The sequence below is a fragment of the Peromyscus maniculatus genome, chromosome 15 (genome assembly GCF_049852395.1).
Source record: "Peromyscus maniculatus bairdii isolate BWxNUB_F1_BW_parent chromosome 15, HU_Pman_BW_mat_3.1, whole genome shotgun sequence".
Classification (NCBI taxonomy): Eukaryota; Metazoa; Chordata; class Mammalia; order Rodentia; family Cricetidae; genus Peromyscus; species Peromyscus maniculatus.
The window spans coordinates 7,290,496-7,434,674 of record NC_134866.1 but is presented as its reverse complement, the minus strand read 5'-3'; the positions used below and the strand labels follow the sequence as shown (position 1 = coordinate 7,434,674).

Sequence of the window (144,179 nt, the reverse complement as noted above, 5' to 3'; positions counted from 1 at the left end):
ACACCCAATCACACACACATGCACAACTCATGTGTACACACATATGCACACACGTGCACTTGCATATGTGTACATGTATTCATGAAGGCACATGCATGCACACATATGCACATGCACACACTCATATACACAAGGACCCAAATGCATGCACACACACACTCATGCACACATACGCACAACTTATATGCACATGCATGCCCACACCCATGCACATATACACACATGCATACAAATGCATGTACACACACACACACACACACACACACACACACACGCCCATACACACACAAACCACAAAATTCTAGTAAATGAAGACATGAAAACATGAGAAAGCACAGCTAGAAAGAGAAGGGTAAAAAAGAAATTTAGGAAAAGAAAGAAAAATATTGTCCAAAAAAAAAAAAAAGAGCAAAAAGCAAACAAAATTGGATGGATATATGAAGGAGAATGACAAAACACAATTTTTAAAAACAGAACAAAGTAGAAGTCCTACTAAAAGTGTAGTTTAAAAAGAAGAGGGAGGTATAAAGCGAAAAGCATAAAAAAGACAAGGTGCTAGGAAAGCCCCCTCTAGGTCTTAGGAGATCAGAGCACACCCGTGCTGTGCAGGAAGGGAAGGGATGTATTCTCCATGCTGCTATTGAGTCTACATCGGGCACATATCGGATCTCAGCCAGACCCATCTCCACCATTGGAATTTTCCTCTCACCTTAGCCTCCTGAGGTTCTTCAGACTGTCCGTCCTCCAGGGGGCACTCATGCTTTAGCTGCCCGGTATCTTAGACATGCTAGGAGTGTGGGGAACAGCTCCTCTAAGCCCTATAGGTAGATCTGTCTCACACTTTCAAGACCCCCAGAGTTCAACAACCCTGCTGGAGAAACACAGCTGCGGTGTAATGTTCACTTCTGGAACCTGCAGTTCCTGGGCTCTACATCCATGAAGGAAAAATAGGTGAAGAACCAGAGGTGTCAACCTCAGTTTTCAGTTAATGTGATCTGTCTACCCACTGCAGGTGAGTTCTTTTTTCCAATATACTTCTGGAGTTCACTTTCCAACCTGAGCGGAGTCTACCTGCCACATGCACTTTGGATAGTAAGCCAGGAGTCCTCATGCTCTCCACAAGTTCATCCCTTTACTCACAGGCTGCAGAAGGTCAGCTGATTCCCTTCCCCTAACCCAGGAAACTTAAACTGTGTTAAGCTTTCTTCTCTGTTTTTCTTTTTTTCCTGTTCTTTCCTAGCATCTTTCACTTCCTCCTTGTCTCTTTAAGATATAATCTATACTCTCTTGTTCTGATTCTGTCCTTTACTGGTTCCCACAGAGATGGCCTCTAGCCTGCTGTCTTACTCAGCCACCTTCCTTTCCCATGATGGAAAGTTAGCTAGATTTAGAGTTCCAGATGTGAATTTCCCCTGGCAACTTACGACATTCATCATATTGTGCCCCCTGGCCTTCCTCCAACTACTGGGGATGGTTATTTGAGAAGGTCAAAGTGAGCTTCGTGTTAAGAAAAGAAAGCACTTGGAATGAGAGCAGAGGTATAAAAGTATGAACTCCACATTTAATTAAATGTGAAAATCTGCCCTTTTGCCAATTCATGCTTTATAGGCAGAAGCTATGATATTTCAAGCTGAATTGTGTTAAGTTTATAATCTTTACCTTTTTCTCACATCTTTAAAAACCTCATTCAACAGTTCCATGGGACTTTTAAACTCAAAATCTTAGCTTAGACTGATGGCGTTGTGTGTTTTTGAAAAAAAAAAAAAAGATTTGAAGAAGCAATTGAGAGACCTTTCTAGTTTCTTACTGGTGGTTATTTTCTAGATGGACATCAGAAAGCTCCCTAGCAAAATGACAAACCTCCATAGAATGTCATGTGATGCCATTATTATAAGGTTCACCTGGCATCTGAACTTGAGTGTTTTCTTAGAAATTTTATAAGACTGTAATTTTCCCTCCTTTGATGCTGATAACTTGTTTAATATAGTGTGTGCTATGTGCAGGAGCTTGGGCATGTCCTCTTAGGGGATTATGTATCTGAGGAGAAGATGGGAAAACTAGAAAGAAGAGAGAAGGTTCCAGAAGATCACCATGTTCCAGGATTTCCTATCTATTCCTGCCCCACTTGTGTGGGATTTTCAGGCAGTCTGGGGCATATACCAATCTATATTTTACTCCGTGTGCCTAGAGCAATCTTGACGGACAGGAAGAACACTGAAGTCCCAGTCTTTTGGAGCTTCTCCCCATCCAAGAACTGTGCAAACTTCTAACAACCATCCTGTCAGCCAGACGCCTTCTCTCCACCTCTGTCCATGTCCTCTTCAGCCTTCATGGTCCATGACAGTGATTAGAGTCTTTGCCAAACTGCCCCTCAGACTGCAAAGGCCACACTGCCTGTGTTCTGCAAATGTAGAAGCATGTTACCTTGGCTTCACTTCAACGCTCTCTGCATAGGCTGTTTGGTTCTTGGTAACCCTCCTGACTGACAACGGGCTTATTTTCAGGCATCACTAGCTTGTGATACGCTAACTGGCGCTGATCTCAAGAACAGAGATGCAGGAGAACACAAACACACATCCCTTTTCTCTCTCTGTCCTACACCTCAGCCTCCATATAGCCAGTCTACTAGGGCACAGCACCTCCATGCTTCATGTGATCCTCTTAGTTATGGAGTCATGAGGTAGGGAACACCCATGACTACCACCAAGGAGTGCTCCCTCAATAAAGAAGCTACCTTGTCAGGAAGTATGAGCTGGACTGGTATCAGTATGGTCTTCTACTGAGCTTACTCAGGCATGATGAGGAACCTCTCTGCTGAAGTCATCAAAGAAAAGAAAACCTGAATCTCTAGGAATAAACACATTTATCTCCTTTAATAATGGCTCTCACCCTTGTCTATCTTTTTTATTCTTCATCTTAGCTTACAGGCAAACAATGAATATTCTTACCAAACTTAAAGCATCACTGCTGTGAAGGAAGAACCCACATTCAAACAACACTGTGGATAATACTTGATGGCTGGAGGAAAATCTTGGATGTAAATTTTGTTTTTTGAGACTCTCTTTGGCATTCTCAAGACATTTTGTTTGAGCAACAAAGAGTGCATGATGTGAAATTACCACTAACTGAGCAAGCTTCTGAAGCAACCAGTTGTTGTGGAAATCCATTCATTGGACCAATGGCTTTGGGGTGCAAGCCCCAGGGCATGGTTTTGTCTGTGTATGTGACCCCTTAAGAGCTGCGAGAGGAGTTGAGCACTCTTGAGGACCAGGTCAGGCAGCATGGAGCAGCTTGCGGTTGGTCCCAAGCTCCCCTGGGCCGAACAGCAGGACTCGGCACCAGGATCAGCGGCTGTGTCTTCCTTACTCTGTACCAGTGAGTATATTATCCCCATTTTATACTTCAATAAATTCTTGAGATCCTTTAACAGACTCTCATAGATTCACATAACACCTTATCTTGGGGCTTGGTATCCTCCCTGGCATTTGGCTCTCCCTATTCATTGAGCTAATGTCCCCTCTTGGCCTCATTGTCTTGTACTCTGTGCTTCCAGCCTCAGAGCATCTGTGATGCTATTTCTCTGTTTTATGCTGTGCAGGATCCTCAGAAAAGCATTCCTGTGAATATCCATGAGATTCTCCTCCCTTCAGTTTCATCAATCACTTCTATGAGACAAATACACATAATGCGATGTGATACACAGAAAGGCAAGGCTTTGGCTGTCAGTGGGGTGACATGCTAGGCTTTGGTTCTGAGAAACGGCAATGGATGAGCTCCTTAGCAGAAGAAGACAAACAAATGCAGGAGTTGCATTTTGTTGTCACACTTGCTGTCACAGTGTTGCTGCTGACTTCCCTCTGTCCTCGCCTCTTTAATTCTGTCTGCTACTATACAGGGCCTGAGAATGTATAGGGGATAGAGAGTGGTTTCTTGTAGACAGTTCAAGATGAGGAGCCCATGTCTTTCAAAGGCCTTCTTGCTCTATCGCAGTGTGGTGGAAGGTTGTGGTGGTTTGAATGAGAATGGCCTCCATAGCCCCATATATTTGAATGCTTAGTCACCAGGGAGTGGCAGTATTTGAGAAGGATTAGAAGGATTAACAGGTGTCCTTGATGGAGTAGGTGTGGCCTTGTTAGAGGAAGTGTGACACTGGGAGTCAGCTTTGAGGTTCCAAAAGACCATGCCCTGCCTGAAAACCAAGATGTATAGCTGTGCCATATGATAATGGACTAAGCCTATGAAACTGTAAGGAAGTCCCTAGTTAAATGCTTTCATTTTTTTTTTCCAAGACAGGTTCTCCCTGTGAAGTCTTAGCTGTCCTAGAACTCATTATGTAGTCTAGGCTGACTCTAAAGGCATATGCCACCACTGTCCAGCCAGTGGCTGCTTTTTATAAAAATTGCTTTGATTGTGTTGTCTCTTCACAACACAAGAAGAGTGACTAAGACATAGGTGTTGAATGGTGAGAGCCAGGAGTGAGAGGGTAGGAATGGGTGTTCCTTTGCTAGGAAAGATCTCCTCAGAATATCTAATACACTCCTGCAAAACAGTAATCCACTTGTAAAGGAGGAGCCCTCCCATACCAATTGCCTCTTAAAGGCCCCACCTCTCAACAATGTTGCCTTCATTAAGGTTTTGGTCTAAGAATGCTCCAAATTAAAACAGCAATCACCCTATTTTGGAATACATGAAGCAAAAATACAAGAATTTCTTTTTCAGATGACTGGCATATTGGTCACGTTTCAGTGGCAATTTCCAATTCATATTAGTTCAGGATGACATTTTCCAGAAGCCAAACATGCATTCCCTCATTACACAATGAACAAAAATCCCAAGATAGTGTGCGAGGTTCAGAAAATACCCGATTGATATTAATTGACAATAATGCTTCCTTTCTATCTTATCTTACCTATCTCTTCTATATTTCTGCAGCCCCAAGTGTAAGTTCCTTCCACAGAATAAATGTCCTCATTAGTAATGCATTCAATAGCAAGCAGGTGTGGTAGATGAACCTCATAGTTTTATTTTCCATGTAATTTTTTTACCTAGAATTTCAGCTGAAAGTCATTTACCTAGTTAATTGTTGTAAGTGTAAACTAATAAGTTTCAAACATGAAGCAATAGACCTGACAAAATAAAATCACTAGGGTTATATTAAATCCTCATGAAGTTCCTCTTACAGACTATAACACCATCAATGTCCAAACCATTGACCACTACCAAACTGTATCAACAGCACCTCCTTCTGATTTTTTATTTTTAGTGTGTGCTGCTTAAAATCCACGTCCTGAAAATAATTCTAGAAATACAAGTGCTCACTCATGGCCTCAATTTCAGAAAATTTTGGAAAAGCTTGAGTGACATAAATCACATTTTCTAGACGTTGCCAAAAGAAGTCATTATTTTGTAGTTTTGTAGTGGTCACACATTAATAACAATTTCTTTTGTGTGCATCAAACTCTGTTAGCATCATCCTTTTCATGATTATCACTACACTTGACTGATATACTGAAGGTAGTGTGTAAGATACTTTCGAAGTCCCTAGGGGAGATGCTAATCCAGTACCACTTCTTCACATAATAAGTCAAAACCTACAAGTAGAGGATAGACCCACCCTTATGAGTCAGCCTTTGTATGGCCATAATACTCCTGATTTTAAAAAAAAAAAAAATGTGCCTTTTCACTTCCCCAGTAGTTTTCCTTCTTGATTAGGTAAAGTAACTCAACTCTGGGAGAAGGAAAAAGGCAAGGACATCTCATTAACCCAGAAAATGATTCATTTGAGGCTGAATGAAAATCAGAAAAATTTATATAAAAAAGAATTATCTTACTATTATGAAGACAGAATCTTGGAACAACTGCCCATTACTCAATATTCACTTTACCTGAAATCATGGATCCACAACCCTTGGTGTATTCCTAGCATTCCAACCTCCATGCCAGATCTCAAAATAAGTAAATGAAAACCATGAGATTGAACACAATCACTGGAGCTTCTGGAATACTCTATCACAGTATGAACTTTTGGTGCAAGTCCCTGGACCTATTGTTTCCGAGCTGTCTAGCCAATGACTGAAAGAGCAGCCTTCACAGTTGGTTGTCATAACTACATTCCAGACAAAAGGTGGTTGACCTTCATGGTAACTGAACCACGGCTCTGACTTCAAGAGCAGCCTCTTAGTATTTTTCCTAGCCCATATGCTTTCGTGCCACAACAAAATCCTCATTACCTTCCTCAGTTCACAAACGAACCACAAATCATCACTTCAAAGAAAGACACCTCTACAATATTATTTAGCTTTTTGCAAGCAAACATATTCAAGCCATTAGCCTGGTAACATTCCCCTCACAGGGGATCCCTGAGTATGACAGTGACGCCCAGGAACCATATTTTACAACCAAATAGGTCTTTGTCCAGCCTGATCAGTGACTGACAAAGCTCACATCAAAACTTTAAAAAGTACACCCCAGAGCCACTGTGAGTTTGTGACAAGGAGGTGAGACTTGCTGACCCCAGTCTCTAGCCATGTGATTATCACTGCATGAGGAGAGGTGCCAGATCCAAACTACTGCATGGTGATATTTGATTTTAACACTAAACCAGAGATAGCTTGGGCCATACAAATCAAGAACTATTAGCAATGCCAGGAGTGAACTCCCAGCTACCAAGTGTCACTGGGGTAAGGAACCTGTGACAGGAGCTACCAGTGGATGTGGGGTCCACGGTCTTTGTCTGGATGGGTAGCTGGAGCACTTGGCAGCAGGGTGGCTGTATATGCACTGGACCGAGCAGCCAACTTTTCTATATAGGATGATTTTTCTATGCTTAGATGGGTAGTTCCTCTGCCTCACAGTAATCTAGGCAATCTCCATAGCATGTCACCTCAATACCAACATCTGAAGCTGCCGTGAGCCTTCTAAGCCTCAGATGAGCCACCATTATGTTGTCCTAGCTCTGCTTCCTGGTTACAGAATCTTGCTACTCTGCCCTTTCCTGCGGTCTCTACTGCACACGGGAGCTGGGAAAACCCGATCTGGCCTTTGTTACCCTGATTAGCGACCTGCACTGACTTATTCTAACTGTGGAGACAAAAGAAAGTGGTGCTTTATTCTCCATGCAGAGGCTGAGAACCCCATGTGGGGCTTGTGAGAATGCCATCTGGCAGCCCTTGAACATGGCTCTCAATGTCTTAAGGCTGGAACTATTTCCTGATGTTGAAAAAGTAACCCACGGTGGTCAGCAGGCTTCCATGACCTTACTTCTATCCCTGACCAAATGAAAAGGCATAAACCGATAGCACAGGATAAAGAAAAATGGTGCCTCTAATTTAATCAACAATTTCAAAAGGAATCAATTGTAAGAGACATAGAACTACCTAGACGAGATGCCTCTGGGTATAGGTGTGAAGAAGTTTCTATATTGAATTAATTGAAACTGAAAGATCTAGCACCATTCTCTGGGCTGGATTCCCCATCTGAAGAAAAAGGGGAAAGTGAGCTGAGCACTAACATCCCCTGCTGTCTGCTTCTTTAGTGCAGATCCAATGTGAACAGCTCTCTCTGCTTTCCCACCAGGAGGGACTGTACTCTTAAAGTGCGACCCAATGAAACCCTCGCTTCCTTACGTGACTTTTCTCCAGTATTTTGTAATGATAACAAGGAAAACAACTAATACAGTAGCATTCATTTATAGCAACAGAAAATAACTAAGGCAGCATTAAAGGCATTCAAGCAAAGGCATATAATAAAATTTGGTAATTAAATACAAATTGAAAGTAGATGAAAAGAGATTTATATACTTAAGTCAATAAAATAAATCACTGGTTAGTTACAAGTATAAGAATGAAGATTTAAATAAAATGAGTCATGGAATGGGATAAAATAGAGAGCTGTGAGCTTCTCTATTCTGCTGATATTGAAAGTATCAATGAATTATGTAATTCAGACAATTATCATATTCACCTCAAAACACAGAAATCTTTAAAAGGCCAGCAATAATAACACAATTCTGGGAAACTGCCAAGTGCTTAATTCCAAATTGCTACACCGACTTCCTTTTTTTTTTTTTTTTTTTTTAGCACAATGTGGTAGTGACAAGCTGTTACTTCTACCACACAAATCAGATTACCAGGAGCTTATCAAATGAGGCCAGAGGTTAAAAACAATAATCCAGAGGTAAAAGAATAGTGAGAAATAAAATTCTGTGGACAAAGATCTCTTCATTCAATATGTGTGCCGAACATTATTTTTCTAAGTATCTGACAGTTCTAGAAAGGCGATGAACCTGAGTCTTGGTTCACATTATAGATAATTCTATAATTCTGCTTTGAAAATAAAAAGCCATAGGGTTTTGCATTTTTGTGAAGCTGCTCAGACATGCCCATCTATAGATAGGCAGCTTCTCTCTGTATTTGCCGAGCATTGGGCTGACAAAGTCTGGGTTGGGAGCAGAGATGCCTTCCCTTGATGTTTTGGAGACAATGTCCTTCTAGATGTGCTAGGACCCAGCTCTAACACTGCCCCCATCAGAGCTAAGCTACTAGACAGTCTTGATTGTCTGCTGATAGCATTCTGAGAGCTGAAAAGGTGATTGGATCATGACATCTCTTCATTAGTGGATTACTGATTTGACACATTCATAGACGAATGGGATATGGCCATAGCTTCCTTTCAAGTTGTACACCATGGGGAGAAGGGGAAGGGCATCGGGAAGTATTCTGTGTGCCTATGTCCCTAACCCCTTTCTGTTTTTCTGCTTCCCAGCTGCCATGAGACAACTGGATCTGCTCCACCAGATGATTCTGCCATGCCCCTTGCCATCCTCAAGACCATAGTAGAGGAGCAGCCAACCCTTGGCTGAAACCTAAGATCATGAGCAAAAAATGGCTTCCCTCCTCTTCCATAGTTGATCTCCGGCATTCTGTCACAGTGACATGAGCTTGACTACCACAAGCAGGCCCAGAACAGAAATGACCCCAGAGCTTACAGCTATGGCAGGCCAGAGGGCTGGTGTGCTGCCACCACCATCAGCTCCCGATTGCCTGGAGGTCAGCTGTTATCAAGTCATCCCAACAAGGGACGAGTCCTCATTGGGGTAAACTTTTCTACTGACTCCCTGCAAATAAATTTGGATTTGAAACCTCAGCAGGTTTCCTTCATCTCAGTTTTGCTGTAGAAACACTAAATAGTGTTTGGAAATGCAAAAGACTTATACATACAAAGAACCCCTGATGTTAAGAGACATATATAAGGCTATATTGAACACTTAATGGACTTTAACATCATTCATAAGAAATAAATCTTATTAAATAAAATGAAAATTCCACTACCTGGTAAAGGCTGGTTATCAGACACATGCTGAATGCCATACCTTTGGAAGATATAATTTGAAAGATAAGTACGGAGATTCTTCAAAAAAATTAAAAAGAAACTCTCATATTTCCACTAATATTGCCATATTACTATTGTAAGTCATTCAGTGAAGCAAAGGATAAATTCAAGAACAGCACTGCCCCTTAGCATCCTGATATTTGACAGATATGCTTATTTCACGAAATGTTCCTTCCAATGCACAGAAATGTCAGTATAAGTGGTATGGAAACTGCATAAGAAGAAATTGGAATTGTTTTTTTCCCATAGGTTTAATGTCTGCATAAAAAAGCCTATTAGGATCGGTAAGCAGATTATCGGTATTAAAAACTTTTACAGTATGCTTACAAAGGGGTCCACCCATGCAACCAGCCTATTGCTGTGAACTATGAGTAATTATTTTATTACATCACACAGTAATAGTGGTAATAACACTGGGGTCACATTCACAACAATGGAAAATACAGTATCAACGTGACCAAAATAAATCATGCTACACAAACACCCTCCTTCTTTCTAGCTGGCTCACTATCAGTTGTAAGTCTGATTGTGTCTTCAGATCAACTGTCCTTCACATCGGCCTTCAGAAGTGTGGGCTGGAAACCACAGTTTCCAGAAGCATCTACAACACCAAAGCCAGGGCTGCTATGAGAGATTTAGCATCATAGGAAAGGGGTGCTTTGTTTTAAACAGGCCCACACGAGGAGGAAAAACTCTCTTTTCAGGCCATCTGTGATAAAACAGAGTCTCACGCCTGCATCTAACTTTGATATGTCTCTGGGAGAAAGTAGGAGTTTGGGAAAGAAGCAGAAAATTTTGCTGTAAGCCTCCTAAAAAAATAATAGAAGGTGGAAGTCACATGGGAAAAAAAAACTATAACATGATAGTAAAAGTTAACAAAGATGAATATAATGGAGAGATTTGGGGACCACCAAAACAGAAATGTTAGTTTCACACCAGTTAGTTTGTATATTTAAAATATTTCTATCACATCTTGATGCTTTGAAATTAAACTTAATAAACTAATTGTGATTTTCATGTGGAAAAAATAGAATGCTAGGATGAACAGAGGAAAATATTGAAGAAAAGAAGGAATAGTTGCACTTGCCAATGAAAATTATGTAATCTATCATAAACACATGAGCTGAGACTAAGGTGATGGCCCGGTTGGTAAAGGGCATTAGGAAATTTCTACCCATTCATAAAACTGCTTTAATTATATCTCCCTTTACTGCTCTTTCTTATTCCCCCGTTTTCTCATCCCACACCCTTGTCTTAGGCTCTTCCTGTTGTCACCTCCAACTTGTTTGTGAGTCTGGTTTGTTCTACTTTACATGGCCATCTTGAGTTTCACCCACTTTATTGCAGATAACACAATTTCATTCTTCTTTATAGCTGAGGTTATTATAAAAGAAAAAAGAAATAGCTGGGCATAGTGGCACACACCTTTAATCCCAGCACTTGGGAGGCAGAGGCAGGAGGATCTCTATGAGTTAAATCCAGTCTGATCTGCATAGTGAGTTCTAGGACAGTCAGACCTACATAGTGAGACCCTGTCTGGGAAACAAAGGAAACTGTCACATTACTATATCTTGATATATACACAGTCTCTGTCACTGTCTATCCACTTGGACATCTTACTGAAGATAAATTTCGATAGAGTAAGATTGCATTAAAATTACAGCATACATAACACTGCCAGGGGTAGGGTAAGTCCACACAATCTTTCTAATATATTATTTGAAAATGATGGAGGTTCAAGATCATCATTAACTTTAATTTAGTATTCCTCCTCCATACAATTATAATGAGGGATAATTAGAAGTCATGGCAAATATTTGTGTAAAATATTTTCATTACTCTGCTATTAATAGATTAAAGATAGAAATAATTACATACTGTTCATTAGGAAAAGGTTGCGGTAAATTATGCTGTAACAGAAATGAAAATGCCCCTGGATGGCCCGATGAAAGATTTGCATAAATGGAAAGACATACTGGTGAGCCTGAAGAAGTTTCATTAACATAGATTTGTCTATTATTTTGAATTATTCTGTGAGCTAATAAACTCCCCCTTGACATCTTGTAAAATATCTTGAAATTTGATGAAGTTTTCTAAAACTGGTGATATATCTGTATGTGAATGAAGGTATCCATTAGGATGAGCTAGCTCTAACTCTAATACAAGTGACAGCCACACCCTATCCCAGAGCTCACTCACACTCCTCAATGGGGTTACTGTCTATCTTTGGATACTTATAATTTTCATGCCACAGCCAGCCAGACGGCAAGTCTTTCTTGGGAATGCTGGAGGACAGAGGAAACACAGAACACAGAGAAGGGTCCATCAGCTCAGGCAGCAAAGCTTAGAAGTACAAAGTGCCGCTTTTCTTCCATGTTATTGATCAAAAGAGGTTGTGATGCATAAGGCAGGAGGCTGGGCAAGGGCACATCTACAGAAGGACCCTGCTACCCCCTCCAAAAATTCATCTGTAAAAGGAGAGATGGAGGCACTGAGCCTCCTAGACATGAAAACACTTAAGAGTTTGTGCTGTTTAATGAAAAAAAAAAACAGTATTCCCTCAATTTATGCATGAATATTGTCCCATAACCACATATATACTTAAATAGGAAGTTTATAATCATCTGTCAGGGCCAGGCTAAACCATAGCTACAAAGGCAGAGTGCTTCAGTGAGAAATGAGAGCCAGAATCCTCTTAGTATATACAGTGGGTTACAGAGAATGCTCAGTGGTCTCCAGCAGCCACCTTGCCCTGCTAAGCCCCTGAGCCTGGAATGAGAGACAGTTTTGTGTTTCTGAGATGTTCTTTGGGCCTCATTGTTCTGAGACAAACAGATGGTCCTGGTTTTAATTCTCCTGTGTAAGTGGCTTCTAGGCTACACACTTCTGTGCTTTATTTATTTATTTATTTATTTATTTATTTATTTATTTATTTATTTATTTATTTTTACTTTTTCCCTGGTCAGGCTGTAAAATGTACCTGGGGATGCTCATGAAGATAAGATCTCTGTTTGGCTGACAGTGTTAAAGGTAGAAAGCAGTGTGCTGATCTGCCATTCCTGGGAGCCCCTGTGTTCCTCCCATCATGGCAGACAGTATCACTCCAGCAGTGCAGGTGAGAGAGTCCAATCACATTCCAAGTCAAGGAACCTGGAGGGTGCCATCTTGGTCTCTTAGAACAATCTTTCCTTGAGAACTAACAAGAATCTGCAAGAAACATTCTATTATTTCAAAGCACAGTACCAATGACCTCACCTCCAGTTACATTTCCCCTTCACTTCTTGACATACTGTTGAGTGACAGTATTCTTGGAGAGACATGAAAAAATGTCTCCTCACCCTCATAGGGAACCAACCACAGACCAAAAAGAAGGATACTCCCAAAGTCCAGCTTGGAGAACCAATGAGTTTTATAGAGTTAATGAATAGGATGGAAAAGGGGTCACTTACAGGAACAGAAATGACTCAGATAATTGTATTACCAAAAGCCCACCCCAGCATGGGCAATGGCTCACAAACTTGGAAACCTGGAGCATACTGCACAGCCTGAAGGCAGCTTGACAGATTGGAGAATGTCTTTCAGGCAGGTCAGGTATCTGAACCTCTTCTGGGTAACTTGGCTGCCCCTGGCCGCTTTCAAGCGTCTCAGCATGTCTGAGTGTGTCTCTCAGGAGTCTTACAATTTATATATACTTGGGGAAGGGGGGGCCTGGTGAATCTGGTCAGCTTGGGGGAGTTTTGAGAAGCTATTGAATCGCTTACTTTCTATGCTTAACAACTTTCCCGAAGGATTCAATGCTCCACCCCACCCCCTTAGAATATCCCTGTCTTACGGAGCTTTTTTCCAAGATTGCCAGTTTTATCAACAAGAAAATTGCTACACAACATTGTTACATGGAGGACCAAGCTGTTGTCCTAGGAATCTTTGAAGAACAAGTAAGATTGAAACCACAAACCACAGCAAATAGTCATTGTATAATATAACAAAACAGCGCATCTTCATTCTAACAAGTGCTGAGACCATTTGTTAGCAGCAGGTGAGCATTGTGGATGTTAATGGCTGTTTTCCAGACTGAAGGGAAAAGAAGCCAGTCATAAGCCTAAGAATTCAGAAGGAGACAGTGAGTGGCGTACATGCCAAATGAATGATTAACTCGTTCTCCTTGCAGTTCCTTTAAAGGGAAACTAACTCAAAATAATAAGTAGTGATGTCATTCGGTGAGATTCTAGATGTGTTTAGAATTTAAATAATGATAAAGGCAAAAATAACAACCCTGTAAGGCAGCTACTTTTTACATTTCAGTTGTACAGAAAAACAAAAACAAAAACCAAACCAGAACTGCTTGGTAAAATACTTTAGCTCTAACTACATCCCCAGTAAGTAGGGTGGGGGCCTAGATCTGACGCATCTCACGAATTCTTTCTTGCTATTATTGCTGTGCTCCATTAACAATATTCTAGAACACGCGAGTGGTAAGATCCCTACATCATTTTCAAACAGTGAAGGCAGAGTCAGAAGCAGTGTCGGAGTATTAACCATGGCTAAAGGCATTTAGACACCTAGTTCAGCTGCATCTCATTCCTCATTGTCTATGGAGAGGAATGATTTATCTCCTGGGTTTCATCAAATGCTTTCTCTTCTTTAGCACTCTGCAGTTTCACAGCATTGTCTGTTTCAGGATGGGCTTTATTCTCAGGCCATCCCTAAGCAGAGAAGGTTCACAAACCATGGAAGCTCTAGGCATGAAATTGCTGATGCTTTGTTAGGCGAGAGCTGTGACGTCACACTGGAGCAGTGTGCTTGGGGCCGAGACCATCTGCACAGTGAGCAGCTGCTCTGCGGATGAGGAGTCAGCATCTTTGTGGTGATTGGTAAGCGAACTGTACTACAACAGACCTGGAGAGGGATCTTTCCCTTTGCAGTATCTGTACCTGAGGCTCCTAATGACAAATGAATTCAAACCTACAAGGAAACCTTTTCTGTATTTTTACATTCTTTGCAAGAAATATTCTTAGACTTAAAGACTGACTGAGAATATAGCATGCTGTTTCTCCATGATTTCCTTTGACATTAGCATGGTGTGCATGTTATAATTAATCAAAACTGGCACATTATTGCAGCTCCAAACTTTATTCCAATCTCTCTAATTTTTTTAAATTTAATTTTGTTTTATTTTACAATACAATTCAGTTCTACATATCAGCCACGGATTCCCTTGTTCTCCCCTCTAACACCTCCCTCCTCTTCCCCCCACCCCAGTCTACCCTCCATTCCCACCTCCTCCAGGGCAAAGCCTCCCCCAAGGACTGAGATCAACCTGGTAGCTCAGTCCAGGCAGGTCCAGTCCCCTCCTCCCAGGCCGAGCCAAGCGACCCTGCATAAGCCCCAGGTTTCAAACCGCCAACTCATGCAATGAGCACAGGACCTGGTCCCACTGCCTAGATGCCTCCCAAACAGATCAAGCCAATCAACTATCTCACCTATTCAGATGGCCTGATCCAGTTGGGGACCCCTCAGCCATTGGTTCATAGTTAATGTGTTTCTATTCGTTTGGCTATTTGTCCCTGTGCTTTATTCAACCTTGGTCTCAACAATTCTTGCTCATATAAACCCTCTTCTTTCTCGCTAACTGGACTCCCGGAGCTCCACCTGGGGCCTAGCCATGGAGCTCTGAGACCATGGTAAATGAAGACCACATGAGAATAGGAAGAAGCAAAGTGCTAGAGAGGCCCACAGAAATCCACAAAGGTACCCCCACAATAGACTGCTGGCAGTGGTCGAGAGACAGCCCGAACTGACCTACTCTGGTGATGGGATGGCCAAACACCCTAATTGTTGTGCTAGAAACCCCATCCAATGACTGATCTCTCTAATTTTTTAACCCAATGTTCTAGTTTCTTTTCTGTTGCTATGGTAAAACACACTGACCAAAAGCAACTTTGGGAGGAAAGGATTTATTTGGCATTCACTTTAAAATCATAATCCAGATCAGGGCAGGAACCCAAGATAGGAACCCCAAGTACATACTATGAAAAAATGATGCTTGCTCTCTCTCTCTCTCTCTCTCTCTCTCTCTCTCTCTCTCTCTCTCTCTCTCTCTCTCTCTCTCTCTCTCTCTTGCTCATAGGTTTGTGCGCTGTTAGCTTTCTTTCACATCTCATCTAGTGATGGTGGTGCCCACAGTGGGCAGGCTGGGTCTTCCTACATCAATCAGCAGTCATGATCATGTCCCACAGACAAGTCCATAAGCCAATTTGATCTTGGCAATTCTTCAACTGAGGCTTTGTATTTCAGGTGGTGCTAGACTCTGTCAGGATGACAGTCACAGATAACTAGAATATTCAAAGAACCTTTCCTACTCCCATCCAGAATTCCATGTTACACTTAGCAGTTAGACTTCTCCCCATTCTAGCTGGTCACTATATTCCTTTAGTCTCCCCTTGTTTTTGATGACTTTGGCCATTATGAGAATTGCTGGATTTCAGAATGTTCTTCCTGGAATACATATGCCTACCTCTGACTTGTCTGTTCAGGTGATAGGCATGCTGACATCCTTCTAGCCACCATCCTTCATCTTCACATGATGGTTCAATGTGTCTCCTGTGGATACTTTCCTGGAGGGCCCAAGAGGATACAAGGTCTGATTTGTGGTACTGAGGGGGCTGAGCAAAGTGTATTTATGTATGAGCATGAGTGCGCACACACGTGTACTCATGGTCCAAGTGCATATGAATGTCAGAGGAAATTTTGTGGGATTCATGTCTCTCTTTATAACTATGGTCTAGGGAATTTAACTCAAGTTATCAGGCTTGGTGGCAGGTGATTTTACCCAATGAGGCATCTCATCAACCCATCAACATAATAGCAATAGAATAAGAGGTTGTAGGGGTTTGCTCCATCATGTTCCACATTTTTGTCCTATTCTCATCCTTTGAGCATCATTGAACAGATCTCCTGTCTCCTCCCTCCAACTCCATACATCTGTAATGGAGATTGTGAGATATCCTGTAGCCTCTGCTATAAATGGACAGGAGTTCCTGCCCCTACCTTCTTCTTAAAACCTGTATTTTGTTTTTTTTTTTTTTAATATGTGCCTGAGGCTGAATTTGAACTCTCTACATAGTTGAGGATGACCTCAAACTTCTGATTCTGATGCCTCTTCCTCCTGAGTACTTGGATGCAAGCACATACCTCCATGGCTGCTTTATTCATTGCTTGAGATGGAGACTAGGGCTTACCTGCTATAACTAGTCCTTACTGCTTAGGCTTCCCTCCCTTCCTGATGCCCTGTCTACTTCCTTAAAGGCGTTGTACTTGCTCATGTTACATCCGTTGAATGGTAGAGTTACTCTCTGGGCACATTTTAAACTCATCCCTCTACCATTTTTCTTCACAAGAATGTGCTTGTTGCTGGGTGGTGGTGGCACACACCTTTAATCCCAGAACTCGGGAGACAGAGGCAGGCAGATTTCCGTGAGTTCAAGGCCAGGCTAGTCTACAGTGCTACAGAGTGAGATCCAGGACAGGCACCAAAACTACAGAGAGAAATCCTGTCTTGAAAAAAAAAAACTAAAAAAAAAAAAGAAAAGAAAAAAGAAAAAAAATGCTTGTCTTCTTGGCGCAGATGATCTGAACTGAATAGGAACCACCCTGGGTACTTTTATTGGGCTTGTTAGACATATTCTGGTTGAGCGTTAAGTCTCTTTATTAAGACATCCCACAGCCTCTCTCAGAAGTGGTTTGTCGAAGCTCTAATCATCAATGAGTGTCAGATCTAGCAAACTGGATGCATGTCAGAAGAGAAAGCAGATAAATCATATGTGGAAACAAATGAGAAGTAACCCAACAAGAGGAACAAAGGCTATTGATCCTCAGTCTGTCACAGACAGCTAGACAGCTAAGCACTGTGTTTGGAAAGGAGTCAGAAGCAGGCAGAGGAGGGAAAATGCTTTGTGGCAAGAGACAGGGATACTCCTCAAGGGACTGATGTGAAGCTCCTGGTACAGGCTTGCAGGTGGGTCAGCTACTTAAAGGCACCCTGGGGGTTGTTTAGAGGCATGTATCTGGCTCTCTCCTGTTGATCTTAATTGGAAAGAGGAATGAAAACAAAATAATCTTTTGGTTTTTTGGCAACTTTGGGCCCTTTATGCTCAGTTGTTACAGATCTGATACCCCAGGTTCTTTTTTTAAGGTCTTTGGTCTGGTTTTTTACTTCCCAAGAGCACACTAGCCTCCAGGCTTGCCACTGAATATTTGTTGATATCCAGGCTGGGTGTTCCAGACGGTGGGTCAGGTGTCTGGTTCTGTCCATGGCCTCATTACTATCCACTCAGACGTTCAATGTCTTAATAACTGGTTTCTAAAAATGTCATTGTGCCCTCTGCTTTTCAATTAAGTCAGAGCTATGGGTCATGGGGATTTTTCTTGCTCTCCAGTGTCCCCAGATGTAGAGGTGACTCACAGAACATCAATCATAGCCTATGGTTCTTTAAAGCTTGCTTCACACTGCAGCATTTCATGAAAGATGTTGGTTTTCAGCTTAGATTGTGGTTAATTTTAAATTAAATGAGGTAGCATGTTTGATGTCACACAGACAAATCTGTGAAATGTCAAACTTAAATGTATTTCTGCTCTGGGAAATATTCAATAAGCTGGAGAGAAAAAGTATGAGTCAGTCAAATTAAAAAATAGATTTTGCTATGTGGAAGCTCTGGTATTTTGCAACAAATACATTTATTTCCTATATGATAAATGAAATTAACACAAAAACATAGACTTGGGTCCCCCCCCCAGCTGTGGGAATGCAAGGCATCCAAGGTAAACAGCAAACAGGCTTAGTCGAGTCAGACAGAAGATATAGAAAAATAGAATTGCAGTCACAGTAGTCATGCAGAAGATGATGCTTATTTGAAATCACATTTCTGTATCTCCAAAGAAAAAATGACTTTTGTCATCCTTCTGTCTCTGGCTGGCACTAATATGCACACTGCGCAGAACCTCGTGGGAGGGTACCAGTCGTAGAAATATTTGTTCTTCTCTGCAATTGAATCTGAACCCCTCAGAGGCAGAACAAGTTTCATTGCTTGTGGTTTTAATATCAACTATCCCTGCTCATATCCTCCCCCTGAAGAGAAGAAAAGAATTATTTCTGATTCCTGGAGGGGACTGCTAAATGTTTGCTAAATAAATGGAGGCAGCAATGAGAGATGAGTGATTGACCAGCTTCATTCCTTTCTCACGTTTTTTGAAGTATTAAATAAAACTTTTTATATTAAAAAACAATTTTATAGTCAACATGTCTAGAACACAATCGCACTTAATTTTCTAGATATCCTTCTCATATAAAATTCAAAGAATGGCATTATTGAAATACAGTATGGAAAATGAAGTTCCTCATGAGGACTTGTCAGGAGCTTTGGGATTGAGTAATTTATCAGCATGCATCCAACAAGAAAAATATTTTGTGTGTTTTAAAACAGTTGTAAACAGAACATTTCAACAGTGTTGCTTACACACACTCATGACAGGAAGTCGCAGTCAAAATAAGCTGTGGCTTGTAGGGCCACAGCAGGGAAACGCTGTTCTTTGGACTGAGGGTCAAAGGCAAAGGGCAGCCCTCAGTGGCAGGAGTAAGCACAGGATTCCATCTGGCAGCTGAACTCCCCCTAAGAGTAAGGGAAGGAAAGAAATTCCTGAGTTTCTTGTTTCCTTTCTAGGTCTTCTTTTTCCCATTCAAGCTTCCTTCCAGCTACAATCTGCCAAGGCAAAGCTATGAAATGCTGCCCTATGATGGAAAGAAAGGCGGGGGAAGGATGAGGAGTGTAGATCAACAGGTTCAACCTAAGGACAGGGATATTGTTAAGGAGATTGGAACCCAGGCATCTGCTGGCAACCAAGATACTAAATACTGTGAGGAAATCCATTGCAGTGGAGTTTTCTCAATGGTCTGACATTCAAGAAAGATTAAGTCTAACCCCTTTCCAACAACTGCAGAAATCTGAAACACTTTTCATAAATCTAACTTCAAACCAGGTCTATATTTTCTTGTCTTCACTCTCAAAATATTCCCTCTCTAAATTCATTTTTGTTTGTGTACTTTAAGGAAGGCCTTACCTCACTACTTGTGGTACCATTCCAGATCCAAAATACCATCTACTTACTCCCCTTTTCCAATGCACTTTCAAAAGTAGAGAGAAGATATCTAACTGACAACACTCAGATTGCCTTATATAGCTCATGATGACATACAGCGACCAAGATTTTCTTCTAGCTTCCCACACACTGATGTTCAGTCTCTACTCTAGCTCCCCATTTTACAGTGGTCTCCTCTTCCCCACCCAGATACTATTTGTTTCCTTCCTTCTGAAATGTATCCAGGCCCCCCAGATTCTAATGTCTATCTTCTTAAGGCAGTGTCCTAAAATCAGTACCCACCTCAAGAGTTTTAGACTAATCAGAAAATAGTCTCATTACAAGACTCTGGAACAGTAGAAATGCTCAATATTTAGAAACTAATTATTAACAATCACTTTTTTATACATGAATTAGAAGAGTGATTAGTAATAAAAAGATGAGACTTTCATAATTAAAACTGGTTGTCTTAGGATATTTTTATGGGAATTTTCTGTATGAGTTTATAATAAACTGACCTCTTTAGAAAAGAAAATAAGCCGGGCGGTGGTGGCGCACGCCTTTAATCCCAGCACTCGGGAGGCAGAGGCAGGCGGATCTCTATGAGTTCGAGGCCAGCCTGGGCTACCAAGTGAGTTCCAGGAAAGGCGCAAAGCTACACAGAGAAACCCTGTCTCGAAAAAAAAAAAAAAGAAAATAGAAAAAGAAATAGTAAGTGTTCTGCATGCATGGACTTAAATTCAGAACAAAATCAATATTTGAAGAAAAATTTAGAAATTGTCAATGGTGCCCAAAGAGATGGGGACAGATGGGAATGTCAGAGTATTCAAGTAGGAGGCTAAGAAGAACTTGGTCTCACATCAGACTTCTGAGTAATACTGGATGAGAAAGAGTAGAGAAGGAAGAGCAGGAATAAAAGATGGAAGATGAGCTCTCAGCACGAGGTCAAGGGAGAGAATGGGTCTTGCCAAAAGCCAAACACAGCCTCACTACCACCATTCTAACAAGCTATTTAGAAACTGTAATCTTGAACAGGAAAAGCACCATTAGTAAACCCTTAGCCACCGTTGACCTTGGCAAATGCAATTTTAAGAATGGGACAAAATCAAAATGATTTCAAGGAAGTAACAAAAGGTACCATTTGATCAGTGAATGGGAGGTAAAATGAGTGAAGACACGGTTCTTTGTATAAGTTTGATTATAGAAATTTGAAGCAAAGGAAAGTGTAGCAATCATTCAACAGTGTGAGGAAGAGAAATGATAAGAAAACTTGGGATGGACAGCTTTTACAACTGATGACAGATTGAATTTGCTCTGCACGAAGTAAAGGAGTCAGGAATCAGGAAACCTGAGAGAAAGGAGCCACACTTAGAGAAGCTAGGTTTGGTAAAGCCAAAAGACTGAAGAGCCATAAGGACTGGTGGTATTCTCTTTTCCTGGGCCCTGGGATACATGATAGTCCAACTTCCATTAGAGGCTTGCCCTAATTTCTACAGGGATCTGCAGGAGATGGGAGGAAAATGCACTCAAAGCAAATGCTCAGTTGATAATTTTCATTTTTGATTCAGGATTCTGAGACTGTCTTGTGAAGGTTGGACATTGTGAAAACACTAAATGAAAACCTCCTGTGTCTACAGTCTTTCTCTATGGTGCAGCACTCATTTGGGGACCATCATTATTGACCCCAAGAAATGAGGAGAAGACTGGCACTCAGAGACTGGACTGTCTTCATCATTTTTTCCAGAGCAGGGTTAGCCTTGCTCCCTCTTTTTCTGGTAGGAACTCTTATCTGTCCCCTCTGCAGCTCTAGATAAAAATTTTGTGTACATGTTGCCAGAATCTGCTGGAAAATTGATATGTGAAGCCTTCAGAGCCCAGACAGTGAGCCTGTGAAGGATTCAGCAAACTCTCCTTTGAAGCTCTTGCTTCAAGGACACTCCATCCCTGGTTTCTCCCCATCACTCTCCTTCCTTCTCCTATAATGTTTTCTATAAGCCATTTCCACTGAAGAAATGGAATCGTGCATTGTGTCTGCTATCCTGAACCTCCACTCTTGATATCTTTGATGATGAAAGTTTCCTGGTACCACTGAGGGTTCTATCCATGTGAGATTTCAACAGACAAATGGCCCCAACACCTTTACTACTGTCCAAGAGATTTAAAGCATTTCAGAAGAAATTTGTCTGCGATGGTACTTTAACTGAATATCTAGGAACATATGCCAGTTCCTGATAGAAACTGGATGTAACTGATAGAAACCGATTATTCCTTGGACTGATCAGCTGAAGGCTTGTGGCGCCCTGGAACTTAAATGAGGTTTTCTTTGCAATGAGTAGAGTTCTTCTTCTGTCCCTTGTCATAATTTTGAAAACCTCACATCTTGTATAACATAATGGTCTTATGTTTTACTTGGACTAGGATAAATCTGTAATACAATAAACTGAAAGCCATACGACACCAACGTTATTTGATAAGGCCTCAAGGATCATTTTATACTTATCTAAAATTATAATATATATGTATATATACATATATGTATACACACATAATATATATATATATATATATATTAAATGAAGTTATGCAACTTGGGCTGACAGCACTTTCCATAAGAACCATAGACCAAGAAACACCCCAACACCAGACATGAAAAAAAAATCCTACTTTCGAGTGGTTGGTCAGGGTAATCCAAATGATCCCTATACAATTGCCATTGCCCTTGAGTGCCTCTCAGAGGCTGGAGACAAGTCCCTGTTGCTGAAGACATAGTACAGTTAGAATACAGAAAATATAGGACTCAGATGATTTGAGCTGCATTTAACCCAAATGCCCCCTTCCTGTCGCCTTGTTTCTATTGTTTCAGAAAGTATTATGCAAGCCACCAGAGGATGGAAGCAATTAATAGTTACAGCCATCTGTAGCATCTAAGAACCACAACAATGGCAATATATACGTAAAGATGCCACAGTGTCACTCACAAGTTGGTGGTAACCAATACTGCTTAAATGGACTTATGGCCCACTCAACAGAGAGAAATCATGCCTGGTACTGGAAACCTAACCAATTACCCAGGGCTAGGGAGGTCATGGATCCTAGAAGAGCATCTACTGTCACTTTGCTAGACCAGCATAACTCCTTAACAACATTCTATTTATTTATTTATTTATTTATTTATTTATTTATTTATTTATTTATTTGCTTTTTGGTTTTTGAGACAGGGTTTCTCCGTGTAGTTTTAGTGCCTGTCCTGGATCTCACTCTGTGGACCAGACTGGCCTCGAACTCACATAGATCTGCTGGCTCTGCCTCCCGAGTGCTAGGATTAAAGGCATGCACCACTGCTGCCCTACAACATTCTAAATTTTATCCTTATATCCACAGATAAGTGTAGCTATCACCCTTCATCAAAAAAATCCTCTCTCAGTGGGTAGAGGCACTTGGCATCAAGCTGGATGGCCTGAGTTCAGTGCCTGGGACCCACAGAGTGGAAGGAGACAATTGACTCCTGCAAGTTGTATCCATGTTGTCACAGACAACAGAACTTCCTTCTTTTGATGGCAGAATTATATTCACTGTGAACCACGGTCAGTGAGTCTTCTATCATCCCAGCTCTTCAGGAGGGTGAGCCTAGGAGATCAAGGCCAACTTGAGCAATGTACTGAAACCCTACCTCAGAAAAATGGAGAGCTCAGTATGGCCCTGCCCTGTGACCTCACTTTTGGGTGGGATCTAATAATAGACTAGGTAGAAGTGGGTAAGGGATGGGTGACATGGGGGGATGTTGGTCCAAGAATGGGACCTCCTCTTCTAAGATGAGTTGGGTCTAGAGATCTAAGGGACAGCATGGTTGTGTTGGGAACATTTAGCTGACTGGTTATCATTACACAATGGGTGTGTGTATTGAGTTATCACAGTGTGACTTGGACCCATAGTCTTTCTGTCAGTTGAATATTTACAACAAGCAGTGGGGCCTGACTTGGAACATCTTTGCTAGACTTTAATTGTTCACACTCTGTCTTCAGCATAGTTTGTCAAACTTATACACATTCTATGCCTTTGGAAATATTCTTCTCAAAATAGGATACACAATGTAAATGAATGAATGAATGAGAAAATAAATATGTGCATGCATTTAAAAGGAAAAAATCCTCTCTTTCTATAGTAAATGGATCTATCACTGAAAACCACAACTGGACACAATACAAAGATCAATGGATTGTGGGTATCCCAGTCCTAGTGAATTCATCTGCATCACAGCTCCTACATCTGTATCTCAGGGACCATTGAGGAATAGAGAGCAGACAGATTGTAAAAGCCAGAGCACCAAGAAGTTTGCTGTGTGACTGCCTCTTTTAGTAATGGCTGCATAAATATGATGTGAACGATGACAATGTGAGTGGACATGCTAATGTAGAAGGAGAAACATCTCACAGGTTCCCACCCCTAGACAAAGAACTAGTGAGAGAGGGACGATTACCCCCCTTAGGAATGAGCCTCTGATTAGTTATCCAATGCAAAGTGGTCAGCTCTGAAATGACACACACAGTAAAATGAACTTAGCAGTTTATACACATGTAACAATAGTGACTGAAGAAAAGGAAGCTCTCAATTGGAGAGTGAGAGAGACACGGGAGGACAGAACCTGGGAGGGGATGGAGGGAGGAAAGGGAGGGGGAAGTGATGCAATTAGATTTTAATTTAAAATGAAGAAAGCATATAAAATATTTTAAGAAAGCCAAAATAATAGTCAAAGTTGACTAGGATAAAATCGAAGGCATGGCTTGATGTAGCTGGCAGTGTCTCTCTGCCTCAGCCTTCCACTTCCCAGAATTCTCCTCTCTCCTTGTCCCACCTATACTTCCTGCCTGGCTACTTGCCAATCAGCACTTTATTTATCAATCATCCATAGCACTTCCCTTTTCTTTTTTTCAAAAAGAAAGGTTTTAACTTTAACATAGGAAAATTACATATAACAAAACAATTATCAAGCAAGAATTAGAGTTAAAATATCTAGTTTATTTATATTTGGCAAAATTAAAGAAAATATTCCATCTATCCTATATTTGTGAGTCTAAGGTTTCATATCTAACTTATCTTTTATCATAATTAAGGAAATTATAACTATCGAGTCTTACCTACATCAAAGACCTCAGGAGGATGTAATATTACCTGAGAAGTGGGAAAAGGATGCAAGCAACTTTCAGGAGTCTTGTGAGAGTAGACAGAGACAGCTGGCAGCCTGGACAATTATCCAAAGTTCCTCTGTAAAGTTCCGGCATCTGTCTTCAGCTCACAGGCCTAGAGTCTCTCAGTTACTTCTCTCTGTGTCCTGTAGAATGTCTGGCAGTTTCTTCTGCAAAGCAGAAGCCTGAAAGACCATTTTGTTAAGCAAAGTTTAGTGGTCACCTTCCTATGGGTCCTGCATGTCTAGGCAAGAACAGTTTCTTGACCGAATGGTTATTTTTGCCAAGAAGAAGATAAACTCCGTATAGAGTGTCTTCAGTGCCCATCCTCCTCTCTGAAGTAAATCGGTGCTGCCAGAAGCAGACATGTCTCACTGTCCAGAATGTCTAAATTTTTAAAACATTTTAAATGCCATATTCTGTACGTCTTAGAAGTGTTTGAAGATTACCTACCTAATTGAATTATATCTATGTATACCTAGAAAACTTAACATGACTATAAGTTTGACTACCATAGAAGACTAATTATTAATTTGTATCCATTACAATTTAAATGAGTTACATAAACATAGTACCTCAAATGAGAGTAGAAATGTATATACAGCATAACAAAATTAATTTTAAACTTGTATCAACAAACTAAAATCATAGCAATGTAAAACATTTTAAACAAGTTGTTACTATTTATCCTATCATATCTATATCCTATATATCTATATCATATCCCCCTTTCTTCTTTTAGAAAGATATTGTATTTATAATTAACCTGCTTTAAATAAAAATATTGGTTTTTCTCTGTCCTATACCAGAGGGCTCTTCTGATATGGCACAGAAGACTCTCTCAACCTTTTATTTTAGCAGTATGATTGGGTTTAGAGAAGGAGTGAGCCAATTACATCTCCAAAGCCAGCTTGGTATATTTGGGAATTTGGGTGTAGCTTCTCATACTACTTCCTGCTAGATGAGGGTACTGTATCTTATGGGGACACAAAGAAAATTTTAGGATTGTGGAATAGTCCGTGAGGCTGTATTGTCTGAGCCAGTTGCCTTGAATCCATTCTGGATGTTGGATAATCTGGACCATGGTGCCATCAGAGACCTTTCAGGGGGTCTTGGCTGGTCAAACCTGATATATCTTAATCTGGAACAAATCCATAGCCTCTTGCTTTCTGTAGAAACAAAAGCAGAGCTCCTTTCCAAAGCAACATATCTTTAGATCTAAATTTTGAAGTCAAGGTACCTTTAAAATATACATATTGGTTTAACTGAGCATTCTTTACAATCAAATGTCTTTCAGCAGTTAAAAAATTCCAAAGACAGCACAATCCAGATTCTCTGTGTGATATCCATCTTTATGTGGCTTATTTTTTATTTATTTTTACTTTTACTTTAAAGACTTTAGTTTTTTAAGTTGTTTCTTTATATAACTGCATGTATTACTTATTTTTTCTCTTCTAAGCCTACGAAAATTTTTACACACATTGTAAACTGTGTTTATCCCATCTGATTCTGTCTTATTATGAATCTATTGTTTTAAACTGCAGTATTCCTTGGCTCCACCCACCTCAGCTTCCCAACATGGTGGTGGTACGTTTACTGCCAGCTCTCAGAAACCTCATATATATATTAGGAAAGGCTAAATTCACCACACTGCAGCAGTGCAGCTTGGGGATGCCTCATTACCGCCATATTGCTGGTCAAGTGTGCACACCAGGAACCCGCCATATAGTAGCTCAAGCACGCAGGCTGCAGCTAACTTGAGAGAGACAACTAGGAAGCTGTTTTAGTTTTGTTTCAGAATCTATTTTTAAGCTTTCTCAGGCTTTAGGTGCAAATTCTTGCCCCACATTGGGCACCATTTGTAGCTAGAGTGATCTCCAGTCCCGCCAGGGCCAACAGCCACTCAGACTCAAATAAACATACAGATGCTTATATTATTTATAAACTGTATGGCTGTAGCAGACTTTTTGCTATCTAATTCTTATATTTTTAAATGAACTGATTTCTATAAATCTATACCTTGCCACGTGGTTTGTGGCTTACTCGTATCTTACATCATGCTTCTCATCGAGGTGGCTAGCAGAGTCTCTCTCTCTCTCTCTACCTTAGCCTTCCACTTCCCAGAATTCTCCTCTCTCCTTGTCCCACCTATATTTTCTGCCTGGCTACTGGCCAATCAGCACTTTATTTATCAATCAATCATCCACAGAAGCTTGACATGCAGAGGAGGAGCATAAAAACTGGGCCTAAAGAAGAAGACTCTCCAGGAAGGGAATCTCAAGAGAAAGGATTCCAGAGGAACTCACCCAGTTTAATCTTAATACTGACAGCTCTGCTCAGGGTACCATCACTTCACATGCATGTCTTAACTGCTGACATCCCATCATCCTTGCTCATGACACTTGGATTCCAAGTAACCACAGATGGAGAGAATGCAGTAGGAATGTGGTAGGAACATGACCAGCAGATGTTTATACATTCAGAACAAACAGGTAGACATGGAAGACTAGGTGCGCACTTGTTTCAGAGAGACAGTTCCTATACTAGCTTTTACTAGCTCAGCATTTATTAAATATTTTATGCATTTCATCCCTTTTACTTAATTTCCTTGTCTAAATGTGTCTCCAACTTTTTATGAGAAGATAGGATCTATGGGTATCAAGCACTGTCCGTTAAATGGATATAGGCCTGTACTCAAGGTCAGGTGAATACAGCTGTAAAGCAAATGGGAGTGGGCATACCCTTGGGCATCCTGATTCTTTCAGCCCTGGATTTCAGCTTCATAAGAGAGATCTCTGAATTCTCTGCTCCTCCTACTCATGAAATCTGTGTGAGGACTCTGGGAAGAATAGGCTGACTGTACTCAGCTGTATTCTGCCCCCATCTGGAGAACATGCCAAGCAGAGCACGATTGTGTGTGGGACTATACTCTTGATCTGGGTGGCGGTAGATCACCACTGCTCACTGAGCACAATTTCTTCTCCTTTCAGCCTCTGTCCTCTAATTAGTCCTTATCAAACCATGGGTGGTGTTCCAGGGAGGAATCTCGTTTTCCCCTGAACTCAGGAAAGCTTCTAGAGAGGCGATGCGTGAGCTGTCCCCATGAGACCTAAAGGCTTGGACTCTCCATCACCCCACTGCCTACTCTGGAGAGAGAGGACATTCTGTGCCATGTTGGTTTGCTTTGTGATTGTGTATCTTTATTCTGAAAGCATCGCTGACACAGAAGATGACCCCCCCCCCCAGTTGATGATGCTACATCTCTAGGACCCAGCACCTTGATCATCATGCACTTAGGTGAACACAGACGAGCATATGGGCTTAGGACAGACATTAGACAGGATCCGCTGTGCCAGTGCTGGTGCCAGTCTCAAAGGCAATAGCCTCCACACGTGTCTGTTCCTTTCATTTACCCGAGTCCTTAACTTTCTTGTGGAACGGTAAAGGCACTTTGTAGAACATTTTCATTATTTAACACTGGAAATGCTGTGGTACCAAGATATCATTGAACAATATTTACCGAGGGCAGATTTTCTTCTGTTTGATTTCTAGTGTCCTCTTTCTGTGTAACCTTTAGCAATGTAATTTTCTTTTTCCGAAATGTTTCTCACTTAGCAATGGGTGAAGGGAAATTGAATTCAATTTGTTTTATTCTGCATTTATCTTGTATCAGGAAGTTTGTGTTAAAGATCAACATTTTATTTTTATTAGACACTGCCAATTGTACTGGGGAAAATGGATTTACTCAAAAGAAAAATCCATAACACAGCAAGTATTGGTAGCATTAGGAGCTGGTTTTCTGTTTTCTTTAGAAATTAGGACTGGCATGTTAACTGTGACACATTATTAGAACAAAGGGGGTTCATTCTTTTGAAGTCTTGTGTATTTTCTCTGTATTCTGAGAACAGCCATTGTCATATGAAATACAGGTGGGTGCTTTTTTACTCCTTAGTCACTGGATTTGGGTGAGGACGGCTTAAGCATGAGGAGTGAGACCTGACCCTAACTTTGCAGCTATCGGTATGCAGAAGTGTATGCCCTTATAAAGCAAATCATTGCAGCTAGATTTTAAAAAGATCATTTGAGCTATTCCTTTTAAAGTGTGTTTTAGTTGCAATATAATACATAACATATTATACTTTATAAGAGCCCTGTGGAGCCTACTATATCCTAGGGGAAAATATAGATAAGATGAGAAAAGCCTGCTTCATATTTCTCAAGCAGTTGCTTTTCTCAGAATGAGACTGCCTTTAGCAATTTTGCTAATAACTAGTAATGAATGTTAATCATAAAGTAAATGAACAAAACCACAAACATCAAAGATCAGAGAGCAAAAAAAGCAATGATTCATTAAAGATTCGAATATTCAATATTCATTATCTAGTGATTATACTTTTAATATGCACATTTACATGTATTTACTTTATATTATTTCATGTATAATACAAATATTCAGAATATACATATACAAGGGCTATAAGAGAGTAGAGCCAGTAGAAAAACTATGTCTGACTGGCTTTTCTAAGGGCAGGCATGGGTGTGATGCTTTCTCATGAGCTTCGAGGTTGATTACTCATTTCAGAACATAAGCCACATGAAATTACCTGTGTTTCAGGTATATGTCTATTGAGGACAAAACTAAAGTGATCATGTTACATCTAGGGAAACATGGCAAACATCCCTAGCTTCAGTTCTTGATCACAGCTCTAATTAGATGGGGTTCATTCATAATTCAGTTCATTGTCACTGGAAGTTCTGTTTTCCCATGAATCACCTGTCAGTATCCTGACTGATACTATAAATGACTCTCCTGTTTCTTTGTTTTTCTAGCCACCATACCAGTGACTAACATAATGCTATACTCACATTTATCATACACTCCAGTAACAAAATGTTCTGACCACACAAGAACAGACATTTAAAACATTTACCTGTAAAGCACTCCATTTCCTCCATCCCCTGACAATGAAATGTCCACCATCTTGGTGTTCTGACACTTCTTCCTCTATATTACAGTTGTGCTTTGGTTTTTAGCATCGGCTCAGAGCCAACAATCTGGTTTCTAATGGATTCTTTAAAAATGAAAACTGCTTAAACAGAAACACTTCTTACTATAGCTAAAGGAGGTCGTTTTTCACTGGATATAAAATAAAATGAGAAATTAAAGTAGTTTCCATCATTTGAATGTAGTTGACCAGTGAAAAATACTCACGATCAATGTAAGGTTTTCATTCTTTCTCTTTCTGTTCTTCTCCATCCAGGGAAGCTAAAGTCAACATGAAAAGGTCATAGGATAAAGTTCTGCTGCAGGTGAAATGAAGATATCCTGGTTCCTAAGATGTTAGGGTAAGACTAAATGCCTTCCATAGTTTTCTTGGGTATATTTCTCTTTGCTCTGGCTTGAATCTAAAACTATGAAGGTCACAAATGAAAATTTAACAAACAAATCATGAATAATATGTTTTCATAGGTTCTACTATGTGGATATAACATTATTTGCTTTTTTCCTGAAAGGAAAAGCAGCTGATGGCACATAATATCAGAAATGAGTTCCCTGGATCAGCTCCAATGCCCCCTCCATAAGTCACCTACTAGGACAAGGACTGCAGCAATTACTGTACAACAGAAAGGACCAAACCAGTGGACAGGTCGGGGATGGAATGGTCTCAACCCAGTGCTTAGGGCTGCATCACAGCATCATGCTCATGAAAACTGATTCAGGTAAAAATGCCCTCAGTTCTAACATTTCTTGGAGGAAAAAGAGTGGCAACACAAAGCCCCCAAGATGGTCTCACTCCTTCCAGGACTTCTCATAGAGATGCAAATGGCATTCATTTGGGGATAAGGCCACATGCACATAGGAAGAGGGCTGACAGGCAGAGAAGATATTTAGAAGGAGAAATTAGGCAAGAAGAATTAGCCAGGGAAGGAGGAGGACTTCAGGGGCCAGCCACCCAGCCACCCAGCTACACAGCAAGCCACAGAGTAAAAGTAAGATTTACAGATAAGAGAACAGGAAAAGCCCAGAACAAAAGACAGACAGGGTAGTTTAAGTTAAGAAAAGCTGGCAAGAATCAAGCCAAGCTAAGGCCAGGCATTCATAATTAAGATTTGGGAGCTGGGTGGTGGGCCTCTCAAAAGAGCAAAGAGCAAAAACAAACAACACAACAAGGGCTGAGAGCCCTGCCTGGAATCCAGTCTCCAGGACACTCTCTCATTCCAGCTACCTGCAGGAGGCTCAGGTCAGGATGATTATCACCCTACCCTGAAAACGTCTTTGTTACTACAAGCTGGGCTTCTCAAACCTGCCATCATGGAACTCAGAGAATTTGATCACCACTCAGTATATGGATTGCCAGGAAGCAGGGAATTTATCACAAGAAGTTGTTTGGCCATGAGTGACCCTCAGTGAGGTCCATTACACACTCTGCCTAATGTATACCATGTAGCATTATCACCTAAATGGAGCCACTGCTGGGTTCAGACCATTTTTTTTTCTCAAAATTGGACCAAGTTTTCAGTCTAAAGGGCCAGAATATGGCACCCATGGATATCATTGCCAGAGTAAAGAGGTAACCTCAGTCCTAATTGCCTGAAACAGATGGGGACTTGTGCAGATGAGCTGTTAGCTTGCAGACTTGGCATAATTAATGAGTCATTCTAGTCCTCTTAGTTAAGGTCCGGTTGGTTACACAGCAAAAGGCAACCAGAACATCACTTAATGACTGAACACATGAGACAAATATGTCTCAGGATTAAACAAGTCACTTTGAACTTGGTCCTATGAAAGTACTAACTGTGCATCACATAGCTCTCATCCTTTTAGTAAAGGTTCTTCAGTAAGATCTTAGTCTTAGTAAAAGTAAGAGTTTAGCTCATAACTTCTTATATTTTTTGTTGTGAGCCTAGCCTTTAACAGCTGAGCCATCTTTCCAGCCCGGCTCATAACTTCTTAATTCAAAGTCCTATGCCATTCGATCTTTACAACTGCTCTATCAACCTTCTTGAAATCCCACCATTCTACAAACCATCAAAGCAGAATACCCATAGCCCACTGAATGTAGGTACTAATTTTGAATTTGTTCTCAGTGGTATCTCTTATTTTCTGATTTCTTCAAAGTCTAGACTTGGGACAGGCAAGACGGTAACGTGGGTAAAAGCCCTTGCCTCACAGGTCTAATCACCAGACCAGAACCAATGTCAGTGGGAGGAGAGAACTGATCCCACAAAGTTGTCCTCTGACCTCACATGTGAGCCATAATATGTGCCCCCTCTGATAATAATAACAATAGAAAACAAAATTAAAATAAAACTAACTACTCCAAACTTTACTTTGGATCTTTACAAAACCAATATCACCACACCCTGAAGTGTTTTCAAAGAGTGTCTTTGGTCAGAGTCATGTGACTCATACAAAAAGGTAAAGAAAGATGGTCTGGCAACTCTCATTAAGAATCATGGCACAGTGTCACAGAGATACATGAGAAGCATAGCTTAACAATACAGGACTCTCTGTCTCCTAACTCATTTCCTGTACTATGTAAGGTATATATTTTTAGAACTTTGGAGCAATGTCGTCATATCTTTCCCTCAACAAATATTTCTGCTGATGTTTCTGTGCTTATGGCATATAAAGGTCATAGCCCTTAAAATACACATAAAACTAATTCATGATCTCATAATATATTCAATACTCAGTAAAATACCAATTCTATATTCTAGTGGGAAAAGCACACACACACATACACACACACAAAACAACAATGACAGATGCATAGACATTCAGGGTAAGATAATGTAGAACCATAGAATAATAAATAAACATCTAAATGATTATCAAAAGCAAGTGGATTGAGAGTTGATTGCTCAGTAGTTAAAGGCACTGGTAAAGACTGACAACCTGAATTCTATCCCTGGGACCCACATGATGGAGGGAGAAACCTACAAGTTATCCTATGACCACCCTACATGTGCTGTGGCATGCACATGCATTACCCACTAAATGAACCAATATGAAAAACATTAAAGCAAAAGGAAAAGTTAAGGCCAGCATACCAAATTTGACTTACTATAAATTATGTTTTCTAGAGTAAATAACAGAATATGAATGAAAAACAAAGTATGAAATTGAGAAGAAATAGTAAAAATATATTGCCAATTACAGAATTCTGAAAATCAACATAGAAAACAAGAAATATTAAATAATAATTGGCCAAGGATAGGAAGCTGTTCTTAAAGGATACAGAAAAGCCACTGAAGAATATCAATGCCATAACCCTCACCAGATGTCAAGGAAATGAAAACTAATGGACTGAGGGTCATGTTCCTAAAACTAAATGAATTTGAAAACCAGTGAATGACCACACTGCACTTCCCTTGCGAAGGTAGTGGTGTGTAATGTGGTAATATGTAACACGCAGCTGCTGAGTGTTCCCATGATGAGGGTTGTGGATGGTGGCATACAAGGATTCTAACATGCCTTCTCTTTTTATCATTTGGCTTTTTATAACGTGCGGTTATTGTGGTTTTTATTACTTTATGTGATGAGAATAAAATGAGCGTTTTAGATATGGATAACCAGCTTCTACTGGGTCATAAACCATGGGGACAGAAGCAGACTTTGGCTCCGATTGGTCTGTCACCAAACCGTGGGCTATTAATGGCCATTCCTCAGTCTATGTTTCTGTGTAATTGATAGCTCGGTGTTGCCTGTGCCTTTGCTGCATTCAGAACTCAGAGTGTCCTCATCTTGCTGTTTGGTAGTCATGGTCCTGAGACTCTCTGAGACATCTTGAGTTAGGGATGCCATCTCACTTAGTCCTGTGGCTGTGAGAGAGCACAAGGGTTCAAACATACCCAATTTGGATGGGGAAAGAATGGACAGGAGAGTCTCAGTACTTTACAGTTGCCAGACAGAAGAGACACTGGATTGGTCAAGGCACCAGGCCTGGGAGGAGCTGAGGTCAGGGTGATACTTGTGTTCTGCCTAAAGACAATCTGCATATTCCAGAGGAAGGCCAGCCCTGTGCATAGTCACACCTTTGCTCCCCTGCTTCCTTGGAGACAAAAGGGATTCTCTGATTGTGAAAAGGTAGAATTATCTGGAGGTGGTTCTGACAACCTCTCTCCTCATTGTGTGGCTACTGATCTAGAACACGCTTGGTGTGGGACTAGAAGAGAGCATGCCTATCTGTTTTACTTTTCTGGTTGTCTTCCTGTGCTCTGCCTGTGAGGGGAATTTAACAGCTTTTTAAGAATCCGTGAGGCCAGAGAGCCCAAGTGGTAGACCAAGAACATCCCTCTTGTGATATCTTGGTATGTTATTGGAGGTAATGACTTTTTCAAGGCACATAGTTGAGGGCCTTTCTTTTTCAGAGATGAGAGTGGAAGTATTTGGAGAGAATTTGTGTGCTTTCACAGCTGGAGCAGCAGACATAGGAATCTTATGTTTTCTATAAAAAATAAAAAATTAGAAAATTTAAAAACATGTTACAGGAAAAAAAGAAAAGCAAGAATATTCCACCAGAACACATGCACTGTAAACTGCTGCATTCTCTTGACTTCCCTTGATGGTTTTCAAATGAATTCCTCAGTAGGATCTTGGATGGAGGGTCTGTACATGTGTGGTAAGAGTGACACTGACCTGTGCACTCTGGCACATTATCTGTCCAGCAGCCCCAGCCACTTGCTCAGAAAGGACATTCAGAACAAAACAAACAATTTCTCCCCTTATTTTAGAAAAATGAGGATTTTAAATCACGTCAAGTTCTTTGCATCTTAAGAACTCTATTTTATAAGCCAATGTCTTTAAAATGACTGCTTTTATTTTTCTTCCAAAATTTCCCCTTATGTACGGAACTGTAGCTCCTATTGGGAAATAACAATGACAGTGTTCTTCTGTTGTTTCCCAGTAGGAGTGCACCGCTATTCCAAGCAGTTAAATGCATTCACTTATTTAATTCCTATGGTAACGAGAAGGGTGAATATTATTTTTTGTGTCTATCTTAGGGAGAACAAAGCTGATGGAGAGGAGTTGTTCTCTGACTTTAATACACATGCCATGGCATGCATATGCACACACACACACACACACACACACACACACACACACACACACACACACACACGAGAGAGAGAGAGAGAGAGAGAGAGAATCTTGAGCTTTCTACGAAACCTCTCCACTGCTTTCCATACCAGTTCACGCTCCCATGAACTGTGAATAAGAGTCACCCTTTTCCACATCCTTGCCAGGATTTATTCTAACCCGTTATCTTTTCAACAGCTGTTTCTGACCAGGGTAAAAATGCAACCTCAAAGTATAGCTTCAATTTGCAATTCCTTGATGGCTAAGGATGTGCAACACTTTTAAAAATATTTATTGGCTATTTGTGTTTGTTCTTCTGAGAACTCCCTGGTTTTATAGCCTATTTTTGAATAGGGTTATCTATTTTTCTTGATGTCTAGATTCTGAGGGGTTTTTTTATAGGTTACATATTAATCATCTGTCAGACGTATAGTTGGCCAAGATTTGTTATATAGGCCTTCTCTTCACTCAATTAACAGTTTCCTTTGTAGTAAGAAAATTTTAATTTCATAAAGTCCCATCTGTAGATTTTTGGCCTCATTCTCTGACAAACCAGAGTGCTGTTCAGAAAATCTGTACCTATTCCTATCTCATGAAGGGTATGTCCTACTTTCTTCTCAAGTAGTTTATAATTTGATTTACCACCAGAACTAGAACAGAAGACCCAATTTTAGTTTTAAAATTTATTTTTTATATGTATGTATGCTTTTTCGGCTTGTATGTCTGTACCACATGTGTGCAGTTCCTGAGGAGGCTGGAAGAGGGTGTCAGATTTGGAACTAGATTGTCAAATGGTTGTAAATCTATGAGGGTACTGAGATTCGAACTCTGGTCCTCTGGAAGAGCAGCAAGTCTTCTTAACTGCTGAGCCATCTCTCTAGTATTGATTATACTGCCTTATTACTAAAGACACCATAAACTTGAGTTGTAGGACACTGGGAAATCAAACTATCTAAGCAGGAAACTTCCTCCCTGATGGCTAGCTTTCATAGTGTCAGAGGTACTGTGTAAGCTTTTGGGAGGATGTGGGTGTCAATGGTCCTACCTAGCTGGGGACCCACAAGATACACTACCAACATGCCTGGCAAGATATGCCAACTGGTGTAATAGTGGCATTACAAGAATAACCAACCATTTTCTGACTGCATCTGAGGCATGCTTCAGAGGAGGGAACTCATGCCTGGGACTATAAACCTGGTTGAAAAGTCTGTGGTTAGAGAAGTCAGGCCCAGAGGAAAATCTACTAGAGTGAGTTTGCTAAATGTACATGATGCCAAACCACCTTCTACATATTTGTTTCTATCCACAAATCAATGTCCTTCTCAGTCTTGATCAGAGAGTTGTGTTTTTGTTTTTGTGTCTGCACTGGGTGGCGATTAATGTAAACTGGTTTTGAGTCACCCCAAACTGACTGGAGCATTCTCCTAAATAGAGCCTCTAGATTGTCTCCTCCAAGGCTCGGTGAACCTCAAAGAAAAAAAAAAAAAAAAGAACATAAAAGCCAGAGGTTGAGGAAGGCTGCAAAACAGTCTTTCCAACCGGACACAGAGGTTGAACACACTGTGATTACCTGCACAAGGCCAAACAAGACTGGACCTGTGACCATCTCATCACGCAAGGCTTGGGTATTTTATAGTACCTCTGTGACCTCCCCCGCTTCCCTTATTCATCCTGTTTAGACACTACCCGCACGCATTCCCACTATTTCACCTCGTAATATTTTCTGAAACAAGAAGCCACCATCTCAGGAAGCTGCCTTCCCCATCCCTGTCTTCCTTTGTTCCTCTAATCCTCTTCAAAGCCCATGTAAAGCCTATAACAATGATAATGCTGAATGGAGATAGGAGGGGACGCTGATGGCTTGTAAACAAACACTCATTCCTTACACAGAATAAATAGGAATGCACCATAGGAGAAAAAACTGAGTTAAATTCATAAAAAAATTTAAATATGTGCTTGTGGGGAAATACTGTAGGCAAATGAAAACAAAACAGTTGCATACTGTGGAAAAATACTTTGGAACTATTTTCCTAATAAATAATTGGCCATCAGCTGCCAAAGTGCAAAATAAAAGCCCAACACAGATAAAACAAAACTGTGAAAGTGAACTTATGAAAGGTATTTCTGGTAAAGAACAAAAGGTGCCTCACATAATTATTCATTGGGGAGATGCAAACTAAAACTGTATTAAACATTCCTACATGTTCATGAGTAATTAATCCACCCCATGGCAGAATGCAATGATCAGAACAATTGGTCTTAGATTCATTTTTGATTCCCATTTTTGATTCCCTGGACCACTCTCATTATTGTGTGATAATAACAGAAACCACACCCCAAGGGAACTGGTGTTAGAATTTACCACAGTACCAGTTTACTTATAATTAAGTTCTTAATTACTCCAACTGGAAACATTTTCAGGCATAATTGTAATCTATCATATATTTTGAGTTGAAGTATGTTCTTCCGATTGATAATTGCAATAATGATGGGTTTTGGTACATAATCAGATATTCTTTTTATTCTTAAGGATTGATTTATCATACTTAGCTTTAGTTTAAATGGAATATTCACACAATTTTAGGTTATAAAATATGAATGGGTATGGCACAGGATGCAATTTTTTTACTACTACATTTTATGGATATAATCTATGTACTTAGTCCTGCTAAGAAGTTTTGGGTTCTTTTCTAAACTTTACTATTAGAAGCTGTGCTCCATTGATTATACTTTAACATACAAAATGTACATGTGTGGGAGAATATCAACATATTCTTCCACAAAGTATCTCTTGGTCAAAGTGCATATGTACTTATAGTTGTCCAAATGACCTTCCATGAAACCGTGAATTTGTTATTTTCAACTTTGTATGAGATGGTGACTTCGTTTGGGGAAAACAGTGTTTCTATATTCCATAGGAAGTGTTTCATTCATGACCCACTTCCAGTAGATAACAGCAAACTAAGTCCCTCGACTGAGAGCTTCAGCTGAGCAGGTGTATGTGTAAATGCTAACAGTGGGTGGTGAGGGCCTTGGAGTTGACCCCGGTGTGGCAGTGTTGGAATTTCTCAATAGTAACTACAAGGCATTATAATGCCAGCAGCATGACATTATCAGTACTGGGGAGTATTCCCTGCTTGTCACCATCACAGTAATGAGATGGATTCAGAACCTTTGAGTGTGTGTGTAGGGGCTGGAGGGGATCTCATGCTGTTACTGACTTGTTGCTACAGTTTTCCTGCCTTGCCCACAGTCAGGACAAATCTTTGTCACCCGCCAGTCCCACAGCCACTCAGACCCAACCAAGTAAACACAGAGACTTATATTGCATACAAACTGTATGGCCGTGGCAGGCTTCTTGCTAACTGTTCTTATAGCTTAAATTAATCCATTTCCATAAATCTATACCTTGCCACGTGGCTGGTGGCTTACCGGCATCTTCACATGCTGCTAGTCATGGCGGCGGCTGCAGTGTTTCTCCGAGTCAGCCTTCTACTTCCCAGAATTCTCCTTTCTCCTTCTCCCACCTACTTCCTGCCTGGCCACTGGCCAACCAGTGTTTTATTTATTGACCAATCAGAGCAATTTGACATACAGACCGTCCCACAGCACTTCCCCTTTCTTTTTTTTAAAAAGAAGGTTTTAACTTTTACACATCTCTAAAGTCAGCTTGGTATATTTGGGAATTTGGGCGTAGCTTCTCTTACTACTTCCTGCTGGAGGGGGGCGCTGTATCTTATGGGGACACAAAACATGGAGTAGTCCTTGAGACCGTATCGTCTGAGCCAGTTGCCTTGAAACAATTCTGGATGTTGGATCATCTGGGCCATGGTGTCATCGGAGACCTTTCAGGTGGTCTTGGCTGGTCAAACCTGATGTATCTTAATCTGGAACAAATCCATAGCCTCTGGCTTTCTGTGGAAACAAAAGCAGAGCCTCCTTTCCAAAGCAACATATCCTTACATCCAAATTTTGAAGTTAAGGTACCTTTAAAACACACATTTTGGCATAACTCAACAGCTTTTGCAATCAAATGTTTCTCTTCAGTTACGAATATCAAAGAGAACATAATCCAGATTCTCTGTGTGGTAGCCATCTTTATGTGGCTTATGTTTTATATTACCTTGAGCCTATTGCTTTAAACTGCAGCCTTTTAAGCCTGAAATGGTGCTGTGGCTGCTGGCTCTGCCCACTTCAGCTTCCCAACATGGCGGTGGTACGTTTTCCGCCAGCTCTGGGAGCCATCGTGGGTCTGTGCTTTTATCCAAGCAGCGTGTAGCCCAGAAACCTCTTTTTGTTTTGTACTAGCAAAGGCTAAATCCACCACGCAGCTTAATGTGCCACTTGCAGAGGCCTCATTCCCGCCATACTGCAGACCGAGCTCTCACGCTAGGAACCGGCCAGTAGCTCAAACCCGCAAGCTGTCGCTCATTTGAGAGAGACAATTAGGAAGTTGTTTTTAGCTCCGTTTTAGAATCTTTTCTCAGGTTTTAGGTAGAAACTTTTGCCAACACTTTGGGCGCCATTTGTTGCTACAGTTTTCCTGCCTTGCCCACAGTCAGGACAAATCTTTGTCACCCGCCAGTCCCACAGCCACTCAGACCCAACCAAGTAAACACAGAGACTTATATTGCATACAAACTGTATGGCCGTGGCAGGCTTCTTGCTAACTGTTCTTATAGCTTAAATTAATCCATTTCCATAAATCTATACCTTGCCACGTGGCTGGTGGCTTACCGGCATCTTCACATGCTGCTAGTCATGGCGGCGGCTGCAGTGTCTCTCCGAGTCAGCCTTCTACTTCCCAGACTGACTATTGAAGTAAAATGGACGATAAGGAAAGTGAAGAAGAAGATGTCTCTCAGCCAGTCATTTAGAACTGCAAACTGCAAAAGTCCCTGCAAACACTTTTGTTTGGTATAAGTAGAACATATGCTACTGACATCTGCTGGGTACAGGGAAAGAATGCTCTAAACATTCTGTGCATCTACATGAAAGCACCCCAAAATTATACAGCCCCAAATGTCAGTAGTTCTACATGAAACCCTAATACAAGCACACACACAAGAATACACACACACACATGCTCCCTACAGTGTTAAAATGAGTCCTTTGAGAGAAAAGGAAAGAGTTCACCAGCCATGTGTGGAAACTAAAATTCAGGTGAGTAAACAAGAAGTCATGTCTTTATAGATTATACCAATGTATACAGCACTCACATGAGCACATTTGCGTCTTTGTAGACTATAACAGTGTACATAGCACACACACATAAGCACATTTGGTAGAATTCTACATGTCTCAGAAGATTTTTGAAGAGTCATGCTGTCACATTAACTTTGTAAGTGAAAATCACAACCATATTATAATATATTCTTTGCATAAATGACGAATTTACTTTTATTCCTTTCCTAATTTGTGTACTTTTTATTTCTTGCCCTTATCTAACAGATCCTGCCAGTATTCCCAATTGTGTGTTGAATACAAGTAGTCAGACTGGACATCTTGCTTTGTATTCAACCTTAGAGAAAAATCTACTCCCTTCCCACATTACATGTACTGTTGATCTTGAGTTTTACAAGATGGCCTTTCTTATATTGATAGCAATCCTTACTATAAATAAATTGATGAGAAAAATAGGGAGAGATAATTATGGGTAATAGACTGAAAATGGATAATAGATGATATTATAGATAATATGATTGATAGATAACAACTAGATGAGATAGATAACAATTAGGTAAGATAGATAACAGCTGGATACGATAATTAGATAAGATAGATGACAGAAGATAGATAAGTGATGTCATATGATAAATGATGATGATGAAGATAGGTAGGTAGATAGATAGATAGATAGATAGATAGATAGATAGATAGATAGATAGACAGATAGACAGATAGATATGTTTGTCTTACTGAATTTCTCTGAAGACTCTATGGAGATTTATACCCCAAGGTCTACCCAAGACCTTATTAAGTTAAATCATATCAAGTGTGTTTTACTAACCAGAACTGTGCTTGGCAAGCATTGAATTTTGCAGCAGTTAGTCCCTGAATGACTTGCAGTCACTTTTCACTATTATGTGACCCAAGCTAGCCTCAAACTCCCCAAACACCTCCAATGGTTCCCTTACCCACACTTTCACTCCCATATCAGCCTCGTGCTTGCTGAGAATGCTGGTGTGTGCCACATGCCCGGCTTATTTTTCTTTTTAATTTTCTTGTATTATTTAATTATTGATGTGTGGACTTGTTGATATAGCAGCAACTGAAAGACATCAGGTGAAAGAAGATAGCTAAGCATAGACTTCACCTCAGAACATAGGCAGTTCTCTTAAGTCCTGGTTCCTTCTTGCCTAGTCCATATTCCCAAGAGCTTCATAGAGAGAATATTTGATGCTATCTCTCCTTTACTGAAAGACACCTTCAGAATGGCGCATACAACACCTCAAAGCAAACACAGTCATCCCTCAATCAATTATAGTTCTCTATCACATTGCATCTGCCTTGAGGACACAGATGCTGATTCCTGGGTAGAGTTTGATTTTTTAGCTTCCAAAAGATCCTGCTACTTGTAGTTGGATTTTTCTTTGGACTGCTAACCAGCTCCCAAATAAAAAAAAAAGACACGGCGACTTATTATTAATTATGAATGCTCAGCCTTAGCTTAGATTTGTCCTACTAGCTCTTTTAATTTATTTTAACCTATTTCTATTCATCTACATTTTGCCTCCAGGCTTTTTACCTTTCTTTCATTCTGTATGTCCTACTTTCCTGCTTCCTCTGTGTCTGGCTGGCTGGCCCCTGGCATCTCCCTGTAGTCTGTTGCTTTCTCCCCCAATCCTAAATTCCTCCTCCTACTATTTTCCCTGCCCACAAATTCTACTTATGACTCCTCGTCACTATAGACCATTCAGCTTTTTATTAGATCAAACAGGTACCTTAGGCAGGGAAGGTAAAACAGCAACACATCTCTACACAGTCAAACAAATATTCAGCAACATAAAAAGATGCAACACATCTATACATAGTTAAACAAATGCAACACATATTTACACAGTTGAACAAATGTAACACATATTTGTATAGTTAAACAAATATTTTACAATAGTGACTGTCTTTGTCAAGGCACATGTGTGAAGCACTACAGACACTGAATAATTGGGGCTGTGGTAAGCATTTTGTATTGTTATTTTGTGCATGCATAAACTTGCTCATTTCTTCAGAGTTCCCACTGTGTATCCAAGCTGGTATCCAAGTTTTGGGAACACACATCACATCTGAGATCTCTCCCAGAAGCTCCCCCTAACCCTGAGCTCTGGAGTGAGTTATATAAGTGTTGTGTTATATTTTGATCACACTCTGACGCTTTTGAGGCTGTATAATAAAGTTATAACTTAAATCAGGGGGCAGAGCCAGTGATTAGCTGACTGCAATTGGTCATAGAGAAGCCAGCTATTTAAATAGAGAAGACACACAGGAAGGAAAGTGCAACGACTAGAATTTGTGCTCTCTTGGTTTGGGGATGAGGGAAGAGACATGTTTCTAGTGGTGTCTTTGGCCAAAAAGCAAGGTCAGCTAGTTGTTACTTAGCTTCTCTGAGCTAGCAGGTTTTTACCCCAGCCTTTGACTTTTGAGTTTTATTGATGAATAAAACAATAGAGACTTAATTTAAACCTTTACATAGCCATGGCCATGGGACCAAAAGTCCCACCAGACTGTAGCCTAAGTGACTAGTGTGTTGCTGACTAAGGGGTCATGGGGCAGCAGATGATAATTAAAATATCAGTAGATTTATGTATACCCTTTAAGCTGACAGGAAAATATCTTTGGCACCCAACATGGGGCTGTTTAACATTCCCTGTAGAGGAATTTTCCAATGGTACCTTTTAACAGCCTGGGAAATGTTATAAGTAGACACTGTGAAGGTAAATTTTTCTCTATCCTGTTTTTGTAAAGGTATAGTAAAAAAGCAGTCTTTTAAATCAATCACTATAATAGAGCATCCCTTAGGTAATAAAGAAGGTAAGAGAATTTCAGGCTGTAAAGAGCCCATTGGCTGAATCACCTTATTTATGGCTCTTAAAACTATTAGCATTTTCTATTTTTCATTATTTTTTAATGACAAATATAGGATAATTCCAAGGACTGTCAATTCTTCAATATGTTGAGCATTTAGCTGCTCCTGAACCAGCTGTTCTGGTGACTGTAATTCCTCTAATGTCAAAGGCCTTTGTTCCACCCACACAGATTTGTCAGTTAATCATTTCAAAGGCAGGGCTGTTGGTACGTTTGTATCCTGTTTATGTACAACTCCAACAGTTGGTGACTATTCTTGATAATTCCTTTTAATATTTCTCTCAGAAGCATTCTTTATTTTTTTGTTTATTTCTGAGATGGGGGGAAATGCTAACCTGTGATTTCCATTGCTACATCAAATCACATCCCCATAAATTCATTGCTATGTTAACCACATATGGTCTTAATTTTCCTATCTGTCCTCCTGGCCCTATACACTCAACCCATTTGCACTTTGTTTTACCTGAGATAAAGTTCCGTTTCTTAGAAACTTAACATTTACCTCCTGGAGAGGCCAATTTGAATGCCGGGATTTTGGTTGAAATTATTGTTACAGACAAGCGAATGGGCTTAGTACTTCTCTCTTGTCATATAAGCTCACTGAGGACTTTCACCTTATGAGAAAATGATGGAAAGCAAAAAGCATCCAGACTCCGGCACCCCCCTGAGTGCACCAGACATCACAGGTGTCAGGTACTGGAGCCTTAGCTGACATCATCTCCACCCTCATAGAATCTGAGATGCCTGGTTTGGCTGGGATCTGCAGAGCCTGGTCAGTTGTCCAGTTGGTCAGTCGTGTTGGTCTTCATTCCCAGAGATATGTTTCTTCTTTGTCTGCAAGGGGTGAGAACAGGGACCTGTCTGGCTTCAGAACATTAGTCCATCCTTCATCTCTTTAAACCCTACCTTCCACCAGTGCGGACAGTCATCATTGTTTTCCATAATTAGTCCCCCAGAGGTTTTGTATTTCTATTCTCTCTCCCAATGTATCGATTTCCATGGCTCATTACTGCCCAGCATTGTTACCCAGGTGGCCAAAGACAACTGTAGCCAGCAGTCTGTGTGAGGGATGAAAGGCAAGGTAGCACGATGGTAAGGTCCCTAGGAATGGAGGGATGGAACTAGCAGGACCTGTCGGATTGACCAGGTTGTGTGTGCCTAATGAATCATCATTATGAAGTTCTGTGCACCAGTAATCTATAGCTTCTATTTTAAAAAGCAAACAGACTTTTTCTAAAAAGAAATTATACACCAATGGGGGGAGTTCTAACAGAAAATGTACCCGTGTGATTGTTTCAGCCAAATACCAGACATTTTCACCTGCAGTTGGAGGCAGTTTTGTTGAAGTCATGTGTTCACTACAGTAAATACCTGTTGCCAACAGAGAAGGGGAAACTGGTTGGGATCTAAAAGGAAAAAAATTTAATTAATAAATTTAATTAATTAAAAAAGAGAAACTGCTTGTGTAATTTTATCATTGTATATAAACATGATATCTCATACTTATTTATCAACATATTTTTCAGCAGTTTCATTCACTTTCTTTCTGGTATCAGTTTCTTTCTTTAAAGAAATATACCCTTTAAAAGAATTTAGCCAAGTTTGGTGTCAGGGAATGTTTTCAGTTTTTGATAATTGGAATGTATTGTCTAGCCAGTATCTTGGGGTAGACAGTTCTAGGACAGGTATTTTCTCTCCCTTTTTTGTTCACATAACCCTTGTCTTTTGGCTTCAACTTTTCCATGTCCTTCTATTAGATGGTTTTTATTAACTGGAGTCTCACTACATTGCACAAATCAGTCTCGGACTCTTAGCTAATGCTTGCCTGTGTCTATCACAGAACGGAGACCACGCAGCAGGTCTTCCTCTGTACTTGTTAGCCTGTGTGCTTTCTTTTCATTCATTCTTTGTTTGTTTATTTGCCTGCTCCTTTGCAACATGCAAGAAATATCATTTTTTCATTTTTATTGACTGGTATAACCTGTTATTTCTATCTTTCTATTTATGCCTTCATCATTATTAAGTAATTTTCAGCCATTTTACTTTTGGAATTGTTTCTCTGTAGCCATCTATATTTCTGGGATTCTGTTTATTAGTAGGTCATACTTTCCCTCTTTTCTCCATTGGTCTTAACCTTATATGTGTAGGTGTATTTTCTAAAATGGAACAATGTCGTTTTCTCAGTGAAATCTTGATATCACTAAGTAATGGGATGTACCTATGATCCCTATCTTTTTTTTTTTTCTAGACACATTGGAAGTCTGGAATCCAGTGGACTGGGTTTTCTGATAGAGAAGCCTTTGCATCCTGGAATCTCAACATGTTTATTGTATTGAGATGAACAGGAAGATGGGGTTACTAAATACAACTAAAGAAGGAGATGGAGTCATTATATACAAACAAACAAGTAAATAGGGTTTAAGTTATATAGTTGGATCAAGAAGACAGTCTTAACTAATTCAGGTAGGAGCAGTCTCTGTAGGTAAGCAGTCTTCAGGCTGTAAATATCTGTGGAGACAAAAATATGGTGGATACTTTCTGCACACAAAATCGACTTTCTCATGTGAACCTGATGAAGGCTTTGCCATCCCCCTGAGCCTCCCGCTTTTGAGGATGAGGCTTTGCCATTTTTCCACGTGGCTAACACTGGAAGGCCATGTCAACAGCACACATTCATTCAGGACTCAGTTCACTCAGGGTCTCCTCTGCTCCACACCACAAAACTCCAGAGATCAGTTCCATGACAAGCATGTGAACAAGATCCAGGCTGTGTGACTAAGAAGTGATGTTTAGCCTGAGGGTTAGAGATGCAGCTCAATGGTAGAGGACCTTTCTAGCTCCCATGATGCTCTGGGTTTAGTCACAGGAAAGCAACCACAAAGGCAAATGTAGACACTAAATATTATAGTTTGAGAGAGAAAGGAAGAGAAGAAATGGGTTGGCAGAAGGAGGTGGAAAGGGGGGAAAAAGGCATAAGTGAAATCACACACACACACACACACACACACACACACACGCACGCACGCACCCACACCCACACTCACACACACATGCACACACACACACTCACACACACACGCACACTCACACACACACACACATGCACACTCACACACACACGCACACTCACACACACACTCACACACACATTCACACACACACTCACACACACACACACACGCACACTCACACACACTCACACATGCACACTCACACACACGCACACTCACACACACACTCACACACACATTCACACACACACACACGCACACACACTCACACACGTACACACACATACTCACACACACATACACACACATACACACACACACACACACACACGTACACACACGCACACCCCACATATTTGCATGTTCTGTGTCCCTCTCTCCCAGGCCAGATATGACTATTTGAAGGTCATTCTGAGGAGATTTGGGGAATGTAAACTCAAGAGGTCACAAAAGCCAAAATGCAACTATGATAATCAAAGGAAGAGTAGAGATCAAAGTTCTAAGGGAAAAAAAGACCATTTTTGGAAATTGCCTCCAACTAATTTCTCAGCATCCTATTTCACTGGAAAATCCAGGTTCTAAGAAAACCACATCAAACACAGCAGAAGATGACTGCAATATGGAAGTTTCTATGTCCCCCTTTGTCCCTTTTATTGAAAATAGATGTCCTTTCTCACATAATATATCCTAGTTATGGTTCCCCCTCTTTCTACTCTTCCAAGTTCCTCCCCACCTCCCTCCTCACCCAGATATACTCCCTTTCTGTTTCTCAATAGAAAAAAGCCGGCTTCTAGGCGATAAAAATAAAATATAACAAAATAAAATATAATAAGAAGAAACAAAAACTAACACATTGAGTTGGACAAGACAAACAGAAGGAAAAGAGCCCAAGAGAAGGCACAAGAATCAGAGACCCACTCATTCCCACACTTAGGAATCCCATAAAACCACTAAACTAGAAGCCACAGTATACACACAGAAGACGTGGTGCAGACATGTGCAGGGCCTGTGCACGCTGCTTCAGTCTCTGAGTTCATACAAGCTTTGCATATTGATTTAGAGGGTCTTGTTTTCTTGATGTCTTCCATCCCCTCTTACACTTTTTCTTCCATGGGGTTCTCTGAGGGGAGGGATTTAATGGAGATACTCCATTTAGGGCTGACTAATTGTTCTAAGGTCTCTCACTCTCTTCTTAATGTCAGGGTGTGGGTCTCTGTATTTGTTCCCATCTGCTGCGAGAGGAAGATTCTCTGATGATGGCCGAGCAAGGCACTAAAGATCCCTATCTTGAGATTTGCTGGACCCTGTGTGATACTTGAACTATGGAATGCAGCAAATGTGATTTTGTCTGAATGTCAAAGCTAGGTCACAGCCATATCACTGTCTTTAGACACAGTAATGTTGGAAGGGAGCAACACAGTATGAGAGACCCCAAACAAGCTCTCCCAGGTGGTACATAGGTGAGAAACCTCATGTTCAGAGGCACAAATGTAGTTGTTCTGATTGACACCTCAGTATAGACACCACTGAGAACCAACATCAACCTGAGATGGTTTCAGTTCCCTCTAGATTTGAGACCCTTAATTATTATAGATCGCAGACAAACCAGCCTTGATTGTACTTAATTACTGGTCTTAAATCCATGAACATAATAAAATGATTGTTTTAAGCTGGTACCTTCAGAGATACATGAATAATGTTGGAGTAGACGCTGGGATGTGCGTATGTGTTTTTGCAGAATTTCTTCAGTTATATCTCCAAAGACCCTATTGAATTCAACCTACTCATCCCTGACATTACCAACACAAATTAAACTTTATTACCAGTGGCTGCAATTTTCAGTTCGGTGTGCTTGCTTAGCTGTTTTCAAATCTTGCTAATTCTGCAAATATCTATCACTTGATATTTCACTTTACAAAACTTCTTACAAATCTTATAAATATCCCCTCTTGTAAGATTTACAATCTTAACACCTAAAGCTGCTGAGATTTTACTTATTTTAGAATGGTGCTACTGGAACCTACTCATTGGAGGGCTTGTTTCCTTTTACAGATGGAGATATAAAAGTTTTCTCTTTTTTATTGCAATGACACACAGAAATGCAGCTGGCTGCCAATAATAGGTCAAGGCTCCAAACAAGCAGCAGCCAAACAACCAGGGGCTCACACTCAGATTTCCAACTTACCTATGTTCTAACCTTGGTGTCCTAAGTCCATTCCTGAAGAAGTTGTTCTTTTCTAGAGCAATTGTTTCTCTGCAATACTTATGTTATTTGCTTATTGATTTTGCACGAGGATATTATTGTTGTTCAAGTATATATCATGCTGAGTATATTCACCCCACTGTCTCCTCTCTTCACCCCCCCTCACTGCTTCCATTTGTCACCTTTGTTCACACAGACATATTGCTTCTACATCCGTATCACACGTACACACTTTTGTATATCAAAGTGAACTCTAGGAACCACATGCAAGAACACGACATGTTTGTCTTTCTGTGTCTGAATTAACACATTTGATATCATTATCTCCAGTTCTACCCATTTCCCCTACAGGTGACATCTCATACTTCATACTTCTCTATGGTTGAAAAAGAATTCTGTGGTATATTTATATCATATTGTCTTTATCTATTTTTCCATTGTTGGTTAAGTTTGTTTTTGCTCTTTAGATGTTTAGCCTGTATATAGATGCTTCAGAAAATCTAACGTGCAATTGTTTCAATTCATTCAAGATCAATTTTTGCACTAGGTAATCTGCCAGATGGAGAAAAATCTAAGAAAATTCATATATATATATATATATATATATATATATATATATATATATATAAAATTGTAAATGTTATATATAATATGTTTGATATATTATTTATATTTATATATACCAAAAGGAATAAAGACATTATTTATTATTTATGTACATATATTTAATTCATACTCTAAATGTGTTATTTTGATTAAATTTTATCTTTTTATCAATAAGCAACATCTGGAAGGATTTTGATGCATTTTGGTATTCGAGTGTTTATTCACATAAATTAGTAAAGGATGTGAGTTTTAGTCAATATAAAGGGCAGAAAGCTGAAGGTGTGAAAGTCTATAAATTAGCTATTTGATATGCTTTACCCTTTAATGGTTTCTTATTCCTTCCTCATAAACATCTAATTGTACTTTTAGAAGAGGTTAAATTGGATAATAAAAAATGAATTACAAATTTCAATTCAAATGTTCTCTCAGTTCATGGCTTAAAACATAAATACTTTGGAACTGGGACATTACCAATAATTATCTTCCTCAAGAAGAGATTTTAGATATATCTCTCTTAACTCCATTAGTATATTTTATGGGTTATCTGTCAACTGTGCATCTTAGTATGTGTGACATTATGTACTTCTTAAACATTTCAACGTATGAGAAAGTAAGTGTATTAACACTGCTACTTTGGGATCTACATCTAGTTAATTATTAAACAAAATGACATTCAACCCATGGCATGGTGCTCTGAGGAGTTCAGGTTTTTGTTATGGCCCCCAAATAAGAAGAAACGTGTTTTGGAATCATGACTAGATTTTCTTAGGTCATCTTAGTCTCCCAGCATCACTTTTAAAGGCATTCAAATTAAAGGTAATGCAGGTTCTTAGGGTAAGTCAATGGAATTCAGATCAATAAGAACATTTCCCATCACAAGCAGTTCAAGAAAAAACATAAATGTATGAGAACAAGAGAGTGTGAGATACTGAAAAAGATGTTGATGACTGATCAGCAAAACCTTGAGATAAAGGAGGGTGAAGATGTCCTGAGATAAAGATGAAGGAGATTTGGAATCCACACATTTTATAGGGCAGGGTCCACAACTGACTCAAAATTTGCAGCAACAGGAATTTGAGATCACTGGACTTATGTGGAATAAAATAAGAAATAGCAAAGGAAGGTATTGATAAATAGTATCCTATAAAAACAATATGCATATCACACATGGATACTATAGAAGTCAAAGAGTAGGAAGTGTGTGAAACAGGCACACAGAAAGGAGAGAGGGGAGAGATTTGATATAAAATAACAGAATGGATATGTCATAACTTTTGAAGTGTTAAAAGTAAATTTGCGTACAGACAGACCTGTGCTGTGATCATAGTCCATGCAGAGCTGTCATCTCTGTAGCTCCCTGGAGCTGACCCACATGAGGGACCACAGAGGCAGAGGTGATTTAGTTACCGCTCCTCTTTGCCTTACCTGGCCTTGAATATGGATAGAAAAAAATTTCCTTTTGCCCTTTAATTCAGAGTGCAACTTGAGGGTAATTTGACAGAAACATTTCCAGGTTATTCATAAACACAATGTCTGAATTTTGATTTTTTTCTATCAGTGAATTAAGAGCCACGATGGCTTACATATTAATTATTGAAAGAAACAAACTCTCATCATTAATTTTCCAAATAAGATTTACTTTAGAAATATTTTTTCTTTTATTCTTTGAGAATCGCATACATGTATGCAATTGGTCATATTCACTCCCCATTCCCCTCCCCCACCTCCTCCCACATACCCTGCTACCATAGCTCCCTTTTTCTGTTTGTTGTTGTTGCTGTTGCTGTTTATAGTTCAGTGAATCCAAAATTAGTGCTACTCTAGTGTTGATGGATATGAAGCCATCCATTGGAACATGGGTAAACTACCAGAAACCAAACTCCTTGACAAATCTTGCTCTCCCTTCCTCAACAGCCATCAGGTGCTCTACTTCCTCAGCCCAGGGGATGGGGCTCCACAAGCATCTCTCCCACCCATGCTGGAATGTTGTCTAGCTAGATCTTGTGCATGTGAACATAGCTGCTGTGAGGTCATGAGTGGCACAGCATGGTGGTGTCAAGAAGACACTATTTTTTTATAGTTCTCCCCGACTTCTAGCTCTTAAAATCTTTCTGTCCCCTAGTCTACAATGTTCCTTGAGTCTCAGAGGCAGGAGAATGGTATTGATGACTCAGTTAGGGCTGAGGACTCCATGGACACTGCCCTGTGGTTTGACCAGTTGAGAATCTCTGTATGAACCACAGTTCGCTGAAAGAAAGAAAAAAGCATCTCTGATGAGGACTGAGTGCTGATCTAATCTGTTGGTTCATAGATAAGCATTTAGAAGGCAGTTTGAGACTACAACATTTTGGCAGAATAACAGTACTAAGTTCTCCCCTAGGACCTATGAACTGTCCAGCCAGCCAGAGATTCTTGGCCAGATTTATAGTACCTGCACTGAGTTTTCTCCTGTGGAGCAGGGCTTAAGTCCAATTTGAAAGCAGTACACGATCATACTAGTATTGCATACATCTTGCATCTTGTGAGCCCAATCATTATTGTAGCTCAGAGCATTGACAGCCAGGTAAGACTATTGATGACTTTCTCCTCCAGTACCCTGCATAACGCCTTTCAGTACTGTGACAGTCAGCTGGAGGAAGCTTTGGGGCTGGTATCTGTTTGTTTGTTTGTTTGTTTGTTTGTTTGTTTCTTGTGCAGTGATCATCATGTGAGCACAAGGGCAATGACAATGGCATGTATTGTTTGGTTTTGTGGACACTGCCCTATTTTTGGTTTGAAAAGAGCAAGAGAAACTTAGGCTAATGATTATTTACAAGGAACTCATAAATGAGTAAGAAAAGAACAGGACTACCATGTCAGTAATTCTTCACACATAGCTGACTGTATTCTGAAAATCTTTCTTACAATTTATCATCAAAATTCATTTAAAAAATGAACTACAAAACAGCTCAGGCCTGAAAATTAGAGCTGGTGATTGTTGAGCAGAAGAAATCTGAGCGTTTGATGGTTGCAGGTACACTAACTCCCACCTGAACACAATGGACACTTTGTCTTGACTCAAGAGAGCCAATGTGTTTAGTATAGCTATTGTTAACAATAGAGGGCAAGTTGGATTTGAAACCCTGATGTAATTTTTCTCACCTGAAAACAGAAGAAAAGTGTTAGGCAGAACAGCATTTTGCAGACAGGTATCATCATAGTGGCATTTGGTTCAGAAATTAGAAAAATTACCTAGTAGTGCCTATTCAAATGATAGAAATGAGGCACTTGTGTGGTCTTTAATTGACATTGGAGCTCTTTCTTGACATATTCATTTACCAAAAACAAAAGAAACACATCTTCAAAATGATTCTGAGCGCCTGCTTTGGGCAGAACATGCTGTGAGGTATTGGGAAATAATCATTTGTTCAGATGAATCTAGTATCTCCCCACCTATACCCCACATCTGGTATGGTCCAACTTGAACAAAGCCAACAGGGCCCCTTTTCATGTGTCTTAATTTTATTTGGGGAAGACCACTTGTATGATAGTAAGCTAACAACATATCTCAGCCAACAAATTCTAGTCATGACAGGGACAGAGAATTTCAACAGTCATGTGATGGAGAGAGACAATGTAAATCAGGTGGAGGACAGTGAAAAGGTCCCTTGACACTAAAATTGAGATGTGAGTAGAAGTAAGGGCCAGCTCCATGCAGATAACTTGGGAAAGTAGCTGTCCCCAGGGTTCTAAGGCTGGGCTTAAGCCTGGGGATTCTAAAAGGGACGAAGATGGCAGCTTACAGGTGGACAGGGAGACAGATGTGTTCAGAGAATGGAAGCAGCAGGGCAAGGGCTTGTAAAGCCGATCTTTATCATTTATTCTAAGCTGGTGGGCATCCACCGGAGGATTTCAAATGGTGACATTTGAGGATCAGCGTCACACTTTTAAAAGGTCTCAAATTCTCCAAACGTGGAGTTCAGGGGAGAAAGTGGACACGCAGATGGAGAAGTAGAAGGTAGGGGATTCTGTATGTATGATGGGGAAAGTGTCAACTGGATTTTGTCATGGGTGAACTAAAGGGACAAGGAGTGAATGGAAATGAAATCAAGAATAGCCCTGATCTTGATTAGATGCTCAAGTGTAATCTGCATAGATTCCAAACTTCCTCACATTCAAAGTGGCCCAGATGGATTTTGTGTCTGTCTTCCTTCTGGGGATCTGATTCCACCCGCTACTCATCATCACCTCCTGGCTGCATTGGTTTCCATCCTGTCTTAAAGACTTTTGCAGGGTACATTTCCTCCAACAAAATGTCCCAAAAATATGCTCAGCACTGTTTCTCTCAACAGACATATAACAACTTAAATGCCCCATTCTCCATAGGTCTTCCTTAATGACAGTGCCAATGCCTCTCCCTGTGACATTTCCATGTCACAATAAACAGAGAGTGTAATCTTTGGTCTTGTGTGCTTTCTTGGCACAGAGAAGATGGCCTCAAATGCTTTCTTCATCCTTGCTTCTCATACATACCCTTGAACTATTCAAACACATGGTCCTTGAAGAGAGCAGGGTAACAAATTAACAGCAAATCCATGGTCACAATTATAATAAGAATTACAGAGGTTGTTTTATTGTACAGGATTCTTTTGGCTACCTGGCCAAACATCCCAATTGTCGTGCTAGAAACCCCATCCAATGACTGAGGGAACCGGATGCAGAGATCCACAGCCAGGCCCCAGGTGGAGCTTTAGGAGTTCAATTGGTGAGAAAGAGGAGGGTTTGTATGAGTGAGAATTGTTGAGACCAAGATTGAAAAAAGCACAGGGACAAATAGCCAAATGAATGGAAACACATGAACTATAAACCAATAGCTGAGGAGCCCCCAACTGGATCAGGCCCTCCAGATAAATAAGACAGTTGATTAGCTTGATCTGCTTGGGAGGCATCCAGACAGTGGGACCTGGTCCTGTCCTCAGTGCATGAACTGGCAGTTTGGAACCTGGAGCTGATACAGGGACACTTGGCTCAGCCTGGGAGGAGGGGACTGGACCTGCCTGGACTGAATGTACCAGGATGAACTCAATCCTCGGGGGAGTCTTTGCCCTGGAGGAGATGGGAATGGGGAGTGGGCTGGGGGGAAGGCGGCGGGGGGGGGGGGGAGGGGAGAGAACAAGGGAATCCATGGCTGATATGTAAAATTAAATTAATAAATTTAAAAAATGAAAAAAAAAAGAATTACAGCATTTGTGTGATGGAGAGAGGCTGGAAAGACACTGGGAAAGTATATGGGGGCAGAGAAAACTTTCTATGCAGAATGGTGCTCAAACTAAAATTTAGGTGATGGGAAGGGATATTAGGTCTTCGCTGACTCTAAGGGATTTAGTACCAATTCTCTGTTCCTCCAAGAAATAGGGAGGTGCTTTGCTCTTCCTCCTTAACAGTCCAGTGGAGAACACTAATTGCTAATGAGGATCAAATTAAATATCTAGCTTCCTAACTTGCAAAGTATGGCTCTGACCTTGGGCTGATTATCTAAGTACTTGTAAATGCAGTAGCCTTTGTCCTTCCATAGACACTGATTTATTTTCTTAGTAAAGTGACTATCATATGTGATGAATGTCAAGTAAAGGGTAGGTTCTACAGATGGAGAAAGACCACTCTAATAGCACAAGATGGGACTAAAGAGAAGTGTGGCCTTGGGCAAGCTTTCTCAGAGGCAGACAGAGGTGTTAGTAGTGGTTAGCTAGACCCTGGGGACAGGAGTGGCTGGATTTGGTCCCGTCTGTTGTGTGCTTTAGCTCAGTGATATAGAGCAAGACTCTCAGTCTCAAAAGACTTCCCTTTTCTCTGCATGGTTAAGAGAAGATATTAAAACCTGCTCCTGGGGACTGCTGTGAACTTTAAATGCAGACCCATGATTAGAGTTTCTCTCACCTTCTGAAACGTAGTGGAAATGAATTACTTCTAGGCTTATCTTTCTTCATGGGGCAAACTCCCCCTTTCCCCTTGCAGTTCCTGAATGGCACAGCTTGCTGATGTCTCGTGTCCAAGAAGAACCTGTAATGCAGGCTTTCCTTACTCTTGTGAGCCTGTAGTCTTGCCTCAGAGTGAGCAAGAGCCTTGGTTATAATAATCACACAGCTGCCACTAATCCAAGTCTGTCAACACCACTGTGAGCCCCTCTGTGCCAGTATGAGTGAGTTCCATAGTCCATGTGATTCTCGGTTGACATGAGTGCATTGCCCTCTTAAGAATGAGCACAGGCCTGGCTAAGTGCTTTGAGAGAAGTTCCAATCCCAGAGAGAGACATGTGAGTCCTGACTGTCCTCAGGGACAGGCTGGCCCCCCGGGCTTCACTTGATGCAGGCTAGGCAGTTTGTGCTCCACACCATTTGCACCTAGGTTTAATTTCCAAGAACATTTTGCCAATCACGATGTTAACATTTCTTCATGATTTCAGTTCTACACAGGGGGGGTTACTGCAGCCCTCGGGGGAGTACTCTTTGCTTTCTTCTGGTTCCTTGTTATCTTTTGACAGTTTCCAGTGAGGAGAAGTGGCAGTGTGCAGGCGAAGTTTTAGATGTTTCAAACAGGCTTCAGCACTTGGCATGGACTTTTCACACTTAGTAGAATCCCCCGGATATTAAACTTCTGTGAATTATCACAATCATCAAATGAGTCTTGTAGCATGAATCCTAAAATAAAAAAAAAATGGGAGCCAGATATTGGGGTGAATGCTGAAAGATCAGAGAAACAGAACAAACCACAGATAACCTCATCTCGACAATTCCTCAGATGATCTTGTTTCCTCAAACTGGAAGCCTCTGAGTCCTCATCAAAATGGATTTCAGCTGAAATGCTGTTAAAAGCCTAAAAGCTTAACAGGCTCTAGTTTCTGGTCCTCACGTCTTATATACCTTTCTGCTTTCTGCCATCACTTCCTGGGATTAAAGGCGTGTGTCACCATGCCTGGCTGTTTCAAAAGTTATCGGGGACTAGGGGCGGTCCAGCCCCTCGATAGTCCCCTCCCAGGGTCTGGGAAGAATCTACAACCAGCTGATAATTAATCTTTGTTGAGAAGATGTTGAGAAGAAATGAATCTATGTACACGAAACTCCTTAGTCCATACACTTTATTATTCTGTGATAGTTCTCTCTATATACAGCTTCTATTCTGCTCTCATGTCTAGCTCCTTTCTTGCCTGATTTCTGTATATTTATCTACTGTCCCCTCTAGGTTCTATCTTAATTCCTTCATCTAGTTCTGTCCCTTCTAGGTTCTCATCTATCTAGTTCTTTCCCCTATCAGCTCCTCTCCTGTCTCCTTCTCTCTCATCTGGCTCTTCCTTACCTTGTCCTTCTCCATCTGGCTCTTCCTCATCTTCCATCTCATTCCTCTAGTCCTCTCTTTTAGCCCTCCATTCTAGTTCTTCCCCATCTCAGTTTGTTCCTCTCAAGTTCTTACCCATCTAGTTCTTCCATTCTCTTTTCTCTTCTCCCCCCTGTGCCCTAGAAGCCCCGGTATACAAAGGGAGGGTCCGAGCTAAATTGTATAAAGCTATACTTAACATCTACCTCTCCTAGGTGGTGTCTCCTTGTGGAATTTACCGTAAGTCAGGAGACTTGCATGTGGGCTGTTATCATTGTTAGTCCTCGAAAGTTGGGCGCCTACATGGGTGGTGTTCCCTGTAGTCCTTGAAAGTGGCTAAGGGAGATAATCTGATTCCAGAGAAAGCCTTTCCTGAGGCTATTCTCCAAATACCTGGAATGTGTATATATGTTCAGAGAGTGATCAGTCTACACTGTTAGTCCTTCTTAGGGGAAAGTCAATTGGAAAAACTATGAAGGCACACATGATTTTCATAACAGAATACAGCTGATATATAACAAGCCAAGTAACACCAAAAACTCCTTGGGATTTGGCTTCCTCTGGAGGAATTCCCTGATCCCTCCAGGTAGTGACTTTGCCATAACCAGCTGAGTTCTTATGATATATTCCTGCGGCCTGCAGCACAATGTGGCTTTGAACTCACAGAGATTCAGATGGATCTCTGCCTCCTGAATGCTAGGATTAAAGGCATGTGCTACCATGGCCTAAACCTATGTTTGATATAGTGGCTGTTCTGTTCTCTGACCCCTAGATAAGTTTATCGGTCTGCACAATATATCAGCCACAGAGTCCTATAATAGCGAAAACTCCTAGACTTGAGCATCCATCACAACAACCAATTAACAACACATTAATGCACTGCTCAAAGGTTGTAAAATACAAGTTTCAGTAGACTAGCAAGCAACATGGCACTGGGCATTTCTCCCTGCCTGTGTATTTTCTCCTTAAAAGAAAAGTTCATGCATGTATACTGTATTTACACCATTTCCACACTCTCTCTTCCCTTTCATGCCTCCTGTGCTCTCCCCAACTGTCTCTCAAATTCATGGTCATTTTATATATAATTATTACTCATATATAAAGAAACAAAACCTGCTGAGTCCCTTTAGTACTGCTCACATGTATATGCTTTTAGGTTGGACCATTTGGCATCATTAACCACTTAGCCGGCTCATCAATTAGGGAAGAGCCATTAATTGCCTGTAGTTCTTCAACTAGGAGTTGCGGCTCCTGAAATTTCTCTCATCCACCTTGGCTTGTCAACGGATGTGGTCATTTTCAGATCTTGTTTGGGTAGCTATAGTTTGGAGCTATCATGGGCACAGCTTTCCCTGTCATATAGAGAAGACACAATCTCGGAGCAGAAATCCTGTTTCTCTGGCTCTTATAATATTTTCACTCTCTCTTCCATGGTGTTCCCTTAGCCTTAGGTATAGGGGTTGCCTTGTAGATAGATGTATCAGCTGGGTCTGTGTGGTGGTAATCTAATTGTACTGAAATATTATTTTGATTGTATGTTAATAAATAAAGTTGTCTGGGGGTCAGAGCTATTACAGCCATAGCAAGAGTGTGGCGGTGGTGGCACACGCCTTTAATCCCATAGATATCTGTGTGTTCAGGGTCAGACCTATTAGAGCCATAGCAAGAGTGTGGCGGTGGTGGCACACGCCTTTAATCCCATAAGATCTCTGTGTGTTCAGGGATACAGTCAGCATTGGAGACATATGCCTTTAAGACCTAGGGGGCTGTACATTCAGACAGTGATGAGGCAGTCATGTGTTTGGGTTTACAACCAATGAGAAGGCAGAACAACATACTATAAAAAAACGAACCGACAGGAAGTAGGTCTCTTTTCGCGAAGCTGGGACAGCAGGAGGAAAGGTGAGATTTTAGCTCTGAGCTCTGACCTCTCGGCTTTCTCTTTTACATTGTTTCTGTGTTTCTTATTTAATAAGACGGTTGGTTACATCTACAGGTCTGGGCACCCCATGGTGAGTTGTTCTCTGTATTTTGACTAGCTACAGCTTTCTGTAATGGTCTCTATCTGCTGCAAAAAGAAGGTGGTTTGCTGAGGGCTGTGTACTGCACTTACCTGTGGGCAAAGGATAAGCATTTAGAATGCAGTTAGAGATGACACAGGTCTAGGTTTCATGGCCTCAACAGCCACAGGTAGTTGGCTAGGTCTACAGTACTAGGCATAAATTCCATTCTATTGAGTGGGTCTTACATCCAATCAGACAGCCTGAGGTTACTGCCAAGATACGAGCTCCACTATTGCACATTTAGAGATGTCTTGCTGTGCCGGTCATTACGGCTGTTCGTCACTGTAAGAGCTGGTTGGACTATTAATTGTTGTTTGTTTGTTTGTTTCCTTAACAGCTTTCACACCACCTTCTGGTGCCATAAGAGCTAATTCTCAGAGAGGAAGCTTCCAGGTCCGTTCGTGCACACTTCCTCCAAGTCTGTTATGATGGCTTCAACCATAGGGACTTACCTTCAAATTCTGGGTGGCAACTGGGGGCAACAGCTAAAGCCTGTATTGTTTGGGGAGTTGCTTGGATTCCCCTGACCAACAACTCAAAAGTACCAACACGTTTGGTACTGGAGTTTTGTTAAGTAGTCTATGGGTCCTTGGGGAAGAATTCTCACTACCAAGTAGTATAAGTTCAGTTAAACTACACACACACACACACACACACACACACACACACACACACACATACACTTTCAAACATCCTTAGTGTTAATTAACCTTCTTCCCACCCTCTCCTTCGGTCTTCTCCTACCTTTTTCCCCTAATCAGTTTCCCCATTTCCCATTTGTAGTATCCGCCATTATCTGCTTCTTTTCATTTCTAAGTTCTCTGGCTGATGGGAGTGAAGGCAGAAGCTGCTGAGGAAGCAGCTCCCTGGCTTCATTTGGCGTCTGCAGAGACTTGCTGCCCTCCAGTCAGGAGGCTCTGGGGGAGGTGGGAACCCAAGGCTCCAAAACAGATGCTCCCTGTCAGAGAGTGACAGACGTGAAAGCCGGTGATGAATGGGGGAGAGGAGCTCACGCTTCACGGCACTCTGCTTTTAATGATCTGAACAGAACCACTGCAGCGTGAGGTGTTTCCAAATTAAACAAAAGGAAACTTCCCTCATACACAGATGCAACACTCTCTCCAGATTATCTGAGTAAGGTCCAGGAGACATGAACGCATCACAGTGTGGAGGAGGACTGTGCCTTAGAGACGCCGCTGTGCGCTTTCCTCGCCTCCTGCCTGAATCGCGACGTTAGACACCGAGGAGATTGGGACAGCTTCACTGTTTCTCATAAGTGAAATTTTATTGTCTACTGCTTCACAATCTAGATTGTTATAACAGGAAAGAGTGGCAATGATAGGTAATGGAAATTTCTAATTGTATTTCTTTCGAAAATTCTAGCTGCAAAGATAATCCTTTTACGGGGAAACAGAAGATAATTTTGAGGAAACAATCTGTAGAAAGGACGAAAGGGGGACATTGGAAACTCTCCAAAGCAGTACTGTAAAGGGGACTTATGAGTAACACAGACTAAAATTTTCAGGTTAATAATTGTCTTTGCCATCACAGTGCTAGATTATCAGCTGGAATTGCTCGCAGACGAATAAAGAGTCCCACACTGACCCACTTTGTGAGGATATTTTCTTATAGATGAGACCCAAGATAAGAATTTACAACCAACCAACACCATCTTGTTCCAGTGATACTCTCTTTGCTCAGATCTGTCCAAAAAAAAGTAAGTGGAAAAGAGTTCTAATCCAGGTCACTCTACAGAAGCACACTCCAGCACGAGGTACCTTAATTGTCCACTTATTGCTGCCTCATCCATATATCACCCCTCCAGGGAAGAAAACAGATAGGGAGTTGAACTCTTCATTGACTCTTCTTCCCTAAGCCTATACTGAATACAGCCTTACCATCTTACCAATGTCCTCAGTGTCCATCCCCCTAAATAGAATCCCAGAGATATGGGGCCTCAGTGTTCGCACCAGGTGGAAACTTTCACAGAACCAAAGAGTGTAATCATTTCTTTGCTTCAAATATGCAGCTACAGTGGTAGATTTAAATTTTGATTGTGTAATAGAACACAGTAGTTCCTTTTTCTTTAATGAGCTTAGAGATGTGAATTCTCACTGCATCTTAAGGAGGGTGTCAGAATGGGCATCAGATTGGTTTAAACAGAGCTCACAAAAGCCAAGATTTGAGTGGCAAATTGTGATCATGTAGAAGGTGAGCACTGAAGACATGCAGCCCTGCGTTCAAATGTGACCTGATGAACTAAGGACCATGAACAGAACAGATTAGCTTAATTCCCATTTAAAAAAAAATAGATGAAAATAATTACAGCATTGAGACTCAAAGCTGTCACAAGGATCCAGCATACCAATATATATATAAGGCATTTTGATAATAGTGGTAAGTGCCAAGATGTATTCATGTCATTATCTGCATTAATAACTTTTTATAAATTTTAAGGTTAATACCAGGTGTTAATCTAGGACCAAATAAATGTTCAGCAGGTCTGCAAACATGCAACGGTAGTTATTTCAAACAAATAAATGACTCCACCTTTTAAGAGACCAATGTCATAACTACTTGGAAACTGCATTATCAGGACATTCCTTGTAGAAATTTGTGAACATATTGGTAAGAATTTCTAGTGTTTTTTTTAAAAGATGATTGTAAGTGGTTTGACCCACCTTTGTGGATCTATCTGGGTCTTGATGGTTGTCTAGAGTTGTAAAAACACCACTGAAATGTGTCCTGGTATCTTCCCCAAAGCTAACCTGAAATGAGGGCATTTCTTGACTTTTCTTCTTTCAACAAGAATGTTTCATTTTTCTTTCAGAAGGGAAACAAACTTGCTTGTGATGGTTTTATGAAAGGTGATGTGGGAGGAAGACAAGTGTGTTCCTGAGCTTTGGAGATCTGGTGAGTATTGTAGTTTCCCAGGAAATGAGTAAAGCAACTTGAATGGCCCAGATTCCAAACTGGACCCCCTTCACCAGCAGGGCAAACCAATGCTTCATAGGGTGGGAGAAAGGTGTTATGGGTTGTACTGCAGCCAGTGAAAAAACATCTAGAATTCACAAAGAACTGCCAAAAAAAAAAAAAAAAAGTAAATAGACCTGGTAATCAACAATGAACTAATACAGCTCACTGAATGCATTTGCTCCATTAATCCATTTAGAAAAAGTGATTGTTACATTGGTTTTGAAGAAAGCAGTTGTATTTCCTGATCCACACCTCATTTTCTTGCATTTAAAACTACATCCAATCATTCTATTACATTGTTATTTAATATGTATACTGCACTGTTATACATAAAAAGAATGGTTTTTTAAAAATTCATCTTTAGAATAATGGACTATAAGGAAGTCCTTTGTAGACCATTTGTCCAACACCAACTGTGCTTCAGGAGCTGCAGGAAGGTTTATTTTCATTCAGAATTAGCCAATGCAATGGCAGTGAATATTTCCCAGCACTGCGAAAGTTTGTCTCCCTGGAGACCTGTTCAACTGCTTCAGGCCTGTCTTTGAAATAAGAATTTGTTCGCATTGCTATTTCTTACCTGTATCTAGCAGCTTAAAACAAACAAACAAAAACAAAACAAAAACCCTCTGTTCTATGTTTCCAGTTCATTTAACCGTTTCATATTAAACATCTCAAGTATGTGTTGTTCACTTACCACAAGGAGATATGAGAAAAGCCAGGTGGTGATGTCTGCAGGTGCTGTAGAGAGGTCAAAGAAGAGAAATCTTAGCTGAGGAACCCAGGCCCTTTGTAACTGTCACCAAGCATGCTTGGAGGGGAACAACTGCCTGTTTGGGGTCGGGGCAGAGCCACAGTCTAGCATACTCTTTCAAAGCTATGTGTGATGCAAGCATTTCTAAGTATGTCATGAAGAAAAAACTCAAGAGTTCCCTCTGTCCCCAAGATTTGCAGAAAACTCAGGAAGCACATAGTTTTGTCACCTGTGAGTGGTTTAATTATAATGCTGAAATGGTTTTCCACTAAGCAACATATCAGCTATGTTAACAGCCACCCAGCATCCTTGTTCTGAGGTACATTCTCTGTTTTCTGTTCACACCAGTGAATACTGAGAATAAAAATACAAAATACTTTTCTGGGCGTTGAAAGTGTAAAGGTTGATATTTTCTCATGTCTAGGTGGATTTCATTCTTAAATTTTAATATTAACACAAGAAACTAAGGAGAATAGTCAAACCGAAACCCATCATGATAAACCCTCCAAAGTAACCAAATAGCTTGGTTTTACTGAGTTACACCACCAAATTTGAAGACCAAAGTGTATCATAGACTTGTGCTGTGCAAAATTCCCCAAACTTGATCAATGGGGTGTTGTGAATTTAAAGTAGTAAGGGGAGGAGATCCCATTTCCAAAAGAGTAATTTATCAGTCTAAAGCCTTATTATATGAAAATATATTTTATCAAACACTTTGCACTTAAAAGGAAAGATTTTTCTTCATATACAAAATGAATTAACACCCTCAGTGAGATCAAAACACAGCATACGTGCACAACAGATTTCATGCACCTGAGATGATGCCTCAAACCCCGGAAACACACACCATGCTAAGAAAGTCTAGGAAGAAATTAATGAGGTTTGTGGTGCAACGTGAAGTCATCTGCCCATATTGAAACAAGTTTGTGAAACCGTTGGGGAATGTTGGCACTTCAGTGTGAAGTGTGACAGAAGGAAGTTGGCAAATCCCAACACTGTCTGAGACTATAGCATGTAGCACTCCAGAGTTACCACCTGTGTTTGCACAGTGTCCAGATATGATCTGACTTTTTAAAAGAAATTTTATTTTAAGAGAGATAGAAGCAGTAACTGCAGGGTTACTAGCTTTAGCTCTCTCCACCCAGGCCCTATTAGTGCTAAGATCACAGAATTAATTGGTGGATGATTAAAACCTTTAGACTTTCAAAGCTGTAGCAAATAACTCACACACTGCAAAGCGCAAGTTCCCTGCTTTGTTTTCAGATATCTTCACTTCATTTCCTTATTTTTTTTTTTTTTTGCTTCACAGTATAAGTTGGCAGAGACTTCTGGTGCTGTTTTTCACAGACTGCAAGTGAGAAGATGACAAATTCCACACTGCCAGAGCAGGCGTAGATGTGTCCTGAAGTAGAGCCTCTCTAAGGGTCCTGAGTACCACGAGCTTCCCACCTGACTGAAGAAGTCGGACATTATCAGGAGAGCTTGCACGCAAGCAGTGAATTGCATTATTTATCCCCCTTAGTCTCTGGTTGCTGAGGTGACAGGTGGGAAGCCATTTGCAATCCCTCACTCTGGGAAATGATGGTTGTTTCCAGTCTTGAACTGGTTGTCATGGTACCCAGAGTCATGTGACATTTGGCTCTCTGTCTCCAACTGTTCCACTTTGGGCAAAGTGACAGCTTATTTCCTGATGGACACCTGGAGATTTAGTCATCATTCATTCTCCTGCAACTCATCTGAAAACCCTGCACATGGAAGACAGAGTATCTCACAGACAGTATCTATCTCATAGACAGATAGTATCCCATAGACATATGGTATCTCACAGACAGTATCTCATAGACAGATAGATGATATCTCATAGACAAACAGATAGTATCTCATAGACAGACAGATAGTATATCATACCTTCACTACAAATAATTCACTCTGAAGGGTCATCTTTCAGGACCCCCTTCCACCCACATCATCACATGCCAATTTCCTTGAAACCCTTTGAGCCCATGCTGTATTGGAAATGTAAATAGTCCTCTCTGGAACATTGGCTTCTCCCCCAAGAGTTGTCTTTGCAATTCAGGAATTGGAATGTAGAGGAATTTGGTTTCATTCTGTATTTCAGTCTGCCGACTCCACCAAGTGTTCTTCCTCCAATGAGCTTCTGCTGTGTGGGTGAATTTTAACTGAGAAAGATCTATAAGCATTCAGGATTCTGCAAGCATCTCTAGATGTTGTATATGCTAGGCAGAGAGACTGGTGCATGAACAAATAGTTCTTTGAAAGATCATTCTGGGAAAGAAAACAATATAACACAATTTCCTAATATCTTTACATTAAACAAAATGTTTTGCCTGATTTGTGTTTATCATTAAACAATAATCCCATCTAAAGGAAAGGGAATTTTTAAGAAATACATTGTGTTCATTTCTCCAAGATATCTGGTAGCACATAAAGATAATGGCTGAAAAGTGACCGTCTTGGACCCAAGAGTACTGAGGCCAATACCCTTCCCCACAGTGCCAAGTCTCCCCTCACTCACACCCTGAGATTCAAAGCATCTGGCTGGATGTCTTTTAAGAGGTAGGCTTTGAGGAGATATGTGCTCAAATCCAATGAAATGCATAGATTACAGCAACTCTCCATGCCCTTTAGGGCCTTTTCAGAGATGTGAATTCCAGGCTTTTATTTGGATACAGAATTGCTATGAGCTTATCCAATGCACTGTGGCCCTGATCCTGCCAGGTAAAGTTAAACCTGGTTCTCAGCCTGTCCTCTTAGAGGGACTTACAGAGATAATGGCCTGACATTGCCAGCAACATGACCAGTAGTCCCACTATGACACAGACTTGACATGTAGTTAATTTGACACAGTTTGAAGATCATCTGGCTTTATGAAAATAGGGAGTTATCATTTTGAATTTATAAAACTTACTTGTAAAACATTATTTATATTATCATAAACTTTCTGACAGGAAGAGGGAGAAGGAGGCAGAGACAGTAATTAGTCCCCCAGTGCCACCTAACAACTGCATTCAATGCGACTGTTGCAACTTCCCACATGCCAATGGGTTGGTGGCCATGTTCCTACTCTTGTTTACTGATCTGTGTTATAATGTGATTCGCTTTATAAAAAACAAGATGGTAAAATCTTCTGCTGGCAGATGACACTTAAGTGTTGCTTGGCAAATGAATTATGGTGGCTGTCTCCACTCACTAGGGGCACAAGCTGAGCCTTGGTACTCTTCTTAAAATACCCACACATTTGCATGTTGTCATGTCTGGTGAGCCAGTTCTCAGTCTCTTAGTGCTCAGATACATGGCCTCCTGTCAGATTCAAACACAATGGAAGGCAGAAGGCACAAAAGTCAAGTGTTTTAGTCATAAAACATTCCACAAGTGATGTGAGGAAATCTGTTCCGTCACTGCCTGCCCATGACCTCTCCTCTCCCACAGACCTTCACCCTTTTATTCTGCAACGATGGTCCTGGTCTTCTGAGTACTTATTCCCTTTCCCCAGTAGGGAGATTCTGATCTGTGTCAGGAGATGGTGCTACAGGGTCACTGAATGACTCAGTGGAGGCCAGGCTGTGGGTCAAAGATGACCTTCCAGCAAGCTTGTGAACAGTCCTGGCTCATGGAAACCTGACCATAATGCTTAGCTTGTCAGCTGCGGGTCGCCTCTGACTAGGGGCTCCCCTTTACTTACTTTATGGCATCCAAAGGTTTAAAAACACTCTCTCCAACAAAATCCTAGAAACATGGGCTTGTGACCCCTCCTTGGCTGGCCAAAGCCTAGACTATTCGTCACTCCTTTGTGTTTATGTGTACATATGGATGCATGTACATACATGTAACTGTGCATATGTATATGTATGTGTGTGCATATGTGTATGTATCCTTCCCTTTCAAATGCTAAACAACTTTGTCTCAAATATACAAACTAGAAGGAAAATATTCACATCCTCAGCTCACTTACTGTCCTTTTAAATCCATCTTACAAAAGATGGCCAATGCTCATGGTGGCAGGTAGAAAGTCTGGAATTGACAGTGTTTTGCCTGGGGACTTGCATCAAAATTCCATAGATTAGGTAACATGAACATTTGTTATGTCTCACAGTGTTGGATGTCAATACAAAGTCCAAGGCCAAGATGCCAGTAGATCATGTGAGCTACAGGTGGCCACCTTATTGTGTCCCGAGAGTGGAGAGAACAAATTTTGGTTTTTGTCTCTATTAGGGAGTCCCCATCTCCATTGAACTCACCATCTAAATTTACTCACTTTTAAGGACTCTGCTTCCAAATATCATCACATTAGGAGCAGTGATTGAACACATGGATATGCAGGTGTTTTTTTGGTATGTATGAGTGGAATGAGTCGGTATTTATTTCATAACATACATGAGGGATTTCCAGAGTCAATCCCTGAGCTCCAGTTTGAAATGCAAACTGTAGACAACTTCTAGTCTGTCTTGGCTCATATCTTCACTAGAGTTCTACTGCTGTGAATGGATGCCATGACTATTGGTGAATTATTTAGGCCACTCCATGTAGTTAAAAGGAAGATTTATTTAGTAGATAACTTACAAATGAAGGGATAAGTAGGTCTCGGGGTCTGGAGAAGGTGTATCGCAGTCCAGCGGTGTTCTCTGGAGCTCTGCTCGGTCCACCTCCACTGTCTAGGGTCCAAGAACAGAGAGAGCACTGGCCCATCCTGATCTCGGGTCTCTCAGCACCTTCCTTGGCCCCGCCTTGTAGGCATGACAGTTGCGGAAGCCTCAATGGGGGTTGGAACTTCCAGATCAAAGCTGGAATGGTTGGACAGATGGCTCAGGGGTTAAGAGCACTGGCTTCTCTTCCAGAGGTCCTGAGTTCAATTCCCAGCACCCACATGGTGGCTCATGACCATCTATAACAAGATCTGATGCCCTCTTCTGGTGTGCAAGTATACACTCATATAGAAAATATAAATAAATAAAAATTAAAAAAAAAAAAGCTGGAATGGCTACCCACTACACATGACCACAGCAACTCTTATGAAGGAAAACATTTAATTGGGGCTGGCTTGCAGTTCAGAGGTGTAGTCCATTATCAACATGGTTAGAAGCATGGTGGCACACAGGCAGACATGGTGGTGGAGAGACCTGAGAGTTCTACAACTTGATCCACAGGCAGCAGGAAGAGAGTATGCCACATTGGACCTGGCTTGAGCATCTGAGACTTTGAAGCCCACCCCTAGTGGCACACTTCCTCCAACAAAGCAATATTTACTCCAAAAAGGTCAAGACCTCCTAATAGTGCCACTTCCTATGAGCCTATGGCGGCATTTTCATTCAAACTACCACAACCCATATAAAAGGAAAAGTTATTTAGGGTGCTTGTTTCCAACACTTGAGAACACAGAACTTCTACCTCTAACAATCATAACATATTATCCTTCAACATGAATCCTACCTTTAAGTTCTTCAGGACAAATGTCTGTGTTCCTCAGGTGGGTAGAAAAACAATCTAAATCCCAGGCTTTATTAAAACTCTGCAGCAGAAACATGTCAAACCTGAGTTGACAGATCCATAGAAGCATAAGCCACCTCTGGGGACTCAAAGAATCCCACAGCCTCACATCATCTTCAGATCAAGGAGCTGCCTCAATGCTGTAATGCCACCCACTGCTAGAAAGCAAATGTCACCTAATACCAAGTGAGATGAGCAATCACATTCATGACATACTAGAAAAGGCTGACCCTGAAAATGATCTAGGGTTTAAAACCACCAAAATGAGCTTCAGAATTCCATGGGTCATACTAAAGAATCCTTATAATGAAAGATTCCACCTTAACAACTTAAATTCTATTGACTTGTCGGCCCCTTGGGCATGGGATCAGTGGGAGTGAGTGGTTGGTGCACAAGGAAGGTAAGAGCAGGCTGTGCATACGAAGAAAACACAATGATGATACCTGTACAGTGTAGTGTAGTGTGTATATTATGTATAAAAGCCACAATGAGAACCATTCCATATGCTAACTAAAATATTAAAATAAAACGACCTGAACTATGTAATGTATTTTACGTGGAGAGTAACTAATAACATTTTTATACATTGTTTTCTCAACTATTTTTACATAACATATAATGAAATAGATAGGCTATTGGATGTCCTTAGAGTTTTCAAGTTCTAGACTGTAGAACTGTGAGTTATTACTACTTTTGTCGTGGCAACAATTTGATGAATATTCAAAAAAGTTCTCACAGGTAATCAATCAATACTGTTTTATGTCAGGATCCAAGAAACACTAGGCCACCTCGTGAGGGTGGTATAGAGTCAAAACAAAGGGGCGTTCATGTATAGACAACCCGCCTATACATTTGTTGATGGGTTTTTCTGGGATCTTCAGGAAGACATCCTATAGCTGAAGTAGGGTTTGGTGGTTTGAGTGAAAATGGCCCACAAAGGCTCGTACAGCTCAGTGCTTGGTCCTCGGTTAGTGAAACTCCTGGGGAAGATTAGAAGATTTGGCCTTGGAATAGGTGTGGCCTTGTTGGAGGTGGTCACTAGGGGTAAGATATAGGGTTTCAAAACCATTCCAGAACCAGTGACTATCATCTACCTTTCACTTGCAGTCCAGATTGTAAGCTCTCAGGTACTGTCCCCTCTACAATAGCTGTCCTCCTGCCTCTGTGCTCCCCACAGTGATGTTCACGGACTCACCTTCCGAAACCGTGAGCAAGCCCCAATTAGAGACTTCCTTTCTAAGTTGTCTTGGTTATTGAGACTTTTCACAAGAATGGAAGAGAAACTACGACATGGGAAATTTGTTTTATTTTTTATTGATTGGTAATAATTGTGTGTAGATGTAACCAATTGTCTTTTTAAAATAAGAAACACAGAGCCAATGTAAAAAAGAAAGCCGAGAGGTCAGAGCTCAGAGATAAAATCTTACCTCCTGCAGTGCTCCTAGCTTCCCCGAGAGAGAGCTACTTCCTGTTTGTCTGTGTTTAAATAGTCTTTCTGTTCTGCCTTCTCATTGGTTGTAAACCCAACCACATGACTGCCTCATCACTGCCTGTAAGTACCGCCCTCCAGGTCTTAAAGGCGTATGTCTCCAATACTGGCTGTATCCCTGAACACACAGAAATCTACCTAGCTCTTCTAACCACCACGCTCTTACTATGGCTCTAATAGCTCTGACCCCAGGGCAACTTTATTTATTAACATAAAATTAAAATCACATTTCAGTACAAATAAAATATCACCATAATTGTGCATAGGGTTCATGTATATTTAAATGCATGCAAGAAATGTACAATAATCAAATGCCACCTTTATTTATCCACACTCCCTGTCTTCTTTACAACCTCTAGTATCCACTGCTTTAGAGTCACATCAATTATTTTTAGCTCCCACATATGAGAGTGAACATCCAGCCCTTGACTTTCTGAGCCTGATTTATTTCACTTCATGTAATGTCCTCCAGTTCCTCCCACTTGTGCCACAAATGGCAGGATTCTGTTTTTCCCAATAGCTTGAATGTTCTATTGTGAAGACTTTCCATGTGTGCATTATCCATCTGTCTTTTGATGGACACTTAGACTTGTTCCCTTTTTTCCCTATTGTGGGTACTGTTGCAATAAACATAGATGTGCAGTGTGTCTGAGTTGATTGCATTCCCTTTGACTGGTTCCCAGGTGTGAGGCAGCTAGAATGTGTAGACCTATTTTTCAGTTTTTTGAAGAACTTCCATACTATATATCGCTTTCTAGAAGAAGTATATTAGGCTTATTTTAGCATGAGCCATACCTTAGATCTATCTATCTCTCTCTCTCTCTCTCTCTCTCTCTCTCTCTCTCTCTCTCTCTCTCTCTCTCCTTCCCTCCTTTTGCTTCTCTCTTTTCCTTTTCCTCCTTCCTCTCCTCCTTCTCTTTCCTCCACTTTCTCAGTTCACTCATATACATGCAGGACTTACACACACACACACACACACACACACACACACACACACACACACACCCCTCCATGGTGTGAGGTTTGTCGGAGAGCCCCAGAGATGTTCTGTCTACAGACATGAGGCAAGCTTCCTTGCAGGACCTGCTTCAGTACTCACTATGATTCTCTTTCGGGCCACTTATATAAACTTGTACAAGTTCCCTCCTAATCTGGATTTCTAATGGATAAAGAGTTCACAGTTCTATAGTCTGAAGATGGCTTTTAATATTTGATACACATTCTCAGAGCTTTGATCCAAGATCAAGATCATACATTAATGTATGTGGGAGTGACTCAAAAGCACGTGGATTTGCAAATGACTTCAAGTGACAGATTTCTTAACTAGCTCAACTTTATAATCTCATATTGTAAAAACAACTATCAAAATATCACATTATACCTCATAAACATATATTTACTTTTAATTAAATTATAAAAGTGTATAAGGCACAAAAATAAGCAAATATAAAATCCTGCTGGCATTCCTCTTCTGGCGGTCTCCACAGCATGAACTCTTTATCTATGAGCTCTGTGTTACTCTCAACCTAAAATTTTCCTTCCCCAATTTGCTGCTTTTTTCCATCATTTTAAGCTATTTTCATTCTCCATAGACCCTTAGCAACTTCAGAGAGTTGTGAGAATTATACCTGAAGATGCAACATGCAGTTTCCCTTTCTCTTGCATTGTCTTTCAGACAGCTTGAGATGTCTGGTCCCTCCAAGGACTTAAACAGTCAGCCCTAACAATTCCATGTTCACCATCTGTTGTCAAGACCCTTCTCTTATTGAATGTAGCAACCCACTGGTGAGATAGCTTCTCCTGTTAGCATATATTATGTGGCTCATTATCCAGGTGCTCCTAATTCTTAGTACGAATGTCTCTTCTTTCTTTTCACAAAAACACACTCAATGGTACCACAGTTCTCTCTCTGAGTAAATCATGTGCCATTGCAACATTTCCAACCAGGACTGATTTTTTCCAGATGTTTCTTGCTTGCAAACAATGCCCATCTACAGTAGAGCATGCTTCATTTCTCCCATTTCACCTTTCGGGGTTGGTTCTGAGTGACACTTCCTGAGATTTGGAACAAGCACCCTCATGTATATGACTGCCTACCCCCATTCCCAGTCCCATGGAAACAACTGCCATTGAGAGAGTCTCTACTCAGCCTGTCCACCCTCCAACCCCGTGTTACTTCCTTTTAATACCACAGTAGAAATGCTGGGCCAAATATGGGAGATGCAGCTGGGATGTTCAGAGTGAGCGTGCACTCTTTAAGCAGCCCATCTTGATGGAGAGACATCACTTGACAGCTTAAGATCACCAAGAAAAAGTCAAGACAGGTATATACTACATCAATTCACAACATTACTAAATACTAAACTTTTGCCGGGCGTTGGTGGCGCACGCCTTTAATCCCAGCACTCGGGAGGCAGAGCCAGGCAGATCTCTGTGAGTTCGAGGCCAGCCTGGGCTACCAAGTGAGCTCCAGGAAAGGCACAAAGCTACACAGAGAAACCCTGTCACGAAAAACCAAAAAAAAAAAAAAACCAAAAAAAAAAAAATAACAACTAAACTTTCTGTATAGAAAACTTTGAGATCTTAGAAAATCTTTTATCTATAGAAGCTCTGTATTGTACACAGGAAATGGCATATCATATGTGTGGGTCAGAAGACAGCTTGCTGGAATTGGTTTTCTCCTTTCACACAGGGACCCAGCTCATCAGGCTTGGTGGCAACCACCTGTACTTGCTGAGACATCTCACCAGCCCCAGGACACAATCTTGTAAACAGAACTGTCAGCCCCTCTTTTTGCCCAGGTACCTGAAGGCACTGGCTTCCAGCCCTTCTCTCCCACCTGGCTCTGAGTACCTGTCTTAGCTTCTGCCACTCTCCAAAGCACGATTTAGCACAACTTGTATCCCCAGCCTCCTTCCTCTTTTGTAAACCAGGAAAAGCTGTATGACTCAGTGATTGCTGTTAGAATTTAACGAATGCCGGATGGAGAGTAACAAACTCAGGACCTGAAGCTCCCAGTTCAGTCTCTTTGCCTGGCAGTCACTCCCCTTGGCCTCATCCCCCGAGAAGCAGGGGCAAGAATGGAGATACAAATAGTCTGTGTCGATGAGATCAGGAACCCAAGTGAGCTGCAGAAGAATTTCTATGGCTGTTCCTGTTGGCCACAGAGTTAGGCTGTTGAGTGAGAAATGAGCTATAGAGTTGAGTCCAGCTACAGAGGTAACAGGGCATGGGGTCCATTGAAACAAATGGGTAAGCATATGATGGATGGAGGTCTGTGTGGGCAATCAGCAAAGCAAGGAACAGGAACAAGAGGGACCAACACAAGCTGAAGCCCTGGGGACAGCTGAGAATTTTCTGCCTGTCAGTCCTTGATAGTTACAGTGTGCAGACCAGTAGAGGGGCAGTCACCATTGTGGTACTCAGTGTCATCCACTCTATGTGGCCTAGGTGAGGGAGCTGCATCCTCTCCGTGGTCCGATGTGTTCATAAGTTCTTGGGCCTGGTTTCCTAGGTACAATATACACATGTACTTCTGAGATCCCAGTTCACCCTGATAAATTTATAGTCCCCATTCTGCTCCCAGGGATACACCATTTATCAGCCCATGCTACACAGGTAGACAGATGTTGCCGATCACCTGTCTAGCAAGGTGAAGAATCAACTTCCATCCTTCGAGTGAAGCTGCACGCTGCTTGTAGAACAGCCTCTCAAAGCAAGGCACATTCTGAAACCCCACACACACTATGGAGCACTTTGGAGCATGGCATAGGTGGAGAGCAACAACCCTGTCAACTTAAGTTATTATGGTGCATGTTTACTACTAATACATGAATAGAATGTCCCCAACTAAAGCTAGTACATGCAATTGCTCTAATTTTTAATTTTTTTTCTTAGTTTTATGTAAGGTCATTTTCTGTCCCAGGATCATCCATCACTGTCTTCATGCTTCGATAGCCTGGGGTACCTTCTCAGTGTTTCCATGTTCCTTATGACCTTGACTTTTTTGTGGAGTGCTGATGTGGTCATTTGTAAAACATTTTTCAGCTTGGGTTTGACTGGCATTTACCTCAAGGTTAGATGGGAGTTATGAATTCTTGGGGTGAAGACTGTAGTGGTTAAATGACTTTGTCAGCATACTTTATCTAGGGTAAAGGACTTCACATGGCTCAGTGCTGCTTTTGTTCTTGGGAGGCTGGTGGAGATGGGGTTTGTCACTTTCCATCACCATGAAGTTATTCATTCATCTCCCTTTCTTATTTTTCACTGTTCTGAAAGCAAGTTTCTATACAAAGCCCATATCCAAGACACTGAAGCTATGTTCACTCCAAGCTCTACTTCCTTGAGGACAGAATCAATTATCTGATCATTTTCTGCCTGAGTGACATCCTGGTCAGGGTTTATTTAATAATTTATTGTTATCATTATGTGTTCATGGATATTAATTCATATTTTTGTTCGTAGCCCAATGTCCTAGGTTAGGGTTTCTATTGCTGGGATGAAACACCATGGCCAAAAGCAAATTGTGGAGAAAAGGGTTTATTCAGCTTACGCTTCCATAGCACTGTTCATCACCAAAGGAAATCAGGACAGGAAATCAAACAGGGCAGGAATCGGGAGGCGGGAGCTGATGCAGAGGCCATGGAGGTTGCTGCTTACTGGCTTGCTTCCCATAGCTTGCTCAGCTTGCTTTCTTATAAAACCCAGGACCACCAGCCCAGGGATGGCTACATTCACAATGGCCCAGGGCCCTCCCACACTAATTATTATTTAATTGCAGGCTTGACTACAGCCCAATCTTACGGAGGCATTTTCTCAATTGGGTTCCTTCCTCTCAGATGATTCTAGCTTTGCCAAGGTGACATAAACTGGCCAGCACACAGATGATCCATGTTGGTGGTCATATTGCTCCAGCACATGCTGTTGGCTCCTGTGGTCACTGTGATTCTTTGACATTTTATCAGTGTTGCTGTTTGCTGATGTACTTTGAGGATGTATTTTTCCTGGCTGCAGATGCACTCAGCTCTGTGTCCTTTTCTTATAAATGAGCTTTTCCTTATTTTCCTCTTGTACTTTTAGTTTAGTCCTATTGTTACCAGCCAGCACAGGAAACAGAAAATATTGAATTTTCTCCAGTGGAGGCACTATTAGTGAGGAGCAGGGAAAAAAGAAATCCAAAAGTACTAGTACAGAATATTCAGAATGGACCATAGGTCATTCACTCCTGAGACTTTTCGTCATGGAACTGCTAAATATTTTTATGTCTGTCTTCTCATTCTAGAGCCTTCACTTCCTCAAATAAAAATTATTTGATTGTTGTTGCTATTTATAAATGCATGGGATCAGCTCTTTTTTAACTGACCATGCAGGGCAGTTTACATAGGATATCTTAGGCATGGAGTCAACCAGGGGTTGACTTGGGTCCCAGGGTTCCACTGTCATGCTCTGTGATTGGTTGGTTTCACAAGTCAGTTGGCTAGGGGCAGAAATATCTCTGATTTGAGCCAAACTGTGTTTCTTTCACTGGCCTTATCTGAGCCCTCTTTCCCTAATTCTGGGCTCCAGGGTCAGAGTGGGTTTCTTTAGCCAGCCCCTTTTCCCTACAATTAGTCTATCAAAGAGATTGTTCAACTATGTTGTAAATGTTTCCAGAGTAAAAGCCTGGGCTCCTGAAATCCTAGGGTACAAAGCTTTTCCTCTAAGCCAGTGGTTCTCAACCTGTAGGAGACAACCCCTTTGGGGTTGGTGGCATATCAGATATCCTGCATATCAGATATTTACATTATGATTCATAATAGCAGCAAATTACACTTATGAAGTAGCAACAAAATAATTTTATAGTTGGGGTCACCAAAACATGAGGAAGTGTGTGAAAGGGTTACAGCATTAAGAAGGTTGAGAACCACTGCTCTAAGCCAATTAGAGACAAACATAGTAAAAGGCAGAAGATCAATCAATCAATGTGGACATAAGAGGAGCAGGCAGTGCCCCATGTCCACTTCTGAGGTAATGACACCAGGATTTGATTTAAAGAGAATGTAGTGGTGTTTGCTCCGCCCATGACCTTGGGCTATAGGGCCTGAAGGAGGTGGTGCTTCCTGCCATTGTCCATGACCTCTTAAAGGGAAGGGAGAAGGGTCACAGGCCCCTTCTCCCTGTTCCTGCCTGCGAGGTGGATTCACTCCTGGTCAGATCAGAGAATAACTTCAACTGTCTACTCTGTTCTGCATTCGTGAGTATGTTTCCTCAATTAATATATTAATAAGTTCTGTTACCCATTTAATAGGCTCACATGGATTGATGGTAATAATAGAAGGAAAGAACAATGTCATTTACAATAGATTCAAACAGATACTGGAGTGAATCTAACTGAGGAAATGAGAGACATGTACAATAAAACCTTTCAGACACTGAAAACTGAAATTGTAGAAGATACCAGGAGATGCAAAGACCACTCATGCTCATGGATGGGCAGAATTAATGCAGTGAAAATGACCACCCTACTAAAACAACCTATATATCCAATGAAATCCCCATCAAAATTTCAACACAATTCTCCACAGAAATTGGGAAACTTAGTCTTCAATTTCATATGGGAATATAAAAGACCCAGTAGAACTAAAACAGTCCCACACAGCAATATAAATAACAACAACAAACTACAATAGATATCACCAGCCAAATCTTAAGTGACACTACTGAGTTTAGGCATGAAACAGCATGCATGGTACTGGTGTAAAAGGAGACTCAGTGATCGATGCGATAAAGTTGAGAACTCATGTATAAGCTTACACTCCTACAGCCACCTGATTATTGCCAAAGAAATTAAACATACACAGTGGAGAAAAGATAGTACCTTTAACAAATGGTGCTGGTCTAGCTGTATGTAGAAGAATGAAACTTGATACTTATCTCTCATTCTGTACAAGACTCAACTCTAAATGAGTCATAAACATCAACAAAGCTGGATACCCTGAATCTGATGGAGGAGAACATAGAGAATAGGCTTGAACTCACTGGCACTTTCTGAACAAGATTCCAGAAGCACAGCCATTAAGACCAATAATATATAAATGGGAACTCATAAAGCTCAAAAGTTTCTGTATAGCAAAGAACACCGTCAGTCAAGTGAAGAGGTAACCTACAGAATGAGAAAAATCATTACCAACTATACATCTGACTGAATACTAGTATCTAAAAATATACAAGGAGCTCAAAAAACTAAATATGGGGGGGGAGTACAACTGTATTTAAAAATGAGGCATGGAACTAAACAGAGCATTATTAAAAGATGAAATGTATATGGCTAAGAAATATTGTTTTAAGTGTTTGACATCCTTTGGCTTCAGGCAAATGCAAATTAAACTATTCTGAGATAGCATATGACCCAGTCAGGATGATCAAGATAAAAAGAAATGATGATAAATACTGGCATGGATATGGGAAAAGAAGAAACTTATTCACTGATGGTCAGAGTGTAAACTAATACAGCCACTTTGAAAATCAGTGCAGAGATTCCTCAAAAAAAAACTGATAATAGATCAACCACATGATCCAGGTATACCACTCTGGGCATATACCCAAAGGACTCCACATCCTACCTGCTCATCTATGAGCTTTGCTGTTCTATTCACAATTGCCAGCAAAACAAACAGCCTAGATGTCCATCTAATGAAAATGTAGTGTGTTTACACAGTGAAATATTATTCAGCTATTAAGAAAAATGAAATTATGAAATGTGCAGGTAAGTGGATTGGACTGAAAACAATCATTCTGAGTGAAGTAAATTAGACCTAGAAAGAAATGTCACACATTCTCTCTCTTATGTGAATGTTAGCCTTGAATCTTCAGATACATATTTCACTTGGAATACCCAAAGAGTTCAGGGAATTAGTAGTGTGGGGGGTGGGGTTCAAGGGAAGGAGTTAGAGCATGCTTGTATAAAGGTTAAAGGTGAATAATGGGACAGGAAGGGTTAAATTGGGGTGAGAAGGGGAGGGAAGGGTAGTGAAGGGACCATAGGAGAGATAACTAACACTGAAAATCTTTAAAACAAGTCATATGGAACACAGTAATGGAGAGGGGGTATAAGACAAGACAGGCCGAGAATAGAGTTCATCTGCAATGCAACAATGCTCCACTAAACAATACAGGAAAGCAAATAAAAAGTCCAGAGCCAGGAAGGGGTTACTTCTTTGGAACTTTTTTAGTCAGGGAGATCTCATAGACCCACAAATATTACAGGCTATTGCCAATGCTCTTGGTCACCCTCCAGAAGCTGATAAGACTCTATTGCTTGAATCACAGAACATGGAAAAATGAAGTTGTCTGTCCCAACCTGAGAGCTTCGTCGCTACTGGCTAGTTCTCATGGTTCTTTAAGAGTCTGTGTGTACTACTGGAGAAGGAAAGTAGTCATCAGTCAGAGCCAGCTGTGAACTCTGAGATCTGCAGTGGTGACTGGCCTGGAAAGCCATTGGGGCAAGAGTGACATGAACATCATGGGAGTAACCAACCACGTTCTGAATGCAGAGGACCCAGGCTTGATTCCTAGCAACCCCACACAGCTCAGAAGCATCTGTAACTTCCATTCCAGGGGATCCAATGCTCTTTCCGGCATCAGGCACACAAGTGATGCATAGACATACATTGAGGCAAAAGCACACATACGTATAAAATTAAAATTTTTGTAAAAGCTTAGTTCCTGGTTAGTTGACCAAAATCCAGTTAAAGACCAAACAGCCATGAATATTTGGGCATCACAATTGATCCTAATGGGTTTTTTTAAAGAACCCAGAGATGGGTGGCAATGAAAGGGCAGATGGACCTGGGAAGAGTCGGAGTGGAGGCGCACATGATCAAAGCACATGCAGAACTCTCAAAGAACTAATAAAGCCATTTTTTTAATTAAAATTACAGCTAGAGGGGGCGTAACACTCACATCGATTGTTGGCACCATGAGTAACCTTCTCTACTTAGGAGTCCTGTCTTGGAGCAAGAACAAAATAGACCTGGTATTTAGTATTCCTTCCACAAGGGTTGTTCCCTTTGATCATAGAATCCAGGAAGGCAATCAAGCAAAATCACCCCAAACTCACAAATACAATATGTGGATGTTTTTTTTCTCTCTCTCGAGGTTAAAATGATGAGAAGATAGTCCTTAAGCAGCAGGGCCCATGTGACTGTGGGTTTGAAGGCACATGCCGCACATTGTGGGGTGGTGCAGTCCCTGAGCAGCCCTGAATATGAAGGTTGTAACTCACAGTGACTGTCCTGGAACGAGCTGCTGACGGGGAAGGGGGGGCTGCACACTTCTAGGAATATGCAAATATTCTTACACTTGTGTAAATCTGAACACATTTTTATGTGAGCATGAGCAGTGTTAAGAGAACAACATGCAGGAAATTTAGTGATCATGGAAGGAAGTCCAATGTGGTGCTATCATTTTTGTTGGTTTTTTCTATATTTCAATGAATTCTATCATATGGCCATAAAATTTTTTTCTGCCTTTCATTTTTTTCTTTATCACTTTTTTCTTTCTTTGGTTTAAATTTTTGGCACCATGCTAATAGGAACTAAAAACCCAAACAGACTATCTAAATTTGAAATCAAATTAAGAAATGGAACCCCACCTTCCATCCACTAGTCAGCAGTTTATCAGGAACTCCATCCTCTTTTTTTTTTTTTGGTTTTTCGAGACAGGGTTTCTCTGTGTAGCTTTGCGCCTTTCCTGGGACTCACTTGGTAGCCCAGGCTGGCCTCGAACTCACAGAGATCTACCTGGCTCTGCCTCCCGAGTGCTGGGATTAAAGGCGTGTGCCACCACCGCCCGGCCATCCTCTTTTATTATAAACTGTTGAGTAAAGAGTGTGTGGATTTTGAAGGATTTGATAATCATTACAGCATTAACATTGAACTGGTTTGAAATGATACTATGTTCAATGATAAACAGAAGCAGAGGAATGAGTAGGGGGTCCTGAGGATGCTCAGGGTAGTGAAGCTGTTCTTTATGCACTACCATGATAGACGCATGACATTATTCATTTGTCCAAACATACGGAATATACAGCACCAAGAATGCTAATGACATATCAGTTTAGGATCAGCAGCTACAAAAACAGTTGATGGTGAGACAGGGTGTGTTGTGGCGGTAGGGAGCCATAGAGCCATCCCCCAACCTTCTGCTCAATTTGTTATGAACCTAAAAATACATCATCTAACAGAAAAACAAATACTAAGTATGCTAGAGGGATGATTCAGAGGTTAGGAGCATTTTGCTGATCAGTTATGAGGACCAGAGTTCAGACCCAAGCACCCATGTAACAAGTCAAGTGTAATGCAAACACCTAAAATGTAGTTCTGAGGGATTACCTATCTGTCAATCTATGTAAGCTTGAATGTTTATATCTACATACATACAAGATCATTCACACATACAAGCCTACAAATACATATATACATGCATACATAAAATTTTTTAAAAATATAACATTGGCCCTGATTTTGAGAAAGGACACCAACAATGAGTTGCTGTATTCATAGGCCAGGCATGTTCATGTGAGCAACTGTGATTTTATCTTTCAATGTTAGTTTTCTGATCAGTTGATTCTTATGCATGCCTACAAAGCCAAGTTTCTTCTCTGAGCCATTTGTGATGACTTTTGATTCTGATTATTAATATGGAAATTATCATAAATTTTACTTTCATCCCCACCTCTCTCCCCATATCTTTTGCTAAATCTTCAGATACATTTTATTAGTGAGTTCAGTGAAACAGAGAAGTGAATTTACAGGATAAATTATTTGACGAAAATTAATGTCTTATTGTAAGAAGTACACAATGAAACACTTTAAAATGTTATTCTTAGTCACATAAAAGAAAGACACGTATTTCAAAGAAGCTTAGGAGAAAACAAGATGAATATGTATTTAAAACATGCTTTTAATTAAATGGAATTATATCACTTCCCCCATTCTGTGGTGATATATTGTTTGTAATCTAACAAATAAAATTTGCCTGAAGATCAGAGGATAGAACCAGCCACAGAGTTAGCCACAGAGGTCACATGTGTATATCTATTGGTGGTGGCACACACCTTTAATCCTAGCACTCAGGAGGCGGAGGCAGAGATCTGCTTGAATTTTGTGAGTTCGAGGCCACACTGAGCTATATGAGATTAATCCAGTCTAAAAGAGAAACAGAGCCAGGCACACACCTTTAATTCTAGCACTAGGAATCACGCATCTTTAATCCCAGCACTAGGAAGGTTGAAACAGGAAGTGATATGGCTGGGCAGAGAAAGGAATATAAGGTGGGAGGAGACAGGAACTCAGTCTCTTTCAGGCGGCACATTCCTCAAAGCCTCTAACTACTCACTTCTTTATCAGTAAGATGCATATGAAGTGAGAATAACAGCATAATACCACACGTGTTGGACCACTGCTGTTAAACAGAAGTGCTTCATCCGTTTTCCCTGTAACCTTGAGTGCACTTCCCTCCACATCGACATGTGTATTCAAGCTTTGCTGAAGTTACAGTTTTATTCGGGAACATTTGTTCCCAGGATAAAGCAGCCAGCTGAACCACTGAAGAGTAATGGGTTTGGAGGGTTGAGGATCCAAAAACTAATGGCTTCTGACCCTCTTGGCAGTAGAACAAGATGGCAGGGGTCAAGCTACCTATCACAGCACCGACAACTAAGGTAGAAAGTACAAAAGACCTCTTCTACACTATCTTGCAGTGCAGAACACACATCATCTGTTTCAGATTGTATGTTTGCATTGTGCTGCATTCTCTGGGGTGGACTTCCCAAGTCTTTCCTAAAGACTTTTGGTTGCAGCCTCACTTTCTAGGTTCTTCCTTTTTCCTCCACCACACCCCAGGTACACCCACTGTTTGAACTCTATGTTTATGTTACAATTCCAAGGTCCAAAATAAAGATTGCCCTGGGTCTTTGGTTACTGGTGCATTGCAGAGACTCTCCATGACATCCTCCATTCCCTCTGACACACCCCAACTCCAACTCCATCAATGCTGTGGATATGCATGATGTGTAGTGTCCCTAACCTGTCATCTTCCTTTGCAACCTTTCTATGTCACTTTGGGGCAGTGGCTGTGTTCTGTATTCCCACCTACAACTCCTGTCTTACGTGACTTCTCCTCATGGCTATTGTTCTGTTGTTCTCTGGTAACATTCATTCTCCTGTTTCTATTGATCTACAATAATTCTAAAGTCTTCCTCAGTTTATAATCTCTTTCTACTTGAGAATTGGCACAATTTCCACTCATACCTCTATAAAGAGTGTTATTCCATCCAGGAAGCACCTGTCCTCCCCTTCCTTCTAGAATCACCAGAGAACTCATCAACAAAACTAAAACAAACCAACAAACAAAAGCAAGACACCGTAATAATGTGAGTCATTGTGAGGTGTCTCAGTCCACTCTGTATATAAGATGACTAAGAAAAGATCTATACTAAGTTAGCAGTGGGGATGGAATGGGGAGGCAATGTCATTTCCTAATAAAGACAATCATTTCTACACAGACAGCTGCTTACCCAGAGCAGGTGAAGTGTGATGGCTGTCTAATGAACAGGGGGTTGTGGGTTGGCTCCGGCTGCAGCTTTGGGATTGTGCTGGATCAGAAGAGCTTGAGGTGATGCCTGACATTGAAGCTGCTGCTTGTTAACTTGACTTTGATAGATTTTAAATGGATTATTTCAGAATGAAGTTAATCTAGAAAAAGAGAACAACTGTTACCAAGATATTTTAATTTGGATTCAAGCTGAGGCTATATGGATTGCTTTGAACACCAAGCATATGGTAAAAATGAAGAAAAACTACTGATTAATTTTCACACTGTTAAAGTAGATTTTACTCAAGACATTAAGGAATTTCTTTAAGAGCCTTTGGGTGCGCTGGTGTTATAAAAATATACCTACCATAAAATCACATTACAGAAAGCCATCTCCATCAATGCCAGGTGAGTTTTCAAACAATGAGGCTAATGTTAATGCTTGAATACCAGAGAGTTTCTTTTTCTCCCAGTATCCCATGCAGTTCTCACTATTAGGCTTTTTGCATTTAAACACTAGAGTACCTGAAATAATGGCGATTTGTTTTGAGCAGTTTCATACACATGATATCAGAGTTGAAGCTCTGTCTTTTCTTGGGTGTTTGTCTTTTAAAATATTCCACTAGCACAGGCTGCCTCTGCTGGTGCCTGTGTTGCACAACTGAGGATCCGAAGCAGTAACAAAGAAAGACCACACACACATCAAAATAACGTGGAATTGTATGTGCTTCTTCACACCTTTTTTATGAGCACCGGCAGACATTAATATACAAAATTCCCTCCTTGTTTTCTTTTTGTGCTTGATTTTGTTTTTAAACCACACACTTTCTCCAGAAGACTCAAGGAGCTCCTGTTGGGTTGAAAATTGTGGTTCTTAACTTCTCTCTGCTTCCATGTGCTTTGTAATGCAAACTTTCATAGCCTCTCCCAAAGTGTGGAGTCCACTTCTCTTCCACTTCACAAAATTTGCCTGTTCTGTGACTTTAGTTAATGAACAGGGCAGAATGGAGGCAAGTCCATTTTAAATCTAAGTCGTAAGAACTTCTTCCTGATTGTAAGAAAGCCACCACTTCCAGGCAGTTTATACGTTTGCACTGATGGATAGTAAGAACACACCACCGAGGTTCACCTTACTGCTCTTGCCAACAGCCAAACTGAAAATTAGCTAAAACAGATCTCATGGACCACTCTTCCCTCCATTTGAACATAAATGTGTCAACCAGTCCATCAAAGATCAACAGAACCAGACAGCTGAGCCTGTTTCACCCACAGAATCGTGAGCTACAATAGTTCTTTAAGTAGCATGTCACATAGCAGAAGTTAATAAGGCCAGGAGATGATTTATTCTAAAAAGTAAATAATAAAAGCGAGAGGTGTATGGCAGAGTTAGTACCAGTAGTTTTTACTTTAGGGAGATCATTACAATTAACTAAAACTCTGGCACCATTTGAAATGAGCAAGGTTTATTTCTAATTTGAATAACAAACACATTAATCTTGCTCCTTATCATCAAGCATTCTTTTTATAGTTATACAGGTTCAGAGACTCTGAAACTATCTTGTGTATATTGTAACACTGCATAAATAATGTAAGTGTGATAATTTTACTGAAGGTTAGTTTTCTAACCGTGGAAGTTTCAAGGTTGAAAAAATACTAAGATTAGAGTAACAAAAGCCAGGTAAAACTTCAACCAGATGGTAAAGTTTCATGACACCAGTGAAAGTTAAGGTTACTACATAGTGAGTGCATCATCAGATCCAGCCCATATGGAAAAGAACAAATTAAAGCAGGATATGAAGATGTATCATAGGACCCAAATTGAGAATATTTTCTAAAATATTTAGCTAATGTTTAAAAAATAAGGAAGAAACAATGACAGTATAAAGAACTGAATGAAACGAATAGGGATGAAAGGTCAACAAATAATATTAAAGTAGACAAATAGCATGCTAAAAGAGTGTGGTGAGACAAATGAATTAAAATGCTGAAGGCAGGCTAGATGGAGACATGATATATGTTTTAGGTTTTAGATAATACATACTTAAGTTTTAACCATGTATGTGTAAAAACATTTTGTTCTTCAGTACACACTTAAGTAGTGTGAGGGCAAGACCTCTCATTTAAATCATAGGCCGTGTTATCCAAAAGAATAAAATGGACTGTGAACGACCGACTGAGGGAAAAGTGAGAAAACAGGAAAACTTTACTTGGATATTTTTCATGGCTACTCAATAGTACTTCAATAATTTGGTAATATCGATGCATAAAATTTCTCAATATAATTTTAATGAGTGTGCTTTATAGAAATAGTGCATAACCACATTGAACACGTTAGAAATGTGCTCATTTAAATGAAAACCAATAGAATTCAGTCATTACGTGGGTGCCCTCAGTTTCTCAGAAAACAAGAACATGTCTTTATATTCTTTTCACTTCTCTTTATTTGGTGGCAACTTCCAAAGTCAGAGCTTTGCTTCTAATGGCTTCAAATAACACTTTTGCTAGCTTTGTACCATCTTATTTTTTAACTTGCTTTAAAAAAATATCTCCAATACAACTATACATGTACCTTGGTTGGCAAAGAATTATGTAAAGATGCAATGATTGAGGCAGAAACAAACACCTACTATTTCCAAGATAGTTATTTGCCGCAGATTTTACCTGACCTTGTTTTAACTTTATTGAGCTTAATGCCAAGATTTAAGGGGAAATTATTACTCCAGACATTAAGTTTCTGAGAATTGGTGGGGAATATTTTTAATATAATAGGAACATTGAAATTGAAACTAAAATCATGACTGTCAGAAGAATATTAAATGTTGCAATTTAAAAGTTTGAAGGAATGACACTTTGATGAATAGCCTCATCAATACTTAGTGCTCCATTGCCCTGTAGAATGTATGCTTGGAGAGAGCAGTTGTGAGAATGTTCCTGAAGCCCTGCAGACATATTTAATCCAGCAGAGCCTATGTAGCCCTGAGGCTTCAATGATGATAGGAGATCTTTGTAGGAGATGAGTGTTAAGTCATTGTAAGTAACTCCTCAGGTTTCTCCACTGAATTGCAGGGTGCAGTCTGAGAATCCTTTAGTATTCAGAAACCACAAGTTTTACTAAGCCTCAAGTGTGTATATTCCTCACAAATACTAAGAATCATGGAGCCAAATTCCCTTTTATGTCTCTATTTTAGTATTATACATGTCATAAATTCCTTCTGATTTGCATATTGCTGGGCCTATGGGGAAAGATTGTGAAATTATGAAATAGAAGAAAGAATATTTAACAGAGAAATTGATGTGCCAAATTATGTGACTCATTGAAAGAGTTTAGCTGAGCCAACCAGTGAAGACCTTTCTACGTCTTAGACTCACCAGTATCATCTTCTCACCAACAGAAAATGAATCTATTACAAATGTCTATTTGCAACTGACCCAAGGAGTCTTAGAGAAAGGCAATACTGTTGCCATGCTTTAGATTGAAGACCATATGGATGTTTCTGACTTCACAGCTTCCAATCAGCCCACCATTATTAAGAACTCACAGTCCACTGGGAACAGCAGCAAGGGGAGAAGAGGAAGTTCTATTTCTCTTCTCTACCCCAAAGTCAAGTCATTTCCAGTCTATTAAAGCACACAAGATACTATTCAGGGATTCGAAGAATATGGAGAAAGACAGATAACAGGCTTGTTCCTTCTCACAGTCAAACAATCTGAGTGAAGCTGCAAGCTCTCTGCAACATTATTCTCTGATAGATTCTATAATGGCGAATTTATAGTGATCTCAACACAATGCTTAGAACTCATCAAGGAGAAGCCATTACTTCATCTTGTCTTATTAAGTTAAAAGGGATTCTCTGACAGTACATTTTCCTTGTTATTTACAGGACAATTTTATTGTAGGTACAGCCACTCCTGCAATTTTGTTCATCTTTATTTATTACTCATGCTGATACAACAGGCAATCTCTTCAGTAGTATATATTCATTCTTCTATACAGTTTGGTAAGAAAGAACATTTATTAGATCTTTGTAAAGAATAATTTAAGGATATTTATCAAAAGATTTAGTAATGTTAAGACTGTTTACCTGAAGATTATTCTTGCGAGATTTTTGTGTAAAAGATGTAATTTGAACAAAACTGATACATTCTTCCTGTTTAGCAAAAAGAAGTCATGGGAAGCGAGTTCCTGCTTTGCTACATGCCTCCTCTAGGAATCTGCTGCTTTATAAACTCCATGGGTCAGACTCATGAGGCCTTGACAGGAGCTGAATATCAATGTGTATTTTTGGTGGCCTTCCCCTGTGGGGGTGCAGAAGTCAGAGCTGAGTGCCTGAATGCCTTTACAATCCGATGAGACCATGAGCTCTAAGATTGGCGTTTAGAAAGTTATGCAGAGGCTACAAAGGATAAAGAACTTCAGAGACTTTTCAAAGTTTCAACTCAAATTAGTTCATTTCAAACCAAAACAAAATACATGGATGTATACCACTACAGCCATCTACCATGTGACATGGCAAGCTTTCCTTGAAATAAGACACTATCAAGAACTTCAAGACAATGTCATTGCCAACGGTCTGGGTCACATATACCAGAAACTTTATATGAAAAAAGATGAGAAAGAAATTTTAGAGTTTCCAGAGACTAATAATTAAAGCTACTCACAGACTCAAGTAACTTATCAGATGTGTGAAGCATACATACAAAGTGACCAAACCTGGACAAATCTCAATCAGTATAGTATAAATCACAGGTAAAGAGCAGTTCAGAAGGTAGCCAGGAATAAAAATGCCATACATTAACAATAGTGACATGGACAGATAGTATTGTTGGTAGCTGTAATGGATGTCAGATGACAGGAAATGACATTAAATGGTGAAAAATATGTTCAACTTCGAATTATACAATAAATAAAAATCTTCCAAATGTGCATATAAAATAAGGAAGAATGATGCAAACAAAAGATAAATGTATCAACCAAAGGCATGAACTAAAAGAAAATTTTCTGGCAGTGTTTTGCTCAGCTATGGACCTTGTACGCTACAACACTAACCTGCCAAGCTAGAAGTGATTGCTGGAGTGATAGTGGTACAAATGTTTGGAGGGCAACCAATTGATCATGATTGGACATGAGGCCTATTCATAGGAGGGAATCCATGACCAGTACTGTGTCAGAGGCAATGAAGGGGGAACCAATTGATCATGATTGGACATGAGGCCTATTCATAGGAGGGAATCCATAACCAGTACTGTGTCAGAGGACGTGAGTGGGGAACCAGTTGATCATGATTGGACATGAGACCTATTCATAGGAGGGAATCCATGACTGGTACTGTGTCAGAGGCCATGAGTGGGGAACCAATTGATCATGATTGGATATGAGGCCTATTCATAGAGGGAATCCATGACTGGTACTGTGTCAGAGGCCATGAGTGGGGAGGTTGTAGGCAAAAAGAACCTACTACCCTTGTTTTTGCTAAATGGACATGTTGTAAAACTGCTCCCTAAAACCTTTATGTTTGTATTCATGATCTAATGCTGCCCTCAACCTTGGTCAAAGAAGATCCTCTTTGCATGGAGTAGCACTTAACTCATAGCTATTTGAGGTACTGAGAACCAGGGCCTGTTTAATGCTCAATCTTAAATGGGACACCCATATCAACTCCTGGAAGGTTGAAGGGACACCATGGAAGAGGGGATGAAAAGAAAGTAAGCTCCAAACAATAGGAAAGCAGTCCATGCAACATGTTCATAGCGGCGTAATGTGGACATGGCACTCATGGACTCAGCAGCTGTGGCCGCCTATATTGAGCCTGAACAATACTGGACACAGTAAACATTCTGTCAGAGGGGAAGAATTGTATTGTATTCTACTCTACCCAGGTGAACTAATGCTACTCAGGACCCCTGGAAGAGAAGTCACTGTCTTCTGCCATATAACCACTGATGAATTACTGTGTCTCTATAGGTAGCTTTATTTCTAACTTCATACAAGTTGTTCTGGTGGAACCCAATGGGTCACAAGGAAAAAAAAGAAGACTTTAGGTGGAATGGGGACTTGATAAAAGAAGAGGATGTGTTGGTGAGGTTGTAATGATAGAAAGGGAGGAGAAATCAGTGTGATCAGAAAGTATTATGTACAAGTATAAAATTGTTGAATACTAAACTAACAATAAAGAGAAAATTAAACTAGAAGGACATAAAAATCAATAGAAAAAATAAATCCACTACTAAGCTACTAAGCTATTCTCATTTCCTTCTGTTGCAATGGTAAAAGGCAATTTATGAGAGAAAAGATATTATTTCAGCTTACAACTACAGCTGACAGTCCATCATTGTGTAGAAGTCAAAGCAGGAATTTCAAACAGCCTGTCTTGTCACATCCACAGTCAAAAGGGGATGAAATGAATATGTACATGTTCCTTCACTGATTGCTTATGCTCATCTCAATTTCTCCACCCTTATGTAATCCAAAGTCCTTTGCATAAGGAATGGTGCTACTCACAGTGGGCTGGGTCTTCCCATAGCAATGAACCCAATTGAGACAATCCCTATAGACATGCCTACAGGACAGCCAGATGTAGACAGCCTCTTATGAGACTGTCTTGTCGGGTGATTCTAGGTTGTGTCATGAAAAGCAACCTTAGGCAATAACACCATGTAGTTTACAAAATATACACAAGTTTAAAACAGACAATAACATTTTGAAAAGGTGAGAATGAAAGCACAAGTCAGACATCCTTGAAATTGGTAGTGCTCAGAAATATGTGGATATAAATCATTTTAGGATTAAAAGCAATGCATAAAAGTATATAGGAAACACTAATATAACTTCTACATGTATGTTATAAGAATGTACAACTAGGGTAAAGGAAGACATCAGAAAACATACCACACTGACTAATCTCAGGGCTAGATAAACAAGATTCAGGAAACATCTGTCTTATGAGGCAAGTGACAGAAAAGCACCAGCTTCTGCAGCAAAGAGAGGTAACTTTAGAAAGCAAGACACGGGATAGCAGAATCTACTACCTCAGGGGCTTAGCCTCAGAGAGGATGGCTCTGCAGAGTTCACCCCAGGGTCTTAGCTTCAGTGAGCCCTGAAGTGGGCTCTGCTTCTTGTGTAGACAGAGCACAGCTTCATAGAGTTGGCACCATGCACCAATACCGGGTGAGTGCCTAAGAAATTTATAGTATATATCCAGCATACAGTTTTTTAATTGAGAAAGAGATATGAGAGACAAAGTCTGTGAGGCAGCTGTCAGTGTGCTGAGAGAGGGAAGGCTGGAAGCCTAATGAGGGGAAACAAATTATAAATCACAACATTGAACACATCACAGAGGAAATTTTCAGCCTAACTAGACAGAAATATCGGGGTTCTACAGAAATTCCCTGATTCTAAAGAAAGTGATGAGCAGCCAGATACAGGAAGCATTTAGAATGGGGAACAGCCAAGCTCCGAAAAGAACATACCATATTACAACTCAGCACTAACTATGCAAAGCAAAGAATGGACACTTCGTTCAAATACTGCAGAGCTTGCACTTTTCTCAAGAGCCAACAGAGCTTTCTCTGAAACACCACACTGGAGCGCAAAGCAAGCCTTCACAAAAGGAGACTTCTACATACTCTATATATTCTATGTGAAATAACCTCCCCAAAACCACACCATGACAAGTACATAAAATATACAAGCCAGGAACACACTCCTGAGGGTAAATTGCTCTTCAAGAAACTCAAGAGGAAATCTGAAAATTCCTAGTACTGAATGAATACGGAAACACAACCTACCAGTGCCCTGAGATGTAAAGAAAGTGGGTGGTTATAAGACAGAGTTTATAGCTATAAATTCTCACAATAAAAAAATCAGATATCCCAAATAAATCAATTAATGATGTATCTCACAGTCTTAGAAAACCAAGAAGAAAATTATCCAAAGTGGTAAATTGAAAGAAATAATAAAGACAGGGCAGAAGTCAACAAAATAGAAACAAGAAAGCAATATGAAGAGCCAGTGGTGCAAAGAGTAGACCAGGAACAAATCAGCAAGGCCGAAAAACACTTAACCAGACCAAAATACAGAAACTCAAACTAATAATATTAGAGACAAAGAGGAAAAAATTACCTCACATACTAATAAAACTTTGGGGATGAGAAGAGTTTACTTGGAAACTGTAACTAAAATTAATTGGAAAATCTGAAATAAATGGTCAAATTTCTGGATACACACAAACTACCAGAATTAACCTAAGAGAACTAAAACAACTTAAAATGAATTATAATCAGCAATGACATTGAAGCAGTAATAAAGTCTCCCAACTGAAAAAGCCCAAGATGTGACAAGTTTGCAGCTGAATTAAACTAGACCTTTAAAAGAAGGCTAAGCCTAATGCTTCTCAAGTTTTATTCCATAGATAGAAAGAGAATACATACTACAATGATCTTTTAAAAATAAATTTTCTATGTATTTATTTATTTGTTTATTTATCATTTTGGGGGGATCATGTATGTGGGGATCAGAGAGAGGACAGCTTATGGCAGTCGGTTCTCTTCCTCTACCATGTGAGTCCTGGGGACTGAACACAGATCATCACTGTTGGCAGCAAATACCTGTACCCACTGAGCCATCTCACTGGCCCTCCACTGCTCTTTTAACAAGTCCATTATAATATCACTACCAAAATTGGATAACAATGCAACAACAACAAAAGGAGAAAATCATGGCCAATCTCCTGATGGATATGGTATAAACAAATAGAATTCAACAGACGATCCGATGGGGGGAATGGGGTGGGGAGGTTCTAATGAGGAAAGGTGGGGGGTGATAAACACAGAGGGAGAAAGGAAGGTAAAATAACAGTGAGGATGTCCGAAGAAGTCATAAGGAATGTACTTTTAATAGTACTATTAATTATCAACATAGACAAAAATCAATAATAATCAATAATCAATACATGCAAGTCTGTGTATAAATAAGCATACTTAGTTATGCATATAAATATACATACAAACAAATGAAACTTCCCATTTGGGCTGACAATGCTTCCTCCAAGAAACAAAGACTATCTAACAAAAACCCAAATACCAAGCATGAGAAACCATCTTTTGAGTTGGTCAGAGTTGTCCAAGAACTCCGAAAACATTACAGGATATTCCTGCTATGCTTGCTTAACCCCAGAGGTGGAAAGCCAGTCGCTATTGCTGAAGACACCATGCATTTCAGACACAGGGCCCAGAGACCCCTGAGCTGAAACTGACCTGAAAGAGTCCTCCCTGAGGACAAGCTTTCATTGTACCAGGTGTCTATGAACCAAAATAAAGACCAGCATAGCTCAGTAACACTAAGGGTGCAGTATTAGCAAGCACACCTTTGCAGAACTAACAGCTCTCTAATTATTCTTAAGACCCAACCAATAAGAGGGAAATCCTACTTGATACTGGAAACCTAGCCCAATACCCAGGACTAATGAAATCATAGGTCTTGGAGACGAAGCCACAGCTGCCAGTTGACTAAACCAGCATAATCCCTAACTATTCTCTAAATATTTGTCTTTATACCCACAGGTAAGTGTGGTCCTCATCAAGGCAATTCTCTTCACAATAGATGGAGACCATTACAGAAAACTACAGCTAATCAAAATGCCGAGTTGAGGAGCTCAGTCCCAACAGATACATCTACAAAATAACTCCTGTACCTATGGTTCAGGGATCCTTGCAGAAGGTGGGGAAGAAAGAGTGTAAGAGCCAGAGGATCCAGGGGTGTGCTGAGAGATTGTGTCTCTTAGAATTGTCAGAAGCTATCCCTGTAAACTCTCACCAACATGAGTGCCTAAACGTGAGCTTAACAAGGACAGCAACAATAGACATTATAAGGTGGATGGGCAAAGCCCATCTCATCTTATTGGAGTTTTCTGTTTGCTTGCTTGTTTGTTTGTTTTGATTTTCATTTCTCATTATTGTTTGGATTTTTTGAAGTTCATTTATTTCACTACAGTCTAGATTATCCAGAATAACGTAAGCCAGAATCCATATCTTAAATGTAATGTAAAAAAGAAACCTACAGAACCATTTATGAATAGCAAGCACACCTTTGCAGAACTAACTGAAACCTGACTTTTAAAACCATAAAATTAAATGATCAGGCCTGTGCAAACCATGCAATATAATTCTAGAAGTTAGCATCAACACACCTGTTAATGTGAAGAATTACTTTGCAGCCTGCATGGAAAGACACCCACAGAACTCTTTACCCTTCTGGTGTTTAACAAGAAGTGACAGGTCTTACCGAACACCAAGCTTATCATGAAAACAAGAAAGTCAAACTGGAACCTACCCACGTTGCACCCGTGGTGTGTGTGTGTGTGTGTGTGTGTGTGTGTGTGTGTGTGTGTGTGTGTGTGTGTGTAATAGTCTTTAAAATTACCAGCAGCCTTGGCTGGGTGACCTATATGATACTACGCACAGCAGCAAATGTCCATTGGAGGAACGTTAAAAGCGCCACAATAGCCAGGTCACAGATAAGTTCCCGTGGAAGGGAGTGTGAAACACAGTACAAAGGAAATGTGTATGAGCCTATTTCCTCTGTCACCAATGAAATGAGAGTCTTTTCAGCAGCCTCATTATAAAATGATTAGGTGTGAATCTCCACAACTTCCCAAAGGAGCCAGGAGCCAATCTGACAGCACCAGAGACAGGTGATCTCATGGATTTTTTCCAGGATGATTTTATTCTCTGGAGTGTTTGATTATTCCAACAGCAATAGCCCAAGGTCACAAAAAGTACAATTACTATCAAATCTTTCATCCAGGGTGACAAATGCCAAAAACAAATGTGAGAAAGAAAGGAATATAAGCATCTGCCCCGCACTAAATCTTTGGGGGGGGGGGGAGTTATTCTCATTTTCTTCCTTTTCTTGGGAGTGTTTTCCTAGCCCTGGAGTTTGTTGGGTTTTGGTGACATGATGTATGAATAGTAGAGACAGGGCAAGTTAGTTGTTCTTGTGCTACCAAGTTATGTGATGAGCCAAGAGTACAAGGAACTAAGAAAGACAGTGTATTTTATACACCCTTATAATAGTTTTCAGAAACATTATTAGATTCTCAGCTTTATGACCTGTAGCAGTGTCCCATGGTTTCTTAACTCCAGGGATGGTATTTGCATTTGGTTGATTCAAGCTTTGTTTTATTTTTCTAGTATAGCCAACGTGATGAGTAGTTGGATATGTTTGTTAAGTGTTATTTAGGAGGAAAAAGACTGCTTCAGGCCAGTCTGTGGGCAGTAGGGGGTTAGGAGAACAGTCAACATTGGGAGTGCTTGGGATGACAGAGAAAGGGAAAGTTCTAGATTCTCATGGATGGAATTATTATAATCATTCAGTTCAGTAGTGGGGGATAACCTTGATAGAGATTGTCACCTGAAGGCACATTTCAGGCACAAATGCCTCCTCAAATACTGCAGACCTTCCACTCTTGTTAGGAGACTGACTAAATATGATACACTTCAAACCACAGCCATTTGAAACTGTACCAGTGAACATATAAGAAAGACACACCATGATAAGAGTCTTCTGATCTGAACATTTTAATGGTAGATAGATTATCAAAATACAAACATATCAAATACAAAAAGAAGGAAAAAGTCCTATACTTATTCCTCGGTTGTTTTTTTTTTTAATTGTAAAGAACTATAAACGCCAATTATCCCATGGTGGCCATATGAGCATCAGATTCTTCACATGGTCTGAGACTTATTAATTAATATACAGATTCAATATTATGTTATTTTTGGCATACAACAATAGAAATCACTGTGGAATTTGTTCTGTGAGTTCCAGAGTGTTGATGTTAGGTTTTCCCCTTGGCATAAAGTGTAAATGGGACGAGTGACCCAAGTGAACATGGCTTCTGGTTGTTTTACTTGCTCCATTTTAATGACACAGTTAATACACTAGTGATATGCTGTGGCAGGAGCCCTTGGGGAGAAGCATGCTAGCAAATCACTAGTGATCTACAATGCTGTTGCTCAGCCTCTTATCCCTCCCCAACCAGAACACTCATATTTCACTAAGATCGTGAAGTGCATCATGAGTCATTTACTGAGAAGTCATTGGCCATTAGAGAGCATTCATTTCTGGGTTGCTAAAATTTATAACCACTTACTGCTTCAATTATTATACCCTTTCTGCCTTGCATATAAATAAGCATGTATATCTCAACAAATCTTATAAATAAGCATGTAATTTTAGGTATAAATCAGTTTACTAGGGTTGTGTTAAATTATTAATGTTATAAATACATTATAAATCGTCATTAAGTACTTACACCACACTGGATTATCAATAAGTTGATAAGAGAAAGGGACAAAGTAAAACTCATTGTCACCAAACTGACTCTCAGCCACATTTACCTCATTACTATTTTTTTGGTAATATTGATAGACACAATCTTATAATCATAAAAAGTTAAAAATTTTCCAATGCAATGGAAATAGTTATTAAACTATGATTTTATATGTCTAGATTTTCAAAACTGATGTTTGAAAATTTCTCCACATGAAACAAAATGACTGGGGAAACTTAATGTTATCTACATGTCTTCAACCTAGTTAGCCTGTTCAATGACTCTTATTAACAAAATACGTGTTTTTAACACTATACTCATTTCCACTTGATAAGGCTGTTTTCATCTCATTAATTTCAGTGCCCCATGAAGGAATTAATGCATACTCCCTGTTTGTTTGTTTGTTTGGTGTGTGCATAAGCACACATGCTCACACAAGAGCATGCCACAATACACCTCTGGAGGTCAGGGCACAATTTGAAAACTTGGTTCTCTCCCTCTATCATATGGGTCACAGGGATAGAACTCAGGCCATCAGTCTTAGTGACAAGAGACTTTACCCACTGAGCAATCTAGCTGGCCCCTGAAGGAATTGATTGATGTCAGAACTCTTTCTGGAAGGAAGGTTGATACTGTGGACACAAGGTTGTCAACTAGTTGACATCCTTATCCACTTGCTCCTCTTGTGGCTAGATGCTTCATGGTACAGGCAAAAGCAGTGTGTTTAAAGGTGCTGGTACACACACAACAGACTTCATTTAATGTTATTAGTTTTTCATATATTTTAATCATATTCTTTCTCCTCCCAACTCCTCTCAGGTCCCACCTACTCAACTTCATGTTCTCTCTCTCTCTCTCTTTCTCTCTCTGTCTCTCTCTCTCTGTCTCTCTCTCTCTGTGTGTCTCTCTCTTCTCTCTGTCTGTCTCTCTCTCTGTGTCTCTCTCTGTCTCTCTCTCTTTGTGTCTCTCTGTCTCTCCCTCCCTCCCTCTCAAACAAAAAGGAAAACAAAAACAAACAAAAATAAAACCCAATAAGAAAAAAAAAACACCCAAAACATTTTGTTTTGGCCAACTACTCCTAGACATGGAGCCTGCCCTGGATTGTGGTTTATATATCCAGTGATATTCCATTGGAGAAAATAGATTATCCCTTTCTGGATAAGGGTGATACTTTGTGGCACTTTCTCACCTCAAGGGGATTTTGTCTGTTTTAAGTCTGTGTATGTCTGTCATAGTGAGTTCATGTCTGTATCAGTCCTATTGTGTCTGGAAGATACTGTTTCCTTGGAGTTATCCACCACCTCTGACTTAACAATCTGTACCCCCACTTCTGTATAGATCCCTGAGCCATGAGAGGAGGGGTTCAATACAGACATCCTATTTGGTCTGAGAGATCATAACTGACAGCATTCTTAACTGTGGAGCAGACACTGAAACTACAAGGCTAAAATATTACCTTATTGTACATGTAATGTCATGTAGCAAGTCTATCTCTGTCCCACCAGCCAGTTCCCAATGACATGGAGATTTACTATTAATTATAAAAATGTGGTCTTAGCTTAGGCTTGTCTCACTAGCTCTTAGAACTTAAAATTAACCCACATTTTTATTAGTCTATATTCTAGCACATGGCTTTTAGCTCTCTCCCATTCTGTGTGTCCAACTTGTTTTGCATCTGGCTTGTCTTTTCCATCCCAGAACCAAGTGAGTTCAAATTCTAGCCCCCATCCTTTCCTTCCTGTGTGTCTTCTCTATCCAAATTGCTGGCTTCTCTATGACTAATTCCAGTCAGCTAGGTCACTCACTGGCTCTGCCCCCTAATTCAGGGTATTTATTGGGCAGGCTTGGGAGTGACGGAGTGCGATCAAAATATCCTACAACAATGTCTGGCAAGGAGGACTTGAAGACGCATCCTTGGGAATCCTAGCTGGTTGTGCAAAGCCCTCACCATTTACTTTCTACATCATGTTGGGAAACTATCTGTTCAAAGAATTATCACAAGTATCCCAATGGCAACTCATAGGATGCTTCCTGATAAAAACACCCAATGTAGAGGGTGATGTTGGGTGTTTATATTCCTATCTCAATACACAGCCTCCTTGCTGTTCTGAGAAGGCTCTCCAACTCTGAACAGCTGTCAAGAGTACAGAAGCTCCCTCGTCTTGAAAGTTGTTCCTTGCCGGGCGTTGGTGGCGCACGCCTTTAATCCCAGCACTCGGGAGGCAGAGCCAGGCGGATCTCTGTGAGTTCGAGGCCAGCCTGGGCTACCAAGTGAGCTCCAGGAAAGGCGCAAAGCTACACGGAGAAACCCTGTCTCAAAAAAAAAAAAAAAAAAAAAAAAAAAAAAAAAGAAAGTTGTTCCTTGAAAACAAAAAACAAGTGTTGGCTTGCCATTACTCCAATATCAAAACCATATAAACTAATGGAAGACTTTCTTTGACACCCTAGAGAAACAATTATTTCTATTGATTCTGAATCTTCATTCTTAGTGTGAACAGGTACATGGCAAAATATCAGCAATAAAACACTGAATCTATTCACCAGTTTTGAGCTTTGGTCACTTAATGATATACTTATCTAAATAATGTGCAACGAGTTACAGCAAGCTGTCCCAAAATAATACTTACAAAAAGTTTTTCTCAATTCATAATTCAAAGGAAGAGAAAAATTCAGAAAAACACGAGAGATGCATTCATCTGAAACCGACCTCGGTCTGTCATCTAAGGAGCAGACATGCTGCTTGGTTTTGCTCTTCTTGACTGAGTTTCCCAAGTAGAGTACTTGTTAAAGCTCATTTAAATAATTAGTTTAAAATAAATTTAATCCAAAAAGAAATACTGAAGAAAAACTAGAATGCAAACTCTACTTGAAATACATAGACACATTCCAATATAACTTTCATAAGAAAGCAAATAGAAAAATCTGAACTTACATTATATTTGAGGTTCAATCTAAACATCATTATGGTGGTTCAGTAAATACATTTACTTTGCTGCCATGGACATAGATCAATTTTTTAAAAGAAAATATTTAGAAATAACTAACTTCTAGATATTTGGCAAATAATAAGGAATAAGAATCCATTTAGGTAAGAGTCATTTGGAAGAAATTGATTCAAACATCTCAAAAAGGAAAAGTATTGAACTTCATTGTAAAAACTGTACATTCCACTGAACTGGAATGATCATTTAATTAAATATTACATGAAAAAAGACTAACTTACTCTTGAGAAATTTCATAGAGGTATTATAAGGGAAATTACTATTCTCAGCTGTCTAAAACAATATTCAGGAAAACAATGACCCATTAGCATTCATCAGCACTATTTCTAAGGACTCTGTAGAATTTGCCATTTGGCTTAAATGTAGTCCAAATACCTCAGAGAGGTTTATTATTTATATTCTTATAGCAGCTTACAGAAATCTACACCTACATGCCTGTGTGTATGTCTGCTTTCTGTTTTTTGTTTGGTTGGTTGCTTTGTTTTGTTTCATTTTTGAGATGGGGTCTCACTACAGCCCTGGGCCACCTTGGCCTTCTCTATGTATAACAACTTGGCCTCAAACTTACAGAGACTCACCTACCTCTCTCTCCTGTGCTGAGATAAGATATGTACCACTGTTCCTGGCATTACTCCTTATATTTTGATTAATGTGTTATTTGCCATGATGGTTTCTTCTTCCCTCATGAAACATCAGTTCAGGCTGTGCTTCTGTTGACCTCAAGCTCTAGGGCATGAGGGCATAAATACAGAGAAGCTGGCAAATGCTTTCAATCTCTGTGTTTGGTCTTTGATTCAAGGATGGTCTGGTTAAAATGAATCCTAGATTGTCTTGAAGCTCCTAAGGAAACATTCCTTTCACCTAACACTTAAAAAATGTGCTCAGGAGCTGCCAAAACTCTTTCCTGAGATTTGAGTCTAGACTGAAGATCCAGACCAAAGATGACAGTGGCACCATTGTTGGGATCTTGCAAGTCACAGGATCTGAAGGAATATTCATTTGTAGATGGGCCTATTAAATGAATTCTCTTCCTCCTCTGATATAATCAGGGGGCTTTAATTTCTATTTCAGATACAGAGTTTCTCTACATAGCCCTGTCCATCCTGGAACTCACTATATAAACTTGGCTGGCCTCTAACTCACAGAGATCGGCCTGCCTCTGCCTCCCAAGTGCTGGAGTTAAAGGTATATGCCAACATATCTGGCTTAAACAGTGAGTTTTGAATGGGTTTTTATCTGACTAGTAAATCTTTCATGGATCTCCTTTCTGAATATTTCCATTCATGACAGAATTATCATATTTCCTTTCATTCTTGCCTCTCTTGCTATGCATTGGTAATTTCTAGGATCACAGTTCCCACCCACTTTCATTCTCTGCATCTTGCTTGTGACATCATACCCATATTAATAATTTTATCCTAGTTTACTGATTACTCTCAAATTTCCAATCTCATCCACCACCTCTTTGAGCTCCAGAGTCATCCATTCCATTTTCTGTGGGAGATGGTCACTGGATGTTTCATATGCAGGCTAGACCCAACACAGAAAACAGAAGCTACATCCAAGCCCTGTTTCCATTCAGATTTCTGCAATCATCTAATTTGTTCATTCACTAAAAGAAAAAGTTGCATTACTAATACTGGATGTTAATATGTTCTCGATCAATGATAAATACATTTTACTATCTTATTAAGAGAGACTTCTAAATAAATAACCCCAAGCAGAGAAAGACATACTTCAGACCTCTTTCTGGTGTTTTTACCAGGCCATTAACAAATTGCAAAAGTGAGTGGGTTCAGCAAATTAACTTGTCTATGATGGGGGAGTTGAGTTGCAGGCACTACTTTATGGGTTCAGATGGCAGTTCCAGGAAAAAGAAACTTCAGGAAGAGGGGACATCAGTGTGATGGTAACTATTGCAGAAGGTCATTCCAGATCTGTGTCCTGCCTAGACTGAAGTTATCAACCGTTTACCATCTTCACTTCAATGCTCTGAACCATAGAATTTAAAACCCTGTGGCTTAGAAAAAGTAAGAAGAACCCAGCCCAAGGAGCTGCACTCCCAGTGGATCCTGATGCTGCTGTTAGTGTGCTATGGACCATGAAGTCATAATCATATGTTCAGGGAAATAAAAGATTGCACGCTGGATGAACGTATGCAGAAATGGGAACTCACAAAGTCAAAAACATGCTTCAAAAGGTAGAAAAATATGATATTTGAAATTATAAGTGCAGAAATGGAATCATTGATATGGAAGTTAATGGAATTGATGATAATCAGAGCTACCAAGTAATGGGAACGTATGAGATAGATGCACTTGGAAAATGGTTGAAATAAGTGTTTACATATTGTCTAATTGCTAAGGTAGAGAATGAGTGACAGGAGAAAAATCAGTATCACGATGATGGAAACTATCAACTTATACTCAAAAGTTTCTTAAAACCCCACCAACAACAAGCGCCATGAAAACAACACGTGGGAACGTTGTCATAAAATTGTGCAAAGATAGTAACCAGAGAACAAGAGACACACTCTGAGGGAAAAACCACAATACTGAAAGCTTCTTCTGTGTAGAAGTTAGAGAAGACAGAAGCAGTGGACTGACAATGGCTGAAATTCAATGTCAAAAGTGTCCCTACCATGGAGACGTGCTTGGGTCCACTGAGAGATTGGCGGTATAAAGGAGAGTATGGTGACCTCATTACCACAATTCCTCACTGGGCTTGCATGAGGATTAGCTGTGCTCAGTAAGGTACCCATCACAAAAAGCACGCGCCATCATGGTGATCACATAAATTATTAAAATCCAAAGCACAGTCCCACACACATTTACCTCCCTCTCCTCCCCTCTATCTTCTCTCTTTATCTTGTTTTGTACCTCTTGCTTCCCACGACTTTTCTTCAGAAGTCACCCTCACCCTTGTTCCTGGCAGGACAACTGACAAGACTATAGCTTTGCATCCCTTCCACTGGATGTTGTGAGTCAATTTGCAGTAGTTTGCCTCAGAAACCCATGCATGAAGAGTGTTTTTGCAAAAATTATATTACACAATTCTGATTACTTGGTTACATAGAGATGGGCTCTTTTTTTACCTTGTGATTTAATTCAACTTTAGGGCCACCTTGCCTAAAAGTTGAGCAATAAATACACTGGCTGTGTGATAGCTTTTGCATTTTGCTTAAATTTAAACAAGAAAATGGTTTGAAACGTTTTATCTGTAAAATATTTTATCAAGATGTGTGTGCACGTGCGCGTGCGTGCGTGCGTGCGTGCGTGTGTGTGTGTGTGTGTGTGTGTGTGTGTGTGTGTGTGTAACAATAATAACTAAAGAAAAAAGTCACGAGTTTAAGAGGGAATAATGTGGGGCATAGCATAGAAGGGGTTGAAGAGAGAACACAAGAGGACATGGAGAATGTTTTAAAAGGGGGAGATGATGTAACTATATTTTAATTAAAAATGTTTAATTATTTAGAAAAATATTAAGTGTGGGGAGGTGGCCCGAGCAAGCACTGGACATGAGTTTGAATCTCCATATAAATTCCAGACACAGAGATGGGTACCTACCACTGTAAGGGACAGAAGCGGGCAGATCTCTGGAGCTTGCTGGCCAGCCAGCCTAGTCAAAATGAAGAGCTCTACATTCAGCAAGAGACCATGAATCAAGAGAAGAAGGTGGGTCAAAATGGCGAGCTCCATGATCAGCAAGAGAAGACGGATCAAGAGAACAAGGCAGAGAGCAGTGGAAGACTCCATGGTGCTCCTCTGGCTTCTGCATGTACGTGTGTGAGTGTGTGCATCACATGTACATACCCAAACACACACATATCACCCATACACCAACACACACACAAACACCCCTCTAGAGATAGAGAGATCTTTGTCAAAACTACTTTTATAGATATAGGTATCTTTGTCAAAATTACTTTTGTAAGGGGAAAAACCTATTAAAATAGACCACAGTTCAAAGTCATTGTGGGTCCCTTCTTTGCAAGTAAAAACGTTTTATTGATGTATAAAAATATGACAGTTAATCACCAAAATATATATTGTAAAATAATTTTACAATGGCAAGATTTTGAAAATCAAGACAATAAAATCACATATCAATCTAGACACTTTTCAATTTCAGAGCTTTTGATAATCTTTGACATTACTGAATGCCTCACAGTGTGGAGTCTCTGTGGCTGCTCCAGATTCAACTTGCTGAAATATATGCATAGGCCAGAGGAGGACTATGGGTATTCTGAGGGAGGATGAAAATTGACTCAGTCCATGAAAGAAAATGGATTGCTTCAGAACTGACAGACAAAAAAAAAATGCACACACAATAAAATTCACACACAGGGGTGGGCGTAGGGGAATCCAGGATCCAGCACTGAGTAGCTCAGGCCTTTGCATATGGCTTCTGCCTCTGTGGAAGACCCTATGTCTTTAAGTCTCACAGCTCACTTAAATCTGAGCTGTGCTTCTCTCTTGGCCGTTTTTAGACGTCAGTCATTTGAATGGATTTGGGGAATGTCAGCAACTCCACTCCTGTATGTGATGTGGGACTGGCGGGGAGGGCATCACATGCACCATAGGAAATGCAAAACCAAAATCAATGTCGTTATTTCATTAATCCAAAAACGTGTCAATGGACAGAAAGCTGACATGCTGCCTTTTAGCATGATGAAAGAGCAGAGCCTATGCTGATATTTTAAATAGCATCAAATATAAGTAAAATATTTGCCAATGATTTGAATTATAAAACCGTCAATTTTCCCTTTGTCATAACGATAATATTAGTGTCTCCATGATTTTATAAAATTGTATAAATCTAAGCTACACTATTTTATATGTAAAATATTAAAACTAAAATCTTCATTAGCAGGTGTGGTAATGCTGTAACACTCTTTTCAACCATAGCTTTATTTTCTTTATTAGTATGTAATTTGGCTTTCTAAATTTAACCTTCTACACTTTAGGACTGGGGCAATGGGAGATGGCTCGGTGCTTTAAGGAAGCAGAGGACCTAAGCTTGGTTCCCAGCATCCATGTCTGGCGGCTCACAACCTCGTGAAAGACTAGCTCCAGGGATCTGACCCCTTCTTCTGGCCTCTGTGGGTCATACAATGATATGTACATTCTCCACATAGACACTCAAAGAACATACATTTAAATATTAAAATTTTTGAAAGACCAAAAATTATAAGACTTTATTAGTTTGTATCTTTCATAATATATTTATGCACTATTAATTAGGAAGAAAATTAGGTGTTTCAAAAACAGAGAATTTTACTCTTTTCTATCTTTGTACAGATCCTCAGTGTCAAAAAAAAAAGGATGTGTCAATGACAGGAAATGCTCCTGGGCTGTATTTTAGGTTAAAATATCAATAGCATTCCTTAGTTAATTCAATAGTAAGTTATACTGTTACTTATGTAACACGTCTTACTCGTTTTAAGATGCAAAATTTGCTTAATGGCCATTGTTACCACAGGGCAACCGACGCATGGGTCCAGGGGCAGCAAGGTAGGAATGAGAGCATGGCTCTCAGCAAGCTGCCTCTGAGGCCTTTGTTAATGACAAAATCTGTGCTGGCAGGTTTGTGCCACTTCTACAAACTACCCAATGATGTGGGATGCCCTTCTGTAGGCTTGGAATATGTGTTGCTCTCATTGGTTGCTCTCATTTGATACATAAAGCTGATTTGGCCTATAGCCAGGCAGAATATAGCTAGGTGGCAAAGCAAAACTGAATACAGGGAGAAAGAAGGGTGGAGTTGAGGGAGAAGCCAGCCAGCCCCCCCCAAGAAGCAAGGTGCCAGCAGACTGGTAATGCCATAGGCACGTGGCAATACATAGATTAATAAAAATGGGTTAATTTAAATGTAAAAGCTTAGCTAGTAATAAGCCTGGGCCACTGGCCAAACATTTATAATTAATGTAAGCCTCTGAGTGATTATTCTAATAGTGGCTGCAGGACCATGCAGGACAAGAAAGCCTCCATTTACACCTGAGGGGACAACTGGAAGGACCAAGTGTTCATTTCAGGGTTTCAAGTATCTCAACCCATGGTCACTTTGTTCTCTGTGTCTGTGTACAAGATGGGGCAGAGCATCACAGGATAGTTCCTTACCTAATGGTGGCCAGGGAGCAGACTGGGAGTGTGGCACCAAAAACAGGAGTCCTCGGGGGCACATCAAAGGCGTGGCTCTCAGTGACCACCTCTTCCAATGAGGCCTCACCTCCCATGGTTTCCAACACTCCCAATAGTCCCCACAGCTTTGTGACCTCATGGGTGGATTGTTCCATTGACTAGGTTAGAGCCCTTATGACCCAATTATCTGTGTACACAGCATTCTAAGTAACCATGGCCACAGTACAGAATCTTTGGAGGGGACACTTTATATTCAAGCCATGACACAGTGTACACCAGGGGGGACATCCTTCCTGTGAGTGATGCTGTAGGACACACTTGCTCTCAGAATCTGTTCTGACCACCAGACCCGCATGTATACACACATTCTCTTTAAATTGGAGTCCGTTTAGTTTCTATTATTGTCTTTTCTTCCAGGTTTCCTCCATGGTAACAAAAATGGGTAAGCACAGAGTCCTTCCCATCTTCCCATAAATCACAATTTTCTCCAATGCGACCATTCACAAATTCTGTGTGTCTTCCATTTGGCCTGTGAGTTATGGTTTTCAGCTATGAATGCTTAACAAAGGCATGTATGAAAAGGGGCTTTGTGAAAATTAAATTATAACACTGCTTTAAATCTTAGCTTATGTGGATCTGTGTTTTTTATTGTCCCATCATTTATTTCACAGCCTACTTTGCCTAAATTTTGCATCTACAAGGTGAGACCTTTTGTCCTAAGCTTGTTTTAGAGCAGGGAATTGTTTGCAAATAAACGATTCTAAAGCACCTTTGTCAGGGCTAAAGTTACTACCTGGTACTAGGCAGCATTCCTCTTAATGTCCCTCAGACTTTACACAGATTGGAGATAAGCCCTGACAGAGCCGTAATTCAGGCAACTGTTAATGGTTAAATCGATTTAGGTCATAATATAAATGACCTGGAGATATACAATAAAACTCTTCTTTTTCGTTTAAACAGTAATGTTTCTTTGGGGGAAACACAGTTCATTTATCTCTGTAACTTCTTTTAGTCTATGATGAGAAATGAATGCAATATTGCAAACTAAATATAGGGTAGGTGATTGGGTATTAGTGTGTGAATTTCATTAGAATTTTTAGCAGCATGAGCTGAAAGTGTAAAAAACTCTGTTGGTGTGTGAGTGCAGTGAATGCCTTGTGTCTTAGTCAGTGTTCTATTGCTGTGAAGAGACACCATGACCACAGCACCTCATATTAAGGAAAACATTTAATTGGGGCTGAGAGCTCTACATTTGGATAGATAGGCAGCAGGAAGAGAGAGTCACTAGACCTGGCTTGGATTTTTGAAACCTCAAAGCCCACCCCCCAGGTGACACATTTCCTCCAACAAGGCCATACCTACTAGTCCTTTCAAAAGTGCTACTCCCTAAGCATTTAAATACTTGAACCTATCAGAGCCATTCTTATGCAAACCACCAAGCCTTGCATTTTCAGGTGAGAAATCAGGGGCTGATCAGGCTGTGTTCACATTAACTGTTTTTATTCAGTCACAAAATTTAAAGTGACATGACGTGGATGATGTTAGGCATAAGAAAGTGAAGCATCTACTTTTGAGATCCCAGTGTAGAAGTGAAGTAAGTGCATGACACAAGCCAGTCACCGCACTGGTTCATTACAAACAACTCAGTAAGACTCCCTTAGGTTAAAAATGTTATGTAACCTGTCCTCAGCTAAGGAAGTCCTTCCAAACGGAACTTAATGGATGGTTAGGGACATGTATTTATTTTCCTTTTGCATACTAATTTTTCCTAGTAAAAGTTGGGCTGTTCTGCAGTTTTTTACAATAATAAGTGGGAGAGGGAGATTATTTTCTACATAAAACAATGCTATCAACTACAGGTATGCTTTAAAATCAAAATAAGCATATTGTATGCACTTGAGTGACACCTAAAATGATCTTTTCTGGATTCTTATTTTAACAAAATGTGCTTTTGCTACAAAGATCAGCGCCCTCTTTGCCAGGTTGTGGTGAAGTTGGGGGGGTGCTCTGCCGTGCCAGCCACGTGACGATTCCTTTAGAGGAAGGATGCTCACCAGTACCCACAGTTCAAGCATTGCATCGGCACTGAGCTACAGTGAAGTCAGACATTATCCCAGTACTCATATTTGGACTCTAGAAGCTAGAATCCTTCAAAGCACTAAAAATGAACACCAAAACTTCATTAAAGGAAGCAACCCCAGACTCCGACAGAATGATGCACATTGGTAAGATATGCCATGTACCACACTTGGCTTATTTTTCAATTCAAACCTTATGATTATCTATTCATCAAACCTTTAATCAAACACTTCTGCCCGCATCATATTTATTTCTTGTGTCATTTGAAATGGTCACAGGAAGTAACTCCTGTAGTTGCTGGTGATATCTGGGTCAGGGTAGGCTCTGTGGAGGTTTCTGTCACTGAAGAGTGAGAACAGCCTCTTACAACCTCTTCTTCCCCATGACAAGATGGTGGAGTTGCTGATTCTACAGCAACCACACCATGGAGTCTTCTGTCCATACCCAGCATTTCATTGATCTTCTGTATCATTGGGGAAAGAAGTCTCTTTCCTGTCTGTTTCTGTGCCAGACTTCATCTAAGAGAGATTAAAAAGATGGTAGAGGATGCACAGCCATTATCCTCACAACTGGCTCTTGGATAACTCCTGGGCAGACTATAGTTCACTTTGACTTCCCACTGAGCTCCAGAGAAAGCCCTTCCTCCTCGTGGTCATGGATGCTAATGATCACAGCTAACAGGTTTGTCAGCTTTCTAAGAACTGGACTTGCTGTGAGCATGAGAGGCAGGCTGTCAGCTAGTGAGTGGGACATATGGCCACTTCCTTGGGTACAGGAAGATCCTGTCTGCCCCCACAGTCCTCATACGGGATGCTCCTCACTGAACTCACCTTATCCCCAGATGTTCGTGTGTCCTCTGTGTATAGTCTTATCCTGTTTTATGTTCTAAATTATGTTCTAAAGCATAGTTAAGTCTTTATAGGAGAGGCTTCTAAAATTTTGTTACAGTTAGAATCAACTACTTAATAGATACCACAACACTTTCTAACTTCTAAGGGAAAAATCAGAAACAAATGAAAATTGCCCATCCTGGTAGTATTAATACCACCTTTTCCTGATGCCTGTGCCCTGGGTCTATTTAAGGCATTGTGTGATTTACATTTCTGTAAGCCATATATTTAAACTTAGTCTATTAATGCCAAAAGATTTATGTTAAGCTCAGAGCCTTTAGCTTATGCACATGTACTTTAAATTCTCAGTGCACACAGCCTTTTACAAAGCTTATGTTCTGAACATTTTAATTTTTGAATATTGATAAGATAGAACAGTGTGATAAATCTTAATATGTATGCAAAAATCTATCTTGCACAATCTGGATTCACTTAGGAGAAATTCTCTCATACATTGTATGACTTTTCGAAAGTAGAGTCCGACTGCTCATAAGCACACTTATGTAGACCCAACACTGACATCTACAGCTGCCCTGGCTCCGGGTCTCATCTTACCCAGATGACTTTTCCTCACCTTCTGTCCCTACATCCTTTCTGTTCTTTTCTGCAGTGTTCCCTGAGCCTCAGAGGGGATGCATGTAGCCCACTTTCTTCTTCTGTCTGTCACTCTACTGATGAATGTCTAGACTAATTCTATCCCTGCCATTATAAAGAGCACTGCAATAAACGTGATGTGCCGGTGTCTCTATCACATCTTTTTAAGGTAGCAACAGTTGTTGAAAGAGTACAGTTAAAATTGAACAACTAGATAAAATCTGGATGTATGTCAAACAAAGTGCTAGCATTGTTAACATTTACTTATTTTCTCCTTTAAAGAGAAAAGTATTCAAAGAAAGGAATGGAACGTACACTTTCAGAGCTCACGTCCACAATGTCAGGCTCCAACAGGACCACAAAGATGAGAGGTGTGCTTGAGGCAAATAAGGCTAACAAAGATGGCAGGTATCTTTAGCAAGCTTGTCAGAACAAGCACAGTTGAGTACTTATAGCAAAAAAAAAAAAAGTATTTAAAAACTATTTTAAAGTGGAGAATTCTGTCTGGGAGGCAGAACCAAACATTCAAAATCTACTTATTTCAGAATAACCTATATAAACTGCGGGTGGACACGTGGGCCCTGGACTGTGCATCCCAAGCAAGAGTGCCTGGTGGACACCTTGCCTCTGCCTTCCCCAGACCTTCAGAAACACCACACATTGTCTTGAATGTCAGGGTGACTTTGTATCACCAGGATTCATAGTAGTGATGAGGTTACTAATTATTGTTTCTGTCTGTGCACTTTTTCTCTCTTGTTATCTACCAGCATTGCATCTAAGAACTACAAAGTATTTCCTGTGGTCAGTTACTAAGTTTAAAGGCATTTTTGTGACTCTCTGACAATATGAGAAATGCACTGCAATTACCTAAGTTATTGTTTAAATAACAAGAACAGCAGATATTAATAAATAAAAATACATTGGATTTCCAGAAAAATGGTGCAAAAATATCAGCTGCCCAATATCATATACGAATGAGAAATGTGAAACTCAAGGTACGAGTGCAACATCTGGAAAGGCCTCAGGCTCATGCAAACTTCTGCACAGATGAAGATGAGCGGGAAGACTGTAACTGTAGATTTTGAACTCTAGGCAGTAACAGCATAATGCAGTAAGGTGATATAGCTCAATTTAACTGCAAATCTAAAAATTACAATAGCAATTAGTTATTAAACTTATCCACACAAACTTTTCATGTTTATAATACTAACAACTTCATTAACATAACAGTATGGCATCCTTCTTCCAACGATGATAATTATACTGCTAATACTAATTAATTACAATTTCCTGGACTGATAACAACTGAGTGTTATCTGAGAGATGCATTGTGGAATGAATCATTTGATTCTTTACAGACTTAACAATTATTTTTTTTTAAATCGGCACTGTGTATTGAACCCAGGCCCTGGTCCGCCCTGTGCAGGTGCTCTATAGAAGTCTTGGTCCAAAGCCTGGTGGAGCGGTCCCACCCATTACTGTGGCCTTTATCTTTCAGGTCAACTTTCCCTTCGAAAGTGTCTTATTTCCCATATCGTATAAAGCACCAGGGAGAGGAAGAAGAGATTAGAAGACCTCCTAGTAATATGATTTATACGGTTGTCCTAATTTCAGAGAAAGCACACACCTAGGCTGTCGTCACCTGCTTAAGTGGCAGAGTGCTGACTGTGGAAGGAGCCAACCGTGCCATGCATGAAAGAGAAACAATGCATGCAAGAAAGACGCTAAAGTTGAAAGGAACTTTGCTTTCTCAAAACTGCAATCTCTATGAGACCTACTATAATACATCCTAATGGGCTGTCAGCCTAAAGCTAATGACGGAGAAGACTGTAGAAAATTCCAAAACACCCCTGTGCTAAGACCTACTGAAAGGAGAAACCCATGTATCCTTCTACTGATTCCAGTGACACCCAGGATAACGCCATGTGCACAAAATGGGGGAAACTTTGAAAAATGAAACTTAGGAACCTGAGAGTTGACTAAAAAGGTCCATGCATTTTGTCTTTGCCAGCATTTACTTTTGTGCTGTGTCCTGGCTACTGTTTATGTGGCTGTGATCACACATGGATAGAGACTTAAGGGGAAAAAGGGTTATCCTGGCTCATAGTCAAAAGGGACACAGCCTATCGTGGTGGGGACGACATGGAGACAGAAGTGTGAGGTGCCTGCACACATTGCATCCACAGTCAGAAACCAAAGAGACAACAGGAAGTGTGTCTCAGCTAAAACAACAACAAAACCTCAAGCCTCACCTCAGTGATCCACCACCGTCAGGTAGGTCCCACCTCAAAGCCTGGCCCCAGCTGCAGACTAACTATTCAGACATTGAAACAGATGAACATATGGGGGGCATTTTACATTCAAGCCACAACATACTACATAATAAATTCATGTAATCAAGGTCAAATTTGGTAACTTACTCAAAGGTCAGTATAGGTTCTTATAAGAGCCATTTAATATAATATTCATATTTATAATTATACAGAAAGAGGTTATGTTTCAATGATTTTAAAGGCTAAAAAAATCCCAGGAATTCCCCCCAAATAGTCCCAAATCCATTATATCAGCCTCACCAGCAATTTAGGATACATGTTACCTCGCCTTCCTATAAGAGAATGGTCAAGTGTTCATTCTTGAGATTGTGTAAGTGCTTTAACACACAGACATTTTGTTCACATGGTAAAAAGTAGCAAGGCACTTTTGGTTAAGAAGAATTACTTTGCTTTTAGAAACTGCATATGTCCAGATAATTCAATATTTTCAAATGCCTTTAATTCCTTTGTGGCCTAATTTAGCAACTATCTGACAGTATTACTGGGATACATACATTTTGTAAATAATAGCAGACAGTTTTGAAACTTGGAAAACATGTCTTTATTTTTAGTTTATTCCTAAAGGCTTATTTCCACTGAATATTTTCAAGACTAAATTAAGACAAGATACAGTTCTAGCAAAGAGGAAAAGCAGTGTTATGGCAGGTGCCATAATTCATAGCTGCATATAACTGGATATGATTGAGTGCAGTCAACAAAAGCATGCACGTCTGATGAGCTGCCAATCCCCGCATGTTTATAATCTCTCAGAAACTTTCCCAAAGTTTATCTGAATGGATTCTTTATTAAGCCATGTTCCATTTTCTAGGCAACTTTCATCTCATGAAACCCAGATAACTTCTGATCCTGTCAGACATTTTTCTTGAGGAAAGAATAGTAGCCATGTTCTTGCTCATGCTGTGGACATCCTGTGAAACAAGAAAGCCAGTGGTGGTATTTATTCTGTCACATAAACATCACAGACTTTGGGTTTCCGTGGCTATGTATGAGCAGCAAGAACTCAGACATGTGAGTTTATGAAAGAGTGGTATAATGGGTCTTAAGGTAAATTGATTCCCAATTTTCTGAGAAACTGCCATACTGATTTCCAAAGTGGCTGTACAAGTTTGCATTCTCGCCAACAGTGGAGGAGTGTTCCCCTTACTCCACATCCTCTCCAACATAAGCTGTCATCAGTATTTTTGATCTAGCCATTCTGACAGGCGTAAGGCGGTATCTCAGAGTTGTTTTGATTTGCATTTCCCTGATGACTAAGGATGTTGAGCAATTCCTTAAATGTCTTTCGGGACATCATTTGGGATTCTTCTTTTGAGAATTCTCTGTTTAGATCTGTAGCCCCCATTTTTTTTTAATTGGATTGTTTGGTATCTTGAGTTTTTTATATATTTTGGAGATCATGTACCAGACTTAGCTGTGCCCCATGGGAGAACGTACCCTGTTGAAGGAGGGGAAGAGGAGAAGGCAGGGGGAGCGAGAGGAGGTATGAGAAGGGGACCTGTGACTGGTATGTAAAATGAGTAAGAATAAATAAATAAATAAAAAAATAGTTACTATCTGTTGTGACAATCAACAGTCAAAGTCAGCACATGGTTTGGACCGGTGCAATTCTTTAAAAATATTTGTTCCATAGTCGGTTAAACCCAAAGATAATCCTCCTTTGTGAAGGGTCAACTTATAAAAGAAGGAGCCCCTGCCTCACAGAGTGTTGAGGACATGAGGGACAGTAGGAACTAAAATGTCAAAGAAAGTCTTTTTAAAAAGGGTTGCACTGGTACATGTTTGTCAACACAGCACTGGGGGGTGGTGGGGGGGAATAGGCATCCAAGCTAGTCTGGGTGGCATAGCAAGACCCAGTCTAAAAATAAAACTGAAAAGAAAAATCATTTTAAAGAAAGAAAGGAAGGAACTGTGTGAGCCTGGAGGATGAAGTGAAAAGAGCACAGAGAAGGTGTAAGCACAGTTGAGACTAGAGAAGGTGAGACAGAAATGAAGGAAGGGAGGGAACAGGAGCAGTGCTTTGTTCACTTGCCCTCATCTCAGCAACATATGCACGCAGAGGCTGTCACCCCAGAGCTAGGGGAACACCGACTGTATGTTCACCGCTCTGGTTTGATCTTTGTACAAGGTGCATATCTACCAAATTATCAAACTGTAGCCTGTGATTTCATGCAATTAAAATAATATAAGAAAAGTAAATGACAGATCTGGAAAGCCACATTGTCATGATGCCACACATTTGGTGACTGGACCAGATCCCTAGTGTGTAGGAAAAGTGGCCATACTCATAGCAATGTTCTCTACCATTGTCAAGGTGAGCAAGCTGGACTGACAGCTGGGGAGCCTGCATGGGACTGAACTAGGCCCTCTGAATGTGGGTAAAAGTATCATGGCTTGATGTGTTTGTGGGTCCCCTGGCAGTAGGACCAGGACTTGTCCTGGGTACATGAACTGGCTTTTTAAACCCCATTCCCTATGATGTGATGCCTTACTCAGCCTTGATGCAGGGGGGACGGGCTAGGTCCATCCCCAACATGGTATGCCAGACTGTGTTGACTGCCCAAGGGAGGCCTTACCCTCTATGAGGAGGGCATGGGAGTGAGATGGGAGTAGGTGGGGGTAGTGAGAGAAGAGGAAGGAGGGGGAATAGGGGTTGGGATATAAAAGGAAAGAAATTTTTTAAAGAAAAAAATGAAATTTAATAATGATAATAATAATAATAATAATAAAGGACAATAAGAGGAAACAGAGGAGCCCAGAGTGACAGAAACAGGCTTGAAATATATCTCCATGAAGGCAGGAAAGTGAACAAAATTGGGCCTAATCTGTGATAAATGTGGACATAATCTCAATTTAATTAACTCCCTACTTGCTGCTATCTGTACACTGTGTGACAGTCCACCTGCATACATGGTGAGAACTCAACAACACTCAGGACAATGTCACCCTAGGAAGACACGGATAAGATCAAAGTCAGTAGAGGAATACAGGACCTGGGTGAGCAATCACCGATCATTGAAGAGAGAACACTGGGACAATACACTCGGTTACAAACCTGTCCCTCGGCTCCTTCAGCAGACTTATCATCACCACCGTGAGCCAAGTGTCCCATTAACTCTGCTTTGTATTAGAAAATTCCTCCCACAGCTGTGAAACAGAATCACCATTGAGTGGTGCTTCTGACCATTATTCTGCGTTTGTGGTTTATTTATTTACCCCAGATGACTCTGTCTTGGGCTAGAACTCCAAGTTAATAACGCAGTTTAAGCAAAATATCTTTAGCAAAGTCAAAAGTATGAAAAAGATTTTAATCAAAGTTTGATTTGGACTCAGAGCTCTTAGTTTTGTTTTCTTTTTCTTTTTCTTTTCTTTTTTTTTTTTTTACAGATAATCATTCTAAAATTATAGAGTTTGATTCTCCTCAGTTAATGTGTATGTTTCCAGCTACATTGATAGATATTTAAGAGTACAAAATAAAAAGTGGTATTTGAGCCCCCACTCTCCTTGTTTAATGCTAATTTCTAACTAATTAAATTCCTTTCATTGTTCTTTCTCCCCAAGATCATACTTCCTAAGACCACACTGAGTCTGCAGAGATGAACTGTGACCTGCAGACACAGGGACTTTCCAGAGAAAGATTCGAAAAAAGTCCCCCCATCAGGAAGCTGATACTGCTCCCTCACTTTAGTCTGGCTTTGCGGCCACTGCTTTCTTAAAACTGCTTGTTCATCCTCATCAGAATCTCAGCAAGATCCAAAACCCAGGGTCTAGTCTGTGGAGAAATGTGGGGAGAGAACTCTCTTCCTTCCTCAAGGACGAGGCATATTTTACTCTATCCCAGACAAATCTATTATCCATGTGTTCCAATCCAGTTTCCCAGGGGATGGCCCTGGGTATTGAGTAATTGGCTGAGGGAAATAGTGCATGTTTCTGTACCTTGTGTCTTCTTCTCTATATTTCCATGAAGAGAGGAGGGTAGGATTGGGGAGTAGATGGCCATTAGCATCCTGTACTGTGTCCATCCACAGAGCCCTCATCTACCACAGCAGGTGAGCAGGACACTGACAGACCCAATGCCTGCACCTGGGCAGCCATCAGAGAGCCTCTAATCCTATAATAAAATCAGGACAGTGAAACAAGTACTGTGAATACTTGCTGGCTCGCTGGCTCCTCTGCTTTAGAGGGGCAGGAGACCATATGCTTTTGTTCTTGTTTTCTTTCTCCACAGGCACTCAGCCTTTAGTTTAAATTTGATACAAGGAAAGTGAACAATAAAATGTCAAATAAAGCCCCCTCACGTAATCCAGAGCAAAACTGAAGCTCTGGCAAATGGGTAACATTTGTAAACAGTTCAACTTTTTTCTCTTAGAAAACAGTCAAATTGAAATGCTGATAGCACATCAGAACTTCCATCTCATGTAGCAGGGATCTTAAAAGTTCTTATTAATAAAATCAAACCTAAAGTCAGGTATTGGGGTGAATGCTGGACGATCAGAGAGACAGAACAAGCCACAGCCACCTCACCTCACCAGTTCCTCAGCTGATCCTTTTTCCTCAGTCTTTGTGTCCTTATCCAAATGGATCTCAGCTGAACTGCTGCTCAAAAGCCTAAAAGCTTAACCCGGCTCTAGTTCCTGGTCCTCACACCTTATATACCTTTCTGCCATCACTTCCTGGGATTAAAGGCATGAGTCACCATGCCTGGCTGTTTCCAGTGTGGCTTTGAACTCACCGAGATCCAGATGGATCTCTGCCTCTGGAATGCTAAGATTAAAGGCGTGTGCTACCACTGCCTAACCTCTATGTTTAATATTATGGCTGCTCTGTTCTCTGACTCCCAGATAAGTTTATTTGGGTGCACAATATATCAACCACGATCTCAGCTCACTCTGATCTCATGTGTGATGTTGATACATTCCTTACCTTTCCACCATTGCATCTAGTGTGTGTGGATCGCTGGCAATGAATGGGAGCTTCGGTGCAGACTAGGAAACCAGAAGGGCTAAGTCTTGGTGAGGCGACAGTGCTCCTGACCCTAACCATGTGGACATTTACCAGCCAGTGTCCGGGGTGTGAGGCATCACTAAATAGTTCAAAGCCACTCTCACTGAATGGGTTTTTAATCATTTGTTATAACAGCACGAATATAGTAAGTTCTGAGAAATAGTGGAATATGGTGACATAATGTTACTAAAGGATTTAAAAGGTGTCTGTATTTTGATGCAGTTATTTGAATGAACAGCTAAAATGTGAAGATAATTTTCTCTTTTTTGCTATTGTAAGTACAGAAGAGGAATCTCAGAAAAAAAATGAAATGGAATTCTGTCTAAACTTGTATTCCCCGAATGTTGATTGATTTGTACCTTTCTGGCCCATCATCAAAATCGAACTCATAGTCATTGCACCTATACGACTTTTTGTAGGTATCTTGGGAGGGTAGAGCTTCTAGTATCTATATATAGTGAGGTAATGTCATTACTAAAACCATGACTAACGAAAATGTGTCACATAAAATGTACCTTCCCTAACAAATCATTACTAAACTATCATTCACTTCTATCAATAACTTTATCAATAGTAATTACATAGTTTTTAGTGGTTGCAGGGGGAAAAACTGGTGTAGACATACTTGAATTCTCCTCTAGCTGAGAAACTACTATTGATTCCAAAAGTGAATTCCAATGTTAAGTAGAGTGCTTGGTGTAAGGCATGTTTAAATGGGGAGAAATAGCCAGGTACCATGGGACTAAATTGTTACTAAGGAATTCCATGACACTTATATATGAGTTCACATGACCTGGAGGAAAACAATTTCAGAGTCTCAACTTCTCACTAGGTCATCCCAATGCTTACAAAAAGAGAGGTCAACACTGTCGGGGCAAGAGTCTCAGCACATCCCATGGAAAGTACATGAGGGCCGAGAGACAGCCAATGAGAGACAGAAGATTTAGATACGAGAAGAAAAGTTCCAATTGGAAACTTTCTGAAGTTTTGTTCTTAAATAATTAACAGGTGAGTGGTTGGAGAGACCTGGTGGCTGAAACTATGCTGCTTTTGTAGGACAAGTGAGTATGGTTCCAGCACTCACATCAGGCTGCAACAACCCATAACTCTGCTTAAGAGCATCTGGCGCCCTCTCCTGGCCCTTGCTTGTACCTGCACTCATATGCACAGATTCATAATTAAAAATAAAATAAATTAAAAAAAAAAAAAACAGACCAAACAGGTCACCACCAACCGTATTTAAAACATATTTCTCTTTACATATACCAAAGGTTTATGGTTTATACACAATATCAACTTTATAAAAATATATAACCTCAGTGCATGTGCTGGCTGTTTGGAACCTGGGGCTACTACAAGGACACTTGGCTCAGCCTGGGAGGAGGGGACTGGACTGAATCTACCAGGTTGAACTCAATCCCTAGGGGAGTCTTTGCCATGGAGGAGATGGGAATGGGGAGCGGGCTTGGGGGAAGGGGGAAGGGGGGTGGGGAGGGGGAAGATATGTAAAATTAAATTAAATTATAAAATAAAATTTAATATATATATATATAAAACTTTATTTTTTGCTGTGTTTGGAATGGTACTTAAGGCTTTATGTAATCTAAGCAATTGAACTTTTCTGTCTTTACTTACTACGTAAAGGCAGAATTTTATTTTATTAAAAGCCTGCTGTTTTTTATACGAATTCTATCATGAGGATACTGTCTTATAAATTAAAGTATTCTTGATAGTTTTATTAAGAATAATGGTAATTCATTCATTTTAATGTGATTAGTGGAAATAGGTGGATTGAGAATTCCTGCCTTTTCTCCTTATGAATGCTTTGTAAGAAAATACTTGTTCATGGCTGGAGAGATGGCCCTGTGTTTAAGAACACCTATTGTTCTTGCACAGTACACATATTTGGTTCCTAGCAGGCAAATGGTGGCTTACACCCATCTGTGACTTTGGTTTTAGGGAAGGATCTGATACCTTCTGTGGACCTCTGCAGGCAGCAGGCACACAAGTGCTGCACATACATACATCAGGCAAAAAATTCATCATCATAAAATACATTTTTAAAGATTAAGTTATAGTGCAGGTTACTGTTACAAAGCTCATCTTTCCCTTGGAATTACAAACCAGGACCTTATCTGCCTTTGGTTGGTGTTTAATAGAGATGCAAAGCTCTCTTCTGGATGCTCATGTGTTTTATCTGTTTGTTTTTATCTGTGTTTTATCTGTAAGCTCAGAAATCAATGAATTGCTTTTACTTCATGTTAGGATTCATAAATTTATTTATGTAGATCATTAAAATAAGAATTCTAAGACATCGTATATGATACAGCTGGTATGAAAATGATATAAATGCCTCCTTTGGAATGTGTGTGGGCACCACTCTGCACAGGAGCTTGTCTGGACATTTTGACACATGCATCATGCATGTCATTTATTTCCCACCACATGCTACTGTGTCTTCCAGATGATGAATCAACGCTCAGAGACACTGAGTAAGGCAGCCTAGAGAGGCCGTACTGAACACTGCCATCAGCACCGTTCTAAGCCCCCTCTCCCTGTGACTGCCTGAGCTGCTTTTCAGATTCATTGTAAATCTTAAACCCATGAAGCTCACACTCCAAAGCCCCAAATTTGCAGCTTGAAGGGGACATGGGTTTGAACTTCCCAAGGGTTCCCTAGAAGTGCTAACAGTGTCATTTGTTTCCCTTGGTAGGCTGGTGTCACTCCATATAATCGCCACAGCTTCCCACTTGCCCACTCCCAGAGCTGATGGACAGCTCTGGAACCAGGGAGCTCAGTGCATGCCGGCATGAGCTCTCAGAAGCTGCCCTTCTCCTCCTTTAAGACAACTCTTAAAGCAGACAGCACACCTCGTGGTTGGTATTTCCTAAATTGCTAGTCCCCATTTTAATTTTCCTCAAATATTTCTGGACATGGTCTTTACATGTAAGCAAATATGAGTGATGAGTGATTACAAATGGTCTTTTAGCTGTGTGATGGATTGTTGGGCATATGGACAGTTGTAAACAATGCACAAACCACTTAATCAGAGACTCTGTAGCTGGTCTCACCCATCCTCACAAATTAACTTACAGCTCGTTTAAAGCACATGTGTGGAAATTCTGAAGAAAACACATGTGTAAACCTACATGTAAACACTCTCAAATACTGACCGCACAGCAGTAAGTGCTGCCAGCTATCAGCCCGCACGAGACTGGGCATGTCAACAGTCAATCATGGAGCAGGGAGGAGCCCATGTAGCTCCACTGCTCCCTGATGAACTCTGAGCTACTGATGGATACTTGGGTTCAGACACTCTTTCAGTTCTATACCCGCCGATGACCCCATCATGTGCCAATGCACTACAACACACTGCTGCAAACCTGTAGTCACATCGATGGACCTGGTTAAACCTGGTAGGTCACCGAACAAAAGACATGAATGTGGGAAAGAGGCTTGGAAGGGTGACAGCATTCAGAATGGACTGATTACTGATATATGGACTTATCAAAAGAACTAATTTAATAAAGGAAAGAACTGTAGCCTGCATGTCCACTGACAGCAGATGGCAGACTTGCAGAGTTCCTAACAATATGTCTTCTCCACGGGGCCTCTCACAGTGAGTCAGGCAGGCAGCAAGCAGTATGTGGGGCAGGGTGGGGACCTCGTCCCTCACATCCCTTCTGGGAAAGCCGAGCCCAGAGAAGTTACTAATGAGCTTTCCCTTTGTAGTTCACTTGCTTCCTTTCAGAAAATAATTGTTCACCGAGCTTCAAATTCCATAGTTTGGCAAAGCCCAAAGCTTTCCAAATTCTAACTCTGAAACACTTAGAAACAAAAACTGTGTGTTCTGGCATCTTTGCCACTTCGGAATCTTTTGACTCAAAATTTTCTCAAAATCTCAAAACTTTTCTAGATTATACTGAAGAACCTACTTGAACAAAGGACACAGGTAAAAAATCAGACTTACAAGAAAATATTGTGGGCCATTTACACGAAAGATTCACACCATCGGATCCCTGAATCCACCAGCCTACGTTACACAGAGACTTCAGGCCTGCAAGGCATGACTGCAGCCACCCAGAGGCTGCGCATTTTCTTGTTCATCTTTCTCAGGGAACCCCTGCCCCAGCAGGCCCACGTCCAATCTTCCTACCCAGTTTCCTCCAGAACTTAAGTTGCTTCTCAGTATTTCGAGCTCTCTGGCATCAGTTTGTTGATATAAATCATCGTGATCTTAAACAAACAAACCAACAAAAGAGAATGATGACTTTATATTCATTTTTATTATAGGAGCACTGAGGTAGCTAACTTTTTTGACTATGCTCAGATGTCAAACCAGTAAGATGTCCCAACAATTTAATTACAGATCTTTAATAAAAGGGAGATAGGAAAATCTACAACAACAGTCAGAGACCTCAACAGTTATCTCCCAATAATTGATGGGAAAGGCTAGAAGGAAAGTTAGTAAAGAAAGAGAAATCTTAATTTGATAAATTTGATACTTTTCAGAACATTCCACAAATAACATACTACACAGACCCAGTGAACATAAAAGGCTTTAACACTATAGTGTATGCAACAAATCCTTTATTAAGCCTTGGTAAATTTATAAGGATTTCAAAATGAAAAATGCAAATTATCACTCAAAGAGATTAAATTGAAAACAGTGATAGAAAGACATCTTTAAAACATGCCCTAAATATCTGGAAACTCAGTAACAAATTTCTAAATATACTAAGCAAAAATATAAGATGACTTTGGGGACCCCTGTTCCATCTATGTTGGACTTTTGGCTGGCTTGATCTTGCTTAGATAATCATGCCTACCATTATTCAATGGGTGCGGCAGCCAGATCATGTCCAGAAGTCAGCGTTTCACAGATCTCCTCCCCATCCACCAGCTCATACATTATTCTTCCCACCCCTCTTCTTCAATGGTCCCTGAGCATTGTGTTGTCAGAGATTGAGATACATCAGGTTTGACTCATCCACAAGTGGTCAGCATTGACCAGTTGTGAGTCTCTGATTTATCCACCACCCACTTCAAAAACAAGCTTTTCTGATCAAAGTTGAGAACAGAACAAACCTATGGATATAAACATAAATATTTAGAATGTAGTTTCAGAGCAAAACAAGTAGGGTCCCCATTAGGGCTTATGATCTCTCTGTTCTTAGACTTTTGAACAGGTTTAAAGTACCAGTCGTGAAAGGGGGGATTCTGTGAAGAAGACCTCATAACTAATCCCAGAGAGTGGTTGGCTACCCCTATAGCCATCAGGCCACTGTAGCTCATCTTGCCAGCAGGTCAGGATTGTAACGTGGGTATTGCCAGCAGTGGGTTACACCATTGATGCTTTTTGCTCCCAGGCACTATGAAAGCTAGCTGGCAGGAAAGTTACCGGGTCAGTTCATGATTCGTTTCTCTATGTTCTACATTCAAAGTGAGTATTGATTTTCAGCAATCGGTTTTTAGCATCTAATTATGGTGGGCGACCAATAGCAATGTCAATACCTATGTTGTTTCCTATGCCTCTGGGGCCTCCCTAACCAATAACTTGTAGGGAACTATTCATTCCTGGTACTGAGATTTTCATTTAATAACTCAGGCATTCTGTGAGAAGCACTGTCTTCCCATGCAGGGCACTTCTGTCTGGCTTTTCTATAGCTGAACACAGATGCATCAATTCAGGATAGAATTTTTCAGATGTGATTATTGTATGTCAACTATATAATTGTTTTCTGAATAATCACCAAGTGACTTTTTATACAGCAAGATATTTTACTCTAATGGAAAGCAAGGCATAGACTAATGTCAAATGTCAGAGAAATATAATTTTCCTTCATTCACAGAATTGTATCAACAGATACTAAAAGCATCTAAATAGGTATTTGTCAAATGTTAGGAAAATGTATTTTTCCTTCATTCACAGAATTGTATCCACAGATACTAAAAGCCTAATTGAGAGAATTTCACTTATTTCCAGTGCAAACTATTTGATGACTAGAAAGGTGGATAAAGTGTAAAAGGTGTCATGAGCTACAGCATTGTCAGAGATGTATTTTAAGAAAGTTAAAACTCTGGTTTATTTCCTGAAATTCCCTCTCTGACAAATGAGGTTCTCATGTTATCACCTAAGTGAATTCAGCAAGCACCTGTTTCATGTGATAGGAAAATGCCACTAGCCAGATTTATCAGGCAGTACAATATATAAAAATTCCTAATTAGCTGGTCAATCTTTTTGTTAAGACTTTTATTAGACAGACTTTTTTTACTCCTATGATGCTTCAGGAAACAGCCCTCAAAATTCACACATACAGGAGTATGATTCTATTATATAAGCCCACAGTCTCTGAATACCACAAAGAAAGATATCCAAACCCCATTCTTCTCATATGAAAGGTAGTTGTATTTATAACTGGTTGACTCGTAATTTATCTTCAGCTCTAAGATTCTGTGGGAATATTCCTGTGTGTTTGAATGTGGTTAATTAAACTAAACTCATTTCTCAAGCTTGATACTTCATGTCTTGTCATTTTTTTCTTAATTTTAAAATTAGTACAAAGCAAATCCCTCCAGTCAGTGAAGGGAGAAAAGCATCTCAGGCCCAGCTTTTGGAAAGAAAGGTCATTTACAAAACATGTGCACTCTAGAAAGCAATGCATTAAATACTGCACAGCATTAAATACTGCACAAGTTCTTTTCCAGCCTGCAGCCAGGGTGAGCATCCAGTCCTCCACGACAGAGAAAGAAGGTCAAGTAGAACAAGGTAAAGAGTCTTGACCTCTGCCATAAATGGGGAACATGTAATGGTGCAGTGGGGTGATAGCGTCATGATTTTCAGTTCCGGGAATGTGAAAATAATCTAATTGTAATGAAATATTTAAAAGCTTGAAGCAGAAAAGTAGTATAAAAGCTACAGTGCAACACAGTAATAAGAAGACTAAGGGGGGGGGGTGCATTGGACAGGCAGGAAGCAGAGAGACATCCTGTGGAAAGAGGACCTGGGAGACCATGCAAGTGGTCAATGACTAGGCTCTCACACCAAGGGTGTTCTTCGACTAGAGTCAGCACTGACAGAATTTCTTGTACACAACTTGTTATAACTTTAATTTATTCAATTAAAATTTGCTCACTATTGCATGTGTGCACTTGTGAAGGTCATAGGACAACTTTGAGGGAGTCTGTTTTCTCCTTCCACCATGGGTCCAAATTCAGGTTGTGAGGATTGGAAGCAAGCATGTCTGCCTGCCAAGCCACCTCACTGGCCCTTGTCTTGTTTTGACATTATTGAAATGAATTGTATACACTACAGAGTGCTTCCAGCTAATTGTGCGATGTGCTCATTTTTTGTAACTTTGCATATTTGTGCAGCTTACGGCTTTGTTTTAGAAACAGTCCAACACAGCAGGAAAGCGTGCGTTGTTTGCAGCCTGCCCTCATCTTTTTAGTTTTACATCAACTTTTGCACAGGTTTCACAATGTGTGCACTCTAGTAAAGCATGTTTGCAGATAAGATGTGATGCGGTACACAGATGCATTGTGAATTTCTCAGCTCCCCAATAAATTACTCCTTGTCTGTATTGAAGATAGTACCTAATTCAAGTTCAGAGCAGTGTGGGTACAAAGACCAAACGGGGCAGAGCAGCATACTTGATATTGTTCTGACCTGCATTTAACATTGAGTTAGATGGACTTACGGTGCCACAGTCAATGGCTTTTTACATGAAAATTGTCAGGACACTATTTTTATAAAATAGAATCTATTCTTATTTCATGCATTCAGTTTATTGTGAGAGAGAGGCAAATAGTGAAACTAGTGCGTATACTATTCATTACAAGAAATATCTGGTCACAACAAATATTAAACACAATTTTCGATATTGGATTTAGTTGCTTTACTCTATGTTCCTAATGACCACTAAGGTCAATAAGAAAATTAGACCTTGTCTATAAACTATTCTTACAGGATATCGATTCCCTCATCAAAGTTAGTTCAGAAAATCACCAATCAAGTCTTCAGTTTAGGACGGGAGTTTGACCATGGCTTCTTCAAATACTGATGCCTCCATCATATTATAGCATGACCTGATTTTTAATATTGTAATGTTAATGATCAATTTTCAAGAACATAAATTTAAGGGCTCCTTAAATACTAAATTCTCAGGACATGGTTAAGTTCAGAATTAGTTAAAGTATTAAAAGATAATAAGTCAGTGCTAATTCCACTGGAAAAAAAAAACAGAATATCCTCCAAGGAATGAAATGTACCGTATCATCAAGCTGTTGTTTTTTAAAGAGATTAATTTGGTTATTAATTATTTAAACCATTAGTTGAAAGAATGTGTTGAATGCTAACGGAGTCTGAATACAAGACATCGTAACTCTGGAAAAGCAATGGATCTCATGATTCCCCTGACAACCTGGGAAAGGCTGTGTAAACAAGTATATACAAAGCTTTCCTAATCATCAGCAAAACAGGCCCTGTCTAGCCTGTCATCTCCGTTCATGTCTCTGTGACATCACTCTAATTCCTTCTGAAATCTGAATGGCTGTGCACCATGAACTCACACCTACACAGTGCCTCACCATAGACTTACACTTGGTAGCTCTTGCTAATAATTCCTCATTCTAAATCCCTGAGAAGAGGTTTCAGAGCCCAAGGCAGTGCTGATGCCCTGTAGCGTCCCCACATCCAACACTGAAGTCCATGTATCAAATGCTTCCTAGGAGGTTTTCCCCAAGTCCTTTTGAAGCTTCTCTAACTGGATTTAAAATGTCACCACTGCTAAAAGGCTCACAAGCCCATCTCGTCTCTCTCCTCACACATGGATATCAAATGAGGATCTGCAATTCTCAGGCTGAAAGATGACTCTTTGGATAAAAGCACTTAAGACACAAACATGAGGACTTTGGGGTCTCAGCACACACACACACACACACACACACACACACACACACACACACACACACACACACAAAAGGCATGATCAAGTGTGCCTGTAACCAAACACTGTGGATGTGGGAGACAAGGGAACCCATGGTGCTTGTGACCCAGCCAGTCTAGCTGCAAAGGCAAGCTCTTGGTTCAGATAATACGATAGTACGATAGAGCAGGACACCAGACTCCCTCCTCTGGTCTCCACGCATGTGCACAACCACATAAACTATAAACAGACACACACAAATACACCCCCACAAACCCATATGTACACAAACACACCCATACGTGTACACACACACACACACACACACACACACACACACATACACACACACACACACACGTTCACACACACACATAGGGTTAGGGAGAATTTGTAATTTCTCACATGGTAGAACTTACCCTTTCTTGAATATTTTAAAAATTAATTTCGCCGGGTGGTGGTGGTACACGCCTTTAATCCCAGCACTCGGGAGGCAGAGGCAGGCAGTTCTCTTTGAGTTCGAGGCCAGCCTGGCAAGATCCAGGACAGGCACAAAACAACACAGAGAAACCCTGTCTCAAAAAACCAAAAAAAAAAAAAAATTAATTTCAAAGGGCCATAATGAAATTCTATTGTGAAAAGAAACCCAAAGGACCAAAATTTGCCCCTGAACTGTGCACTGGAATTAATGACGTTATAAAGTTATCTAATATCTTGTCTTTTGCTGAGAAATTAAAACCCAGAGAGAATCAATCTGCTTTCAAGCTTGAAGAAACCACAGACTCAAGGAAGAAGAATCCCTCAATTCCACTGAAAGATTTTCTCCGGTGAACGCTGAACTGTGAAATGGTAGCCACTTACCACTGTTGAAAACACAGACAGGAACAGGAAATGACCCCAGTGACAATGTCAGCAGAAGAGGGAACAGCGGGCAGTGTGTTTACCGGGGGTTTCTTGCTCCTTCACTGGGGACAGAGTGCCACCCAGCTAACTGGCCTCCTTTTCAGTACTGAGAGCGGGGAGGGAACTGTTCCAGCACAAATGAGTGTCAGCCAAGGTCAGCATGTCACCTCCAACACCTTGTGCAGGGAAGGAGCATTGATGAGCACAGGAAAGGAAACATCTGATTATAGAAGAGAACATTCTAGTACTATTATAATTAACAAGCAATTGGAAAACCGTTATATCAATGAGCTAAGCTGGAAAAAAAATGTCAACTTTCTACAATACTCAAAAGGACACATTCCAAATGTAAAAAAAAATGTAGCTTTACATCAGCTAGGATGAAGCATAGGCACAATGTTAAACTGAAAAAAATACAATTTTTCTTACAGTTTAAGGTTAAAAATGAAATATAAGTAAAATTATTATATATACGACTAAAAGAAAAATCTTTTATGAGCAAATAATCATGAAAAAATCATATTGAGAAAAAATTACAATTTATATGAAGAATTTGCATTCCTGGAAGATGAGGAATTCTCTAAAACAGAGAAAATATCAATGAGGTAATCGAGAAAGGCAAATGTGAAGGCAGCGGTTTGTTATAAACATAGTAGAAGCTGCATGTAATTAATGAAAAGAAGCTCCATCTTTAGGTTTGAGCTATCCACTATATGGTTTGTTATGGCTGTCAATCAAACCAAACCCTTTAATGACCCATCCTGTGTTAGGTTACCAGAGTGCAATGATTGGCAGCACACAGCACATGCTCTGTATTCAAGTATACACAGAGAAGATACACAAAAGGAAAACTATTTTGAACTTATTTACTAAAAACACAGTCAATGGGGATAAAAGAGATAGTGGGACCATGCCACCCTAAAGGCTTTTGCCAACCCATCAAAAGAAAACAACAAAGTGAAGAGGAGCCTGTGTCATGGAGGGCCTGAGATGGGCCTGACCTGAAAGCCTCTTTCCTGAAGAATAGTTGTTATAGTTCCAGAGGATACCTTTTAAACTTCCAAGGGAGAGAAGAAACCAATATTCCCGCCCAGCTGTGATGCCTGTGATCCACAATAGTGGTCAACCAGCACTGCAGCATTTCCCTAGGGCTGTAATACTCATGTCTTGGAGGTAACCAACAGCTGTCCCATTAGACTCAACACCAGCTCAGCAGGTGGTAAATCATGCCTGGTGATGGAAACACACTCCACTTCCTAGGGTTAGAGATATCATAGATCTTGAAGGAGAACTGCATACCTCCACTTTACTAAACAAGAATGATCTGATCCCTAACTGCGCTCAAAATACTTAAAACCTCAACAATATGGCTGCCTAAGCAAGACCCAAATAGACATACTAATGTGGAAGAGGGAAATCTCACAGGGTCCCACTTCTAAACAAAAAACTCTAGGCAACTAAGAAAGACCAAGAACTTGAGAAACAGTCTTTCCTAGCAAGAAGACTCCTAATTGGTTTTCCAATACTAACTGGTCAGCCCTGAAATCATATACAAACAAGTAACACCTAAATGAACTGAATAAACTGTATTCATACATCTATTTGTGTGTATATATATATATATATATATATATATATATATATATGTGTGTGTGTGTGTGTGTATATGTATATATATATGTATATGTATATATATATATACATATATATCCATAACAGTAGAAAAGGAAGCCATGGATTTGAGAGGGAACTACATGGGGGAGAGACTTGAGAGGGCCTGAACGGAGGAAAGAGATAGGGAGAAATTATGGAATTATATTTTAATTCCAAAATATTTAAACAAAAGAGGAGCTGTGGAATAGAAAATATTTCCAAACTGTTTAACTGATGAGGAATTAGTATTCCAGTAAATATCACACAGCTGAGTGGCAAACACTGTGAACCATGACTCCCTCAGCAGCAGAGCTGACAGGAAACAGCAGACTGCCTTTGCTCAGGCATCTCTTTATTACTTTGGTTTCACCTTTGCTGTTACAATCCCTAATAAATGGCCATTCAATGTTCTTTCTTTTATTACTCCTTATGTTTAAATAGGAAAATCCAAGTCCTGTTTTATTGTTGTATAGTAATCCAAGGAATATTTGTTTTAGTTTGAATGAACATATTTTAGAAAATATATGTTTTGAAAATTGATATAATTACATTCATCTACTTTCCTGAGCTATAATATCTGGCTTGAAACTCTTAATTGGGAAAGTATTTTATTTTAGTAAATAAAAATCACACAGCACTATTTTCACACATTTCACATGTACTAAGTATTTAATTTAAAAATTCGATATAATTAACTAAGAAACAAACTTGGGTAAAATCACTCTCAGCAGAAACACTATTGTGGTCGCCATACATTTATGGATGTGGGGTTGAGAAAGTGCATTTTTCAGTAGATAGTTAATTTGTCTTGAACAGATCGTTTGCTGATAAAACATTGGCTCAGAGTGCAGATAGAAAATAACATTACAAAAGCTTCTTGCACTTCCCCCATTCAATCCTAGCACTGTAAAAGCTACATTAGTCTATCCATAGGATGACCAGAAGGTGCTTTGTCTAGAACAGTATTAATCACATAGACTAAATCTGGTCTTCACCACCCACTCACCCAGTTTTCTTTTGCTGAAAGATTGCAGTACAAGTTTCAGCCTTTTATTAAGTTTACTTTAAAAAATTCAAATTTATAGCCGGGCGTGGTGGCGCACGCCTTTAATCCCAGCACTTGGGAGGCAGAGGCAGGCGGATCTCTGTGAGTTCGAGGCCAGCCTGGGCTACCAAGTGAGCTCCAGGAAAGGCGCAAAGCTACACAGAGAAACCCTGTCTCGAAAAAACCAAACCAAAAAAAAAAAAAAAAAAAAAAAAAAAAAAAAAAAAAAAAAAAAAATTCAAATTTGTATAATTCTGTTATTACTTCATTCTTCATATTCATATAGCTAAAATGTCCCTTTTTCATTTCTTGTACAGTTTATATACCAGTCCAAAATTATACTTTGATGCTTTTTAAATTTTAAAAATGTTATTTTGCTTTATGAAATGTGTATGAGAACACACAGCGAAAACATCAGGATTACTCAGGCCCCTGATTTTTGGCTCTCGGGAGTAATGTATTAAAGGTTTTTCCAATTCAAATGAGGAAATGAATTATTACAGATATTTTGGCATCTGGCTCTGAACAATGAAAGATGATATTTTAAAACTATCATAAACAACAGCAGCTGAAGAAATATGAATCACTTACCTTTCCTATTTATCTGGCCACTGAAAAGTATAAAATTCGAATCCTCTCTCTCTCTCTCTGTCTCTCTTTTGTGTGTGTGTGTGTACATCAAAAAGGAATGAAAACAAATACTGTCTATGCTACACTGCACATATTTTATTTCACCAGTTAATTTGACTTTGAATTTATACCGGAGATTGATAACTTTGGTTCTTTTTCCTAGATACTAATAAATCTGTAGAAGGAACAGAACACACATAGCTAGCCAGACATCAGCAACTAGGCAGGCATGAGATGCCCTGAGTGAACATGATTTGGAGGAATATGATATCCTCAGAAAGGAACAACTGTTTCCACACACAAATGCATAAAACAGAAGACACATACACACTCTGCAGTATCACCTCAGGATTCAGTGCCATGTGGTGGACATACGAGACACAAACGGCAGCCCATTGTTCTGGAGGATGATGAGCAAGCAAGATGAGGAAGAAGCTCTTGAATTGAGTCTTGAACATTTAATTATGGCTGTATGGAAATCTACTCATGTAATAGGGTCCGTGGTCTCCAGTGACCTGAAACACTAAAACTTTGGGTGTGTGAAGGGTGTGTAATGAGCAGCTGGATATGGTTGGTTTCTACAAGTATATTATAAAGATGATATCATAAGTATATCACAGAAATGACATCAAAGTCAGTAAGAAATAATGCTGGACAGAGGGATCCTCCTGTGACACATCCAGGGCCATCATCCAGAGAAATTTTTGATTCTCTAAGTTGTGGAAGCCCTATTCATATTTGTGTCCTACAAGGACAACATTAGAAAAGATTATGAATCAACAAACAAAAATTTTGTTTGAAGATTCCATAATGAAACTAATACTGTGTATGCTAATTTAAAATGTTAACACAATTAATTAAACAGTTATAAAGAAAACACTATGAAGTATGGATTGGATACAGGATTAAAGCCAGGTGGTAGCAAGTAAATATTCCTTTAATGATCCCAGTGAGAAAATTAGAGAGCAAGCTGAGACAAGGGGGATGAAATAATGGAGAAACAAGTGGACTGTACATGAGAATCAAAACATCCACGAAGCTGTTTTGAAACTGGAAATCTAATCATGAAGATACTTGCTAGGGCTTTGGCTCTAATATAGGGGGTAAAATAAAGATACTGGATAAAAATCGTAGGAACAAATAGGACCAACCCAACTCATTAATTCTCAGGAAACCTCCCAAGCTCAGCCTGGAATTAGTTGTAATCACCAGCAAAATCAGGAATAATCAGAGGTATCAAAGATAAGTCAAGAAAAGGAAAAGACTCATGCTTTCAAGGTCCCAGGATAACAATGCTAATACGATATGTCCAGTAATGAGCTGGGTACTGTCTTATAACTCCATCTACCACTGAGGCTCATCAGAGACTCAACAGCACAGGCTTCCCCTAAAGCCTGGCATGTAGACAGACATTCTAGCACAGATGCCACCCGTAGAAGAAAAATCATTGTTCAGTTTATAGTCGGATTTGAAAAACTATTCCCTAAATTTGTGTGTTGAAAGCTTGGTGCCCAATGCAATAGCATTCACAAAGACAGTGACTGAATCATGAGGGCTCCAGCCTAGTCAATGGATCAATCTCCTAATGAAGTTATAACTCAATTGGCTACTAGGAGAAAGCAGAGACTTAGAAGGCAAGGTCTAGTTGGAGTAGTTGAAGGAAATAGATCCTTGGGAGCATGTCTTTAAAATCTCTATTTATGTCTCTGTGTCTCTCTGTGTCTGTCTCTCTCTGTGTCTGTCTCTCTCTCTCTCTCTGTGTGTGTGTGTGTGTGTGTGTCTGTGTCTGTCTGTCTCTCTCTCTCTCTCTCTCTCTCTCTGTGTGTGTGTGTGTGTGTGTGTGTGTGTGTGTGTGTGTATGTCTTCCAATCTGTAATGAGATGGGCAGCTTTATTCCATCATGCACACTACAGAATGATGCTTTGCACAGACTCAGAAAAAAATACAGTCTGATACAGAGGGGCTAAGACCAATAGTCAAAATAATTCTTTCCTCATTTTAAATCCATTTTCTCAAGTGTTTTTTTTTTTCACAATGATGGGAAGCTGCCTAATTATATTCAACACAAAACATGGTATTTGAAGAAACAGTCCCAGCACAGTGATCTCCCCTTAGCATTTGGAATGCTTCATATTCACATAGGAAATTATTTACTATTCAAATTCCCATGTGCCTACCAAACACCAGCCTTGAATATGAGCCTCGGAGAGTCACGGTCTCAGGTCTATTATTCTAATTCCTGCACAATGGAAAAAATGATGTGGTAGTTTTGTACTCCCATGGCATGAGATGAATTGATTAATCACAAATGGTGATGAGGATTTTGAAAAAATCATGGTGAATCCTTATTCACCATGGGTGTTATTCAGCTGAGACATGAGAAGTGTCTGTGCATAGGGCTTGGGAACAGCCATCCTGGAGATGAGAACCATGCAAATCCTTACCAGTTAGAAGGAAGCAAGTCCTCAGGTTTTTAATTAATTACAATGATGGTAATTGCACAGCTCACTTATTTCATGATTTATGCAGAAAATACTTGATGTATTTAAGGTCATGGTCCAGGCTAAGAGGCTGTAGTCAGTGGCACACTCGTGCATCATGTTTGTTCAGTTCCTTTTTGTATATAAAGGAAGACAAAAAAGTAGCCTTATACCCACAAAATGAAAAAGACATTTGAATTTTTATTCCATTTACCATTGAATTAGAATCATAAATCAAACGAGAAAGTTATTATAAGTGTATTATTGTGTAAGACAGAAAGAAGTAACTGTCTTATTCTCTCTCAACATAATCAAAGCTCTCACTGGGAGCAACAATCATTGTTTGGGTTGATTTTAAAGTTTCTTAGCTTAAAAAGTTTCAGAACAGATGTAATTTAAGACTCATTTAATAGCAAATACAGCTGAAGAAGAACCTGTACCTGAGACCATCCCACCACTGTGCTGCCTTCCACACCTGTCTGCTCTCGTCTGATACAAGCTTTCCACAAGCTCAGCTGAAGACCTCCTTTAACTCATGCTATTGGACATAGACATCACAAATGAGACCAGCAGCAACTTCACAGTCTAGTCTGTGACTGTCCTTCAGAGCCTGGCTACTGAAGGAATAAAAAAGAGGGAGAGAAAGACAATGGATTTGTGCCCCAAACAGACACCTGGAGGCTATCTGGTGGGAACTACTCCAGGAATTGTGTCCACCATGGAGTGTTAGAATACTAGTATTCTTTGAACAATCACATTCTTTATCATTTCCGCCTCCTTGTTTGGGGGTTGGGGCAGGTGACATTTAGGCCAAGATAACATAAGTAGCATCATATCAATGGTACTTATGTCTTCTGAACCTGGATGTTTGAGAGCTGCTGAGTGTAAGGTTCTCTCTGTATCTCTGTCTAGATCTCTCATCTCTCTCTGTCTTCCCACTTAATGACAGGACAACAGGTGCATGTTGAGGAGAAAGTAGAATACTCTTAGATCACTAGTGTCACAAAGGCCTCCAGTGCTGTTTGACTCATTATCATCCTTAACTATGTAAAACGTTGAGATTCTGAGTAAGTTTCCATAGCAAAACATGGTCAGGCAGGCCCCAAAATTTTGCTTCTCTTTAGAGACCATAGTCCTTCAATATACTCTCCAGTGGATCCTGCCAGATGTTTTCTGGGTCTATGGGAGTGCTATGTTCCCATAAAGTCTGGGGAGGTATCAATACAAAAATATGAAGAGTATCACTTCCAACTCAACCAGTAATAGGTGCTGAGACTGGGATTGAAGTTGGAAGAAAAATCTATGAAAGTGAGTGCACCTTCCAATAAAGGACATTTAAAAGAACAACATATTTCTAACCAGCTCTGCTAACATGCATTAGAAGATGGTCAGATATCACATCCCTTTGTGAATAGTTTAAAACCATCGGGCCATTACATAGATATCTACATTTACTATAAGTTCTTGGAGCATAAATAAGTATGTTCTTTAAAATGTCAAAATCTTCTAGTGTCAGGAATCAAAATATTTCATATTTAACAGTCTGGGGAGATAAAATTCTACAAGTCTTTACTAATTAGAAAGAGTGGTTATGAGGAATTGAGCCATGAAATGACTGAAAATAAGTGCTCAGAAAGAAGCAGGCTTACTGAAATGAAAAATGTTCATAATACTTATGGTGACATTCCACTGAATTGAGGAACAGAATTATAAAATCATAGAAATGTTAAAATGCAAAAGACATCCAAATGACAATGACCCTAAGAATTAAACAATAGCAAGTTCATCACCTCACTCATTATTCACAATTAGCCTCCCCATACATTATCACCACACACTGACTTTCTTCTCCAGCCTGACAACTTAATGGATAAATGGAAGATTTGAAAGCATAATGTCATTTGTACAAATGTGGTTTGTACAAAATAAAAATAATTGACCAGTCCACATGGCATCCTCTGGGGGCTTGTAAGGGACACTTGGTTTCTATCACTCCATTGTGCATTAACTGGGGCATTCTGAAAGAGTCTTTGCAAAGAGATGAAGTTTTGCATACCCAGAGAAGTCAATGAACTCTCATGGATTATGGGTAGGATTTAGAACTTGAAATGAGTATAATAGTCCATGGTGACCAGTCTGGATGGAGTGCAGGGGATTTAGTGTGAGGAAAATGTGCTAATTAGGTGGCTGGGTTTGTTCTTGCCTCCTCAGTTTGGCTGGGAGGAGCAGCATATACAGGTCTTATGGGGAAAGAAGTCTCTCTGGTCTCCATGGAAACTATACTGATGGTAGTATTTGCTGTGAACACACACACACACACACACACACACACACACACACACACACACACACACACACACACCTATCACATGCACTCCATCCCACACTAGGAAAACCAGTCCTGTCTTCTACTGAATGATCTGCTCCCTTGTTTACAGCACAACACAAGTCAGAGGCTGGCCATTCAGGACATGCTTGTTGATAATAAATATTCTGAAACTTCTTACCTGTAAAATAAAACCAACTTCAAAAGAAAGGAGAAGAAAATATAACTTGAATTATCCCCTATAGCAGTATCTTGTCCATGATGATGAGGAAAGTTAGCAGGAGAACAGATTAAGCAAATGGCATACTTAAAGATAATTTATTAGCTAAGTTCACATTACTATTTAACTCCATTACCACTTTTGAAATGTGTTTGTTTGTTTCTATCTTTAAGAATCAGACTAACCAACCCAATGACTTTCTCCATTGGATATTGCTCATACGTTAGTATTTTGTGTTAAATACATAATTTTTAAACATTCCAACCAGGACTTATAGACCTCAGGTTAGAAGTATATCAAGGATACAGTATTTAAAACCAATTTAAATGAATTTATTTACATTGTGGAATTATAGTTTGCTCTAAACAGTTATTTTTATCAGGACATAGGATGATACTGGCACCTTCTGGGTAGGATCCCAGTGAACCAAGTTGTCTTCCATATGGAAGCTCCATCACAAAGCCTACCTGCTTTGCCAGTACTAATGGCATTGAAACATCCTTACCTAAGCCTAATCCAAAATTCAGATTATCTACATGGTCAGTATTGATATTAGACTCAAGCTGTATAACATAACAGGAACACGGATTGGGTGGCATATGAGAATTTGTTTTCTCATAGTTCCAGGAGATAGAACTCCTAGATCAAGGTGCCACCATGATTGAATTTTGGTGAGAGGTCTATTTCTAATGTATAGGTGGCTTCCTCTTGTGTTATCACCTGGGGCCAGAAAGAAAAGGAGAGAATTCTCTCTTTGGTGTCTTATCTTATAAGTACACTAATCTCATCATGAAGGCCTCACCCTCATGACTTCAGCTAAACTGTCTCACCAAAGCCTGACTTCCTATTACTATCCCCCTAGAAGTTAGTACTTTACAGAGTTTGGATGGACCCAATGCAAGTCATGTCAGAAATTTAAAATAATAGTAAAACTAGCAATAACATACATTCAAGAAAACTGAAATATTAATTTAATAAACTGTGAAAACATTGTGAATGGTGTATTTGGAATGTAGGATCTCTATTCCAGGAGCTGGAGAGATGGCTCAGCAGTTAAGAGCACTTGCTGCTCTTTCAGAAGACCCAAGTTCAATTCCCAGCACCCACAACCACATATAACTCCAGCCCCAGGTGGTCTGACACATTTTTCTGGCCTCCACAGGCACCACATGTGGAACATACACACATACACAGAGAGAGAGAGAGAGAGAGAGAGAGAGAGAGAGAGAGAGAGAGAGAGAGAGAGAGAGAGAGAGAGAGATTTCTTTAAAACATTCCCTGGAAGTTTGTTAAAATGAAGACTGATAAGCTGGGATGTATCTATTTTTGTACATTTTCTATGTAATTCAAGGAATTTAAAATAAGCCAAATACCTGAAGCTTCTTTACTCATAATTTTTTTCAACTTAGGCTGCTGGCTGCCTAGCCATGGATGGTAGAGCTGTCTTCTCTCCAGAATCTATCCACTGCTGCTGAATTTGGTTTCCAGCTCACTCTGATTTACTGGGATGAGATTGATGCTCTTTGCCCTCTATATACATGTCGCTACTTGGCTTTCCTGTACCGCCAGCATTAAAATGTTATAAGCCACCGAACAGGCAAATTGAAAATGGAAGGAGACCCGTCGGGGAAGGTGATAAAGTGGTAATGGCGTTAGAGGACATATGCTGCTTCAAGATGGTGCCTGGAAATTTTCTTCCCTGAACGTTTTTCTGTATCAGTTTATGTCTTTTGATTTAAACCAGCTGAAGTGAAACAAAAACGTATGGGAATCCGGGATAGCCCTCTCACTGTAATGAGTGGTGTGTACCTGCTTCTGCGGGAAGCTAATGGCTTCAACTTTGGTCGCTTAACCTCCCAAAGCTACTGTGACATTCTGTCTCCTTTCCTCTGCCACTGTCCTGTTGCCCAACCAAACACAACGCCATCCACAGCCCCAGCCTCGGCTTCTGTATTTTCCACACTGTTCTCTTGCCATTAAATGCGGGTTCTGGTCCTCTACCCGGTGGAAAATTCTTCTAATCAAGGTCACCCATGCGTCAAGATGCCCTGTGGGCCCATTTGCTTTTGAAACAGTGACATCACCCTTCTCTGAGCTGCAGTTACCACTCCTCCTCTCCATCTTTGGTGCTTCCTTACCAGTAAATGTCAGCATCTCGAAAGATGTGACGCGGCCAGGTTTCCTTGGCTCCCGCACACCTGACTGTCACTATCACACCTTTAACTGTCCCTTGAAGTGTCTCAGACCCGTGTTGTCGTGACGATGCCAAGTGCCCGACCCATCTTCGCTTCTCCCTTCCTTATATATACTCACATTCAAGTTATTTTTATTCATTTTCCCCAGTGACAGCTACCAAACCCCAGCAATCATGACCTCTGGTTTTCCTCCTGCACGTCAATAAACGGAACATTCATTTTCCCATTTGCTCAGAGCACAAGCATTCTTTCACAGCAGGGCTATGGTACTCCACCATATTTTCAGCATCCTCAAGAGGCTTTCTTGTAGGCATGGTAGCGACAGCACCATCAAGTTGCTCAGTGGACATCCTGCACAGCTTCATAGGTGGCCAACATCTTCTTCCTCCCTCATCATTAGCATCCGGATTACCCCTAAGTGCACTTAGCCTTGCTCATGGAATATCTCCCACAGCTATGTGTCCTCAGACCATTCTCTATTATTATCTCTACTCTGGACTAGGAATCCAACTTTTTGTTTCTCTTCTGTCTCCCAATCTGGCCCTGTAGTCAGTGCAACATTTATAAACAGAGTTCAGCTGATTAAAATCTGTGTTGGCCTCACGCTGTAGATGTGGAGCAAATCACCTGGCTCCACGACCTCTGGGTCTCCCTCCAGAACAAGGATTTGCTGACCTCCTTCTTTTGTCCCATGTGTGTTGTGCTTCTCCTGTAGATGAATTTCTAAGTGGTCTTATTAAATGAAAAAGCATGGAGCCAAATATAGGGGTGAAAGCCTTGGAGATCAGGGAAATAGGAATAGCCACCAGCTAACCTTACCTCACTACGCCGCAGCTTCCAAAGTGAGTTACTTCCTGTCTATTGGCTCCTTTATTGCCTTGCTCTTTAGCCCTCTCATTGGCTCTTAGCCAGCTACCTCACTTCCTTGTCACTGCCTGTTGGTACAGACCTCCAGGTCTCTATGATTGGTACTGGGATTAAAGGCGTGTGTCACCATGCTTGGCTCTGTTCCCTAGTATGACCTTGAACACAGAGATCCTGCCTGATAAGTGATCCGATTGAGAGTGTGTGCTACCACTGCCTGACTTCTTTGTTTACTTAAAATGGCTTGCTATCTCCTCTGATCTCCAGGCAACCTTTATTAACATACAAATAAAATATCACCACAGTCTCCCACCTTCCTTCCTCCACCCAGAGTAGTCTTGCTCCACCCTCCTCCTTCATCCATGGTTAAATCAAACCTCCGTGGTATGTGTTCCCCAGTGTAGCAAGGCTGAGCTTCATGGTGATGGCAGACGGCACTAGTTTGATCTTGAAGGTCTCTGAAGGGCCCATGTGCTCAGAGCTCCATCACTGAAGATGGTGACACTTTGGGAGAGCAAGGTCTTGTAGAAAGAGGCTACGTCATAGGGAGTTAGCCCTCAAAGGGAATAGTGGAGCACAGTCCTATTCTTTTCCACATTCTTCCGTGGCTCTATGAGGTAGATTCCCCTTCTGCTGTTCATCTGCACTGTGGTGTACCAGGCCCAAGGCAAAGGGTCAAGTGATCCTTGACGGAAAGTTCTAAAACCATGGACCAAAACGAACCTTTCTTATCAGTTATTTCAAGACCTTTGTCCAGTAGCGGAAAGCTAAGGAGCAGGAGTTGTTTCTTCTAGAATAAGGCAATGTCGTGTTCACTCGTATACCCCTAGCATCCAGCCCAAAACTGAACATGTAATAGATGTGTTTGAAATTGCTACTGTTGATTGTGTTATGCCCTTTCTTTAGAATCCCAGACAAGTACTTATAAATTAAACAGAAATAAAAAATGTTAATAGGACTATAAAAAGCTAATTTTTAATATATTATTCAGTCATCAAAGGGACTTCTCCTAGGAAGAATGAATTCCAGAATAGCTTTTAAAATTAAAATGTGTATATGTAGGTAAGTGTCCATCTAGGTGTTCACACCTATGTGTGCCTGTGTGTGTGCGTGCAAGCTCAAGAGTGCATGTGTATATTTTATTGATTTTGTTTTGCTTTGTTTTAACATTTAAAATAGGGTCTCATATAGCTTTGGCTGACCTCACATTTACTATAAAGCTGAGGACAAACTGTCTTTGAAGCTGGAACTCCTAATGTTTTTTCCTCTGCCTCCCAGGTTCTAGAAGAACAAGTATACACCACCATGCCTAGCTTTGACCTATTTTTCTGAAGTTAGCTATTATAACCTCCAACTTCAAATCCACAATGACAAGTTATTTTTCTCCTGCAGAGAATTGTTTGACAGCATTTCTGAAGAAGATAAAGTGGTGTCTTTTATATTTCAAAATGTGTTTCTTATTGAAATCCATGTGATTAAATTTTCCTGAGGGAGGAGTAGCTAGATTCATCAGAAGTAAGACTCATTATTTCAAATGCTGTGGATTTTAATATATGCTTATTGTAGACAGAGACACCTAACGTTAAGATGGCATAGAACCCAGGCTTTTTCATCTTTCTATCGAAGAAGAACTGTTTGCACATCACAACACTTACTTTCCTCTACATCCTTCATAAACTATGTCTGGCATCTACAAATGACCAAATATAAAATTACAACTTTACCCAATGCCAAATTTCAAAGGGAAATAATGTTCCTAATTTCAAATGTAATAAAACATTTGTGAACTCTAAGTACTTTCTTTATTCACAGCTCGTGGATAATTGTTTTAGAACTGCAGGATTGTGAATCAAAACTGGAGCTTATAATATGCTACTTAAGAATTTATGTTATTGCATTTTATTTGCATTTAGATGGTATTTTATGTAATGAATCTAATGATTGTCTACTGGGTAGGTGATTTGAGCTCTTGATCGCCCTGGCTGCCATGGTATGCAGTGAAGACAAGCCAGCACACAGTCAGTCTGAAACTCTATGTTTAGAGATGTAGGTGACCTAGGGTCAAGAGACTCCGCCTGATGCTATTCTGTATATAATTCACAACTAGACAAGTCACAGACCATGTAGAAACAGAAGCTCCAAAAATATACTGCTCAGCCTGGCACTCTGTTACAATGGGATGACTACAAAGTTCAGAAGGGTTTGAAATGATAGGAACAACCATCAAAAGAAAATATTTAATGTAGGTCTCCAAGAACAAGAAAAAATCTGTTTTCAGGCCACTGTTTTGAGGCTATGGCAGCAGCTGGAGCAAAGGCCAGGCATTAAAGACTCATGAGAGGGAGCTGAGATACCAAATGAATACTTTTCAGACAGAGAGGGACTGAAAACTTTGCAACAACATGGATGAACCAAAGATCATTATTTTAAGTAAAATGAGCCAGACACAGAGAGACAAAACTGTGGTATCACTGGTCTGTAGACCCTGAAAGCACTGATCTCATAGGAGTGGATGTAGAATTCTGACTACCTAACCTGGGGTGGGTGGAGAGGGAAGAAAAGATGGAAGATACTGATAAAAGATAATCATAATTAGAGAGGAGAAATACATGTCAAGGAATCCATTTTATAACAGCAAAAAATTGTATATACATTTTATCATCTTAAAATCCTAGACTTCTGTTTATACACTTTAAAGATATATGTACCATATATCAAATATGGCTTTTTAACACAAATTTAATTTTGAGATAAGTGCACTTTGACCTGTAGCGAATCTGTGCTACCTTGGGTTAACTGCACTATTTTACTGGTTTAAGCTTTTTCCCTTATTCATATTCAGTGGTGAAATGAATTTTGAAAAATTGTCTCTTTCAACAAGAATTGCATTTCTAAATATCTAGGGGTGGGTGGGAATATCTGACTCCTGCCTATTAAAGATTAAATATTAATTTTAGCTGCCCTTATCAGTTTTATTTACTCATTCACAACCACCCCCCTGTGGATCTAAGGTCTGGTAGTAAAGCTATGTATTTTGAAAATTAATTGTAATAGAGATATTTTCTCTTTTTGGAGCTGATATATAAAATATAAAAATTATCAAATTAATGAGGTGTGGTGTGGTACCTATCGTGTATCAACTGAGAAGTTTACTCAGGTTAAACACAGCTATTTATTCACACATTTATTATTTCTAATTTTCACATTTTTATGTATTTATTTAGTATGGGGGTGGGTCAGTGTACATTTGTGTGGATGTGCACACGCCACAGAACATGTGCTGAGGGCAGAGGACAACTTATAGGAGCTGATTCATTTCTTTCACTATGTGGATCCTTGGAATTATTGACAAAAGAAAAATAGTTGATTTCAGCTCCCGTACTAAACAGAACAAGACAGTTTATCCTGGAGCCAATTCAAGTGACAATGGTTTACTCCATTTAGGTTACTCCAAATTCCATGTTCCACTGTAGAAGCAGTTTCATGATGTTTTTATAATTTTATAGGACAAAGAAAGTCATAAATCAAAGCAAGTTTAAAATACATTGGCGGGTAGACCAGAGAGGCGGTTATAGCAAGAAGGGGAGCTTTTCTATAGACCCCAGATGTCTGATGACATCCTTTGCTTTGGGTTTGGTGGAAGCTAGTGTTCTCTAGGTTGATAGATTCCAAAAGGTCTTTTTAATCTGTCCATGACAAGATGCTAGTTCTGACACAGAGGTGGCCAGGGAAGAGCTGTAACAGAGGGCTAGAACTAGACCACATTAAGGTGATTAGCCTCTGGACCTGCAATATTTCCATCTCTCCACAGTACTCATATTGTGGTCGATCAGTCTCCACAGGCATAGCTTCTTTTCAGGAGTTTTCATTCACAGAATCAAACTCAGGCCTTTAAGCTTAGCAGCAAGCCTGTCACTGGACGATCTTATCTACCACTGTTTATTGTTTCTTTATGCTGAAGATCAAAATCATTTCATCTTATAATCACTCTATAGTACAATCACATACTTTCCTGTCTAACTGTAACTTAGAGGTAAAATTAATAAGTATGGTGAAAATATATGGGAGAATAACCACTGAGACGTTTTTGTTTTTGTTTTTGAGACAAGGTTTCTCTATGTTACAGTCCTAGCTGTCCTGGAACTCACTCTGTAGACCAGGCTAGCCTCAAACTCACAGAGATATGCCTGCTTCTGCCTCCTGAGTGCTGGGATTAAAGGTGTGAGCCATGACGGCAGATGCCACTGAGACTTCTTATGTGTTTGTTTCAATTTATTAGTTTTTTTTCAAAATTCACTTTGAATTTTTCTTCCAAATCACTACCTGAGATTCCTGTTAAAGCTTTCTACTTCCACATTTCATCTATCATTTTGAAAGTTAACAACTGGGAGATTAAAGGAGCCTTGTGATTTAAATCCAAGGCCCTATTTTTATTTCTAAGCATCTGCAATGATATTTAAAGGTCTCAGGTAGGGTTCTGAGTGTGGGCTGCTTTTTCAGACTTATTGCCAATGTCTACAGTGTTGTATTCCTTTATTCATTTCCATCTTAACAGCTACTGTGATTTTTCACAGGAGCCATAGGCTAATAAAATAAAAATATAAATTCAGGGTTCGTCACTTTCTCTCTGTTTTGGTATTCTTTTCAATTGTAATATAGCTGAATCTATGAAGATTTCTGTTCTAGCTATTTTTCTTAGTATCACTGCAAAATTAATTAAATTGAATAAAGATTGAGAGGTAAAGGCAAGCAATACCATTTTCTACAGGGAATGTTTAAATATACCAATAACATTCAGAAGAATCAAAAGAAAGACAAACATAGACCATGAGTAAATTATGTCTATAAAGATCAAAACACAGAAGTCAGAGCAGAAAATGCATTAACGTGTTATTTGTGCAAAAGTTAGCTGATCACACAGGCAGGAATTATTCTAGGTACACCTGCTAATCAGAGCGTTTTATATTTATTTTAGCTTACTTTTAATTAGCATACAGAGTAATAGGTTTCATTATGACATTTTCATGCATAATTGGCTTTTGAGAGCATAATTTTAAAAGTCAACTAAGGGAAGCAAAAGACTAAAGCAATGGTGCCTCGCTTGAGTTCTGCTAATAGATCCATCCTTCCTAAAGTGAAATATTTACTAGACTTCAACAGACTCCAGAAACACTTGAGAGAATGAGACAATCTGCAAATTTTATATGATGGCATAAAACGACTTATATTTATTAGTGAACTCTGAGATGAGCAAGACTTATTCTGCCATTGAAATACATATTAGAGGCAAAGACCAGCATTCTTCACGATGGGAAGAGTGGGGCAATGCAAGAGTGTGTAACCGGCCTGGTAGAATTTCCCTGGGAATCTCATGATGAGAGAATGCTAAGGTTCCATTCAGAGAGGGAACTTGTCTCCCAGGAGGAGATCTCACACTGTTTTAACAGCTTATCAGACCATCTTACAGGGTGAGACCACACCTTGGCTATGACAACTCAGACTTGTATATCCTTGGTAGTCTATTTAAACCCTAATCTCACTTCAGAGCCAGAAAGGAGATGAGAGAAGATCTCTAGACCTCTTTCTCCATCTTCCCAATGTGGTTGCATTGCATAAATCTCCTTTTTCAGCCAGATGTGGTGGCACATGCCTTTAATCCCAGTACTCAGAAGGCAGAGACAGGCAGATCTCTGAGTATGAGGCCAGCCTGGTATACAGACCAAGTTCTAGGACATCCAGGGCTACACAGAAAACTAAATATATTAATTAATTAATTAATTAATCTCTCCTTTTTCAGTTTTACACTAGTAATTGGCCACTTAAATTTTTTTCTTAGATTTATTCATTTTATATTATGTGTGTTTTGCCTGCATTTTGTCTGTGTACAGCGTTCATGTGTGGTACCTGTGGAAGTCAGAAGGCACTGGATCACCTGAAATTGGAGTTAGAAATGGTTGGGAACCACCATGTGGGCGCTGCAAACAGAACCAAGGTCTTCTGCAAGAGCAACAAGGCTCTTAACCACTGAGCCTGATTTGGCCCTTGCAATTGATTATTGATTATGACATGAAGGTAATTTGAAAACTACCTTTAAGATAATTTAAGATAATTGCAGTTGATTATTGAGGATAGATGACTGAACCTGGCTTAGGGCACAGGCTGTGACTCCCAGGCTTGGTATCCAGCCTAGATGGCATATTACTGTTCGCTAAGACCCTAAGAAATCTATATCAAAGTCTGGAAAAAAAACTCACTATACAGACAAAATAAAATTGGGTCAGTATTCCATCTCAACTTGAAGAAAAATCTATAGGCAGATTCTGCTGCATGGGTATAAAAAGTAAAACTATGAAACACTTGTGTAAATCTGTAGGATAGTGTCTTAAAAATAATCCCACTCTGAAGTCATAAACAGCCTGCAAGCCTAAGAATTAGTCATGAAAGTGGCGTTTACTGTGCCACCAAGAGTATCATGTAAGGGGTATTGCAGGTCCTATCTTAGATTTCAAAACTTTAGCCTATTTCTATTGAGTAATCTAACACCAAAGTGAACTTCCTTGACCTCTTGGCGCCTGCCCTGGAGGGACTGTTGATGCCTCCTGAGTCTCCTTGAGCATCCCAGCACTGCCCAAATTGCCTGTATTTGACAATCCCTCTGTTCTACTATGATACAGTTTCTCACCAGGGTCTTGTTTCCCATGGGACACTGGGCATCACTGACCATCTTAAGCAAGAGATTCTAGGAACACTCAAGGGAGGGGACCAGTCATGCTGCCAGATTCTCCACTGTCACCATAACATTGTTTTTAATTATTTATGTTTTGATTTTGATACATCAGTATTATATTTAACTTTTACCCCTCCTCTCCCCCATCCAGCTCTTCTCACCCCCTACTATCAAATTTATGACATCTATGATTGTGTGTGTGTGTGTGTGTGTGTGTGTGTGTGTGTGTGTGTGTGTAACTTACTGAGGCCATTTAGTGTTGCTTGCATGTGCTTGTGTTTATGGCTGATCACTGAGATTGGATAATAATCTTTCAGGGGGCTCATCTATAGAACAAACTGATTCTCCATCTCTCAGCAGCCATTAATTTCAATTAGCTATTATCATTATAATTATTGGGCCTACAATACCAATAGTGTCACATGTCCACAATCTCATTGTGGGTACAGATTGTACCTCCAAATTTTATTGTACCTCCCTAGCAGCAGACACAAGAGCCAGACAGAGCTGTGAGTAAGGAATATTTGATTGAAGAAATTATCTACTCTATTAATTTATTACTGCCAATGGAAGGTAACCATTTCTCCACAATATTCTTACTTCTCCCACACAGCCAGCTACTGTGATCACTTAAACCTCAACCTCAGATGGGTTGCACATGCGTTCACCTCTGCCTCTCACTAATCACTTTCTTTGAAACCACTAAGACCACCACTCTCTAACAGAAAGAGTAAGTCATTATGAAGTGAAGGTAATTTGAAAAGTTACCTTTAAGATAATTGTCTTACAACCAAAAGATATGAATACATTGTGTAGCTTTTAAAAAAAAGTGCAAAAAATATCTAAGTTCCAGACACTTTCCTAAAGAAATCTAGCCATTCCACAGATTTGCTTTTTCTACAATGGTATATAAAGACCCCACAAGAAAATATTTATTAAAATTTACTCATAACGTTACCTACATTAAGTATTAGGTATACAAAGATAGGTACTAAACTACCTTTACAGCTTGGATAATGTGTATAAGTTGAAAGTATATGTAGCACCAGGGCCCAGTTCTGGGTAAGACCCTGATGTCTTATCTACCCCAGCAACCTGTGTACCTTCCAGAACTGTGAAAACGAGCCAACAGGGAGAGATTTTACTGCTGAGTTCAGAATTGACTTCTGTTATGTCCTGCAACCAAAGTGTGTGGGATGTTCAACAATAGTCTTAACATCTAGAGCAATGGCAATCACCTGTGTTGATGTGGGAGCCTCTGACACTTCCCTGACCAATAGATTTCAGAGATGTAACTTGTGTCTGGCACTGAAATTTTCATTTAATAACCCATGTGTTTGGGAGCCACATTGTTCACTTATGTGGAGTATCTCTGCCCAAACTCCTTTTTAAAAATAATATGCTTTAATTAGCTTATGAGGTAGCGGGGTTTCTTAAGGGTTCTTTACCATCCTTACTTCTGGTTAGCCTACTCTTTGCCTCATATCCCCATCTTCTCTCCCCATCCCCACCCAGACCTTTAGCTCCCAGTATCCCCACCACCACCACCACCACCACTGTTCTTTCATAGCACATGTGTTCCGTCCCCTTTTGTTATGTCCTTTTACTTGGGTTGTAAGATCATGTGTTCACATATAGTTTCTTCACGCACACTTCATTTTAGTTAACACTTCTGCTGGTATTTTCCCGATCCCCACCCATCCAGTACTTTCTTGGATCTTTCTGCCCTCAGTATTTACTCTCTCCTTTTGCATCTCACATATATTCTACTATCCCCCTGCCTTAATGCATCCCCCTACCCACCGCTCCCTTACTAGATTCCTGGCTTTCACATGCTTTCCATGCTAAGCACACAACAGACAAGATTTGGTGCTAGTATCCATAGATGAGAAAGAACATACAGCATTGTGATGCTGTATTTTTCTGAACATACCCCTTGCCTTGTAAGAAGGTGAACTTTTGGCAGACCTTGCAGCCAAATTAATAACATGCCTTGAAATCAAGCCTATAAACTTGATCCTACTGTGTGCTCAGCCTGTTGAATTTTAACTCGCCTTGAAGAGAATGATGTAACCAACCTTACTGTGCCTTGGATTTCCCATGTAATCAGCTTTCACAGCTTAAGCAAAATGCATGGCTTTAATCCTAAATTATGTATTTCTCCATGCCCCAACTCAGAATAATGTATGTTATGGTAATCATTTGCTCAAGAGAGCCAGCAGGTTAAAAGCACCCTTAAAGAAAACATGTATCACAAAAATGTTGGAAGCAATGTGTGGATACAGGTTGATAACATCTTTCTGTGGTCTTGAGTGCTATTCGAGGTCAGTTGGAAGCAGGAGTGCATCTTCTTCCCTTTTTAAACTCTGTTGAAGACCTTTGTAAAGAATTCCTCATGTCTTTTCTACATCACATTTTGTGTTCTGTGAATTCAGAGCAAG

The 144,179-nt window shown here is 40.1% G+C and overlaps 2 long non-coding RNA genes across 3 annotated transcripts; one reads left to right on the top strand and one right to left on the bottom strand.

Annotated features, from left to right (window-relative positions):
* Positions 1-44,241: 44,241 nt before the first annotated feature.
* On the bottom strand, positions 44,242-102,985 carry LOC121822689 (uncharacterized). Of its 2 annotated transcripts, XR_013044668.1 has the most exons (5): positions 102,851-102,985; positions 81,381-81,558; positions 54,607-55,367; positions 45,326-45,378; positions 44,242-44,276 (listed from the first exon to the last, which is right to left on the bottom strand). It is a non-coding gene; the product is annotated as an uncharacterized LOC121822689 (long non-coding RNA). The 2 variants fall into 2 exon arrangements; XR_013044667.1 differs by lacking the exons at positions 44,242-44,276; positions 45,326-45,378 and adding an exon at positions 50,436-50,937.
* LOC143268626 (uncharacterized) lies at positions 102,985-103,495 on the top strand. The gene is made up of 2 exons (XR_013044669.1): positions 102,985-103,166; positions 103,289-103,495. It is a non-coding gene; the product is annotated as an uncharacterized LOC143268626 (long non-coding RNA).
* The last annotated feature ends 40,684 nt before the right edge of the window (positions 103,496-144,179 follow it).